The sequence below is a fragment of the Molossus molossus genome, unplaced genomic scaffold, assembly GCF_014108415.1.
Source record: "Molossus molossus isolate mMolMol1 unplaced genomic scaffold, mMolMol1.p scaffold_m16_p_20, whole genome shotgun sequence".
In the NCBI taxonomy this organism is placed as follows: Eukaryota; Metazoa; Chordata; class Mammalia; order Chiroptera; family Molossidae; genus Molossus; species Molossus molossus.
This window is the reverse complement of record NW_023425356.1, coordinates 54,395,321-54,535,166: the sequence shown is the minus strand read 5'-3', so window position 1 is coordinate 54,535,166 and position 139,846 is coordinate 54,395,321. Positions and strand designations below refer to the sequence as shown.

Genomic DNA, 139,846 nt, shown 5'->3' with positions numbered 1-139,846 from the left:
CACTTATTTGTGGACTATAATGAACAAAACAAACTGATGAACAAAAAAGACCCAGAGACATAGAGGTAGGGTACAAACTGACAAACCTCAGAATAGGGGATGGGGAGAAGGGAAGAGATACACCACAGAACTTACATGCATGTATGCATAACCAATGGACATGGACAACAATGCTGGAGACAGGCTGGGAGGAGGATCAGCAGGAGGGTGTCAATGAGGGGGAAAGGGAAAACATCTGTAACAAAAATAAATTAATGAAAATTAATTTTAAAAATAAAAGCATGATTTTTAAAATGCTAAGCATCCTGTTGCCATTATATTTAAACATTAATAACATCACTAATAAAACAACAGTTTCTTTCTAACTCTTCACATTACCTCATTTCTTTGTTTTCTTACAAGCTTTAACTGTTTTACATTTTATATAACTAAAATAACATAATTATTATTATTGTATCTTAGTTTCTTATCCTTAATAACTAACGAGAATTCATTTAAAAACATTTAGAATTTATTACGGTGGGGGATCAATAACATGCAGAAATAGTCTTTACATTTGTAAAAGGTAATTTACAATATAAAGAAAAAACCAATACCACAATACCAACAAAATGCCTGGGAATAAACTTCACAAGAATGTGCGCAATCTCTATCAAAATTTTAAAATACTACCCACATAAAAAACTTGAATAAACGGAAAGTAAAATCATGCTGTTAGATAGAAAATGATGTCAGTTTTCCAAATTTGTGTATATATTTAATATTATCTACATTAAAATATCAGAAAGATTTTAAAAAGGAAAACAAACTCAATCTAAGTTCACCTGACAAAATAAGGAGGAACTGAAAAAAAATTTCTGACAAGCACAGTAACGAATACACGCAGCACCACCAGATGCAACAATGTATCACAGCAGTCATCTCAGCAGTGTCATAAAGCCCTGTACACAAATGGATGGAGCAGGAAGTTCCAGTAACAGACTCTAATCCACGTGTCAATTTTTTATGATAAAGATGTCTCCTGAGACCACTGGGAACATATGAATTATATGATAAATGGTGAGGGACAACGGAATGGAAAAAATATTCGACACCTAGATCATACCCTTCATCAGAAGCACTTCCTTATGGATTTTAATGGGCACTCACTATTAACACAGAACACTGGGGGTTATGTAAAAACATAAGGGTCCAAAGAGATTGGAAGTGAAAGCATGTAAAAAGATATGTGATGAAAACATAAACTAAATAAACATTGTATAATAACATACGTAGACCTGAGGGCAAGAAGCATTACTAGAAATAAGGAAGAGCACCTCAGATCAATAACTTCAATTTCCCAGGAAGTTCCAAATTCACAAGCACTTTATAACAAATACAGTATAAAAATCAGAACTGCAAGAAAAATATAAGTGAATTTATCATCATAATACATTTCACACAGCTCTCATTCAAGGACAGAGCATACCACTTTTAGAACCAACCAAAATCAGTAATCATATCAGAAACTTAACTTGAGCAGCAGATCAAATTCAACTTTCATTACATTCACTGTATTCACCCATTTTTGATGCTGACCCGCACTAAGTTGTTACTCCCAGCATGCACACTATATGGCAGCAGAGGATCACACTTGAACTATTTTTAAGTGCCCCTACTGCGCTAGGAAAACCACTTTTCAACAAACCTCAAAAAATTAAAATTTGCCCTGGCAAGTTTGGCTCAGCGGTTAGAGAGTCGGCCTGCGGTCTGGAGAGACCCGGGTTTGGTTCCCGCTAAGGGCACGTACTTCGGTTGCACTTTGTCCCCGGCCCTGGTTGGTCGTGCGGGTGGCAGCCACTCGATGTGTCCCTTCACGTCGATGTTTCTCTCTCTCTCTCCCTTCCTCTCTCTCCCTCCCATTCTATCTGTACAAAAAAATGGAAAAACATCCTCAGGTGAGGATAAAAAAAAAAAATTAAAATTATAAAATTACATAAAGCATGTTTCTTTCTCCTGTTGTATTTAGTCTAGAAATCAGTAGCAAAGCTTAACTGGAAAGTCCTTACATTTATAAATTATGGACACTAATAACCCCCAAAATAAATCAATTACAGTTAGAAAATAATTAGAACCTAAGAACAATAAAAAGGCTACAGACCAAAACTTACAGAAAAATGTGCATTCTTAGTGCACATAATTAAGAAAAGACAAGAGCTGAAGTTTTGCAAGATTTATACCCATCGTGAGGACCTAGAGAACATTAAATCCACAGAAAGGAGAAGAAAGTAAATGTGAATGCGTACAGAGCAGTCTGGAAGGGTGTGTACTTAATATTAAAGCAGTTTTTTCCTCTTGGGGTAGGATGTTTTAGCATATTTTATTTTTTGTATTGTTTAAGTAAGTTGTAACAAACAGCCATCTTGATTTTGAAAAAACTACTAGAGGAAAATATGGGCTAGTTAAAAAAACATAAACACCTAGATTATTGTGGTGACAACAACTAGAAGTCTTTTTTCTTTCTTTTCTTTTTGCTCACCCACTTTGGTCTCTTAACAGTAGGGGCGGGGCGTGGGTATTATGAATTCTTTAGCCTACAATTGCTCCTTTTCTAATTTTCACTCCTTCGTGGACAACAGCAGCAGTTCTGATAGAGGAAACTCCTATGCTTTTAGTCTCCAAAACGGATCTGAGCCGGGTCTGTCATTGACAAGCCGTGTCCTTTTGAACGGGGAAGAAACCTCTTAGGGTCTTTGTTTTATTACTAAGAAATGTCTCATTTTCGTAGCTTAATACATTCATTGCTGGAAGACCTCGGTGCAAGAACCAGCTCTGTTCCTGAGAGCCTGTAATGCTCAAGTAAACTAACAACAGAGGCTGTGCACCCCTAAGTCCAGTGTCCAGTCTCGAGGACGTGCTCCCGAAAGGTGTTACCACGGGAACTGCTCACTCACATCGGCACCTGAGACTGTGCCGCAGAAACAGTCTGGGCACCTTTTCTGCTCCGCACAGACTGGCTGCACCTGCTCCCCGTCCCTGCTCAGCCCAGCCCCCACCCTGGCTCATCTCATTTTCTCTGGGCCCCTTTGCTCACCTCACATTTGGCTTCGCCCCAGTCTCACAACCACGACTTTATAAACTTAAAAAGTGATCTATAAAGCCCCTTGTTTAAAAAAAAAAAAAAAGCCACACTCTAGGAAAAATTCTTGCAAAACAAATATCTGATGAAAAATTTCTGCTCAAAATACAAAAAGGTTGTACTACAAACAGCTCCAATTAAAATGGGTAAAGATCTCAAACCCTGGCACCAGCTCAGGGTTCCACAGTGTAGACAAAAATGGGGTTCTATAAAAAATAGCCTCTAGGTCATCAGATCATAAATTCCTAATAGGTCAAAGTAGATAGTGGCACCCCAGGCACATAACTTCTTTTTTTTATTTTTCTTGATTCTCAGAGAGAGAGGGAGAGAGAAACATCGATGAGAGAGAGAAAACATCAACACCTCCCAGGGACTGGGCTCACAACCTGGGAATGTGCCCTGACTGGGAACTGAACCAGTGACCTCCCGCTGCATGGGTCAAGACTCAACCACTGAGCCACAGTGGCCAGGAATAACTTCTCTAGTAAAAGACTTATCTTTGCCTTCAGCAGGCTCTGTCCATTGTGTCTGTGCATCTACAAGAACACACCTGTGAACCCCCGACACAGGTCTGGAGTTGTGAGGCTTGTAAACACGAACCTGTTTTGCTACTAGAAGGCATTATCTTTACCTCCTTCTTCCTTGGAAGGAGAACCCCGAGTTTTAGCTGTGCAGAAGCCAACCCCAAATAGAGACATATTCTAGCTGTATGCGTGAACAGCTTATTTAAACATACCTTAGACTTCCAGTCAGGGTGGCAGGTAGGTAATCACGGTGTCCTCTCCTCCCACAACCACATCAAAATCACAACTAAACTACAACACAACCATCATTCAGAACCACCTGAAATTATGGAAGGGAAGTCCTACCACTACCAGGTTAAAGCAGCAGCCACGTGGAGACTGGTAGGAGGGACAGAGGAGGGACGGAGGTGGACGGGCTGGGCCCACGTCCACCTGTGGTGGATAAACATCAAGAGGGACATCTGGCTGGGAAGGTCCTCCCTGAGGAGTGAGGGGTCCCCATCCCACACCAGGCGCCCAGCTCAGGGTTCCAGTACCAGCAAGAGAATCCCCATCACTTCTGCTTGTAAAACCAGTGGGAACTGAGCATGAGGGAGGCTGAGGCTGCTGGAGCCCCAGGCAGCTGCTCTTAAAAGGCCAGTGTGCAAACTTACTAGGACTTGCTCCCTCTGAGCTCAAAGTGGAGGCAGCTTGAGGGCTGCCAGAGACACACAGGGAAGAACTGAGCTGTTTGGCCTCGGGGCGAAGGCTGGGGAGGCGGCTTCCTCCTGGACAGACTTGCCACGGAGGCTGATGCTCCTTTGGTGAGCCCTTTCCCGGGCAGCAGAAGCCCTCTTATCTAGGACTCCAGCACCTAGTTCACACTGTGGGCCCCACCCTGGTGATTTTCTGAGGCCCATGAAAGCTGTTTCCAAAGGCCAGTAGGATTGGCCTGTCTTGGATTAGCTTGAGTTTCCTAAATTTTCCCAAAAAAGCAGCATCTGGTCTCAGCGAGCCCCATACCTCTCGTTAAGTGGCCCCAGGCCCGGCACGAGCAGTAGCCAGCCCTGGTCAGCAACTCGGCCTCTCCCTCCAGTCAGAGCAGGTCATTGAGAGAACATGCTCTCTGGGTGCCTCCTTCATTCGTGTTCTTAGCTCTCTGTTCACTATATTCAACTATTTCAATACCTTAGACAATGTTTACTGCAATTAAACTGCTATTTTAAAACTGTTATCCTCTGTTCCAGCTACACTACACATCAAGCATGTTAATGAGCACAGATTTATCAGCTCACTGCAAAGTGAATTCATCTCTGAATCCCAGTATCTTCAATGTTTAGAGCTATCTATTCAATCAACATTTTGTAAAATTTTGTGGAAAACTCAGTATCCTCCCATGTCTGAGATTTTAACCACTATTAGGTTGTTTTCTGAAATTTCCACACGTTTTACTAAGGAGTTTCTTTGTTTTACTATTTATATCAGTAGCTTCCACACTTGAAAATTTAAAGCATTCTATTAAATTCAATATAAATCAAAACACGTAGAAATATTCTTTTTCACATTGGTGGCTATTGACAGAGGCTTTAAAATCTCCATTCAAACAAAATAGAAATGGGCTCTTGGTATAGTGTACACTTCTGTGGGTTAGTTAATACAGGTGTCTCCAGGTAAAATTAAGGTAACATTCAGCATCACGCTTCACTCCCCAGTGCCTGGAGTGATAGGTCTCCTCCAAGCCCTGAGGATCTGCAGTAGGTAAACAAGCAAATGGGGGGGAGGGGGCAGTAAGGAGAACTTTGGGCGGGGCCATTGTATCTAGTGTGCAACTTGTACCCTGTGATTCTTGAGTTGTTCTCTGGCACAAAATAACCACATCTTGATCATTAATTCAAGGTTATGTTACAATATGCTATTGAAGGGGTACAGACTAAGTTGCCCCAAGTCGGATACTGTGCCACTCTGGCTATGAAAGGCTGTGTTATGTTCACTCTGAAGATATGGGATTTTGATTTAGAGAGTATTATATTGAGAATCTTTGCTCCCTCTAAAATCTTATATTCTCGCCGACCAAAGGCCTCTTGCTCACTGTATTTGAAGAAAACCTGCACCTCACCTAATGGTCGAGCTTGCCCTGCACTCGCTCCACCTGGGCTTGGGGTGGGACTTGAGCAGGAAGCTTTGGAAGGGAACAGGTGTGGAGGGAGGAGGTGGACTGACCCTTCACAAGAGCACGGCCAACACTGGATCCTTATTACAGTGACTTCTCCACTTCTCCAACCTGTTTCTCCTCCAGCCGTTTAAAATGTGTTCTCTCCAGAGCACAGGTCTGCTCCCCTCGGAATGGAGTCCAGGGAGGCAGTTTCCCTCCAGGGCAGTGCTGGAGCCACACACAGGTGCAGAGCTGACCTACTAGTTGTGTGACTTCAGGCAAAGAAACAGAAACTCAGTCTCCTGCTCTGTCAGAGGGTGGTGACGGCTCCCTCTCAGGGTGGCTGTGAGGATTCTGTGAGGTGGTACCTGTAGCTCCTGCCCAGCATGTGATCAACACACTCTCCCCTCCTCTTCCCTTCTTAGTTCTCTCCTAACTTCCACGTCCAGATACATGGAGAGTTTAGCAAACAGCATCCTTAGCAGAATGAGTTCTTCTGTTGGTGTCCAGAGCCAAAGTCCCCGCAGGAACTCACTCTTGCACCTGTACCGGCTCCATCCTTGAGGCAGCACTAACCACAGCCTCTCTCTGTCCTCACACCCCTGCTCCTCTGCCAGCTCAAGGACCTGCCAGCTCAGGCCAGCACCACCTCCACCTGTGCTCCCTGCTCTCTGCTTCCTGCCCCCTCTCGTCCTGTCTGACTTACTCACTGTGACCACTTGATGTTTCAAAATTAACATAACAGATAAAATCTACCAACAGCTCCCCCGAGACTGGGGAGCAAAGTCTCCTGGGCACAGTGTGGACACTCTACTCATCAGGCCTGTTTCTCCTCCTGGTTGCATCTCACATCACACCACCCCGTCGGCCCAGGAGCCCAGATGTCAGCATTAACCTCCCTGGTTGGAAGATTGTTAGGAGCTTCTAATGAGACTGAGCTCTGAATGCGAGAAATGTAATAAAATACAGACTTGTGTCACTTACAATGTATCCATATTTATTAATTGTAACAATTCTGTAAAATAAATAGAGAGGAGAAACTAAGAGTCAAATAAAACAAACCTATTGCATCAAATAGGATAACTAGAGAAAATGGGTGATTCCCTAGTAAAACTTCACATGAATAAAATGGACCCTGAAATGAGGAAACTAAAAACAGATAAACTACCCTCCAGGCATCTCCTCCCCCTGCTGACTGTTCTCTCCTTGTTCTGGGTTTTCCCTCTGCTGGGAGAGGAAGGAAAAAGGGACAGAGCTGATCGCAGCTCCCCTAAGATCTGTCCCCAGTACATGCCCGCATCCCCCCCACCGCCCCACCCCTGCTGTGCCCGCCAAGTGAGGACACTGTGGGAAGGGAGTCTCAGACTATCACTGAGTCTAATGTGTCACCTAAGACCATTGGATTGCAAGAGACTGGACACACTCACTGAAACAAAGTACATTAATAATTTTTTAATCACAGAAATAAATGTGTACATGCAGTCTAAGAGGGGGCTTGGACGAGGCGGATGCAGGTCCTGACACTCACAGTGGGACCAGGTCCCTCACCAGCCCTCTCCCGACAGGCGCTGCTCCTGCTGCGAGCTGCCCTATGGAGAGCGAACGCGGGAGGCCTCCAGCCAACAGCCACAGAGAAACTGAGGTCCTCAAACGAACATCCCCTGAACACCAGCCACAGGAATGAGCCTGGGAGCAGACCCTCCTGCTGTGTGTGGAGCAGCTCTGTCCCTGCAAATTCACAGGCTGGAACCTGTGCCCATGTGGTGCATTAGGGAGCAGGGCTGTTGGGAGGACATTCATCCGCGAAGGTGGAGGCCTCGTGAAGGAACAAAATCAGTGCCCAGAGATACCTGGGAAAACTCCCTCGTGGAGGGCACCTACCTGGAGCAGACGCACGGGAGCCCAGCAGACGGGTCGAGATGATCACTTCTCCACCAACACGCCTGTCGTTCTGTCACTGTGTGGCCCTCAACAGTCCCGAGGGGCAGGAAAGAAAGTGGTGCCTGCTCCGCCCCAGGACAGAGACTGAGGCCACAGGGAGGGTGTGAGGGGCCCTCACCCCTCATCCCTTCTACCTTCACCACACACACAGCAACCATACCTGGATTTTTCCAAACTTTTACTTTTTCCAAGCTGCCCCTGAGGAGGACTGTCCATCCCCCTGTATAAAAATACAGATGTCTGTTAAGAAAATAAAACTCCATTGCCTTTCTGTCATGTGAGGTTAGAGGGAGAAGGTCAAGCTGGGAACAGACTCAGACACGGACTCTGCTGGTGCCGTGGTCTTGGCCTTCCAGCCTGAGCCTGTGATGGAAATTCCTGTGGATGAGCCCCCAGGTCTGCAGGCGGCTCAGCCACATCTCGGGGGACTGGGGGACTGGAATCCACCCCAGGCTAACTGCTTTCTGCACTTCTCGGTTCCCCACAAAATCTCACATCGGAATCTTAAAAAGGTGGGGCCTCAGGTCATGAAGGTAAAGTCAGGGCCTCAAAATTTGAAGTCCTGATCCTGACCCTCAGACCCAGATGACCATAGACACTAACACCTGACCCTGCTCTGACCATGACCCTAAACCCCAGTCCTAAACCCTGGCCCTGGCCCTGGCCCTTGGCCCTGACTCCAAACCAACCCTAAACCCTCAACCCTCACCCTCTTTGCTGCCGGTAAGATGTGTCGCCAGTACCCAATTATCTTTCAACATTTCACAGCATGGAAACATTGTGCCAAAAATCTAACCACAGACACTCTCGTATACCAAATTTAAGCAATAAAACAAAGTGTGACTGAAAACACATTCTAAGAAAGAAAAGAAAGTTTATTGTTTAATGTTTGGGCGGGGGTGGGGGGTGGGGGTGTTAAGACTTCCCGCAGATGAAACAGAAGCAATGCTAAGAAGGCTAAAACGCCTTAACTACCTTTATTGATATCTTGTAGTTATTCAGGCATATCAGCTCCTTTAAATCTGTTTCAAATTCTTACATGAATCCCCTGGAAGTTCCAGACCAGCAGAAGCATTTTCACACACGCAGTTGATTTTTACATTACACACTTAATATACATTTGATCTCTGTTCTGTACATCTCTATGGCTTTACCACTTACAGGACAAAAGTCACATATAAAAATACAGATGACTGAACACAGAAGCCATGGCTGTCCAGACTGTGGCTCCAACACAGACCGTGCTGGACGTACTTGTTTGGAAACACCACAGTCACACTGACCCTGTGACGTGGGGCCAGGACACCTCCTCACAGTGCTCCTTCCCGCTGACAGAGAGACAGCAAGCTAGTTCACATGTTCACAATTTAGTACCAAAAACAAATTCTGGTTTTAAAATGATAACTGAGAACATGTAAATTCAAACTGTTAGGCAAGGTTTAACACATATATGGGAAAATCATGTCTTATGCATTGCCTTGTTATAAGACACACATGGTTTAAAATAAATGAAATCCATTGACAATCATAGGGGAACAAACTTAGTCAGGAACATAATACCACAGATGGACAGGTGTCCTTTGTTCAGCAGCATGTGCGGAGATGTGCACAGATCACAGAGGCCACTACAGATCCATCAGAATAACACCCAACGTGCAGTGTAGCACACACCACGCTCCTCTCTCTGCAGGATGCCGCCTGCCTCGGGAGAGGAAGTACCTCTTTACAACAGCTTGAAGGTACAAATCGAGGACTAGATACAGTGAGTACAAACAGCAACAAGGTAACAAAATAACCGGCCTGTCATCAGTTAACTGCTTGAAACCACAGAGACACTGAACCTCAACAAAACCCAAGAGGCTAAGGGATAAAACTAATCCTATCATCTGAGTGAGTAATCCGACACCAGCACTCTGAGCTTGGGTTTACTGTTAACATTTAATACTAGTTTTTTCTTTGGGTAAAAGATAAATTTGAAAGAAAACCAATGTTTTAAAATAACAGATGTAACTTCGAAACATTTCCGCCACCACCAAGCCCCTTTCCTTCTGGACCAGACCCCGATGGGACAGGAAGATCCTGCCACAGGAGCCCAGACGGCTCCCTGAGGCTGAAACTGCTGTCACAGTGCAGCCAGCAAAACACATGCATTTGTTCTTGAGAAAATGTACAAAACTAATGAATCCTCTGCAGAATTACAAAGGATAAAATCTATGAATCAGTGCTCTGATGTGATTACAGAAAATACCAACTGAAGTTAAGACAAAAAGCACATGCCGCCTCCAAGAGTCCAACCCAGCCCGAGTCCCTCCCCCACCTGCTGAGGACCAACAGGTCAGTCCTCGGACACCCACAGTCCCACTGAAGGACCACAGTGATCCCCGTCATTGGATAGAACTTATGTGGTTTATTACCTGCACACAACACTCATTTCCTTCTTCAGGATATTCTTCCAAGGATTACTATACATTGGTTCTTTTATTTTTTATTGATATTGGAAAGAGGAAGGGAGAGAGAGATATAATGATTTGTTGTTCCACTTATTTATGCATTCATTGGTCAGTTCTCGCATGTGCCCTGACCAGAGATTGAATCCCAAACCTTGGAGTCTCAGGCCGACATTCCAGCCAACACTGCTATTCATACAGGGTGACGTTAGTTCTTTTAAATGTAATAAAAGGCATCAGGGGGAAAAAATCCCTTGGAATTCTTTTGGAACTCCAAAAAGATATCTAGCAGTTTGATACTTTTCTTTCTCCTTCCCCAACACGATTTAAAAAAAAAAACCTACACTGACAACCCCCATAAGAGTGATTCCATTACTTACAATAAGGGAGGCTTTTCAAGAAAAGTTCCCTCTTTAAAACTACAGGCTCTAGTGACAGTCAGGGCCAGGAATTAAGAGGTTAATAACATAATGTACAAACTTGGACATGGGTGTGTCACACCCAGAAAAACTCGCAGGTTCATGGACTTGTGCTTCCCTCTCACGTTCCATCCGCAGCCCGACCCCGGCCCGGCCGGGTCACCTGGACCAGTTTCACTGCTACGCAGACGCCTCTACCTGTGTCACAGGAACTGGCAGTAAACCCTTCTCTGTGACACTCTCTCTTTCAAGAAAACATTCTCCCATGAACTTACGTTTGTCAGATTATATTTTTAAAAATCTACCATTTAATGAAAATTCTACCAGACAATCGAGATCAAACTGGAAGAAGAAACGTGCGGACGGGCGCCCTCTGCTGGCCGCAGGCTGCGCCGCCCGCCCTCACGTGTCCCTGTAGTAGAGCAGGTGGTAGTTCAGGGGTCAGACAGGGGCAGACACAGGTCCTTCTCCCTCAGGAAGTTCACGGGGGGAGGGGGGGGCGGCTCTGGCTTCCTCTGAGCTGGGCTCTGCCCCTCCTCTTCCTGCTGCTCTTCTTCTAAACCTGTTGTCCTCTGATGGGTTGGAAATCCGACTGGCAAAGACCTCTTTATCCAAACAGATGATGGTTTCCATTCGACGGGGTGAACTCTCCTTCGCTTGAACCTGGGAGTGGTCTTCAGTCCATCCCAGTTCTGCTCACTGCTTCCTGGTGAATGACCTTCTTCATGGGGCCCTGGATGGTGATGCGAGCCAAGTCCTGGAGGCTGCGGACGGCCAGGGGGCTGTGGGGTGAAGGACAGGATCAGTGTCTGCGACAGCACAGGCCTCAGCAACCGAAAACTGCGTCTTGACAACACAGCCCAAGATTGGGAGCTCATTGCAGAAGGCTCTCTAAGCACATCACCCTGAGCTCTGACAAGGAAGGGAAGCTCCCTGGTGCTGGAGACTCAGCAGCGACAGCCTGGCTCCTCTTCTCCCGTCGTCACCTGGCTCCTCACTCTGGTCGTGGATCCACGCACAGCCCTTCTGTCCAGCGCACCCAGCACTCCCCTGGCCACTTCACTGTTTCCAACATGCTTTACGGGATGGATGTTTCCTTTCTGTGAAAGTAAAGTGGATCACAGCATCGTAAAGAACAAAACTGCACAGCACACCCAAGAAAAGTAAAACCTGGTAACTACAACTCCGATTAGTGCAGGCCCTGCACACGAGGACGTGAGGGATTCTCTCACAGGGCAAGGAACTAGGGGGTCGAGTGTTTCAATTCATTAAACTCAGCATCAGCATCTCTTTTTCCTTCCAGTACCTAAGTACTCCAAAAACCACAACCCACAGTAGGGCGTACTCACACTGTAACATTTATTTCCCAAATTTGTGCAGAATCGCAAATGCCCACTGGTCCAGGGGAGCCCTGAAAATTCCACTGATCCCTAGCTCTCTGCACCTTCTCTACATTATCAGCACCAACTCTCTGTCTGCTCACTGTCCTCCTCCTGCAGGAAGGGCTCCAGGGCTCACCCTGCCACTCCGCACGCTGCTGCTCCTGAGGCAGCAAGAAGGAGTCCTGCACAGGCCACCAGACCTCCCCCTGCACAGGGGCCACGTGGAGAGGAGCCTGCTCCCGGCAGCCTGAGTCCCTCACTGGCTGCCCCCCCGCACAGCCCCAGCAGCATTTCCTAAGGCTGTGATTCCCACCCTCTCTCCTCCCCTGTCTATTCCTGGGTCTGACACCTGCTTTGTGGCTTTGATGAAATTGGCCAGCGGCACCCAGGGTTCTAACCCAGCCCTGACCGGGGCCCGGAGCCTCCCACAAGCCCACATCTACAACAGCCTCTGACACCTTCCTCAGACAGGCCCCAGGGGCCTCCAGGAGTCCTTTCCCGGACAGGCCAGAGTCTGACTTCCCATCTTCATGTCCAGCCTGGAAAATTCAATTTGCCTCCTAACTGGTTCCTGCCTGCACTATCCCTGGGACGCCCACTGACAGCCGACCCCGTCTACGCCCGCACGACCTCACTGCACCAATGTGACATCACTCGTCTACTGCTGTTCACTTCATGAGCCTAAACAGCATCACAGGATTATTTACCATCCAACACACTGGGAAGCCATGGCCTCAAACACATCCCAGGGTGCCCTCCAGGGGCCATGACTCCCATCCAGGCACGATCAACCTCCCAGACATCTGACAGTCTCCTCACCTCCGATATTGTCCTAAGGCCCTGGAAGGTGGTACCTTCCCTGACTGCAGTCAGCATCTGCTCAGTTCTTCTGTGGGATTCTCGGGGAGCACATTCAGTGCACACCTCCACCTGGGCAGAGGGTGATCCTGAGTGCAAACGCAGCACCTCACAGCAGAAACACTGGGCAGCTCTCTGTGGCCCATGCAGCAAACTCCAGCCTACCCTGTGGACTGTGAGGGTCTCCCACACGCTGCCTCTGAGCACCTGGAAGTCCGCACACCACAGTCCCGGCTCAGATCCTCCCTCCCTCTCTCCTCTCCTCAGGGAATTGCTCTCAAACATCTCACTCTCTACAAACTTGATGCTTTGCAGTCCCTTTTTACTTTCTATAGATGCTCATGATCACAGTTCATCACATTTCAATGACCATGTCAGCCTCACGTGACCTGCACTTGGCAGAGACCGAGAATGTTGTCACTGTTCCATAAATGATCCCTCTCATACATTATAATACAATCTGGAAGGAATTCACTAACATGTATTTTCTTTCAGTGGTGAGATTAAGGTGACTTTTTTTTATTATCTGAATTATCAGAAAATATGGTGCATGCTGAATGGTTTTATTTTAAATGAAGACTTTTGCAATTTTCCTTGCTGTGTATATTTTTATTGAAATTTTGAAACTACATTTGTAACAATGCTTAGCTGTTTTCTGGGTCTACACCCTGACGGAGTAAAAGGCACAGGCCTGGCCGAGGAGGCCCCACTGCAGGCCTGCCCGCCCCACCCCCACAGGCAAGTGGCGTGACCACCAGCTGACCCAGAGCAGGGGGATCTGGGATCTGCAGGAGCATCATGGCCAGAGGTGCCGGGACATACTCTCCACAAGGCAGATTGACTACCTTCTATGTGGCTCTTCTGCCTCCCATGGCATCACCAGTGCACCTCTCTGCAGACTTTAAAACCAGGCTAAAATAATCTGCAATATGCTGGATATGGATTTTAATTTAATTTCAGTAAGTTTATTGATTTTTTAGAGAAAGAGGAAGGGAGAGAGAGAGATGAGATAAAGACTTCAATATGAGAGAGAACCATTGATCAGCTGCCTCCTGCATGTCCTTTACTGGGGATCAAGCCTGCAACCCGGGTATGTGCCCTGACTGGGATTCGAACCCAGACCTCTCAGTCTGTGGGACGTAGCTCAATCCACTGAGCCACACCAGTTGGGCGATTATAGTTTGTAAATTTCCTAAAAATCACTTGGAAAGGCTTATGGCTAAGTAGGTTGAAAATGCTTTTTAAGACATTTAAAGACCTGAGCAGCAAAGTCAGGGTCCCCGTACTCATGTTGCTGCATGAATCTCGACTTCCTCGAGTCCGAGCTATGCGGCTGGACCAGAGGCACGAAGAAGACGACCAGGATCTTTTTGGTTCTTTAAGCTGAAGGGGCAGTGCAGGTTATCTCATTCAGCTTTGCCGAAGACAACATGAGAATATTCAATAGATTTGGCTACTGGTAGGTTGAATTTAAACAATCATTCCTTCATATAATCTACAAACACACAGACACAGGAATCATGAAATAACCTGACAGCACAGGCCCCTAAGATGAGCAAAATGAACTACACGTAACTCATTAATTATGTGAGCATGTTGAAACTGAACATATTCAAGCTTCTAAACTTAACTTCTGTTTAGAGGAGCTGTGTATGACAGAGGCAGACATTGAAGGACCACAAGAGGAAACACTCAGATGAGAAGGGAGGGTCTGACAAGACACCTGCCATGTGGGGGAGAGTAGGGAACACTCTCAAGTGACGAATCACAGGACACACCCGACAGAATGCAGGGCCAGGGCCAGTCAGACACCCTGACAGAAGGTGGGACTCATAAACCACAGCGAACAAAAGCTACAATGACACAATAATAGATACTTCCAGGGAGATCAGGGATTATTTTCACTCTGGGGAGACGCACAGAGAGGTGTTCCAATGTGATTCCCAGTGGCACTGTTTCAGGACACCCAGAGTCAGCTGGCTGACACACTGCAATGTAGGTCTCACAGAAGAGCACAAAGAATACAGAGAGAATCAGGAGCAAGTGCAGAGAACACAGAAAACGCAGAGAATCAGAAAAGTGAATAAAAAACACAGAATCAGAAGAGAAAGGAAAAAACACAGAAACCAGAGAAATCAGGAGATAGTGGAGAGAATGCAAGAAAAAAAAAAAAAACAGAGGAAATCAGGACAGATAGGAGAGAACAAAGAAAACGCAGGAAATCAGCACAGAATAGATAGAATACAGAAAACAGAGAATCAGGAGAGAGAGGAGAGAATGCAGAAAACAGAGAAAATCAAGAGACAACGCAGAGAGCGTGGAAAATTAAGAAAATCTTCAGATAGAACGGGAGGGAAAGAGGAACAGAGAGAGAGAGAGAAACATCGATGCGAGAGAGAAACATCGACTGGTTGTCACCCACACGACCCCAACCAGGGCTGGGGACAAACTGCAACCGAGGAACGTGCCCTCAGCAGGAACCAAACCTGGGACTCTCTGGTACGCAGACCAATGCTCTAACCGCTGAGCCAAACCGGCCAGGCTGTGTCTATAAATTTAATATGATCTACATTACAAGATCTGAAAGCTTTTTAAAATTAAAACAATCTCAATTTAAATACACCTGTTAAAATGAGGAATAATTTTAAAAGATTCTGAACAAGCAAAGTAACGATTAGATGCTAGCCCAACCAGATGTAACAATGTACTGTATTATGAGGCTACAGTAATTATAACAGTGGGGTTATGACCTATGAACAGACAAATTGATGGGTCAGAAGTTCCAGTAATAGACTCAAAATCCCTCTGTAAATTTTGTATGATAAAATGTGTCTTTATTTCAGCCAGTGTGGCTCAGTGGTTGAGCATACACCGAGAGGTCGATGGTTCAATTCCCAGTCAGGACACATGCCCAGGTTGTAAGCCCCTATCCCCAATGGGGGGCATGCAGGAGGCAGTCAATCAATGTTTCTATCTCTCTCTCTTCCTCTCTGTAAAAATCAATAAAGGAAAAAAAATGTTTTTGAAGATTTTCTCCTGAGACCATTGGATAATATAAATTATATAATAAATGTTAAGGGACAACTGAATGAAAAAAAATATTGGACCCCTATATCATACCCTCCACCAAAATCACTTCCCTTATGAATTTTAATGGGCACTCATAATTAATACAAACACGGGAGCTACTTACAACGTAAGAGTACAAAGACAGTGAAAGTGAGCGTAAAAAGATATATGGTGCCCTGCCCGGTTTGGCTCAGCGGTTAGAGCATCGGCCTGCGGACCATTGAGTTGCGGGTTCAATTCAGATCAAGGGCAGGTACCTTGGTTGAAATTTGTCCGTGGCCCTGGTTGGGGTTGTGCGGGACACAGCCACTCCATGTGTCCCTTTCACGTCAATGTCTCTCTCTCTCTCTCTTTCTTCCTTTCTCTCCCTCCCACTCTATCTGAACAAAAATAGAAAAATGTCCTCAGGTGAGGATTAAAAAAAAAAGATGTATGGTGACAACATGAGCTAAATAAAAATTGCATACTAACATACAGTACACTTGAAGGACAAAAGCATTACTAGAAATAAAGAAGAGCACTTTAGATCAATAATTTCAATGTACCAAGAAGTTCCAAATTCACAAGCACTTTTTAACGGACTAAAAGTATACACAACAGATCTAAAAGAAAAGAGACAAATTTATAATCATAATAGACTCAACACACTTGTTATTCAAGGGCAAAGCGTACCACTTTTAGAACAAATACATGCCAACCAAAAAAATTAGTAACGATATAAAAAACAACATGAGCAACAAATCAAATGCAACACTCATGACGTTCATTACACTCACACCAACTGTTCCTGACCCGCACTGAAGTGTTATTCCCAAGATCCACACTAGGTGGCAGCAGACAATCACACTTGAAACATTTTTTTTTAAATCACCGTATTGTTCTATTAAAAACCGTTTTCAACAAATTTCAAATGATTACAATTATATCAAATATGTTCCTTGCACATATTGCATTTAGTCTAGAAATAAGTAATAAGTTAACTGGAAAGTCCTTATCTTAGAGCTATTAAATATCCTTCTAATTAACCCCCAAAATAAATTACAATTTGAGTCAGAAATAAATTAGAGCCACCATAACAATAAAAATACTCCACAGCAAAACTTAGAGAAAATTGTCCATTCTTACTGCACATGTTAGGAAAAGAGAAACGCTGCAAATTTACAAGTTTTACACCTTAAGACCCTAGAGGAGTTAATTAAATCCGCAGATGGTAAGAGAAAGGAAGTGGGCTGTGCACTGAAAATAAAATCTATTTTTACCTCTTGGGGCAGGACTTTGAAATAATGTTATTTTCTACTCTTTTCATTTCAGAAAAAAAACTACCACAGGAAAACATTGGATGTTTAGAAATTATGATAACCTATTGCCATGGTGACAATAACCAGAAGCATTTCCTTTGCTCACCTAGTTTGGTCTCTTGACAGTGGCCGGGGCGGGGGGGGGGGCGGTATCTCCAATTATTTAGCCCGGCTTCAGGCCTTTTCTCGTTTGCACTCCTTCCTGTGCGATTACAGCAGTTCTGATGGAGGAAAATCCTAAGCTTTCGGTCTCTACAATGGACCTGAGCCTGGGCCGGCCACTTACAAGCAATATTCTTCTGGACATGGAGCAAATCTCTTGGGCTCTTTGTGTTGTTACTAATAAATCTCTCATTTTTATACTTCACTACACTCATTGCTGAAGAACTCAGCTCTGCTCCCAAGACCCTGTAAAGTTGGACTTTGAGATGCTAGTTGTGCACCACAAAATCCGTTGTCCATCTCAGGATGTGCTGAGGAAAGGTGGTCCTACAGGAACTGCTCACTTAACTCAGCACCTGAGACGTGTACCCCAGAAAGAGACTGCGCACCCTTTTCTGGTCCTCACATCACAGGCTGGCTATACCTGCTCCCCAACCCCGCTCACCTCATGGCTCCCCCAAATGCTCATCTAATTTGCTGTGGGCCCCATTGCTCACCTCACCCCAGGCCCCACACTTGCAAGGACACACTTCAGCTCACTCAGCCTCATTGCTCATCTGTTGTGTGGACCAAGCAGTCAGTCCTGACCCAGCTTCTTGCCTCAGGTACGGGCTGCTTTTTGCCTCAATCCAGACCCAGCTCTCACCACTGTCCCGGCCCCGCCTCTCACCTCCACCCAGGTCCCGCTTCAGGCATAAAGACCTGACCCACTGGTTGTACTTCACTTTATGTTTTAGTTATCCATTTGAATTAAAAGAGCCAGAAAAGAGTTATATTTTGGAACATGAAGTTTAATGGGAAAAAAATTTAATCATGTAAACTTTTTTTTATCCTCCCCCAGGACATTTTTGCATTCATCTTCAGACAGAGCGGGAGGGAGAGAGGGGGGAAGAGATAGAGAGAAACATTGATGTGAGAGAGACACATCAACTAGCTGCCACCCACACGACCCCAACCCAGGCCGGGGATAAACTGCAACCGAGGTACGTGCTCTTAGCAGGAACCGAACCCAGGACTCTCTGGTCCACGGGCCAACACTCTAACCGCTGAGCCAAACTGGCCAGGGCAATCATGTAGACTTTATAAATTAAAAAATGATCTGCAAAATAACTTCTTCAAAGAATAAAAAAAGAAGCCATACCCTGGGAGAAAATTTTTACACAATACATTTGTGGAGAATTCCAAAATGGCGGCGGAGTGAACAGAAGCTACACAGACCGTCTCCCAGGACCAAACTGGAATTACAAAGAAAACACAGACAAATCGATAGGAACAGGCAACAGAAAAGCTGTTTGCGAGGACCATATAACCAGGGACACTGACTAGATCCTGGTAGGATTGCTGGGAGCCCAGGGTCGGAAGCTGGGCAGCGGCCTTAGCTGGGAGCGGAGCCCTCGGGTCACACTCCCAGGCGGCTCCACAGGGCAGAGCCAGGACAGACGCTAAAACAGCCACAGCCACTCACCTTGGGCTCTGGCAGAGGGAGGGCAGACTGGACCGGAACTGTGTGGGGACACTCGGGATTTCGGAGGGCACTCAGAGCTTTTGCTCAGTTGCAGCCGCACAGGACAGTGGCCACATTGCTCCTTCCCAGGGCTCTGAGGAGAGGCAGCAGCCCCTCCCTCAGAGATTCAACCCCACCCTGTGGGCCATTGAAATGCAAATTGAGACCCATTAACAACCAGCATCTGCCCCACACTCAGGAAATCCCCTTATGCTGAGCACCTGAGGGAGTTTTTCAATCAACTGACAACCCAAAAGTCTTCAAGTTACCTGGACTGCTAGCCTCCAGGCAAAAAGCTAGAGGATAACAGTACCATTCCTGGGCTAGCAACTCTAACCGAGAAAGTAAGACTTGACAGTGGTGTTTAACGTGGTTCCTCCCTCACTCATCTAGACCCAGAAGAGGGAGCCACAAATAGCAGAACACCAATACCCACAGGGAAAACTTGGCAGGCTCCAAAGCCCACTGTGATAGCCAAAATGGTGAAACACAGAAACAAAAGCCAAATGAAAGAACAAGAGACCTCCACCGAAGATGATATCAATGTGGAGCAGTTAGGCATGTTAACAGAGCTACAATTCAGAGCCATGATCTTGAGGAAGCTCAACAGCAAGAGTAAAGACATAGAGATGCTGAAAATAAACCAATTGTAAATTAAAAACCACCAGGAAGAGATCAAGGATGACATATCAGAAGTAAAGAACACATTGGAAGGTCTAAACAGCAGAGTAGAGGAAGCTGAGGACAGAATCAGTGAATTAGAAGACAGGGTAGAAAAAATCAACCAATCAGAAAACCAAAAGGAAAAAACTATTAAAAAACAGGAAGGCAGTTTAAGAGAACTGTGGGACAACTTGAAACGTAATAATATTTGCATCATAGGAGTCCTGGAAGAAGAAGAAAATGAGCAAGGGTTAGAGAATATATTCCAAGAAATAGTGACAGAAAACTTCCCTAATTTGGTGAAGAAAGAAGTCATTCAAGTTCAAGAAGCACAGAGAGCCCCAAGTAAGAAGAACCCAAACAGGCCCACACCAGGACACATAGTAATTAAAATGCCAAAAATTAAAGACAAAGAGAGAATCCTAACAGCAGTAAGAGATAAGCAACAGGTTACCTACAAAATAAACCCCATAAGGCTTCAGCTGACTTCTCAACAGAAACACTACAGGCCAGAAGGGAATGGCATGAGGTAATTAAGGTCATGAAAAACAAGGATCTGAATCCAAGACTAATCTACGAGGCTCCTCTGACCCCTACAACTTCTACCTGCTCCCTGTCTCACCTGTTCCCTTCGGCCACCTGTTCATTGAGAAGCCTATAAAAAGCAGATGAGAAAGTCAAACTGTCAACCAAGCATAAGAGCTGGTCGCTCCAGAGCTGACTCATTCAACATGCCCTCACTATAAAACCCAGAATATAAAGAAATATCTTCTCCCATAACAATACAGTGAAAAATTAGGAACAGTACAGGAAAGCACTGTGGTCCTAAATTGCCATCCATGGGTGAAATTCTGCAATAGTCCTCAATTCTCTGAGAGTTCACTCCCTACATTTGAGGGAGGAAAACAGTTCTACATTCCTACACCAGATCATTCAGGTTCCAAAAATTATCAAATCTTCAAGGTCAGTATTTTTCAACCAGAAGCAATTTTTTTCCCAGGGACATTCTGTAATGTGTGCAGACACTTTACATTGTCATGAGGTTGACATAAGGGTGAACAGGCAGGCAGTGAATACAAGGAACGGATGCAGATAAGCACCTACGATGTGCAGAACAAATCTGAAAAAGTAAAATAATAAACAGGCGCTAGCCCAACCAGATATAAAAATGTACTGTAGCCCTGGCCGGTTTGGCTCAGCGGTTGGAGCGTCCACCTGCGGTCCTGAGAGACCCGGGTTCGGTTCCCGCTAAGGGCATGTACCTCAGTTGCAGTTTGTCCCCAGCCCTGGTTGGTCGTGCGGGTGGCAGCCACTCGATGTGTCCCTTTCACATCGATGTTTCCCTCTCTCTCTCTCCCTCCCACTCTGTCTGTACAAAAAATGGAAAAATGTCCTCGAATGAGGATTAAAAAAAAAAAAAAAAAATGTACTGTAGCCCAGCTGGTGTGGCTCAGTGGGATGAACTGCAACTGAGGTACATGCCCTTGACCAGAATCAAACTTGAAACTCATTGCTCTGCGGGTTGATGCTCTAACCGCTGAGCCAAACCAGCCAGGGCTTTTTAAAGTATTTTTAATATGTTTTTTATTGCTTCCTTACACAGAGAGGAAGGAAGAGATAGAAACATCGATGTGAGGGAGAAGCATCGATTGCCTGCCTCCTGCAACCTGGGCATGTGCCCCAACCAGGAATCTAGCCGGGACCTCTCAGGCAGGGGACGATGCTCAATTCACTGAGCCATGCCAGGCAGGCGTGAATATACTTTTAAAATTTGGGGGTGGGTAGGGGCATGCAGGAGGTGGCCAATCAATGTTCTCTCTCATCAATGTTTCTCTCTCTCCCTCTCACTCTCTCTTTGAAATCAATAAAGGGAAAACAATTTTTTAATAAATAAAATAATTAAAATGTCATGTTTTTGACAGTCTGAGGAACTGGGTAGACCCAGAGATGTGAAAGTAGGGTACAGACTGACAATCCCCAAGACAAAAACAAAAACAATTAAAAATTGTTTTGAAGAATGATGGTTTCTGTGGAAGCTGGATCCCCAGGTTCAGGCTGATAGCTAAGCCTTTTTATGAGGCTATCAAAGGACCTGTTTTTGAGCCATTAGAATGGAATTAGGGCTTAAACTAAGCCTTCAAGGACCTCTAATCAGTCTAAGTGAGGCACTGGCCTTGGGTTTCCATGACCTAGAAAAACCATTTGATTTTTAGAGAGAATGGAAGGGACAGGGAGAGAGAGAGAAACATCGGTGTGAGAACACAACACTGATCAGTTGCCTCCTGCATGCCCCCCACTGGTCATCCAGCTGCAACCAGGCATGTGCCCTGAGCAGGAATCTAACCTGCAACCTCCTGGTGCCTGGGGCAACGCCCAACTGAGAGAGAGAGAGAGAGAGAGAGAGAGAGAGAGAGAGAGAGAGAGAGACATCGGTTTGTTGTTCCATTTGTTTATATATACATATTGACTGAGTCTTGTTCATGACCTGATCAGGGATCAAACCCTCAACCTTGGGTATTGGGACAATGGTCTCACCAACCGAGCTACCCAGCCAGGGCAACAACCTTGTTTTTTTGTTTGTTTGCTTTTTAATTTTTTATTGTACTTTATTTTGTATCTATTTCCTTTTAAAAATATGTTACTTATTTCAGGGAGAGGGAATGATAGAAACGCCAATCAGCTGCCTCCTGCACACCCCTTACTGGGCATTGAGCCCACAACCAGGGCACCTGCCCTGAACAGGAATCAAACCCACAACCCCTCTGTGAACGAAACGATGCCCAACCAACCACGCCATGCTGGCCAGGGTGCCTTGCTCTTTTATTTATTTTCCTTTATTGATTTTAGAGGGAGAGGAAGTAGAGGGAGAGAGAGATAGAAAACTTAATGAGAGAGAACATCAACTGGCCGCCTCCTGCATGCCCCCCACTGGGGATCTGACCCACAACCTGGGCTTGTGCCCTGACCGGGAATCAAACTGGTGACCTCTTGGTGCAGGGTCGACGCTCAACCACTGAGCCATACCAGCCAACATGCCTTGCTCTTTTAATGGCTGTTATATATCATTTTCAAAACAAAACATAGTCCATGAACAAATGCTCGAACTAGGAACAATTCTGTAGAGACTTGTGTGGTATCATCTGTTGCACTGGTTCCCAAATCAAATGCTGGTCTGTAACAGAGGTGCGGAGTCCCCAGCCACTGGGATTTCAACAAACGCTCTCCAGCTCCTCGCAGTACAGTCAAGCAGGGTTCTGAGCTTTGGTTTGTACCTTTCCAACCTGCGAACAAAGCAAAGTCCACACACTCTCACTCGGAGAACCTAGGACAGCCCTGTGGGAGATGGACTGTTATCCCATATTACAGGTTAAGAAAATGAAGCTCAGAGCAACCGATTGAAATACAGAAGGGGCTTAAGTCCAATTCTTCTGGCTCCAAGTCTAGTGTTTTTTTAGCCACACCATGGGGCTTCCTTGTGACCCCCTAGATTGCTTTGGACTATACAGAGCCCTCTGCAACTCTGGACTGTCCAGTTAGCTTTAATGTGGAGCGACACTCAAAATGCCAAGAAACCCAACAAGCACACCCCCCTTGGGACCAATGGCAACATGGTTATTAGGTCACACGTGGAAGTTCGGGTGCAGTAGGAGGCTATTCGGGAGTGAGCGGGGGTGCTCTCCTGTAGGTATGAATGGGCAGTATAATGATGCCTCCTCCACACATTCTGTGGAGATTAAAAGAGATAATTCATATGAAGCCACTGTCAGGCCACCATATACATGAGAAACCTTTAATAAATGTGGAGTCCCTGCTTCCCATCCCCTGAGTGGTCTGAGGAAAGTCAAGTCGGCCACCATGCTCGGGGCACCTTTGTAGAGTATCCATCCCAGAAGCAGCTTAAGATCGCCTGCTGTGGAGTGACTCTCAATTACTTGTTAACGTTAGAAAATCATTTAGACTCACTACTCCTCCCTTCTCGGTCCCCCTCACCCCCACCAACACTGTGAAAGGAAGTGTCTAGCCTGGGATGGCCCTAATTTGCAACTTGAGGTCCTCAATAACAGTCAAACCCCAAAACATCATATGATCTTGGGTTAGACACTCACTCTCCGTGGACCTCGGTTTCTTCATCTCTGAAATTTGAATTTGAATTAGAATATGCCTAAAATCCCAACCATTTTGAGCCTCTGGACAACTTGCGCAAGTGCACAACTTCCCAGTGCTATGGGCACTGAGCCCATGCAGAAGTTGTTTCAGAATCTTACCTCTCCATAGATCGTGCTAATAACGGAAGGGCTGTGCTGCTTCTTCTTGGATCCAGACTGAAATTCAGAGGGTAAAGGATGCTTAACTTCAGGCTAAGAAATGTCCTGTCCATAACTGGTGTGAGAGGTTCCACAAGATACTCAGTGCCCAGAAAGTCCCTGAAGTCCCCAACCAGAACCTCCTACCCCAGCAGTAAACAACGGTGTTTATGGTTTCCAGAGAAGGTTATCACATACTTGCCTATGATTTGACAAAACAAAATCAGAGGTCAGCTCCCACAGCCCCACACTCGTCAGACCACACATACACACATTTCCAGCCTTCAGACAAACCTAATTCAAACATGGTCACAAACCATGTATAGGTTCAATGCATAGCACATGTGAGCGCACACACACGCATGTGCTACACACAGGCACGCACACACATACATACACACATACACGCACACATACACACACGTGCGCACGTGCACACACATACATGCACACAAACCTACTGGAGTTCAGAAGCTCTTTCAGTAGCTGAAGAGTCTTCAGAATATAAAACCAAAGCCTGTGACCATAGTGCTGGTGACAACCAGCATGACCGTGTAGCATAGCATATGGATCTAAATCTCTCTCATGGTACAATCCAATTTGTCTGAATGACTTATTGAAAAGGGGTGAATGAGAATTTTGAAAAATTTGTTCTAAACTTCTCCCCCATTTGATGCAAACACAGTATCCTAGAACAGCTTGAACTCCACACTTCCCAGTGAGACAGATTCCCTGCTTCCCATATGACCATGCTAAGCTTATGGACTTGTACTGTGACTCCAGCCTTGGGAATATCATTCTTTTCACCCTCTCCCACTGAGTTGAAAATATGACATTAGGTGCCCAGCCGGTGCAGCTCAGTGGCTGAGCATCGACTCTGCACCAAGAGATCGCCAGTTGGATTCCTGGCAGGACACATGCCCAGGTTGTAGGCCAGATCCCAGTGGGGAAAATGCAGGAGGCAGCCAATCAATGTTTATAGCTCTCCCTCTCCCTTTCTCTCTCTCTAAAATCAATAAAGAAAAATTTTTAAATGAAATAAAAAGATAATATTGGGCCCAGAAGACCCAGGTCTACAGTTCCAGGCACACATAAGAGCTGTGAGCCCAGCTGGGATCAGGATTTACGGTCACTGATGAGGTTCCCTGAAGATCAGCACTGTGTCTCTCAGGCTCCACTGGAGCCCTGCAGCTCAGGCCACACGCCCATGCACTGGAGACCTCCCCAGCTTCTTTCACCACAGGGGTTCCAGAAGAAGAAGAAAATGAACAAGGGTTAGAGAATATATTCCAAGAAATAGTGACAGAAAACTTCCCTAATTTGGTGAAGGAAGAAGTCATTCAAGTTCAAGAAGCACAGAGAGCCCCAAGTAAGAAGAACCCAAACAGGCCCACACCAAGACACATAGTAATCAAAATGCCAAAAATTAAAGACAAAGAGAGAATCCTAAAGGCAGCAAGAGATAAGCAACAAGTTACCTACAAAGGAAACCCCATAAGGCTCTCAGCTGACTTCTTAACAGAAACACAACAGGCCAGAAGGGAGTGGCATGGAGTAATCAAGGTCATGAAAAACAAGGATCTGAATCCAAGACTACTCTATCTAGCAAGGCTGTCATTCAAAATAGAAGTTCAAATAAGGAGCTTCCCAGACAAAAAAAATGGCTAAGGGAATATTTTAGCATCAAACCAGCACTGCAAGAAATGTTTAAAGGACTGCTGTAATTAGTAGAAAAAATAGGAAGAAAAATACAACCACAATAAACAAAAATGGCAATAAATAAGTACATATCAATAATTACCTTAAATGTAAATAAATTGAACACTTCGATCAAAAGACACAGAGTAGCTGACTGGATAAGAAAGCATGACTCACATATATGTTGTTTACAAGAGACCCACCTCACAACAAAAGACTCACATAGGTTGAAAGTGAAGAAATGGAAAAAAATCTTCCAGGCAAATGGAAAGGGGAAAAAAAGCTAGAGTAGCAATACTCATATCTGATAAAATAGATTTCAAAATGAAGGTCATAACAAGAGACAAAGAAGGCCACTACATAATATTGAAAGGGCCCTGGCCAGTTAGGCTCAGTGGTTAGAGCATCGGCCTGCAATCCAGAGAGACCCGAGTTTGGTTCCCGCTAAGGGCATGTACCTCGGTTGCAGTTTCTCCCTGTCCCTGGTTGGTCGTGCAGGTGGCAGCCACTCAATGTGTCCCTTTCATGTTGATGTTTCTCTCTCTCTCTCTCTCTCTCTCTCTCTCTCTCTCTCTCTCTCCCCCTCCCTCCCTCCCTCTCTCTTCACCCCACTCTATCTGAACAAAAGATGGAAAAGGGTAAAAAATATATATATAAAGGATCTATCCAACAAGAAGATACAACCTTGGTAAACATATATGCACCAAATATAGGAGCATTAAAATATATTAAAAATCTTCTGGAGGACTTCAAAGGAGAAATCAACAGCAATACAATCATAGCAGGGGACCTCAAAACCCTGTTGACATCACTGGATAGATCCTCTAGACAAAAAATTAGTAAGGAAACAGAGACTCTAAATAATGCACTAGATCAAATGTATTTAAAAGATATCTACAGCGTGCTCATACAACACAACAAAAGGAAGACAAAGAACACAACCTAAAAATGGGCAGAGGACCTAAAGAGACACCTCTCCAAACAAGACATACAAATGGCCAAGAGACATATAAAAAAATGCTCAACATCACTAATCACCAGAGAGTTGCAAATTAAAACAAGTATGAGGTATGGCCTCACACCTGCCAGAATGGCCACCATCAACAAATCATCAAACAACACGTGATGGAGAAAAGGGGACTCTAGTGCACTGCTGGTGGGAATGCAGACTGGTGCAGCCACTATGGAAAACAGTATGGTGTTTTCTCAAAAAATTAAAAATTGATCTGCCATTTGACCTAGTGATCCCATTTCTAGGAATATATCCTAAGAAGCCTGAAACACCAATCAGAAAGAATATTGTGGGAGACATTTTGCACGGCATCCATTTTGTTAAAATCTGCTCTGCCATCACCTTCCCCAAGGCAGGATATCTCTGCCTTCTGCATTTCTTTTTTTTTTTTTTTTTTTTTTTTTTTTTTATCCTTACCTGAGGACATTTTTCATTTTTGTTCAGACAGAGTGGGAGGGAGAGAGAGGAAGAGAGAGAGAGAAACATCGACGTGAAAGGGACACATCGAGTGGCTGCCACCCGCACGACCAACCAGGGCCGGGGACAAACTGCAACCGAGGTACGTGCCCTTAGCGGGAACCGAACCCAGGTCTCTCTGGACCGCAGGCCGATGCTCTAACCGCTGAGCCAAACCAGCCAGGGCTAAACATTTTTTTTTTTTTTTTATCCTCACCCGAGGATATTTTTCCATTTTTTGTACAGATAGAGTGGGAGGGAGAGAGAGGAAGGGAGAGAGAGAGAGAAACATCGCCGTGAAGGGACACATCGAGTGGCTGCCACCCGCACGACCAACCAGGGCCGGGGACAAACTGCAACCGAAGTACATGCCCTTAGCGGGAACCGAACCCGGGTCTCTCTGTACCGCAGGCCGACGCTTTAACCACTGAGCCAAACTGGCCTGCATTTCTTTATCTCTACATTTCTTTAAGTAAAATCTGCTCTGCCATCTTCTGCCCCAAGGCAGGATATCTCTGCTTTATCTCTGCATTTTGAACCATTTACTCAGTCTTTTGTTCCACCCGTGCTTGGGGTGGTTACTCAATAACTATCGCTTGATAACAAATGATCTTGTTTTTCCTGCCCTATATATTGTGTAAATTTCCCCAGAATAAACGAGACTTGATCAGACTCCTGTCTTGTCTCCATTTCTCGTGTCTCTTGTCCCTCCTCATCCTCACTCCCCCTCTAGAGTCCTCGTTGCTCGACCTGCGGGACGGGTCAGAATATATGTACCCCTATGTTTATAGCAGCACTATTTACAATTGCTAAGATCTGGAAAAAGCACAAGTGTCCATCAATAGATGAGTGGATTAAAAAGCTGTGGTACATGTGCACAATGGAGTACTATGCAGCTGTAAGAAAGAAAGATCTGGGACTACCAGTCAGGATGGCGGGCAGGTAAATGGGTGTTCGTCATCCAACAACCACATCAAAGTTACAACTAAACTACAGAACAACCATCATTCAAAGCCGCCTGAAATCAAGCTGAATGAAAGTCCTACAACTACAGAATCAAAGAAGAAGCCACATCAAGACTGGTAGGAGGGGCGGAGGCGGAGGGGCTGGTCCCACACCCACCTGTGGTGGATAAAAATCAGGAGGACACCTCAGCTGGGAAGGTCCTCCCTGAGGACGGAGGGGTCCCTGTCCCACACCAGGCGCCCCGCTCAGGGTTCCAGTACCAGGAAGAGAATTCCCATAACTTCTGGCTAGAAAAAACAACTGGAACTGAGGCACAAAGAGGCTGAGGCGGCTGCAGCTCCAGGCAGCTCCTCTTAAAGAGCCCGTGCACGAACTTATCAGACTCACTCCCTCTAAGCTCGAAGGGGAAGCAGCTCCAAGGGCGCCAGAGACATACAGGGAAGAACTGAGCTGTTTGGCACTGAAGCAAGGGCTGGAGAGGGGGCTTTCTCCAGGACAGATGGGCTGTAAGAGGCCTTTGTTCCTTTGGTGAGCCCTTCCCGGAGGTGGCAAACAGCTGCCATATCTGGGACTCCAGCAACCTGGCTCACACTGGTTGCCCCGCCCTGGTGATTTCCTGAGGCCCTGCCCCACCCAACTTTCAGGCCCACCCAAGCAGTTGCCAGTTGCTTTACCATAGGATTGGCCTGTCTTGAATTCTGCTTCAGGTTTTCCTAAATTCTTTCAAACAAGCAGCATCTGGTCTCAGCTAGACCCATACCTCTTGTTAAGTAACACATAGAAACAAACACAGGGAGGCAGCCAAAATGAGAAGACAAAGAAACAGGCCCCAAATGAAAGAACCGAACAAAACTCCAGGAAGAGAACTAAGCGAAATGGGGATAAGCAACCTAACACACGCTGAGTTCAAAACACTGCTTAGAAGGATGCTCAATGAACTTAGTGAGAACCTCAGCGAACTTAGTCAGGGCCTCAAGAGCTTAAAAAAGAACCAGTCAGAAATAAAGGATGCACTAACTGAAATAAATAAGTTACAGGGAATCAATAGTAGAGTAGGTAAAGCCAAGAAGCAAACCATCGATTTGGAATATAAGGAAGCAAAAAACACCCAATCAGAACAGCAAAAAGAAAAAAGAATCCAAAAAAATGAGGATAGTGTAAGGAGCCTCTGGGACAACTTCAAGCATACCAACATTGGCATTTTGGGGGTGCCAGAAGAGGAAGAAAGAGAGAACAATAAATCGAAAACCTATTTGAAGCAATAATGGCTGAAAACTTCCCTAACTCGGTGAAGGAAAGAGATACAAGTCCAGGATGCACAGAGAGTCCCAAACAAGATGACCCCCAAGAGGCCCACACTAAGACACATCATCATTAAAATGCAAAAGGTTCAGGACAAAGAGAGAGTCTTCAAAGCAGCAAAAGAAAAGCAGATAGTTACCTACAAGGGCGTTCCCATTAGACTGTCAGCTGATTTCTCAAAAGAATCTTTGCAGGCCAGAAGGGAGTTGCAAGAAATTTTCAGAGTGATGAAAAGCAAGAACCTACAACCAAGATCACTCTGTCCTGCAAAGATATCATTTAGAATCAATGGCATAGAGTTTCCCAGAGAAGGAAAAGCTAAAGGAGTTCATCACCACCAAACCATTATTATATGAAATGTTGAAGGGTCTTCTTGAAGAAAAGGATAAAAAATATGAACAAAATGGCAATGAATACATATCTATCAATAATTGAATATACAAACAAAATGAACAGGCAAAACAGAAACATTCTCATAGATACAGAGAACATTTTGTTGGTTGCCAGAAGGGAAGGGGGTTGGGGAATGAGTGAAAAAGGTGAAGGGATTAAGAAGTACAAATTGGTTGCTAGACTGACAAACCTCAAAGGGAAAGGGGGTTAAAGGTGGGAAGAAATAAACCAAAGAACTTATATGCGTAACCAATGGACACAGACAACAGTGTGGGGAAAGGCAGGAGGGGGGCAGGAGTGGTGAGGGGTCAATGGGGGAAAAAGGAGCAACATCTGTAATGCATTCAACAATAAAGATACGTTTTAAAAAAAGAAAAGAAAGAACGATCTCTTATCCTTTGAGACGACATGGAGGGACCTCGAGAGTATTATACTAAGCTAAATAAGACAATCAGAGAAAGACAAATACCACATGATCTCACTTATTTGTGGAATATAGTGAACAAGGTGGGCTGATGAATGAAATAAACCCAGAGACATAGAAAGGAGTATGGTTCAGACCGACAAACCTCAGAGTAGGGGGGTGGGGGGATGGATGAGTTGAACCAAAGAACTTATATGCATGTATGCATCACCGATGTGCATAGACAACAATGCTGGGGGGTGGAGGGGGTTGGGATGGAGAGGAGGGGGTCTAGGGGTGGTAAAGGAGAAACATCTGTCACAAAAATAAATTTATAAAAACTGGGGAGCCCTGGCCGGTTTGGCTCAGCGGTTAGAGCGTTGGCCTGCGGTCCGGAGAGACCCGGGTTCGGTTCCTGCTGAGGGCACGTACCTTGGTAGCAGTTTGTCCCCAGCCCTGGTTGGGTCGTGTGGGTGGCAACCACTCGATGTGTCGCTCTCAAGTCGATGTTTCTCTCTCTCTCTCTCCCTCTCACTCTATCTGAACAAAATATCGAAAAATGTCCTCGGGTGAGGATAAAAAAAAAAAAAATCTGGGGGGGAAAAGCCCTGGCCAGTTGGGCTCAGCAGTTAGAGCAACAGCCTGCAGTCCAGAGAGACCCGGGTTCGGTTCCTGCTGAGGGCACGTACCTCGGTAGCAGTTTGTCCCTGGCCCTGGTTGGGTCGTGTGACTGGCAACCACAATGTGTTCCTTTCATGTCGATGTTTCTCTCTCACTCTCCCTCCCACTCTATCTGAACAAAAAATGGAAAAATGTCCTCTGGTGAGGATTTAAAAAAAAAATTTTTTTTTAATTGGGGGAAAAAACAAAATAGACACCTGCTTCAATTGCACACCTGAAGGAGGAGACTCACCTTCTGGGAAGGCAGCACCACTGAGTATAACGTCATATTTTCATTTTCTTGTGATGTGGAAGCAGAACACTAATGAGAAGAGAAATAAAATCATTTCAGAAGCATAAATCTAGCACAACCCCAGGGAGGGAACGATCTCTTCCGCCCATCCCCCACAACCCTGCCCAGAGAGTAAGTGTTAGTGCAAAGAGCCCTGGACGAGTCGGGAGGTTGGGCAGGATGCATGCTCGTCCCTCTGCTATTAAAGACAGTCACTACTTCTCGACACACACTCTGTACCTGTATATTCTCCTGATCTTTATAACACTCTTATACGACAGGAATGACCATAATTTGCCTCATTCTACAGATGAGGTTCAAAAAAGGTAAATAGCCCAGCCGGTGTGGCTCAGTGGTTGAGCATCGACCCATGCACCAAGAGGTCGCCGGTTCGATTCCCAGTCAGGGCACATGCCCAGGTTGTGGGCCAAATCCCCAGGGAGGGGCATGCAGGAGGCGGCCAATTGACGTTCTCTCTCATCAATGTTTCTATCTCTTTCTTTCTCTTCCTTCCTCTCTCTCCAAAAATCAATAAGGAAATTTTTTTTTCAACAAAGGTAAATAACCCAAGTCATGGTGTTCACAGTAGAAGCAGAATTTTAACCCAAACTCCCAAGTTCTTTCCTCAGCATCTCAGTCTCCCTTTGGCAATATGCTTCCTGTCTCTGGACCTGAAACAAGCATTCTGGAAGGTAGGTAACCACCCTCCTTCTCTGCTGCTCCAGAACAGGAATCTCACTGTACCAACATCTCTAATTCCACTCACAGGGATACAATGTGTCTCGAGCTGGACAACTGCAGACAAAAAAGGGGCTACATGTTCTCTCTCGCTGATGTTTCTATCTCTCTGTCCTCTCCCTTCCTCTCACTCTAAAAGTCAATAAAGAAAAAAAAATTTAAGGAAAAAAAGGGGGGGGCATATCCTAAACCCAACAAGATCAGGGGAGGCCCGCCAGTCTCAAGACACCTAAGGTAACCACATAGGATGGTCGGAAATTAAAACCTCCTAGGCTTGTTTCTTCCTTAATAAAGTCAATCTTTACCTGAGCCTGCCTGTTTGTTTTTTTAATCCTCACCAGAGGATATTCTTTCATTTATTTACAGAGAGAGTAGAAGGGAGGGGGAGAGGGAGAGAGAAACATCAATGTGAGAGAGACATTGAATCTGCAACGCAGGTATGTGCCCTTGACTGGGAATTGAACCCAAAAAACCCTTGGGGTGGTGGGAGTGGCCCATGCTCTAACCACTGAGAAACCAGTCAGGGCTCCATTGTCTGTTCACATCTTCATTACACACTCCAAAATGTCAGAGTGATCTCTTCCCAAGCACTCGGGGCACAATCTTCCACTGAGATTTTGCAAGAAACCACAGAACCCCTCACTGATACTGTTATCATGTTAATTGTTAACTACGAACTATCCTATATGCACAAATGTATGAGAAGTATGTGTCACCCTGGCCAGTTTGGCTCAGCGGTTAGAGCATCGGCCTGCAGTCCAGAGAGACCCAGGTTTGGTTCCCGCTAAGGGCACGTACCTCGGTTGCAGTTTGTCCCCGGCCCTGGTTGGGTCGTGTGGGTGGCAACCACTCGATGTGTCCCTTTTACATCAATGTTTCTCTCTCTCTCTCTCCCTCCCACTCTATCTGAACAAAAAATGGAAAAATGTCCTCAAGTGAGGATTAAAAAAATAAAAGATTGCCCTGGCCGGTTTGGCTCAGCGGTTAGAGCGTCGGCCTGCGGTCCTGAGAGACCCGGGTTTGGTTCCCGCTAAGGGCGCGTACCTCGGTTGCAGTTTGTCCCCGGCCCTGGTCGGTTGTGCGGGTGGCAGTCACTCGATGTGTTCCTTTCACATCGATGTTTCTCTCTCTTTCTCTGTTCCTCTCTCTCCCTCCCACTCTACCTGAACAAAAAAAAAAAAAATGGAAAAATGTCCTCGGGTGAGGATAAAAATAAATAAATAAATAAATAAATAAATAAATAAAAGATTGAAAGAATTATGTGTCAATTTCTTTCACTTTTTATCCAATGCCAGAGATCTCCCTGCTTTGCTTTTTCCCGCCTCCCTAATCTATCACCAGCGGATTTCATGGGACACCCTTATGTCCTCTCTTCTTATCTAATGTATAAAATAAGGTGCAAAACTGCCATTCTCCAGAGCATTTTTTTCAATCTGCTGAGATTTTAATTCTGGCAATTGTCAGTTTGGCTGAAATAACCTCATAAAAATGTTTGCAGGTTTGGACTCATTAAGACTCTTTGACTGGACCCAGTGAATCCCATTACCCTAAGGGGAGTGGGAGAGGCAACCCCCTCCCGGGAATCCCAGAGGGGCTCTGAGTGGCTGAGCCGCCCACCTCTTCTCTGCCCTTTCTCTCCTCTCTGCTCCTGCTCTTTCTCCTCCTCCTCTTCTTCCTGACCTTCCTCTAAAGCCTATCCCCATTCTCCCAAGGGTTTGCTTTGTGCTGCAGCTGCACCACCAAGCTAAAGAGGTTGTTGCTTCGGGTCCAAGTTCTTTTTTTGTCATTTTTATCAATACTTTTCCATCATTGGAGGACAGTGTTTCCCTAGAAAAAGATGTGCAGCCTATCAATGGTTGCATCTTGGAAGCCCGTGTTGGAGGATGTCCCCCCAGTTTATGGGTAAATCCCAGAATGTTAGCGACCAGGTGGAGTGGAGACTCGAAACCATTTGGCTCCACTTTGCCACTTCCCAGCTACGTGGCCTCACGCACGGTAGTAAACTCTAAGTCTGATTCCTCACCTGTGGAAGGAGGTTTGTATTAGACCTACTTCAGGAGACTGTTATGGAAGATTCTTTAAAAAATGGACATAGTCTGTACTTAATAAATGTTATCGTTACATCATAATATGATAAAAGACAGCAACATGTTTCTCTCCTCCCCCTCCACCCCCCAATCAGGTTCCTCCTCCTGCAACTTCACCTGGGCCACACCTGCTGGCCGGCAGGGAAAAAGACACCCTGCCTCTGACCTTCCGTGTGTTCAGCTGTGGAGACCCCAGACCATTCGGTCTGACCAGCCAATTTCATGTAGCTGATGCCAAGCCACCTCCACTCCAGGAGCACCATGGTCTCACTCTGCCATTCAATGGTGTGAGGGTTTTTTGTTTTTTATCCTCACCCAAGGACATTTTTTTATTTTTTGTTCAGATAGAGTGGGAAGGAGAGAGAGAGAAAAACATCGATGTAAAAGGGACACATCAAGTGGCTGCCACCTGCATGACCAACCAGGGCCGGGGACAAACTGCAACCGCGGTACATGCCCTTTAGCGGGAACCGAACCAGGGTCTCTCTGGACCGCAGGCCAATGCTCTAACCGCTGAGCAAAACAGTCCAGGGCACGGGGTGAGGGTTTTCTGGAGGGGTGGGGGTGGGGCATGAGGAAGCTGTGCAGACAGGTGTGGACTAGACCAGAGAAGCCAGAGTCGTACCTGGGGCAGGATCACGGAGTAGATGGTGCTCCCTTCCTCGGGGGGGCCCTGCTCCTGCCTCTGCTGCTGCAGGAGAAACGGTAAAGAACATGTGGTGAGTTAGCAGACAGCTCGGTCTTTAGGGTTTGGGTCCAGTGGGGAGAGAACACAAAGAAGAGGAGCTCCCAAGAGCCTAAGAGCGAGTGGTCATCAGTCGCCCTGGGCAGGGAAGACAGTAGAAAAAGCAATTCATGTTGCAAGTTAGTGTCGGGAGGGAAGGGACAGCACCGAGTGACCCTGCCCAAGGCTCCTGTCCCCAGCTCCACTGTGGTGACTCAGAAACTTCCCTTGGCTGACTTCCTGATTCAGTGTGCCACCAATAATGGCCCGGAGCTCTGGGCAAGGCTGCATCTGAGCCTCACCTAGGGACACTGACATCCAGAGGCTTTGGATGTGTCCAGGCCCCCTGTCTAGATCCAGCCTTGGTGGTGAGCTTGCCCTGGGCTTCCAGCCAGTCTCCTGGGCAGCTGCGGTGCGGCTGAAGGCCTGGGGCCGAGGCCAGAGGCAGTGTTTCCCTCTCTCAGTCCTCCCACAGACTGGGGCTGGGAGTATTTCATGCTTTCCCCCCGTGTATATGGCCAAGATGGGCTCTGGTGGGGCTCCTCACACAGGGGAGGAGCCGAGAGAAGTAGAGAAACACCAGCTGTCCTTGGAGGCTGCAGAGTCGCGAGCATCTGGCAAAAACCAGTACAAAAACCTAGACCGTTTTTCTCTTCTTCCCAGACCTCCAGGAAGTATCTCCAGAAAGGCCCAGCTGGGCCCGGGCGAGAGCATGTGAAGCTGGAGGCTGAGGCTTTGGGCAGAACCTTGGGGACAGCAGGGAGAAGCGTGGGAGGGGCGAGGCCACGAGGGGACGGGCCAGTGGCTCAGAAGCACAGTAATGGGCCTAAATCCCCAACAGGTTTCTTCTTTTACTCCAAGTAATTATTTTCTTCTCCTTTGTCTCCCTCATCTGATGTCACTTGCACTGGGGGAAGCTACATTGAGCACACATTCGGGCATCTGTGGCTGTAGGTGTTTGTACTTGCTGTGGTTTGTATGAGGGTACAGTTCTGATGAGAGAGACAGACACCCAATATCTCACTGCTCCCTGGGCCCTGAGGGCTGCGTCCCTGTCCTGTCTGTTCCACGAGACCTACACCTGGTTTCCTAGCCCACGACCCCAGGCCAGGCACCAGGAATGGCGGTGGGAGGCAGATCCTCCCTGTGCTCCCCCCACTGGGCAGTGCAGTAAGACCCCACCCGGTCCTGCAGCCGCTCCAAGGTGCCTCCTCTCTTCAGCGCTGGGCGGCAGAGAGTTGGCCCTGTCCACAGAGCCCTGACTGGCTCATCACCTTGGTGCTGTCTCTCCCTCTCCAGCACCTCAGTCAGACTCAGGCTCTTCTTCCCAGTTTGAACACAGACCTCTGAGCCAGTGACTGCGGCTGGTCAGGCTGACATCCTCCCCCGCTGGGCAGTGATCCAGGGACCCAGGGAGCCTCCAGGGAGGCGGGGCAGCATCCTGCCCTGTGGCCCCACCCCTTCTCAGCTGGCTCAGTTCTGCACCAAGATGCCCTTAGGCCCCATTTCATCTTCTCACTCCCTGTGGCCAGAGCCAGGACACTGAGGGAGAGAGGTGGGGTGGTGGAAGGTCACTTAGACAGGGCAACTGGTTCTCTTTGTCCCCTGCTCGGATGGCCGTCATCCCAAGAACATTCTTCACACTGGTTGAGAGAAACCCCAGCCCACAGGGGGTCATACTTGATTGCTTCTGGTTGACTGGTTGTTGACATCTTGGTAAATCGTCAGAAATTCCTCTGGTCTGGGCTCTGTGTGAGGAAAGAAGCAAAGAACAGAGTTGCAGAGCCCTCCGGAAGGCATCCTGTCCAGAGTCAGCTTCTGGCCGTCCCACCGTCAACCCAGGTGGCCTGAGACCTTGACAAAGGTTCTAGAAAGGAAGCAGGTTGGTGCTCTTCCCAGGAGACCCAAATTGCTTAGGGGCAGCCGCCCGGCTGACAGGCCCCCCAAACCAAGCACTGCCACGAAAGATGCAGTTTGGGGATCAGACTGTGCACACCTGGGGCCACCGCAGAATGCGAGACCTGGGAGCAAAGGCCCAGCAGCCCAGCGTTCCCTGCTGACCACATGCACAGGCCCCCAAGCACCGGGCGGCGCGTGGGCAGCACGTCCTAGGACCCTCCACTTACGCCTCTTCCTTCTCCACACGCAGAAGCAGGTGAGGGCGCTGAGGAGCACGGTGGTGGTGAGGCTCACGATGATCACCAAGAGGGGCAGGAGGCCAAGCTCTGCAGGCACAGAAGGCCCAGGCGTGAGGACTCAGCCTTCCCCCGCCATGCCCACATGCGCCGGCTCAGCACCCACACTCCTGGTGTGGCCGGTCTCTTCACACTCTGGCAGTTCACCAAGCGTCCCCCTGCTCAACTGGATGACCCCCGCAGAGTGCCACCAAGGGCACGGGAATCTGACAGGCTCCGCTTCTGATTCTGTAAGCTCCACACCCCGAGGCAACCTCCTCAACCTCTCTGAGCCTCTGTTTTCTCATTTATAACAAGGAGACGATGTCGTCGACATATGAAGGTTAATCACAGGATCTAATAGATGCAAAGCACAGTAACTGTAACATCAATCTGTTCCTTTCTTTTTAACTCAGCAAACATTTGTCTGCTTTGTGCCAGGCGAGTGTGCCCTCCTGCCGTCCTGCTAGCCCTGCCCTCGCTGCCCCTCCTCGTGGGTCCTAGAGGTTGACGAATCTGCCTGGAATCAGAGTTTGTGAACGATGCCTCCTGGCAGATGTGACCCAGAGGACAGCGCCCTTGTCTCCGCATCGCGTCAGCTTGCTCATTTTTTTGTTGCCTGTGAGTAGTTACTTTATTGTCCCTGCTTGACTATAAGTTCCTTTTTTTTTTTTTTTTTTTTACAGATAGAGTGGGAGGGAGAGAGAGGAAGGGAGAGAGAGAGAGAAACATCGACGTGAAGGGACACATCAAGTGGCTGCCACCCGCACGACCAACCAGGGCCGGGGACAAACTGCAACCGAAGTACGTGCCCTTAGCGGGAACCGAACCCGGGCCTCTCCGGACCGCAGGCCGATGCTCTAACCGCTGAGCCAAACTGGCCAGGGCGACTATAAGTTCCTTAAAGACAGGGACATCAGGTTGTTTTTGCCCATGCTGATGTTACAGTAAGTCTTATTTATCTAGTAGAAAGTGGTGCAAAGTTGGCTCCAGGTCACTCTCAGGATAAGCACAAGCAATAAGCCAAGAACTCTGCCAGGTGTCCCTGAAGCTGCATGACCAGGGCACAGTTGTACGGCAGGTGTCCTCTAAGGGAGCGACATGGCTTGGGGCAGGTGTCCCTAGAGAGGAGTAAGCAGGTCTCTCAGTCACAGGAGAAAACAACCTGCAGCCAGGGCTGGGCTGGCACTCACCAAACGACTCTGCTTTCTCTGTGAAGGAAAGACGCCCTCCTTCCAGAAGGAGGCTCCTGATGGGGATAAAGTTCTCCCCAGACTCAGGACCTGTACGGGACCTGTGTGCCTGAAAATCATGGCCCCTTGGGGAAGGGCTACAAGCCCAGGGGCGTCAGCGCCCAGTATCTCCTGCGCAGGAGCCTGGGTATGGGCCCAGCCCTGACCTAGCCCACAGCGCGCCACTCACTCTGGTGGGCACTCAGACAGCCCTGGGTGAGCTTGAGAGTCTGGTTTGCCCAGCTGACAGGGTTGCTGACGTTGCAAGTGTACATCTGCGAGCTGTTGTCAGGGACGATCTGCTCCTCCAGCTTGGAAGGATTTCTCGGTGTCGCGATCCGCTCCCTCCCTCTGTACCAGGTGTAGCTCACGTCACCACCTCTGGACACCAAGCACAGCAGTGTCACCTGGCACTTCCCTCTGTCCAGGGGCTCCCAGTGCTCCTCCAGCCGTGGCTGCCCAACAAGGTCTGGAAGCAGAAATTCCGATCAGCACAGACATTAGGTTGGGGAAAGCAGAAAGGGGGTGGGAGTGGGGAGGAGGGAGTCCATGGGGGAGAAGAGTGAACATCTGCAATACTTTCAACAATTGAAAAAAATTCTGATCAAGAAGGCACTGGAAACAAGCCCTGCAGGGGCCTAGGGCAGGAGAGCTGCCCTGGGCACTCACCAAATATAGAAACGTTGAACTTGTGTCTCGAAGTGACCCCGCTCTCACTGGTGACCTCCAGAATGTAGACACCACTGTCCGGCTGCTGAGATGCATTGATGAAAAGAGTGAAGTCCTCGGTCCTAAAATCGATTCTGTTTTTCCAATGAGAACTCGACTTCCAATGTACATTGTTCGAACCAGAAACATTCTTCCAAGTGACTATCACAGAATTCTGTTCCCGTGAATGCAGCACCGCTTTCCATTCCGCAGCGACCGCACCAGTCTGTGTGTGGTTGGGGCGGAGCTGGAGAGACGTTCCCGAGGGTCTCGTCACCGTCACCGGTTCATCAGTATCAAAGGATTCTAGGGAAGAGAAGCCAGCTGGGGGGGCGGGCAGGAAGGGGGTCAGGCCTCAGCCTGGGGGCAGTTGGATGTGACTTTCCTTAAGCCAAGAGGGTGGGCATGTTGAGGACCCCAAGCCCGAGAAGCTGACTGAACACATCTTTTATCAACACCCCTTCTCCCCACCCCTACAGGAACCCACAGCCCCCCACAGTGAGCACTTGCTATGAGATAGGCAGGTTGTATATTCTTTACATGTTTTAACTAATTCACTTCACAATGACCCTACAAGATTCTTGTGCCCATTTTACAGGTGAGGACGCAGATTTAAAAAAAAGTTACAAGTGACTCCAAAGTTACACAGTGAGCAAAATGAGCTTGCAACCCAGTCACTTTGGCTTTAGAGGGTAAACTCCTTTTTTCTTTTTTCTTTTTTATTCTCACCCGAGGACATTTTCCATTTTTTGTTCAGATAGAGTGAGAGGGAGAGAGAGGAAGAGAGAGAGAGAAACATTGACGTGAAAGGGACACATCGAGTGGTTGCCACCCGCACGACCAACTAGGGCCGGGGACAAACCGCAACCGAGGTACGTGCCCTTAGCGGGAACCGAACCCGGTCTCTCTGGACCGCAGGCCAACGTTCTAACCGCTGAGCCAAACCGGCCAGGGCGAGGGTGAACTCCTTTTTAAAAATTTTTTGAGAGAGAGAGAGAGAAACATCGATGTGACACATCAATTGGCCACCTCCTGCACACCACCACTGGGGATTGAGCCTGCAATCCGGGCGTGTGCCCTGACCGGGAGTCGAACCGGCCTCGGTTCCTGGGTAGTTGCTCGACCACTAAGCCACACCAGCTAGGCTAGAGGGTGAGTTCTTAACTACAATGTTCTAAATAAACATATCTGTGATGTCCTCCCTCTGGCACTGGTGGCCAGCGGTGACCGCTACAACTTCTGAATTGTCAGACCCAGTTGTAAGAACACTCCACACTGAACTGACGGCTCCCTCTCCTGTCCTCCCACAGAGCTGGGCTCCAGACCGCCCTGGAGAGTCGGCAGGCCAACCTGTGGTCATTCCTCATTAAGGTTTGCCAGTTTTCTGTCAATAAAAGGTGCCCACAAGTATTGCTTCATAGAAAGAAACTAGAAAGGGTAGAAACGAAGACCCTGCCCAGGCACCTCACAGCACCTTTCTGCCGGGGAACAGCGTGGGAACATAAGGCACATTGTGCTGTGACAGCAGCTGCCGCCAGTGTCCACCGGAGGACAGCCAGCACGGCGGTGAAGAAAAGGGGTGTTCCCGGGGCCACTTTTGGCAGGAGAGTCACATGGCATCCCCAGTGCAGGCAGGACATAAACAAGTCTGTCTGGGTGGGTTGGGGAGGATCAGGAGAATCTGGAAGAGAGAGTAGGAGGTGGGATACTGATACAACAGATCTGTCAGTGAAGAGATTGACAAGAGTGCTGGAGAGGGGGTTTTAGATGTCCCCAGGCGTCACACCTGCACCCCAGCACTCCCGCAAGACACTGACCAAGGAGTTAAAGGACTTATAATTACTATTTCGTCAAGAGACTGTGTTCCTTTTATCAGGACACCCTGAGGTTGAAACACAGGGAATTCCTGCTCAGATCCCACGTCTCAAAGAGCATCTGTCTATGACCAAGCCGAGGGCAGAGACTGCGTCTGTCTGTGTCCGTGAGAACAGACCAGCACACCACACACTGCACTAAGATCCCTGTACACAGGTGAGTAGGAAACAGTGAATAACCCACAGAAAGGACAGGCACTGCCATCGTCAGCTGTTCAGACTCCGCTGCAACCAGAGCCCTGAGGTCAGGACCTCTGCACGCACAGGACAGGTTTCTAACTCCTGAGAATCGGATCTGGGCCAGGCATACACTTATTGGCTGAGATAAGTAATCCCTTAAGGAATTTTAATTCTGATAATGAAGGACCAGGTAAAAACATGCTAACCAACACTCCCACTGAGAATAAGAGAAAATGAGCAAACTAGAAAGCATGTTGTTAAAGTCATCAGAGAGCTAAGAAAGCAGTGAAATATGAAGGCCAGGATCTGAAAGAAGGAAATTCAGAGGGGTAAGAACAGCATTTTTTTTCTTTTTTTATGTTCTTACTGATTTTTTAGAGAGGAAGGGAGAGACAGAAACATTAACGTGAGAAACACTGATCAGCTGCCTCCTGCACGCCCCTTACTGGGGATCGACCCAGCAACCCAGGCACGTGCCCTGACCAGGAATTGAACAGGGACCTCTCAGTCCACATGACCATGCTCAGTCCCCTGAGCCACCAGCCAGGTGAGACCAGCATTTTAATTGCTGTTTCCTGAGGGTAGCTTTTTTTTTTTTTTTTTTTTTTTGGTTAATCCTCACCTGAGGACATTATTTCCCATTTTAGAGAAAGTGGAAGGGAGGAAGAGGGGAGAGAGAGAAGGAAGGAGAGATAGAGAGGAGGGACAGGGAAACATCCATGTGACTCTTACATCGTTTTGTTGCTTCATGCACACACTGCAACCGGGGCAGAGATCAAACCCGCAACCCTGGCACATGCCCTTGACTGAAAATCACATCTGCGAGCCTCGGGTGCATGGGCGGTGCCACAACCACTGGACTGTGCCGGCCAGGGCCCTGGGGGCTTCTGATTCTGGGAAAAGCAGCTGGAAGGCTGAGCAGCTCAGCAGACTTGGGGAGCCGCTCTGGGGGCCAAGGGAACAGGAGTCAGGGACCTCCTGTCAGGGAGGGGATACACCCAGCATCCCCTTGGGGTTACACACTAAGAATGAGGAGAGAACAGGAGTCTGGGCTGGAGAGCTCAGCTGGATAAACCATCGCCCCATTTTACCAGGGCTGAGGGTGTGATCCTGCCGGGCACACAGCTCAGCCAGTGAGTACACCGTGAGTGGAACGACAAACCGATGCTTCTCTCTCTCCCTTCCTCTCTCTCTCTCTCTCTCTAAAACTCAAAAAATAAATATTTTAAGATAAGACTGAGGAAGAAATCGACCAGCTCTCACAAAAACTCAAACCCAATTTTGAATCATGTTACCCCTGACTTGAATTACAGTACTGTAGACCTTCTAGTACTTCCAACTGGGCTGCCTAATAGAGGCAGATATAAACTATTCCTTAAGGAAAATACACCAACCAGAGCATTAAATCATTTCCTAAATCTTTTATATATGGTGCTCAAACTGAAACAAAAACAAGCAATAGGAAACACATCCAGAAACCAAAGAAAACAAGCCACAGAAGCAGATCCAAAGGGCATATCGAAAACTTTATTTTCTTTTCTTTACTGACTTTAGAGAGAGAAGGGAGAGGGAGAAATAGAAACATCGATGAGAGAGAACATGGATTGGCCGCCTCCTGCGTGCCCCCACTGGGGATCGGGCCCACAACCTGGGCACGTGCCCTGACTGGAAATTAAACTGGTGACCTCTTGGTGCAGGGCCCATGCTCAACCACTGAGCCTCTGAGCCACACCAGGCCGGGGCTTAATCCCCGGTGGGGGCCATGCAGGAGGCGGCCAGTCCATGTTCTCTCTCATCGATGTTTCCATCTCTCTCTCCTTCTCCCTCCCTCTCTCGCTAAACAATCAATAAAGAAAACTAAAATAAAGTAATGATGTTTACTATGTTCAAGGAAATAAAGTATACATGTGAGAATGTCAGCAGAGGGTCAGTGCGACAGAACAGTTACTTCGCAGCCCCTCCGGAAGGCGGGCCTGTGCGGTCACACGCAGCAGAAACCACGCCCGCCCGGCCCAGGCCTGAGGACTGAGGCGCAGTCCCGCGGGTTCGGTCCCGCTGGTTCGCGTGGAATCTGGTCGCTGGCTGCAGAGAACCAGAGACGCCTGCTGCAGGGCCGCAGGAGACACAGGGGAAGAAAGGCGAGAGGAAAAGCAGGGGTTTTGCAACAGTTTTTTAGTTGTGGGGGACATGGAGTGAGAGTGGGCAGCCAGCAGAAAGGGACAGCTGGAGAAAGGTCAGGGATGTGCTCAGGACTGAGCAGGGCCAGGCCACCTGGTGGGGCGGGCCGTCCAAGCTTGCGGGGAGGGACCCGCCGGACAGGAGCAGAGCACCCGACAACGCAGGCAGTGTGGCCATGTGTGGGAGAGGGGAGGTAGCTGACACTGAGGATCCCCTCACCAGCATCCCCGACTTTGGGGATTTTGGTGGCCGGGTGGCTGGGGGAGGGCGTAGGCTGAGAGAGGCTGTGATGGTGGAATGGGACCTGCAGAGAGGGTGAAGGTTTGGAGTCACATCTTGGGAAAATGGGAAAAACTGTGGGTGGGACACGAGGGCTCCCAGGACACTCAGGGCCCAGCTCAGATCAGAGCTTCTGAACTTGAGGTTGCTTGTCGTTGAAGTCGGTTCACGTGGGAGAGGAGGGTGCCTGGAGCCGGCTGGGATGGGCTGGAGCCGGCTGCGGTTGCGGGGTGGATACAGACAGCACTAGGGACTGAGTCTTGGGATTGATGCCAGATCTCAGTCTTGCCCCAGAAGCCTGTACAAGACCAACGGAGAGACAAGGAACGCCTGCGTGAACAGAAAAGTTCAACACGAGGCCCGGTGCTTGGTGGCAGAGTGAGGGGTCCTGCAGGAGCGCTGGAGGGCTGGGGGCGGGGCACAGCCCTGGGCGTGGTCAGAGGCCCCAGCTGCGCCTACACTACTGCTCAGCGGTTTCCAGGCCCCTCTTCCGGTGGTTAAGAATGAGTGGGGTGTGGGGTGAGACAGTGACTCTGCAAAGGGAGGGCAAAGCCAGCGATAGCATCTCCTCCTCTGGAAGAAGTGGGCAGCCAGCATGGAGGACGGTCAAGAGACAAGCTGACCCGGGGGAGTCCCTCTCTGGTGACTTGAGCCCAGAGCCAGAGCTGCAGCCTGCAGAGCTTCCTATGGCCTGGAGGCTCGTCCAGGAGAGAGGCCTGGCCAGGGCCAGCGCACAGGGGAACTTCACCAGCCGACAAAAGGATGTTGAGGTTTTTTCAGCTTAGGGCTTGAGGGGAAGGCAACAGAAGGGGTTCCTGCTGGGGTCTGAGTGAAGGGAGCCCAGTGAAATTCCGACCCTGCCCCAGGAAACACAAAATCCTAAACCAGGTCCAGTGCGCCCCCCCCCCCCAGTCCCACTTCATCCCCTCTCCTGCTCTCCACCGGGCCCCGCTTGGGGACTTCATACAGACACAGTCGCTCCTCTTCTCAAGCAGTGCACCCCCTCCCCTCTGCCCACTACCCCGCGGCCTCTCTTTGTACCACTTCTGAGTCCTCTCACTCGAATACCGTCATCTCCAGTAAAACGAACGCGCTGTTTTCCACGGTTCCATCCAAACTCTGTGTGTTTCCTACTTCTGTTCAGGCTGCTCCCTCTGCTTAGATTATCCTCCTCTCCTCTCCCTTCTCCGAATTCTTATTTACCCTTCAAGGCGCTTTCCTCGGTGCCTGTACCTACGAGGAGTCTCCATTTTCTCAGTTCCCCTTGTTCTCGAAATACAACTTGCTTGTGAGACACCCTCATGCTCTCTCTTCCCTTACACTTACTGTACATGCCTATTTTCCTATAACTGTCTGATGACAGAATCCACATCTGTTTATCTTTGTTCCCCCATAAAAATCTGGCATAATTCTTGGAACATAATAAGGGCTTGATAAAGCTGTTTAATTAACTACTCAATTAATTAAATTCCAGAATGTACCTCATTTAAGACCCAGAAATAACTCTAATGGAGACTCTTCTTTTTAATCCTCACCCGAGGACATTTTTGCATTTATCTTCAGATAGAGCAGGAGGGAGAGAGGGGGGAAGAGAGAGAGAGAAAAACATTGATGTGAGAGAGACATACTGAGTGGTTTCCACACACACAACCCTAACCGGGGCGAGGACAAACTGCAATGCTCTTATTGGGAAACAAACCTGGGACTCTGGTCCGTGGGCCGACACTCTAACCACTGAGCCAAACAGGCTTGGGCTGTAATGGAAACTTTCATGCAGAAGACCAGGGAAGCCACAGAGAGGTAGTTCCTTGGGCCCTGCCTTTGCCTCACAGGCTTTGCAGGCCTGCGCTTTCCTCTCCCAGGGGCAGGCCCTCAGAACAGACAGCCGCCAGCCTGCGGCAATGGGGCTCTTAGGCACCACTTGGTTTAACCACTTCAGAAAATGGTTTGGCAGCGTCTGCTGTACACCCAGCATACGTGCATGCGTGCATACCCACATATGTGCATACCTGCATATGTACATGTGTGCATACTGGGACATGTGCATACCTGCGCGTGTGCATACCCACCTACATGCATGTGTGCACACTTTGCATGCCTGCATGTGTGCATGTGGGCACACGTGCATGCCCGCATACATGCATATGTGCACACGTGCATGCCCACATACGTGCATATGGGCACACGTGCATACCCACATGCATGCATGAACAAAAAGCATGCACAGAGGGCTCACAGTAGCATTATGACAACAGAAAACCCAAAAGTGACCCAAACCCTCCTCATTAGTAGAAGGAATTAATAAGCTATCGTATAGTCAGACAATGAAATCGTATACAGCCATGAAAATGATCAGCTACAAATAATAACATTGATAATCTTATCCGATGTTCAGCAAGAGACCAAACACAAGAGCACCTACCATACGATTCCATTTATAGACAGACAAACCTAACCTGTGTTGTTAGAAGTCAGAACAGTGACTGTGTCTGGAGAGGAAGGTGGGAAGGACAGGAGGACACGTGTGGTCCGCAGAGAGCTGTCCATCTAACAGTGATGGAGACACACACTGACGACTCTGGGTACTTTCCTATATGTGTCACTCTTCGATGAAAAAGCTGTGTTTATGAAACAATAGCTCAGCTACCCCTGCAGTGATTCTGCAGGACTGGCTTCTCTCAGTGTGGTCTGCAGTTCTCTTATCCCAGGCTCTCTCTTAAGCCCAGCTGCATCACCATTCACACTTTGAGGAAGAGAAGAGCAAAATGACCCAGGCTTCTCAAAAAATTTTTCCTTTATTGATTTTAGAGAGAGAGGAAGGGAGAGAGAGATAGAAACATCGACAAGAGAGAACATCAACCGGCCACCCTCCACGTGTCCCCCACTGTGGACTGGGCCCACAACCAGGCATGTGCCCTAACTGGTAAGCGAACCAGCGACCTGGTGCATGTGACCCAGGCTTCTTAGAACTTGCCTGGGCCCCAGCCAGAAGACCCCACAATCAGAGATCCTCCCTGAGAAGTGAGAGTTTCAGCACCATCTGTGTGAACAGCTGGCCGCCTTACAGCTGATCCGGCAGATGCCGCCCCTGCCCTTCGCAGACCCTGGGTGTTCACAGTCTCCAGTGTGTCCTTGGGGTGTCCTCAGGACACACAGCCAAAACTTGACCTTAGGGTAAACAGGGAACTTTATCACTAAGGCCCGTTCCTGTGGGCAGTGATTTGAAGGTCCCACTCCCCAAATCATCTGACTCAAAAATCATCCCCATCTGTTTCTGAGATGCTTGACAAGAATTCATTTATTCACTCAGCTAACATTTTTTGAGCACCTGCTGCATTGGCTACTTTGTTGCACATTAAGCACAGCTGTGAATACATATTGATTCGTGTGACAGACATCAGCTCCGCGAACAAAGGGCCGTCCACCCCTGAATCCTAAGTGCCCGGCATCTCCTACAGCTCAAAGCATGTCCAACAAAAACGGGAATGAAGAGGTAGATGTTAACTTAAAAACAATGAGAATAGCCCTGGTCGGTTTGGCTCAGCAGTTAGAGTGTCGGCCTGCAGTCCAGAGAGACCCGGGTTTGGTTCACGCTAAGGGCACATACCTCGGTTGCAGTTTGTCCTCAGCCCTGGTTGGTCGTGCAGGTGGCAGCCACTCGACGTGTCCCTTTCGCATCGATGTTTCTCTCTCTCTCTCTCCCTCCCACTCTATCTGAACAAAAAAGGGAAAAATGTCCTCGGGTGAGGATAAAAAACAATAAGAATATTTTACAATATCATATAATAGTATGACTAAATGTCTTGAATACATGTTCCTTGAAGTCAAAAGTGTTGAAATCTCCCTAAGTTACTGATTATGACCATGATAAACCTCAGAAAAGAGCCACACAGTGAAGCTTTCTCATCTTTCTCAGAATTTTCTTATTGTTTTCTATTTAAATTGTCAAGGAAGGATTACTGAATAGTTTTATAATCAGAGTCAAGAAGAGAGACTAAGTGAAATAGCCCTGTCTCCAAAGAGCTGAATACCATGAACAATCATTTGAGGGACTCGTGAGAACTTCTTTTTCCTTTTTTAAATGTTTCCATGACCCTGGCCAGATTGGCTCAGCGGTTGGAGCATCGGCCTGCAGTCCAGAGAGGCCTGGCTTCGGTTCCCGCTAGGGGCACGTACCTCGGTTGCAGTTTGTCCCTGGCCCCGGTTGGGGTTGTGTGGGTGGCTGCCACTCAGTGTGTCTCTCTCACATCGGTGTCTCTCTCTCTCTCTTCCTCCCTCTCTATCTGAAGATGAATGCAAAAGTGTCCTCGGGTGAAAATAAAAATAAATAAATAAATATGTTTCCATTGATTCTCTAGAGAGAGGAAAGGAGAGATAGATGGAAACGTCAATGGGCTGCCTCCTGCACAACCCAAACCAGAGATGAAGCCCACAACCCAGGCGTGTGCCCCGACCGGGAATCGAACCAGGACCTCTCAGCACATGGACGACGCTCAACCCACTGGGCCACACCTACTGGGCAGGGAACTCGCTCTTCTCAGCACTTTGTGTATGTTTCTGTCTCATCTAACCCTCGCATCACCCCGTGAAGCAGCGTCACTGGACTGTACCCACGGGAAACTAGACACAGAAGGTGAGTTCACATCCTCAAGGCTACAGAAGTAACACATGCTTTTCCCCGGGAAACTGCAGTGCACAGATAAATTCTCCCTTTTTCCTTCCTTCCATGCATCTTCAGTGAGAGTCTCTTTGTGCCAGATGCAATTCTACACGCAGAACATACAGCCGTGAACAAAACAGGCAGAGCCCGGCCTCAGGGCATCACCCCCGCGAGGCCCAGAGGGGCCTGGGAGACAGAAAACCAAGTAGACAAAATAGTGTGTCACACGCAGATGCATACCACAGAGAGCAGAGTGGGTAGGGCGTGCCGGGGTGCTGGGGCTGACATTTCAGTGGGGAAGACATCACTGAGGAGGTGTGTTTGAGCAGAACCCGGAGGGGTCAAGAGAGAACCCTGTGGGAAGGGAGGAGAAGCTGGAGCTCCAGGAACAGCAGTCCAGTGTGGCTGGAACACATCGGCAACAGAGGAAGGGCAGGGAGTCAGGAGGCCCGATGACTCAGATGACCACAAAAGGTACAGCTTTGCCTCTGCGCGACTTGAGCAGCCTGGGGAAGACTGTTGCAAAGCTGAAGAACGATATGCGCTTCTTACATGCACCTTATAATGACTAAATTTTCCAATAATCCAAGTTTTAAGAAAACATTTCAATGTCCTCATGTCTCCTATGGGATGTAATGGAAAAGAAAAAACAAAAAAACAGAACCACTTTTGCAATATTCTTGCCAAAAACGGTTCACCTGAGTCGCACGGGGAAACGTCAGGCAGACCCAGACTGAGTAGCCTCTAAAAAACAACCAGTTGTCTCCACAAATGTCGGTGGCAGGACAGATGGAGAAGGGTGGAAGCCATCCAGACGACAGACGGCATAAGAGCGGGGCTGCCATCCTGGCTGGGTTCTGAACCAGGGAACAGGATGCCGTGAAGCACAGTATTGGGATAGCTGGTGACATTTCAATGTGGACTATGTATTTCATGGTATCAGTATTACGCTTTCTGGATTTGATAATTATGGTGAAGTGATTATGGCAATATTCCTGTTCTTAGAAGATATATGCCAAAATATTTAGCAGTAAAGGAGCATTATTCTCAAATAGTTCAACAAAAATCATTATTAGGCCCTGGCTGGTTTGGCTCAGCAGTTAGAGCGTCGGCCTGCAGACTAGAGAGTCCCGGGTTCGGATTCTGCTAAGGGCATGTACCTTGGTTGCAGTTTGTCCCCAGCCCTGGTTGGGTCGTGCAGGTGGCAGCCAGTCACTGTATCTCTCTCACGTCAATGTTTCTCTCTCTCTCCCTCCCACCCTATCTGAATATAAATGCAAAAATGTCCTCGGGTGAGGATTAAATAAATAAATAAATAAATAAATAATAAAAACAAATGATGAGCAGTTTCCGTCAGCTTACACCTGGCCAGCCCCACAGAAGGAGGATGCAGCAGGAGGATGCAGCAGGAGGATGCAGCAGGAGGATGTAGCAGGAGGATGCAGCAGGAGGATGCAGCAGGAGGATGCAGCAGGAGGATGCAGCAGGAGGATGCAGCAGGAGGATGTAGCAGGAGGATGTAGCAGGAGGATGTAGCAGGAGGATGCAGCAGGAGGATGCAGCAGGAGGATGCAGCAGGAGGATGCAGCAGGAGGATGTAGCAGGAGGATGTAGCAGGAGGATGTAGCAGGAGGATGCAGCAGGAGGATGCAGCAGGAGGATGCAGCAGGAGGATGTAGCAGGAGGATGCAGCAAGCCATTTCCTGAGACCAAGCCCACCCCTCCCTGTTCGTGAACCACCCTCACCCCTGCGGGTCTGCAGAGCCCCGGAGAGAGCTGGCCAGACGCGGTGGAGGACAGAGCTCCTCCCCTGGCCTCACCATCGCCTGTCAGCCTCCACCTTCTGCCACCTGCACCTCGAGCCAGGCTCCCAATCCCGTCAGCCCTCCCCTGCCTTCTAGCAGGCCCTCGACAAGAACTCCTGTGCCTCTGTTTCCTTTTTTTTTTTTTAATATGTTTTTATTGATATTTTAGGGAGGGAAGGGGAGAGAGCTAGAAACATCGATGTGAGAAAGAAACATCAATCAGTTGCCTCCTGCACACTCCCCACCGGGGATCGAGCCCAAAACCCGGGCATGTGCCTTGACCAGGAATCGAACCAGGACTTCTCAGTCCATGGATGACACTCAATTCACTGAGCCACACCAGCCAGGCTGTTTCATCCTTTAAAAAAAAAAATTTTTTTTTTTTATAGAGAGAGAGGAAGTGACAGGGAGAAAGAGACAGAAACATTGATGAGCAAGAACATCAATTGGCTGCCTCCTGCATGCCCCCCACTGAGGATTTGGCCCACAACCTGGGCATGTGCCCTGACCAGGAATCGAACCCATGACCTCTTGGTGCAGGGTCAACACTCAACTACTAAGCCACACCGGCCGGGCTGTATCCTCCTATAGCCAGTGTGTCCCTCACGTTCCCTGCCCACAATGCCCCTGGAGGAGCCATCAATCTGAAATAGGGCTCCAGCCCGGGCCAGTGTGGCTCAGCTCATGGAGTGTCTCCCTGTGCACAGCAGGGCCGCAGGCTTTGATCCCTGTCAGGGCGCGTATGGGAGGCAATAACTTGAGGTTTCTCTCTCACATCAATGCTTCTATCTCTCTGTCCCTTCCTCTCTCTCTAAAAAAAAAACCAGTGAAGCCCTGGTCGGTTTGGCTCAGCGGTTAGAGCGTCGGCCTGCGGTCTGGAGAGACCCAGGTTCGGTTCCTACTAAGGGCACGTGCCTCGGTTGCAGTTTGTCCCCGGCTCTGGTTGGGTCGTGTGGATGATAGCCACTCGATGTGTCCCTTCTCACGTCGATGTTTCTCTCTCTCTCCTTCCTTCCCACTCTGTCCAAACAAAATATCGAAACAATGTCCTCAGGTGAGGATAAAAACAATAAATAAATAGCCCTGGCTAGTTTGGTTCAGTGGTTGGAACGTTGGCCTGTGAACCAGAGAGTCCTGGGTTCGGTTCCCGCTAGGGGCATATACAAAAATAAATAAAAATTCTTTTAAAAAAATAATAAATACATAAATATATCAATGAAGACATATTTTTATCAATCAATAAATTAATTAATTTAATAAAATGCAGCTCCGAGTCTCTGAAGGAGGAGTTTACCCACAGCTGAGCTCTCCCAGCAAGGGAACCTCAGCCAGCCGGGTCCCCTTCAGTTTCCTGAGAAGCTTATCTATGCTGCCTCTTTCAACATTTCCGTTCATTCTCAGGCTCCTCTGGACCCTGCTGCCGGAGGTGCTGAGGGCGGTGGGGCCAGGCCATCAGGCAAAGCCTCTGTCATCCCTCCCGGTCCTTCCTGAGTGCTCCGCCTCCGGGAGCAGCCTGCCCCTCTGAGCTCCAGAACCCCCAGCTTGTGGAGGCCCAGCCGGGCCCTGTTCTGTCTGCGGCGAATACCACCCACTAGAGGCTGTGTCCTCGGCCCTCCGTCCTCGGGCAGGAAGGACTCTCCCACCACACAAGGCACACTGACTGCTGACAGACCGGCCAGTGCTTCTCAAGGACCTCTCAGCCCTCGGCCAGCCTGTCCTGTCCACACCTGTCAGGCGTCGCTCGGTCTCCGTTCCACGTCACCCCGGCAATCTGCACTGTCCAGAGGTGGCAGGATCTGCCTCCCGTGGCCCAGCCACTATCCAGTCAGCCCCTCCCTGTGCAGATGGGCTCCTCACCTTGGCTGTGATGTCCCTGCAGCAACAAGAGTATGAAGGCGAGAGCTGGCCCCAACATCCCACAGGCAGACAGCCGGGTCAGGCAGGCGCAGGCCCAGCCACCCATCAGCAGGAGCCACCGGAAGGGACGATCGGCCCGGCCTCACTGCCGGTCTGGCCACAGTTTCCTCAACCTGAGGGTTTCTCATTGACTGAGAGCTACCAAGGCAGCTGAAAAAGCCACAGTCTTTGGACCTGCTTGACACTTCCCACCAACTGAACTTGCTACCTTTGCCTCAAGTGGGTGGGGCTCACCGTGCCGCGCAAACCAACTTCTCAGTCTTGTCCTTCCCTCTCCCAGCCCAGCTGCTGTGTGCAAAGGCAGGGGTTAAAAAATCATCCAAGTCTCCGTCATGGGCAATGTGGAGAAAGCTACGTGGGGCCAAACCACCATTAGCCCAGACTGTCCCCTTCCAACGAACCCTGTGGAAGTAGAGGGTAAGGGGTGGGAGGGTGTGTCCTGAGAAACGGAGCCCAAGATAAGTGGCAGAACCTGAAAGGAGAGTAGGGGGTACCAGGAAAATCTACCAGGCCTGGGCACTCTCTGCTGGTGCACATCCAAGTTCAAGCACTTGGCCCTGGCCAGTTTGGGTCAGTGGTAGAGCGTCGGCCCTTATACTGAAGAGTCCCGGGCTCGATTCCCAGTCAAGGGCATGTACATGGGTTGCAGGTTCGAACCCCGACCCTGGTGGGGCTCATGCAGAAGGCAACCAATTGATGCGTCTCTCTCACATTGATGTAAAAATAATAATAATAATAATAATAACAACTATAATTTAAGCACTTGAACACTGAAACACTTTTGTAAGAATCTACTTCTGTTCCGGTTTCCTGTCTGCACTTCGCATTCCCTTGTTTTCAGTTTTCACCAGTGGCTCTGTCCTTTCTGCCTCCTGTCCCGTCTACAGGGCGAGGCCTTGCTGTCCCCATGGGTGGGGCAGAAGCCTTTCCCTTTCTTCTGCTTTCACTCTGTAGCAAACACCCCAGTTCCCCTCAGGCCAGCCCTTCTCATTCTCCACTCTTTATCCACGTCCAGTCACCCCGGCTGGGCTGGGCTGGGCGGAGCAGAGCGCCAGAGCCTCGGGTGCCCTGAGGGTGGGGACCTTCTGAACAGAGCACTGGATTGGAGTGAACATACTGACTTGGTTTAGGGAAGTTCTCCAAAGTGCTTTTCCATACAGGTAGTTATGTTTCTGTGACCTTGGTGGAGGCAATGTGGGGAAGAGCTCTTCGGAATTTGGGCTCAGGAGCCTGTCTACCTGGGCTGGCATTATACTCACAGCTATGTGACCTTGAGTGAGCACTAACCTGTGCCTCCATTCCTCGTCAGAAAACGGGGATTATGGCAATACCTACCTCTTACGGGTGAGGGTTAATAAGTTTGTGTATATAAAGCATTTAAAACAACCCTTAGCAGCTACCACTATGTACCTGCTGCCCAACCGGCCTCCAACCAGACCGGTGCTTCCTTCAGATCAACATCAGCCCCTGTGTCTCCTGAACCTGTGGCTCCATCAGGGACAACGTGAGGCCATGTCACCTAGATCTACTCCTCTCAAGCCATAAAGAGCACCCCTCGCCCTGGCCGGTTTGGCTCAGCGGTTAGAGCGTAGACCTGCAGTCCAGAGAGACCCGGGTTCGGTTCCCGCTAAGGGCATGTACCTCGGTTGCAGTTTGTCCCCGGCCCTGGTTGGGTCGTGCGGGTGGCAGCCACTCGATGTGCCCCTTTCACGTTGATGTTTCTCTCTCTCTTCCTCTCTCTCCCTCCCACTCTATCTGAACAAAATATGGAAAAATGTCCTCGGGTGAGGATTAATTAAAAAAAAAAAAAAAAAGAGCACCCCTCTTCTGACACCTTTTTAAAAACCAGACTTCCACCCTGGCCGGTTCGGCTCAGCGGTTAGAGCATCCGCCTGAGGACCAGAGAGTCCCGGGTCTGGTTCCCGCCAAGGGCACGTACCTCAGTTGCAGTTTGTCCAGGTTGGGGTTATGTGGGTGGCAACCAGTCAATGTGTCTCTCTCTCTCTTCCCCCCACTCTCCCTAAAAAATAAATATATAAATAAGTAAATAAATAAATCAGACTTCCGGTCAGGACGGCATTGTCTCCTCCCACAACCACATCAAAATGACAACTAAACTACAGAACAGACATCCTTCAGAGGGCACAACAAAGTCAAAGAAAGACCACTAGAGAATTGAAGTCCAATTAAGAGCCATTTTTCAGCCTGCCGGTATCTGATTCCAAACACCCCTGTGACAGAGTCTTCGGAGATCAGCCTCCATATGCTTTATTACATGCCTTTCATACCTTACAGCAAAAGTTTAATGATATAGGAAAATAGGATCTTCTTGATATAATGCCCAGGGCTACAGCAATGCTGCATAGAATTAGTTTGCCTTGCGGATAACAGGAACACCCAGGCACACCCAGTTATTTCAGGTATTTCAAGGTACATGGGGTCACACTTAGCCCCGAGCTGCACAAACACAATGCGAGCCTAATTCCTTGAGACTGTGGGGGAGGTCAAGACCTCCAGGCTCCATGGACTCTGTCAGACACATAGTAGCTCCCGACAATTTCTTGGTTCAGAGAATATTCCAAAATTCTTTACAAAACAGGTTCTGCTAGAGGGCACACAGTGACTTTCCCAATCATCAACTGTGGAACTATAAAGAAATCAGCATCAATCATGGGGTTATGAACATGTCAGCACACCTCACATGGAGCTGGGTGGAAGTCCTACAACTACAAGATTAAAGAAGAACCACATGGAGAGCGGTAGGAGGGGTGGAGGTGGATGGGCTGGTCCCACACCCACGTGTGGTGGAAAACAGGAGGGTACCTCGGCTGGGAAGGTCCTGCCTGAGGAGTGAGGGGTCCCCGTCCCACACCAGGCACCCAGCTCAGGGTCCCAGTGCCAGGAAGAGAATCCCCATCACTTCCGGCTGGAAAACCAGTGGGAACTGGGAACTGAGGCTGAGAAAGGCTGAGGCTGCTGGGCCCCAGGCAGTTCCTCTTAAAGGGCCCACGCACAAACTTACTCGGACATGCTCCCTCCAGGCTCCAGTACTGGGGAGGCAGTTTGAATGGCACCAGAGACATACAGGGAAGAACTGAGTTAGTTGGCACTGGGGTGAGGGCTGGAGAGGCAGATTTCTTCGTGTAAGGCCGAGGAGTCACAGGACTGGGAAATGGCCTGAAGAGAAACCAAAACCACCAATCAAATACCTCCCCTCTTTGTTCCTCCACCCCACCCCCTATAAAACCTTCCTGGGCAGCCACAACAGCGGACTTCCCTGCCCCCCACCACGTGGGCCAGCGAACCTCCCGAGAGCGCTTCAATAAAACTTTTGCCAACTTCTGTGACTCTGTTTCTCTTTCTTCTCGGCGAGATACCTTACATCTGGTGCCGAAACCCAGGGTCAGAGAGCTTGAGCCCACCTGGGCCGCTCCTCTCCCTCCCTCCCGAGGAAGACCAGGACCACCGACCTTCCACCCAGTTGGCACACAGTGTGGTAAGTCCCCCAGCCTCTGGCCGCTCCTCAGTTCCCTCCACCTCTGGGGCTCCCTGTCTGTAATCGCAGCTGCATCAGGGACCTCCTATCCGTTCTGAGTGTGTGGGGTTCTGCAGAGATGTCCCTGATGCCCCCCACTCTATCCGTCCATCTGGTGACCAGAGATTGAGTTGCGGGACACCAAATCTCATCTCTGATCACTCCAGGACCATGGGCAATCAGGAATCTCACCGGATCCAAAAACACCTCTAGGGTGTCTCATTTTAAATCTCTCAAAAATAGATGCCTCCCTAAAGGAGAAACTTCTCCTCCACTGTGGCCTGGCCCACAACACCAATCCAGGTGGCCTCCTGAAGGGACTTTCGATTTTACCATACTCAAAAGTTAGAAAACTTTTGCCAAATAAATGGGAAGTGATTGGAAATCCTTTACATTCAGGCTTTTTGGTATTTGCGATCCCGTCCTAACCTCTGAGCCTCCTGTTCCACAGCACAGGTCCTCCTAGCTAAAGACACCCCTCCAGACCCTCCGCTCCTGAACTCTCCTCGTTTGCCGACCCCCAGAGGAACTGTCCTCGCCTCCCAGCAGGCCTGACCCCCTCTTAACTCTCCTCCACCTTATCCTGACCCACCCGCCTCTAACCCTCCTCCACCCTCCATCTCGACTCCCACTCTCCCCTCCCCTGTCAGCACCCATGACCCTCTCCGTGAGATAGTGGGAGCAGAGGGACTTGTGCGGGTCCATGTCCCCTTCTCTCTCCGATTTATCCACTATTGAAACGCGTTTAGAATCTTATTCTACCAATCCCACAGCCTTTATCAAAGAGTTTAGATACCTCACTCAGACTTATGACCTTAACCTGGCATGATCTCTATGTCACTATGTCCTCTACCCTCACCTCTGACAAACGCGATAGGATCCGAACAGCGGCACGAGCCCATGCTGACCAGGTGCATCTTATAGACGACCAGATGCCCTCAGGACACAGGCAGAGCCCAAGGCAGAACCCAGTTGAACTTATCAAGCAAGGCAGGAAGGTAGACAGAGGCGAGACCAGATGATCCGATGCCTCTTGGCAGGCGTGCAGAATGCAGCCCGAAAGGTAGTTAACTACGGCAGACTAAGAGAAGTCACTCAGGAACCTGATGAGAACCCAACTCTGTTCCTACACCGCCTGACTGAGACTGTGGTTCTCCACACCCGCCTGGACCCTGCCTCCGTTGCGGGGGCCACAGTCTTAGCTGCTCATTTTATCTCTCAGTCAGCTCCAGACATTAGAAAGACACTTAAAAAGGCAGAAGAGGCCCTGGCTGGTTTGGCTCGGGTTAGAGCATCGGCCTGCGGTCCGGAGAGACCCGGGTTCGGTTCCCACTAAGGGCACGTACCTCGGTTGCAGTTTGTCCCCGGCCCTGGTTGGTCGTGCGGGTGGCTGCCACTTGATGTGTCTCTTTCACATCGATGTTTCTCTCTCTCTCTCTCCCACTCTATCTGTGCAAAAAATGGAAAAAATGTCCTCGGGTGAGGATAAAAAAAAAAAAAAAAAGGCAGAAGAGGCCCTCAGACCCCTATCCGAGACCTGTTGAACACGGCATTTAAAGTCTTTAATGCCCGAGAGGACAAAGTTGAGGCCACTCGCCAGGCCCGAATGCAGCAGAAGGTGAACCTCCAAACCCAGGCTCCAGTGGCAGCCCTGAGGCCGGCAGCCCAGCACGGGCAGGGTACGGGGCGCCCGACCTCAGGGACTTTATGTCTCCGGGCCGCCGAAGGGAACCCCACCAGGGACCTGCTTCAAATGTGGCAACGAAGGCCACTGGGTCCGTCGATGCCCATGTCCTCAGCCACCTACAAACCACACCCAGACTGTAAACAGCCTGGTCACTGATGGAGCGATTGCCCTCTCCGGGCGACGGGCTCATCCTCGGCGCCTCCACGCGGGGGACAGGCCGGCCAAACAGGCCCATTGCTTGAGCTCCTTGGCCTCATGGACGACTGATGCGGCCAGGACTCGAGGACCCCAATCACCCCTGCCGAGCCCAGGGTAAAGCTGCAGGTAGCGGGTAAGTCCATCTCGTTCCTGGTGGACACGGGGCCACCTTCTCTGTTCTGCCATCTCACTCCGGGCCTCGAGTTCCTTCTCAGGTCTCAGTTATGGGAATTGATGGGACACCCTCCTTTCCCCTTCGCACGCAGCCTCTGTCATGAGTCTAGACGGACACCCCTCTTCACACTCCTTCCTAGTTATGCCCTCTTGCCCCGTGCCCCTCCTGGGCCGAGGCATATCACAAAGTCTTGGGGCTACTATTCCAAATGACATCACTCTGAACTGCTTCCTCTCATCTTCTCTTACCCCTCATCACCGAAGACTCTCCCACCACCACCGACCACCCTCCTCTCGAATCCCCTATCTCCCCAGACGTTGTCAACCCTCGAGTCTGGGACACCACCCTCCCATTCAAATTCGACTGAAGGATCCTTCACAATACCCATCGAGGCCCCAGTTCCCCATTTCGACGACTCACCGCCAGGGCCTCAAACCTATAATTACCCATCTCTAAGTCAGGGTCTGCTGATCCCCACCGACTCACCTTGCAACACCCCAATCCTTCCTGTTCGAAAACCCTCAGGGGCTTACCTCCTCGTCCAGGACCTACGTCTGATAAATGAGGCAATCGTCCCCCTCCGTCTGGGAGTCCCCAACCCTGACACCCTACTCTCACACATCCCCCCTGGTACCACCCACTTTACTGTCCTCGACCTTAAAGATACTTTCCTTACTGTTCCTCTTCACCCGGACTCCTACTTCCTATTTGCCTTTACCTGGATGGACCCAGACACCAACATAGCTCAGCAACTCACCTGGACTGTCTTGTCTCGCCACAGGGGTTTGGAGACAGCCCAACCTGGCGCAGGATCCTGGCGCGGGATCTCGCTTCTGTTCACTCGAGCCCAGCACCCTCCTTCAGTGCGTAGATGACCTCCTCCTCTGCGGCCCTTCGCTGTCCGCCTCGGGCCAGCACACTGCTTCTCTCCTTAACTCCCTCGGCTCCAGGGGACACCGCGTCTCCTCCGCTAAAGCCCAACTTCACACCAAGTCTGTCCCTTACCTGGGTGTTTCTCTAACCCCTACCACCAGAGGCCTTACTCTAGATGGGGCCCAAGCCTTCCGCAACCTCCACCACCTGAGGCTGCAGAACAGATCTCCTCCTTCCTTGGCTTGATTGGTGTCTGTGGGCGCTGGGTACCTACGTCTGCCCTCCTGGCCGAGCCCCTCCACGCAGAGCCAGAGGCCCCCGCAGGACCTCCCACTTCACCCAGCGCCGTGAAAAGGGCCTTCTCCCCCCTCCGTGACACTCTAATCTCTTCACCTCCTCTCGCTCTGCCTGATCCCAGAGCCCTTTTCACCTTTTCCAGACGAGAAACTCGGGAATGCGGTGGGAGTCCTGGCCCAACCGATAGGGCCTACCTACCGCCCGGTGGCGTGCCCCTCCCAATAGCTGGACACCACTGTCCAGGTGGCAGCCCTGCCTTCGAGTGTTAGGTGCCGCAGCTGAACTTGCAAAAGAAGCAACTAAACTGACCCTATGCCAACCTATCTCTGTTTTCTCGTCACAGACTCACTGACCTTCTCTCACGTACATCACTTCTCGGTCCCTCCCGGATACAGGAATTCCTTTCCTTGCCATCCCAGCCGACTGGGGAAAGAGCAGTCTCTCTCCAGGTCCTGGTGGGTCCTGGGGGGTCTCTCCCTCGCCTCCTACCCCGTTGCCACAGGCATGGGAGGTGGCGCCACAGGCCACAGCATAACCACCGCTTCCCAGCTGGAAGAAAAACTCCACGGAGCTTAGAGGCGTCAGCAACCTCCAGCGCCAGGTCACCTCCCCCGCTCAGGGTACACTCCAAAATCAATGGGCCCTAGACCAGCTGACAGCAGACAAGGGCGGGACCTGTCTCTTCCTCCAAGAACAATGTGCTACTGCATCAGTGAGACTGGTCTAGCAGAAGAAGACGAGGTCCGCACGAGGCAGGCAGCAGATGACCTTCCTCGGGACAGGCACCCCCCGCGTTGCGTGCATCGCACCCATCCTAGGCCCTCGCGTAATTATCTGCGTATGACTGATGTTTGCTCCTCTTTTCCTCAGATTTTTGCAGAACCACTTCCGCACGTTTTCTCAAGTGGATGTGAACCAGATGTTGCTTCACCCCTACATACGACTCCCAACTGAGCCGCCGGCCACCGACCTCCCCGACCCACGACGCCCTATCCGGCAGGAAGCAGCCAGACAGAAAGCGGCACCCCTATCTAACACAAAAGGTCCGAATGTAAGGCTGGCGAGCTCGGGGAGTCACGTGACGGAAATGGCCACCTGAAGACAAACCGAAACCACCAAACACCCCCTGGGCGGCCGTAACAGCGCAGCCTCCCTGACCCCCCCCACGTGGACCAGCGAACCTCCAGGGAGCGCTTCAATACAACTTGCCCGCTTTTGCGGCTCGTTTCTCTTTCTTCTCGGCGAGATACCTTACACTTCTGGACAGACGAGCTGGCGGAGGCCTTTGGTGAGCCCTTCCCTGGGACGGCCGACAGCTGCCATACCTGGGACTCCAGCAACCTGGCTCGTAGTGTTTGCTCCGCCCTGGTGATTCCCTGAGGCCCTGCCCCACCCAACTTTCAGGCCCACCCAAGCTGTTGCCAGTGGCTTTACCATAGGATTGGCCAGTTTTGGCTCCTGCTTCATATTTTCCTAAATTGTCTCAAACAAGCAGCATCTGACCGCAACGAGCCCCATACCTCTCACAAAGTGGCCCCAGGCCTGGCACTAGAAGCAACCAGCCTTGGTTCATAGCTTGGCTTCACCAGACGCCATTCTGCCCTGGAATTGTCTCCACTCCACAATTCCATCTAGAGAGCATCTGGAAACCCTGGGTCCAGGTTCGGTTCAGCGGACGGGACATCCCTCAGTAAGTCTGTTTCTGAAAACTCTGCAGAGTGAGGGGAAGTGCATCTGCTGGACGCAGCCCAGAGATCCAGCCCCAGGGCCATAGCGAAACGTCGCTTTTGGCCCCGGTTTGGTTTGTCTCGTTTTTTGTCTGTCTTATTTGTTTGTCCTTTTGTGTTTTGTGTTTTGTGTTTTATGTTTCTGTGCCGTGCCGGCCTGTGTCCTTCAGAATGGGTCAGGGACCTTCAGGACCTAGGACCCCTCTTCAATGACTCCTTAATAACTTCTCAGACTTTTCCAAGCGCGCCTCAGGTTACAGCATCTCAGCAGACCCTGGATTCTTGCGCAGTTTGTGCGAATGGGACTGGCCCACTTTCCAGGTCAATGGCCCTCCCAGGGCACTTTTGACTTAAGCTCTTTGTTTGCAGTTCGAGGCGTCGTCTACGGGACTCATGGACACCCAGACCAAACTCCTTACATCGATGTTTGGACTGACATAGTACTGACAAGCCTAATTATATTAAGAAGTGTTCGTGCCCTAATAGGGAGAAGATTGTAATTGCCCAGCTTCCACGGAAGCCTCAGAAGCCCTCGGCTCCTGCTCCCTCCCGAAGGCTTTACCCTGTTCTTCCAGGTCCCCCAGAAGACCCCCTCACTGACCCTGTGGGGCACCCCCTTATCAGTCTCCGCCACCTGCCGCTGCCATGGCTGGAGAGCCTAACCCTTCCCATACACGTGGCGGCACCCCTTCTAACCCCTCCACAGGCACCAGACTCCTCGGCTGCCATCCTGCCCCTCCGTCAGGTCGCTCCACCACCAGGTGGAGACCAGACTCGGCCCTTCATGGTTTATGTTCCCCTCTCAACTAGCGACCTGTGTAATTGGAAACAACAGAACCTCTCCTTCTCTGATAAACCCCAAGGTTTAACCTCTCTCCTAGAGACAGTCTTCCTCACCCATCAGCCCACTTGGGATGACTGTCAGCAATTGTTGCAGGTCCTGTTCACCCCCAAGGAGAGGGACAGGGTCCACAGAGAGGCAGCAAAATCTGTCCTCGGGCCAGACGGCCAACCCCTCACAGATCCGGCCCAGATAGGAGCCTACCTCCCAACTACCCAACCCAATTCGACCTGAACACTGATCAAGGTAAGGAGGCTTTAACCCAGCATCGCCGATCTCTACTTCAGGGCCTCCGTGGAGCAGCCAAAAAGCCAACTACTCTGTCTAAGGTAAGGAGACTGTTCACACCGCAGGGGAATCCCCAGCGGCCTTTCTCGAACGTCTCCTGGAGGCTTATCGCCTCTTTACTCCCATAGACCCGGAGGCCCCTGAGAATAGACGGGCAATTAATATTGCTTTTGTCACCCAGTCGACCCCAGACATTAGGAAGAAACTACAGAAATTAGAGGGTTTTGAAGGAAAGAATCTTAGTGAGTTAGTTGAAATAGCTCAGAGAGTATTTAACAACCGGGACGACCCAGAAACGGCCAGTACTAAAAAAGTCACAAGAGTAATCATAGCTGCTCTTCAAGAGAATCAAAAAGGGCAACGGGGAAATAGGCCTAAAAACACAGGGCCAACCCCACGGAGACCTAGGCAACAATCTCGGCCACTTCCTGACCCGAACCAATGTGCCTACTGCAAAGCATATGGTCATTGGAAAAGGGACTGCCCTAAAGGGGGGGCCCAACGGAAACCTAAGGACCTCATCTGCCAATACCCGATCTCCATGAAGGCCAAACTAGGCATATTAATAGACTCAGAGAAGCTGGCATTTTAAAGCCTTGCCAGTCGGCCTGGAACACTCCCCTCTTGCCAGTTAAGAAGCCTGGGACTGAGGCTTTTAGGCCGGTCCAAGATTTAAGGGAAGTAAACACTCGGGTGGAAACCATCCACCCTACGGTTCTGAACCCTTACATGCTTCTGAGCCTGATCCCTCCCAGCCGTGTTTACTATACTGTCTTGGACCTCAAGGACGCCTTCTTTCCAATTCCCTTATCGCCTCTCAGCCAATCCATCTTCGCCTTCAAATGGGTTGATCCAGGAGGGGGATTCTCAACTGACCTGGACCCAATGTCTCAAGGATTCAAGAACTCTCCCACCATCTTCGATGAGGCCTTAAGCAAGGACCTCCAACTGTTCCGGGAAAGGTACCAACATGTCACCCTGCTACAGTATGTAGATGATTTGCTTCTAGCAGCCGCTTCTCTTCCTGAATGTGAGGAGGCCTTGAAGGCACTCCTACTAGAGCTAGAACACTTAGGGTATCGGGTCTCAGCCAAGAAAGCTCAGTTGTGCACCACCACCGTGACCTACCTAGGTTCTGAACTCAAAGAAGGAAAACGGTTGCCCCCCAATAGCAGGATAGAGGCGGTCATGAAAATCCCTACCCCCATGACCAAGAGACAGGTTCAGGAATTTCTTGCGGTTGTAGGGTACTGCCGCCTCTGGATCCCTAGCTTTGCCGAGATCACTAAGCCTCTCTATACCAGCCCAGGGGAAAAGACAATGCCTTTGAGAAACTAAAAGCTCTGCCTGATATCACTGAGCCCTTTCAGCTCTTCCTCTCTGAGACTCGAGGCATTGCAAAGGGGTCCTAACCCAATCATCAGGGCCCTGGAAGAGACCAGTTGCCTACCTATGTAAGGGATTAGACTCTGTAGCCTCCGGTGGTCCAGCTGCCTGTGAGCCATAGCAGCTACTGCTATTTTAGTTAAAGAAGCATCCAAGCTAACCCTAGGGCAAGACTTCCAGATTATTGGGGCACACTCTGTTGAGGCTCTCCTCAGGAGCCCTCCGGACCGGTGGATGTCTAACGCCCGGATCACCCAATACCAGGTACTCATCTTAAACTCCTCCTGAATCCAGTTCCTGAAGACCACTGCCCTCAACCCAGCTACCCTGCTGCCTGACGATGACCCTCAGGCTTCCCTTCATGATTGCTCAGACATTCTTGAGACTCTAACTAACCTGAGGTCTGACCTAACTGACAACCCTCTCCCAACTCCAGAGCCTGCTCTCTGTACAGATGGGAGCAGCTTCATCCGGGAAGGAGTCCGATATGCGGGAGCGGTGGTAGTCACACAAGACAAGGTCATCTGGGCCAGGCACTAGGGCACGGGACTTCAGCTCAGAGGGCTGAACTAATTGCTCTCACTCAGGCTTGAAGATGGGCAAAAGGCAAGTCAGTAAACATCTACACTGACAGCCGGTATGCCTTCGCCACTGCCCACGTCCACGGGGCCCTCTACCAAGAAAGGGGACTTCTAACCTCAGGAGGGAAACAGGTCAAAAATAAAGAAGAAATTCTTGCCCTCCTAGAGGCCATTGGCTACCAACAAAAGTGGCCATTATCCACTGCCGGGGCCACCAGAACTCCGACACCCCTGAAGCTAAGGGGGACGCCTTCGCCGATCAGACAGCCAAGGAGGCTGCCCTAAGACCAGGGGGGCCAATGGAGATCCTTCCTGTCCTTCCAGGGGAAAGTCTCCTCAAAGAGCCCTCCTGTACCCAAGAAGAGGAAGAACTTGGACGGAGGCTCACCTGCAGCCAGGGGCCACGCGGCTGGAGGCTTCTCCCCGACGGGAGGATCCTCTTGCCTGCGGCCCTAGGCCGAGAGCTGATCTCTCAGCTGCATCAGGGCACCCACCTGGGCAAGACTAAACTCTCCAGTCTCATAGCCTGGGACTTTTATGTCCCGAAGCTCAACAGATGGACAGAATCTGAAATAAGGAGATGCCCTGCCGGTGCCCAAGTCAACTCTCATCCTCGGGAGACAACAGACCTCGGGACCCGAGAACGAGGCACAGCTCCTGGTGACCCCTGGGAAATTGACTTTACTGAGGTCACCCCTGGCCAATACGGCTGTAAATATCTGCTTGTTTTCACAGATGCTACTCCGGCTGGACTGAGGCTTTTCCTACCAAGACTGAAACTGCAACCACGGCAGCCCGGTCACTGCTCTCTGAGAGAGTCCCCCGATTTGGCCTCCCTCTAGCTCTGGGGTCCGACAATGGCCCGGCATTCATTGCTCAAACCACAAAATTGTTAGCTAAAGCTTTAGGGATTACTTGGAAATTGCATTGTGTCTACAGGCCTCAGAGTTCAGGACAGGTAGAGAGAATGAATAGGACATTAAAGGAAACTTTAACTAAGCTCCACCTTGAGACGGGCGATAACTGGGTAAGGCTCCTTCCTTTTGACCTCCTTCATGTGCGCTGTACCCCTTATCTTAAGGGTTTCACCCCATTTGAAATCATGTTTGGCCAACCTCCCCCTATTCTACCCAAAATCGGGGACGAGGTCTTAGCCAACCTAGGTAACCATAACCTCCTCAGCTCTTTGCAGGCAATCCAGAGGCTGAGAGAACAGACCCGACAGCCAATCAAGGACACCAGACCCCAACCAGGGACACCCCAGATACCACCGCACGACTTCGCCCCGGTGACTGGTTCTGGGTCAAGAAACAGCCTGCTTCCCTCGAGCCTTGCTGAACTGGCCCTTTTCCTGTTATCCTGACCACGCCCACCGTTCTGAAGGTAGCAGGACAGAAATTTTGGATTCACCACACTCAGGTAAAGAAAGCACACCCTGAGCAAATACCTGAACAATGGGCCTTACAGTGGACCGAGGATCCCCTGAAGATAAAGCTCCCCAGGGTTTCCTCCTAGTCTCTTTCCTGACTCTGATTGCCAGTAAAACACCTACCCAATTTAGATGCACTCAAGGGTGGTCACTGCTATGAAGGTACGGCCCCCACCTGACCCTCAGAGTCCTACAAGGACAGGGAGGGGACATGCTTCATCATCGGCAACTACGACCTAAGCGCTTCCCCTTATGCGGACTCATGCGGGGACGCTACCACCCTAACCCCATTAAGCCCCTCATCACAAGACTTGGGTCCTAACTGCACCCCCCGGGACTTGGTTTGCTTGCTCCTCAGGACTGACTCCCTAAATCTTTCCCGTTGGAACCAAAGACTTATGTATTCTTGCTAACATTATTCCACAGGTTTGTTTCTTCTCTGTTTGGCTTTAGGAGAAACCTGTTGCTTTTATGCTAACCAATCTGGTATTATTAGAGAAAGCATAAAATTAGTTAGTGACTAGATGAACGAGAACAGGCTCTATCCACCTCTAAGAATTGGTATGAGAACCTCTTTAATTGGTCCCCATGGTTCACTACTCTTATCACTGGCCTTGCGAGCCCCTTACTACTCCTCCTGTTAATATTAACTTGTGGCAAAATCCTAATTAATCGCTTAATGCAATTTTTTACAGAAAAAGTACAGGCTGTTAAGCTCATGGTTCTTAGTACTCCCTATCAGAGGGTAGCCACAATGGAAGAAATTGAAGACATTTTAGAATCAAAGATTTGATTTAACCCTAAAACCAGTGGGGAATGTAAAGGACAAACACATGACCTTGCCCCCTGGATTTTCAGGGAATGGCAAGAACTAGCTGCTAATAGATAACCACTGCATTGTATAGATAACCATTGTTTGTGTACACAGAAACTGCTGGTTCCCTCAGGCATAACAGCTAACTGCAAATATCTGCTTCTGTACTGCTTTGCTCGCAGACCCTTAATCCAAATTCCTTAACAGGGGCTAAGACAACTATATAAGCAACCCTCCCCCTGAGCTCGGGGCTGCTCTCTCCTCTGAGTAGGATGGGACAGTCGCCACGCGGCTAATAAAGCTCTCTTAATTTGAACCCAGTTCGGAGTCTGAGTCTGGTCTGTCTCGTTGGTCTACAACACTCTGGTCAAGCGAAAGCTATCACCTTGACTTCAGACCCATGACAGCAGAAGGACTCTACAGACCACACCCTCACAAAACTAGACAGGACGATGCCAGGGCTGACGTCAGAACCTGACGCAAGGATCCACTGTCCCTACCCTGGGCCCAACCAAGCAGCAGAGCCCATGACTACAACTCCTTTAGCTACTGTGAGGAATGATTTCCCGATTACCCCTGAAAACCATGGCCAGGGCTTTGAGCACAGGCGCACCTGTGCCTTCGGACATGGCATCATTTCCTCAGCTAATAAAACTTTACTTTCTTGGCTGCCAACCCCTGTCCACACTCGAGTGGGCTTTGGTGTGGCCAATGGACTCCTTTAGTCTGGTAACAAAAACAGGAGAAAAGTTTTAACTTTGTACAACTGGGAATTCAGAGAAATATGAGACTCCCCAGAGTCACCAAAGCAAGCAGTTTTTATACCTTTTCTTTTTTTAAATCTTCAACCGAGGGCCCTGGCTGGTTTGGCTCAGCGGTTAGAGCATCGGCCCACAGACCGGAGAGGCCCGGATTCAGTTCCTGCTAAGGGCACGTACCTTGGTTGCAGTCTATCCCCATTCCCAGTTGGGGTCGTGTGGGTGGCAGCCACTCAGTGTGTCTCTCTCACATCAATGTTTCTCTCTCTCTCTTCCTCCCTCTCTCCCTCCTTCTCTGTCTAAGTATAAATGCAAAAAATGTCCTCAGGTGAGGATAAAAATAAATACATACATGCATACATCTTCACCTGAGGATATTTTTCTATTTGATTTTCAGGTAGACGGAGAGGGAAGGAGGGAGAAAGAGAGAGAGAGAGAGATCGACTGGTGCCCTTGACCGGAATCAAACCTGAGACTCTGGTCTGCGGCCGATGCTCTAACCGCTAAGCCAAACTGGCCAGAGCAGTTTTTATACCTTTTAGACAAAGAAACAATAAACTCGTGAAGAATTGAAATGACAAAGAGGTTCGGGCTTGGAGTAGCAGATTAGCAGAGAAGTAACAGGTTTACTTATGCAGCCTTCTCAGCCCTCGCTTCCCCGGCTCGGGGGGAAATGTCTCTGTACCTCCTGGTGCAGGGCCAGGTACTGTTCCTTCCTTCTTTTTTTATCCTCACCCGAGGACATTTTTCCATTTTTTGTTCAGGTAGAGTGGGAGGGAGAGAGAGGAACATCGACGTGAAAGGGACACATCGAGTGCCTGCCACCTGCATAACCAACCAGGGCCGGGGACAAACCAACCGAGGTACATTCCCTTAGCGGGAACCAAACCTGGGTCTCTCGGGACCGCAGGCCGATGCTCTAACCGCTGAGACTAACCGGCCAGGGCTCTTTCTTTTTTTTCAATCCTGACCTGACGATATTTTCCCATTTATCTTCAATTTATCTTTAGATAGAGTGGGAAGGAGGGAGGAGAGAGAGAGAGAGAGAGAGAGAGAGAGAGAGATCAATTGGTTGCCTCCCGTGTGACCCCAAGGCAGGTGCCCTTGACCGGAATCAAACCTGCGACTCTTTGGTCTGAAGGCTGACACTCTAAGTGCTGAGCCAAACCAGCCAGGGAGGACCAGGTACCTTTCACAGTAAGATGTATTTTCTGCTTTAAGGGAGACAATGGAGTGTCAAAATGTTTCTTAAGTAACTTTAATCAGTGCCACCGCCTGGCTGGTGTGGCTCAGTGGATTGAGCATCGTTCATGGGCTGAGAAGGGCTGGTTTGATTCCGGGTCAGGGCACATGCCTGAGTCGTGCACTCGATCCCCAGGTAGGGGTGTGCAGGAGGCAGCTGATCGATGTTTCTCTCTGACATCGATGTTTCTGTTTCTCTCTCTCCCTTCCTTTTTCTCTAAAAAATAAATAAATAAAACAAAATAACCAATATGCCAGAGTGACACATTTTGGGGCTGCTTTACTTGAACCCCATCAAAACAGAATCAGGGGTCATAAGTCTGTTAGGAATGTTGTCAAAACATCGGTGCACGCCCAGCCGATGTGGCTCAGGGGTTGAGTGTCGACCCTAAACCAAGAGGTCACCAGTTCGGTTCCTGGTCAGGGCCCAGGCCCAGGTTGTGGGCCAAATCCCCAGTGGGGGGCATGCAGAAGGCGGCCAGTCGATGTTCTTTCTCATCAATGTTTTTATCTTTCTCTTCTTCTCCCTTCCTCTCTCTCTAAAAATTAATTTAAAAAATTATTTTTTAAACATTGGTGTAAAGAGATGAGGAAGGCCTGGGCCCTGGGGCTTGTGCTTTGTGCTCACTCACTGTGGCCACAGTGCCCTCACCAGGACACTTGGGCAGGTGAGGAACCTCCTTCATCCTTTAGCCTGTTTTTCATAGGTTGATGTGTCCCTGGGGGAAGTTTCAATATGGTCCTTCGTGGCCACCTCGACACCTGCAGCCAGGGGTGGGGAGCACTCAGCCCACAGGCCCTGTGAGGCCGTGAAGCCATCTGGTCTGGCCCTGCCAAGGCAACTGCAGACAGGACTCGAAATTCAATAAATCTAGGAGCCTTTTTCATAGCAACATAAATTTATATTAAGTGAATCATAACAATAACGTGAATTTTGAGGGACAAGCAAGGAACATCCATAACGGGATAGACAGGGCCCACCTGGTGGGACAGACACGCACGCTGCTCATTGTCCGCCTGAGCCCGTCCACCTGCGCTGCGGCGACTCAGAGACTGTCGGTGCTGGGAGTGTACACGCCGCGGAAGGTGCCGCACTGGGAAACCACGACGATCCGGCGATGCTGATTCAGACGCTAGGTGACTCCTCACAGTGCGCATGACCTTGTCCCCAGTGACTGACAGCGACACCGTCGACGTCTGTGTCAACACAGAGGTAACTCCAATCCAACCTTCATCCACACATCCACAAGCAGCAGTCCTCGAAAAAACCGAATCTCAGATGAAAATTACGGAAATTACAGTACACATAAAAGACCTCAAGAGTCACCCTGGCCCTGGCTGGTTCGGCTCAGCGGTTAGAGCGTCAGCCTGGGGACCAAAGAGTCGAGGGTTCGATTCCAGGCAAGGCACATATCTGGGTTGCAGTTTGGTCCTGGCCCTGGTTGGGTCGTGCGGGAGGCAACCAGTCGATGTGTCCCTCTCACATCGATGTTTCTCTCTCTTTCTGTCCCTCCCTTTCCCTCCTACTCTATCTGAAGATAACAAGAGAAAATATCCTGGGTGAGGATTTAAAAAAAGAAAAAGAAAAGGCACTGAAGGGTTCTGCAGGAGATTTCCAGTTTTTCTCTCCGGCTTGGATGAAACGGACATAACAAACACGGCCCAACTGGCCGTTTTCATTGGCGGGATAACTACAGAGTTCGTTGCTGCAGATGAGCTGTGGTCGCTGGGACCACGCATGGCACCACAAGGGGGAGGACTTGTCTGAGAGACTTGTTTTATCAAGGAAAAAACCTGAGCTGACATTTGAAAAGTTAAGTGGCCTTCCTACAGGTGGAGCTCCAGCCACGGTTGGCTCACAAAAAGAGTTCATTGCATTTGTCAAGAAAGAACTGAATCATCTCAGTCCTGATCCAAGTGGTTTAATTCTAGCCAGTGCATCAGACAGCAAGAGTCTCTGCACAGTCGTTGCGGCTCAACAACGTGATGTCACAGTAGTGTCGTGCATACACTTTGTCAAAAGCAGAGGGTCTAACAGCTGCCAGTTTGAGGACTTACTGAATGATGTTGACTCTGAGTGCGGTGACCTCGTTTATCACTGTGAAGTGTGGTGACTGACTCTCGGGAACATGCTCATGAAGTTTTACAAACTGCGGGATGAAGTCAAGCAGTTCATGGAGACGAAAGCCTGTCAGGAAACAATGGTGGCAAGTGGCTGTGTGACTTAGCGCTCACGGTGGACATTACCAAGTACTCTCAGAGCTGACCATCATTTTGCAGGGCCCCAACCAGCTTCTCAGCTCCCTGCTTTCAAACATGAAATCATCTGAAGCTAAACGAAGGCTGTGGAAAGTGCACCTTGAAAGGAATAACACGGTGCATTTCCCACTCTGGAAGGACAAGAGCCTTCTAGACACTTTAAAATGCTGGAGAATGAGTGAAAGTAATTGAGACATTTAATGAAAGATTCAAGGATGTGAAAAGTAAACAAATAGAATCGAACATCTTGGCTACACCGTTCAATGTGGAACCAGCTGATGTGCCTGATAACCTACAACGCGACATCATTCAGCTGCAAAGCGGTGGTGAGCTGAGAGCTGGTTCAAGCACCTCCCACTGCTTGGGTTCTATCAATGTTACCTAAGCAGTGATGGATTTCCCACTTGGAGGAGACAGGCACTAAAATATGCATCTGTGTTCGGAACAACTTACTGCTGCGAATAGTTCTTTTCAAAACTCACCATCGTGCCCTGGCCGGTTTGGCTCAGCGGTTAGAGCGTCGGCCTGCGGTCCTGAGAGACCTGGGTTCGGTTCCCGCTAGGGGCACGTACCTCGGTTGCAGTTTGTCCCCGGCCCTGGTCAGTTGTGCGGGTGGCAGCCACTCGATGTGTCCCTTTCACATCGATGTTTCTCTCTCTTTCTGTTCCTCTCTCTCTCCCCCACTCTACCTGAACAAAAAATGGAAAAATGTCCTCGGGTGAGGATTAAAAAAAAAAAAAAAAATTTCTAAAAAAAAAAAAAACTCACCATCGCAAGGAGTTGACTGAGCTCTAGACTGACTGACGTGAACCTAGAAAAGCATTTTCGAGTAGCAGCATCATCAATACCAGCACAAGTCTCACCAAAGAGAAGCAGTCCCAGCCATCACACTAGGGGTGAGTTCATTAAATGTTTGACCAAATACAGCAGGCCAATCTTTCTTAACTAAAAATGGAACGCGCCCTGGCCGGTTTGGCTCAGCGGTTAGAGCGTCGACCTGCGTTCTTGAGAGACCCGGGTTCGGTTCCCGCTAAGGGCACGTACCTCGGTTGCAGTTTGTCCCCGGCCCTGGTCGGTCGTGCGGTGGCAGCCACTCGATGTGTCCCTTTCACATCGATGTTTCTCTCTCTCTCTGTGTTCCTCTCTCTCCCTCCCACTCTACCTGAACAAAAAAATGGGAAAATGTCCTCGGGTGAGGATAAAAATAAAATAAAAATAAAAAAAATAAAAATGGAACGCTTCACGAGTGTGCCTGTCACCCTTGCTCGGGCCGTGCTACTCTTCTCTGCATCGTTCCTGTCTTAGTCTGTGGGCTGCAGAAGCCAGCACAGCTGGCTGTTTTTGTGTTTGTTTTTTGTTGTTGTTTTTTTATCCTCACCTGAGGACATCTTTGCATTTATCTTCAGATAGAACGGGAGGGAGAGAGGGGGGAAGAGAGAGAGAAACATCGATGTGAGAGAGAATCACCGAGTGGCTGCCACCCACACGACTCCAACCAGGGCCGGGGACAAACTGCAACCCAGGTACGTGCCCTCAGTGGGAACTGAACCCAGGACGCTCTGTTCCGTGGGCTGACGCTCTAACCGCTGAGCCAAACCGGCCAGGGCAGCAGGCTGCTCTTTAACTTGATAATGTTGTAGGGCCCGGGAATGATGTAACAAACATCCAAATGGCCCTTGGCACAGACAGGTGCCCTGGGCTGAGGCAGACGAGCGCCCACACCACTCAGCTCAGCGGCTCCACTTCATCCCTTGTCGGCCCTGCAGCTGACCCCTGCCCACACACCTGACAGAAGGTCCAGGCTCCTCGTCCTGACAGACTGCTCACCTCCCCTCTGAGGAGAGCGTGCGGGACTCGGCTGCAGTGAGCCACGCTTCCCGCCCACGCGGAAGCTTGTACTTCAGCTAAGTAGCTTGAATAGATTACAGAAAATTACTGTATTACTTATTTCCCATACTTTGAGAATCAGCTGAGAATGAACTAGAAACGGAAACTAGATTTCAGTGTTGCTCTAAAATGACTCCTTGGGGGTGGGTCTCCCCACCAGTTACACCCTTCTTCTCCCCATCACTTCCCTGACACACTGGTCTTCATTCCTTCCTTTCTCTCCTTAAGGCTGCTCCACCACTGTCTTCCGAGTTCCTCTCTCCCCAACGATATTCCAGACCTGGACCAAAGGAATATTAAAATCTGACTAAAAAACAAATTAGATTACCTGTTTTTTTTATTTTTTAATTGAATGTATTAGGGTGATTTTGATCAATACAATTACATAGCTTTCAGGTGTCCAATCCCATCAAACATCATCTATATATTGTACTGTGTGTTCACCACCCTAAATGCTTTCTTTTAACTTCAATTATGAATTAAATACTATTTAACAGACCATTACCTATTTTAGTGCAACCTGGGATCTAAGAGTGGTTTTTATGGTTTTAAATGATTGGGGAAATAATCAAGTTAATTATTTCATGGCACAAAAATTATAAAATTCACATTACAAAAGTTCCATAACTGAAATTTATTAAAACATAGCCACGCTCATTGTTCTTGCTACAACTGTAGTTTTGTGGAGACTGTAGGGCCTGCAAAATGTTTTTTAAAAATTATTTTCTGGCCCTGACTGGTTTGGCTCAGCAGTTAGAGCGTCCGCTGGTGGACCAATGAGACCGGGGTTTGATTCCGACCAAGGGCACATACTTTGGTTCTGGTTTGTCCCTGGCCCTGGTCAGGGTCACACGGGAGGCAAGCAGTCAATGTGTCTCTCTTGCATCGATGTTTCTCTCTCTCCCTCCCTCCCTTCATCCCTCCCTCCTAATCTGTCTAAAGATCAATGGAAAAACCTCCTTGGGTGAGGATTAAAAAATATATATATTTTCTGGAGGCATCTCTGGCTTGCTGAGTAGACACGATGAGCAAAGTTCACTCCCTCTTTGTGAAACGTTTGTGGACGAGAAGTTGTCATTGACAATACATGGCGGTACACGCGCCCCAGGAATGCTGTGCAGACCTGACCCCGCTGTGGCAAGGGTAACAGACCAGCACGAGGAGGTGGTGACAGGAGGGCACAGCATCCTGTGAGGGCGCTGACCCGTGTGAAGGAGGGTTGGGCTCACTGGGGACATCGGCTGCTTCCACGTGTGTCCTCTCTCCGGCTGCTTTACCAAGGTATGAAAATCAGCTGTGCACATTTTCTTTATGAACTTTGTCGATAAATAAACTTTTGTATGAGTCCAAAGAATTCTCTACCCATTTAAAGTTTACAAACCCCTGGCGAAACACATCCCAGTTGGAAAGCAACCAGGGCGAGGTCCTGCTCGGTGGGCTTCACAGATCTTGCTCAGTTGCTTCTGAAAGCTTCATGGAGGGGGGTGTTGTCTCCAGTGTTTACGTAACAAAACTGAGACTGAGGGAGAAAACTTCACCCACTTCACAGAAAAGGTTGAAATAAGATCTGCCTGCCCCCTCAAACTGGTATTCTTCCCACCATACAACACCCCTCCTTAAAGTTCTGAAGTACGAAGTCTTGACATCCACCCACTGGTCTCAATTTTCTCCCCCGAGGCCAACCAGAGTGATCTTCCAATACCCAGACTGCATGTCTGTCTGGCCCGAGCCTTTGATTCTGTGGGGTTGACGCCGATTCGTTTAAGGTTCTGTGACACAGATTTAAGTCCCTTTACCATCCAGACCACTTCCTATGAGCACAGTCCAGTTGGTCCATAATCGCCATACGGTGTGGCCCCGAACACAGAACTTGGTTCCAGGGGTGCGGTGCTGTTAGCAGGGATGAGATGAAACATTCCTGCCTACTGAGATTCTCGCGTCTCGTTCTGCAAACTGCTGATGCTGCTCCGTCCAAGTCCTTGCCATCCACAGTGAAGCAGATACCTTGCTTTTCCTGAGTCACTGGCAAAAACGCACTGAAGTTCATGCTTCGTCCCAGAAGGTGGCGCTCACACGCCTTCCGTTTTATCAAGTGTATTTGTCTCAGTCCTGGGGACCCAAGTGGTCGAGATCTCCGAAAACCCAGCCACATCATTCCCACCGGAGCAAAGAAAGGTAACTTGCTTCCTCCTCTATTTTTCTTTAAAGGTCACTGTGAGTATGGGGGCTGCCTGCCCTTCTCTCCCCAGCCGTCTTGAATCCCAGGTCCACCACTAGCCTAGGACTTTGTATGAACTTGGGCACGTTCATTTCCGTAGTTTCCCCACGTGTGAAATAGGGACACTGATATTCCCGTAAATCAATTAATGGATGGCAGCAATTATGTGTGTTACCCAAAAAGTACCATTTCCTATTAGATCTTTACATGCAGCACCAAAAAGGGGACAATAAATTGGAGGAGCTACAGAATTAGAGATTTTTTTAAATTGAAGTTGTGCTTTAAATTTCCTTTAAGCTGTTGGCAAGCCCCATAGAACATGCCTCTCAGAAATGGACCGACCACTTTTCCCTCCCCTTTCCTCCTCTGGCCTTGATCTGCAGACCAACACACCCTTAACACTCAACCATTGCACCCTGGTCTCAGTGGGCTCATGTGTCTAAACACCCATGTCCAGGAACTTGCCCTGCTCCCCATCCCTCAGCTCTTCCCTTTAACATGGGAAATGCCCACGTCAGTCATTGCTGTTGGAGCACAGACTGAGGGCAGGTTACAGTGTAACTGTCGCCCTGGCCAGTTTAGCTGAGAGGTTTGAGTATCAGCCCAAAGACGGAAGAGTCATGGGCTCAATTCCCAATGAAGGTCACCTACGTCAGTTGCAGGCTCAACCCCAGCCCGGGTCAGGGTCATGGGGGAATCAATGTCTCTCACACTGATGTTTCTCTCTCCACCCCTCCCTCCCACTCTATCTGAAAAGAAAAAAAAAAAAAAAAAATCAAAGGAAAAATATCCTCCGGTGAGGATTAAATAGGAATTGTAATTATCAAGCCTTGGGGAATGTATCTCTAATTTCTTTCTTTCTTTTATTTATTTATTTTTTTTTGGTACGTGCCCCTAGCGGGAAACGAACCCAGGACTCTGGTCCCCAGGCCAGGAAAACTGGCCAGGGCTCTAATTTCTTAATAAGACTATCAGGAGGATTTTGAATGGACAAGTAACCCTGGGAGTCCCAATTCTTTAAATGTAGGGCTTCAGGATTTAAACAAACTCAGTGTGAAAAATAAACATTTATTACAAAAATGGGTTTTGACATTCCAAAACGAACGGTGACGGTTCCAGGTCGAAGGGGCTGCTGTGGGCTGCGGAAGCTCATTCCACGGCTGGTGACAGCAGCTTCACACCCACGAGCGAGGGAGACACGCAGCACAGCAAACACCCCCTTCTCCCGCTCCGGCCCTCCTCCCGACCACGGGACAGATCTGAAACATACTTGACCGGTCCTTCTTACTGAGCCGTTTCATAATCTCTACATTTATTGCCTAATTAGACTTTATTTTCATCTGGAAGATTTTGTTATTGGTGCATGAGGCTTACCTGATGGGGAAAACTCAGGCCCGCCAGGGGTTTCCAGGTGAGGCAGCAGAACATGGCAACGGGGTGCTTGGTGCTTTCCCCAGAAATAAAGCAAAATCGATACTGGAAAAGCCTATGTTGGAAGTAGTCACTAGACTGGGGGCGATGGATGGGGAAACAGTAAACTACGAGCAAAGCAAAGCAGGTCCGAGCGAGAAGAGGCAGCGAGCCAGGCAGGCAGGTGGATGGCTCCACCACCCACCTCAAAGACCCCCCCACCCCAATCAGGTAGTTACTACCGCAAACTCCTGATAAAGACGTAGTTCTCCAAACGACTTGAGCATTCCTCCTGCCCGGGCTCTGGAGCACTTTTTCCTGGAGCCTCCAAGGCCATTAATGCACCTGGTTGGCAGCAGTCAGACCACAGAACCCTGAGCTCAGCACCGCCTTGCCTGGGAGCCCTCGCCAGCAGGGGGCGCCGGCCACGGGAGGGCTCTGGGGCCAGGGCCAAGGCCGGGAAACTCCACCTTGAGGCAGGGACCGGGAAGGGGTGCGGCAGGGAGCTGGGACCAGCCCGGGTTGCTGGGAAACAGGGCTTCAGGCATTTCCTTGTTTGTTGGAGAAGCCGGAGGGCCTCACTCTCCCACTCACAAGACGCTTCGACAAACCAAGTTTTTATTTCCAGCAACATCCCAACATACACAAACACAGTCTCACCAAAGAGCTAGGAAGTTCTCCAACACACACTCCTGTCAACACGGAGCTAAGACCACACACACAGTTCGCAGTCACATCTGAAGAGGTCCGTCCAGCTGTCCAGCCATCAGCTCCAGGTTCCCTTTCCATTTTGAAATTCTTCTGCTTCGGGTCCCCACAGGCTCACTGTGCTCCCCACAGCCAGGGCTCGTTTGTCCTACTACACAGTTGGCGTCAGTAGGCTTGTGTCCAGGGCAGTGCCGGAGGACCCCAGGGGCACTTCCCGTGGGAAGACAGGTGGAAGAGACTGATGTCAACGACCATTTCTCCTGCTCGGCTCTGGCTCCACCGCAGAACGCCTGGTACTGGTGCTCGGGATGGGAGGAAAGAACCATGGATTCAGACTGAAGATCCCTATCCAAGGGCTGCTGCATGCGGGGGGAGGTGAGCGCCCTCCACTTTGCAGTCTCCGCGGACAGGAGGTCAACTGGAACTGGCATTGCCAAGACTCCTGCTGGATCCCTCGTAGGGACAGGAATGGAAGCTTTACACAAGTCCCAGGCCACACAGCAGTGCCCGGAAAGGACAGGACGGGAGGAGGAAGGAGGAAGGGGCTCATAGCTCACGTTATAAAATCGCATCCCTGTGGAGCTAGAAGATAAACAAGGCATCCTGTGAAATCACAGCCTTCAGGGGCCAGAGTCTGGTAGCACCTGAGTGAGGCCAGCTCGAGGACCAGGGTCACACCAGGAAAGACGAGGTCTGTCTGAATTCCCCCTGGGGAAATAAAACACCCAGTCAGCTCTCTCTAGTCTTCAGCTCACAGTCCCCTGAACACATAAACAGGCTGGAAAGCCCTGCACGCCAGCCGGAGGCCCTCCCGGTCCAGCCCAGGACACTCACTTCGCTTCGAGCGGTGGACTGGCTATAAATGACCTTCTTATTCTCGGTCCTGCACACAAGCCAGAAGACGGAGACATTCAGACCTCAAGCTCCTCTCCTGACCTCTGCATGCCAACTTTTGAGGTCAGAACTGAGAACTTGACAGAATCACAAGGTCTCCGTGGGGGGTGGAAGGAGAAGGGAGAGCACAGAGCCAGTGAACAGGGGGAAACTCAGATGTCTCTCCGACCAGCCCATGGCCTCCACCTCCAACCCCTCCCCAGGCCAACCTCAGAGTCAAACCATACGCGTCCGTTCTCCACTTCGGAGACCCCAGCACAGTGCCTCACTCACCCTTTCTTTATTCCTGAAAGAGAAGACATGGGCCCTGAGTGTCAGCAGAGCGGAGACAGCAGGGCAAGGACAGGAGCCTGCGTGCAGCGCTAAGGTGTGGGCGGCTGGGGATCCCTGGGGAAGAGGCCTGCACTTGCGGTCTCAGTGCGAAGGAAACCCTTTGAGGGCCAGTACTTACTGTGGAAGTAACCTCGGCTGTAGGCAAACCAGATGCCGAAAATCAAGAGTCCCAGGAGAATGAGTGTCACTATGACAGCTGCCACGATACCCCCCACATTCGGCTCCACTATGAGACACAGACAAGAGGGCAGGCGTGTGAACGCCCACTCATGGTACCAGCTACACCATCCAAGCACGAAAAGCAGACGCAAGCCCCACCTCAGGTCTGAGTTCCAGCCCCTGCCACCCCTGCCCACGCTCACCAGCCTCCATGCGCACGCTGTCGGACATCATGGGTGCCCCATGCCCGTTCTGTGCCTGGCAAGCGTATTCTCCAGTATCAGAGGCTGAGACGGGATCAAAGACCTGGAGGGCAGAAAGCACACCACTGTCCTGCTCAAACAAGCCAAGTGCCTACCTTTTAGGTCTCTGGATCCTAATGCCCAACTTGTTGCTGCTTGTGCTTCCTGCCCACCGTCAAGGGTTCTGTACCGGTGCCCCCCACCCCTTTCACCTCCACCCATCCATACCAACTCTCCTGTCTTGGTGTCCAGGCTGTAGGAAGAGTTACTGAAAGCACGGCTGCTCTTGGGCTTCTGAGGCACCTGGATCCCGTCCCTGTACCAGAGGTACTCAGAGGGTGGGGAGCCATCTGTCTCTGAGCAGGTCAGCACCACCCGGCTCCCGATGGTGGCAGAGGAGGGGACGTTGACTGTGGGTTTGGATGGAGGCACTGGAAGGGAGAGAAGGTGCTGATCACAGGGCAGGGAGGGCTGCTGGGAGGCTAAGCAGCTGATGAGGATGATTCCCCAGCCAGCAGCTCTCGCCTCACCCACTCCCAGGGGCCTGTCCCCTCTCTGGCAGCACTGAGACTCTGAGTCCCCCACCCGAGAGCATCTGCACCGTCAACAAGCTCCAAGGCTCAGCGGAGGGAGCTAAGTGCTGGGGGAGCCAGTGAGTCCAAGTCCACAGAAGACACGTGCACGTACCAAGCACAATGAGCTGGATGCTGACCTCCCCATAGGCGGTGCCATCTTCAGAGACCATGCACGTATACATCCCCGTGTCCTTCCGGGTCACAGAGTGGAAGGTGATGCCAGTGTTCGAGAAGGTGACTCGGTCCTCATAGGGAGCTGTGGGGAGAGGAAACAGGGCAGAGGGCGCTGGAGAGCGGGGAGCAGCTGCTGATGGTGGCACCCCAGGCACCCAGGAAGGGAGGCAGGAAAGCCATGGGGACTTGAGCCCTGGGTATGCTTCTCCCCTGTAACCCTCTACCACCCAGACAATCAGGAAGGAGGTGGAGGGCTCACCCGTGATCTTGTTGTTATAGCAGACGAGGCTGGTGATGTCCCCTTGGGCAAACTTCCACTCAATCCGAGGAGAGGAGAAGCCGGAGTATATGCAGGACAGCTTGGCAGCTGCAGACGGATCGAATGAGCAGGGGGAGAAGCAGCAGCACATGGAGAAGACAAGACGGGTTCCGGGTTCCCGGGGACGTCCGCAGGCTCACCCCCCTTCCCTCTCCACAGCCCCTCCCAACTCACGTTTATTCTCAGGAACCTGGACTACAGGGTTAGAGGTTCCCACTGACTCCTTGCCCAGCGCCAGGGAGCCTGAGGAGGAGAGGTGGTCCCATTAGGAGTGAAAAGAGAACACAGGGCCAAGACCTAGGCCGAGCCCTCAAGGCGCAGGGATTCAAGAGCCCAGCTCCTGCAGGTCTCACACCCTCTCAACACCGTAAATAACTTTCTTAAACTGCTTTTGCTACAACTGCAGGCCAATACTTCTTTTATCAGTGGAAACAAAATATTTCTTTCAGATGCAATTGATTACATTTTTGTCCCACCCCACCCACCGCCATGACTCCCAGTGATGTAATGAAGCCGCCGCTCGCCTGGGAGCAGCTTCCCGAAGGGCACTTCGAGGCTGGCAGACAACTTCTCAACCACCGCGGCCACTTGTCCACAACCCTGGCGGGGAGCCAGCTGTCAGGAGGGAGGGCTCCTCACATTGCAGGGTGTCCGGTGCCTCTCAGCACCTTTTCGCATAAAGTCGCTCAGTACTTGAGGTCAGCTTTACAGACCAGCAGGACAAGTATTACTACCCCAGCTTTACACAGGAACTGAGGGGACACGCCTAGGGTCACAGAGCTGGTTCTGAGATGGAGTCAGGACCAGAACTGGGCTCAGATCATGTCATCAGCATCTCCTCCTACCCAAGGACAAGGAAAAGAAAAGATGCATGTGGTGCGGGGTGTAGAGGGGCGGGGAGGGGACAAGGCTAATTGGCAGGCGTCACAGGAGGGGCAGGCCTCACGGGAGGGGCCTAACCTTGGTGATGAGCACCAGAGGGGGAGGGGGGAGGGCAGGGGGAGGGCACGAGGGCAATCACTGTCACTCCTGTTTTCAACGTTCAAACTCACAAAGTTCCACTTATACCTAAGTCAGAGTCCTGCCCTCTTAGATAAATACAAATTCATCTGATACATTCAAGTGCATTTTCCCTCTATTACATAACTGGACACGATCCCTGGACCTCTGAGGCTCCCTTTGCTCATCTGAACTATGGAAGATTTGAACTGGAGGCTCTCTACACTCAGGTCCCCCATGGTGAATTCATCCAGATAAGTCTTCTCTCCCCAACCTTACAGATGAGGAAATGAACTGCCTTCCGGGTTAAGTTTCTGGACCTAGATTTCCTGACTAGGAAACGCCAGAGCTGAGACTAGAATCCAGTTCACGCCTACAGCCCCTACACCCCAATTCCCTTAATTTTATAAAAATGTTTTTATTTATTTGTTTGCTTGTTTATTTAGAGGAAGGGAGAGAAACATCTGTCAGATGAAAACACCAATCGGCTGCCTCCTGCACGCCCCCTACTGGGAATCGAGCCCACAACCAGGGCCTGTGCCCTGACTGGGAATCCAACCAGGACCTGCCAGGCCACCAGACCATGCTCAGGTCACTGAGCCACACCAGCCAGGCTGAAATGCTTGGATTTTTGTCCAAGTCAGCCTTCTCTGCTTTAATGATCAGAACTGTTTTGTGTGTGTGTGTTTAAGATTCTCAGATTTTACAGTTTGCTACCTGGGCACATGCAGTTTGTGGTGGACACCAATGCTTGCGCCATACCTCTCCGCAGAAGGAAGGGCTTGTCCCGTTGCTGGGACTGCTGTCACAAGGCCACCACTACCAGTCAGAACACAGCCTCACCCAGGGACAGTCCCCCCACCGGGGACAGGGCAGGGCAGCTGGCATCCGTGCCTGCTCAAGGAGGGGGCAGATGTATAAAGCCCCAAGTCCACCTCCCAAGTCCACCACGCTGCAGTCTGTTCCTGCTCTGAACTCCCCTGTGAGGTTGGCTGAGGCCTCCTGGGGACGTCAACCTCACATCCTGCTTCCTTCCTCTCCTTCCCCAGGTGTGGATCCCAGGAGCTCTCCCTAACAAATGTCTTGGTACCTTAACTGACATCTTAGAGTCAGCTTCCCAAGAACCCAACCTATGGCACCATTCAAATAAAGAACTTAATTAAATTAAAAACTAGCCTTTGAAATAAAGAGCAACACACACACACACACACACACACACACACGCACACGCACCCCTTTAATTTTTTTTCTTTATTGATTTTAGAGAGGAAGGGAAATGGGGAGATAGAAACATCGATGAGAGAGAACGTCGACTGGCTGCCTCCTGCATTCCCCCCACTGGGGATCAGGCCCACAACCTGGGCATGTGTTCTGACCCAGAATTGAACCGGCGACCTCAGGTTGAGCTGCAGGGTCGATGCTCAACCACTGAGCCACACCAGCCAGGCCATGCACACAACTTTAGCTACAGTTTCTTTTTAGACATAGAAACACTGATGAGAGAAAGATTGGCCACCTCCTGCCGGGGCACCACTCAGCCACTGAGCTACACCTGCTGGGCTACAGCTCCGTTTGGAGTCCTCTTAGATACTCGATCCAAAACACACTCAGGAATCACACCTATGCTACAGACACCTTCCTCCTCCCCACTAATCCTGACTGCACGGCCTACTCCAGGCTTCTCTTCCCTTCTTCAAAATACAGGACCCTTCTGCTCTGGCCAGTTTGGCTCAGTGGTTGAGCATCGGCCTGCGGACCAGAGTCCCAGGTTCGGTTCCCACTAGGGGCACGTACCACAAACAAACAAAAAAATACCAGACCCTACTCCTCAAAACCTGCCCACCTCCTTCTGAGCAGGGCTGCGATCTGTGGACAGACTGCTCACACTCCCAGTCCAAGCTCACTGCCACGCCCTCCCATGGTCACAGGACATCCTGGCCTTCCTGGCCCAGCCCCCTTCTCATTCCTGAGCCAGCCCCTGGGACCCAAAGGCCTGCATTCAAACCCATCTGTTATTACTACATTGTGCAACCAGGCAAGCTACTTGATCACTTTCAAACTTAGTTTGCCCATTTGTAAAATGGGGATAACATAGTTTCTATATCAAAGGCTGTTGCTGAGAATTAAACAAGCTAATAGAGAACAGAGTCTGACCCACAGGAAGTACCAAATAACCATTATAGCTTCTTGTTATCATATCTGTCCACAGCTCCTTCTGCACAGGCTACTTTTCCTGAATTCAACGTGTTCTTCCTTTTTTTTTTAATCCTTACCCAAGGACATTTTTCCATTTTTGTTCAGATAGAGTGGGAGGGAGAGAGAAGAGAGCTAGAAAGAGGGAGAGAGAGAGATCAACATGAATGGGACACATCGAGTGGCTGCTGCCCACACGACCCCAACCAGGGCCATGGACGAATCACAACTGAGGTACGTGCCCTTCACCAGAATTGAACCCATGACTCATTGGTCCGTGGGCCACCACTCTAACTGCTGAGCCAAACCGGCCAGGGCTCAATGTTTTCTCTAATTAGACATAAATATAAGTACTGCCTGAGAAAGGCTTACACTCCAGCCCCCCGAACCTTCTCTCCTTTATCCCTGTAACTGCCCTGGAGAGACTCTTCTGAACCCTGCAAGACAGGTCAGGAGAGGCCAGGGCTTTTCCTCCCCATACCCGTCCGCATGGGCACACCCTGGGCTCCCTGCCCACCTCATCAGCTGTCCTGTTTCCCTCACCTCCTCAGGGCGCCCTTTTGCCCTTGGCCTTGAACCTACACTTGTCATACTGTGCACGTGTACCAATGTCTACTAATGCCCACAATAAGTCAAAATCAAAGGGAATTTCATCTTTCCATTGTGATATTTAACTCTAGTTTCATAAGAACAGCCACAAAGTCAATGGCATCAACTAACACACTTCTGGCCCTTTCGTGTACAGAAAACCTTCATTTAATCTTGCACCTCTCTAGCTAAAACCTTCTCCTCCCCTTCTCCCAAACTCCTTAAGGAAGTTGTCTACACACACTGGGGCCAACACACCCATTCAGCCTACTGCAGTACCTCTTTGGCTCTGACCGTGGAATTAAACTTGCTTTTACTAAGGTCACCAGTCTTCGTATCTCTCAACTCTAAGATGCCCTGATTATAAGATACAACATCGATTTAGTAAGAGCTTCTTGGGGATAAATTATATGGATCATATACGTAGGCTGTACATCACATTCCAGTTGCCAAAACCTAAAATAGTCTTAGAATCAAGAATACACAATATTTGCTTTTCCAGTTACCTTCTGTGACCTTTGTAAGATGTTAGCCCTGCCAACCACCCCTCCTCAGAGGTCACTCCAGCCCCTTGGTTTCTATGTGTGGCCCTCAGACTTCTGTCTTATTCTTCTTGAGCTTTGCCTCCTCTGTCTATCCCTTAACGATGGATCCCCAGCATTCCAGCCTGGGCTTTTTCTCCTCTCCATATTCTCCATGAAATCGCACATTCAGCCCAAACTTCCTCCATACCAAGCCCAGCCAGGTCAGCCACTGCCTCTCACCTGAGCTGCACACTCCTGACAGGTGCCCAGACTTCACACCACCCCTCCTGCCAGCTCAGACTGCTCAACACTGCCCACCACCTCTATCTCTCTCTCTTTTTTTAATCCTCACCTGAGGATTTATCTTCAGATAGAGTGGGAGGAAGAGGCACAGAGAAACATCAATGTGATAGAGACACATCAATTGGTTGCCCCCGCACAACCCTGACCCGGGCTGGGGACCAAACCACAACCGAGGATTCAAATCCGAGACTTTGGTCCACAGGCCAACGCTCTAACTGCTGAGCCAAACTGGCCAGGGCTACCTTTCTTTCCACTCCTCTCTCCAGGTTGGTGGTATCACCATTTACTTGGTCACCTTCAGGCAATCCATCTGTCCTTTACTCGAACACCAAGCTTCATAATGTCCCAAATCTCCCTCAGGCTGGCCTCCTCTCCATTCCCACTTTTCAGTGCCCCCCATCGTCTGGGGAACTGCAGTTGTTCTCTGACTGGCTCCTCTGCCTTGTTTAATTTTGTCCCGCTCAAATCCACCCTCTATCCTATGCCAGAGAAGAGCACTTACTATGTGGGCACACCTCGCGGACCATCGTTTCACCCCTACAACAGCCCTAGCCTTTGGGCAACACTATTATCCCCTTAATTTTATATGGAGAAACTGAGGCCCAGAGCTGTTGAGTGAAAGTGCAGATTAAAATTGAGGCAACTCCCCTGGCCGGTGTGGCTCAGTGGTTGAGCGTCGACCCCTGCACCAAGAGGTCGCCGGTTCGATCAGGGCACGTGCCCAGGTTGTGGGCCTGATCCCCAATGGGGGGCATGCAGGAGGCGGCCAATCGATGTTCTCTCTCATCAATGTTTCTGTCTCTCTCTAAAATCAAAAAAGAAAAAAATAAGCATGAAATTGAGGCAACTCCACTGGCTGGGCAGAACTGGGCCTTCTCAAATACCATTCTAACACTGGCTTCGAGCTTTCGTGCTCCACAGTGCTCAGGAAAGATATCCAGTCTTCACCAGGGCCAGGGTTCCGGACCACCTGACTTTGTGATGAGTTTATCATCCTCTTTATCCTCTCTGCTCTTACAATGTACCCTCCAGCAATACAACTAGAACACGACTTATTCACATTGGCAGAAGGGCATGCCCAAATGAAGAAAAAACAAACTTGATTTAAAACCCAATCTTTAAAACATTTTAATGCTAGCAAAGGTTTGTTTTTATTTCCTCCAACTGTTCAGCTCTCTATTAATCTTTTTAAAACTTAGCTTCATAACTTAAAAATTAAATGTTTTTAAATTTGCTTCATGTTTTTGAAACAGATTTCTGACGACAGCAGAGGTCAGTCTCCTGGGAGGGGGGTGGGGCTGGAGCCCAGAACGTGGGAGAAGTTCCTGGAGGTGCTGTAAGGTCAGATCCCAATCAGTAGCAGCAGGTGGGAAGAGGTGCATCCATCTCAAATATCCCCACTGTCTTCATGGCCAGAAGAGCAAACGAGAATGTAAGAGAATGTGAGCCCTCAGGAGGCCCCTGGCTAGAGAAGAGGTGATCTCCAAGATGGTTTATGGTTTATTGTTGTTATGGGCTGGATTGTGTTCCCTCAAAATTACAATGTGATGGCAATGTTGACATCACATGGTCCTTCTCACTTTTTTTTTTTTTTTTCACCTCCCCTCCACCCCTTTCCTGCCTCCTCACGTTTTTCATTAGGACTATTTTGTAACAAGCATGCCTCATTTTCATAAAAACAATGAAATCATTTAGTTAAAGGAAAAAAATTCCAATGTGAAAGCTCTACCCCAGTGCCTCAGAATGTTTTTTTGCATTTGAAGACAGGGCCTTTAATGTGGTAATAAGGTTAAACCGAAGCCCTTAGGACACACCCTCATCCAGCCTGACCGGCGCCCCTGCAGACAGGACCGTGTGAAGGGAAGCAAGAGGGTGGCTATCGGCACCAGCAATGGACATTCCACTTGAATCCCAGTAAGTCTTAGGTCAGCATGATGACATTTCTGCACAGCAAAGGAAACCATCAACAAAATGAAAGGCAACCTGCTGAATGGGAGAAAATATTTGCAAATCATATATCTGATAAGGAGTTATTATCCAAAATATGTAAAGAAATCATACAACTCGATAGCAAAAAAATGCCATATAGATTAAAAAACGGGCTGAGGCAATCGATGTTCTCTCTCATCGATGTTTGTCTCTCTCTCCTTCTCCTTTCCTCTCTCTCTAAAAAATCAATATAGACAAAAAGTTAAAAAAAAAAAAAAAAAAGGCCGAGGTTCTGAACAGACGTTTTTCCAAAGATATACAACTGGTCAACAGATACATGAGAAGATGCTCAACCTCATTAATCACTGGGGAAATACAAATCAAAGTCACAATGAGATATCACCTCAGACCTACTAGAACAGCTATTATCAAAAAGACAAGAAATGCTCTGGTTGGTTTAGCTCAGCGGGTAGTGTTGGCCTGTGGACCAACAGGTCACAGGTTCAATTCCTGGTGAGGGGCACCTAACTGGGTTGCAGGTTCAATCCCTGGCCCTGGTTGGGGTTGTGTGGGAGGGAACCAATTGATGTGTCTCTCTCACACCGATGTTTCTCTCCCTCCCTCCGTCCCTTCCAATCTAAAAATAAATGGAAAAATATTCTTGGGCAAGGATTAACAAAATATAAATAAAAATAAAATAAATAAATATCAACAGAACTCTTGAAGACCTTTACAAGGCTTCTCCTATACTTTTAATTTATTGTATGTGAATTCTACATATGACCAAATGAATAAAATACTACCATGAATAAAATTATAGTAGCAGTTAACATTTCTTAATGTGCCAGGCTCTCTTCTGACCCCTCTACATTAAGGTTTAAATCATTCCATATTCACAATAACATTGTAACAGGAATGTTACTGTTGTTCCCATCTTATAGGGTTAACTGGGGCACAGAAGAGTTATTTTCTCAAGGTAACAAAGCAGAACTAGGATTCCAACGCAGATAATCTGGTTCCAGTACATGACACATTACACAACTAGGTAAAAAATACACACTGCCATCCCAAAGACTCATTTGTACTGAAACAGAAATATGTCCAAAATGTAAAAAAAAGTGTGTCTGTGTGTATATATACACACACAATATATATATTATGATGCTATTATATTTGTTAAGGTTTATGAGGGAAATGCAAGTTAACATATTAGCATAAATAACACAGGTATAACAGCTTTATTTTCATTTCACAGATTGCCTTAAATGAATAATTTTATAGTGAAAAGTCACAATTTTGCTATTGAGGTCACACATTGGGCTTTGGCCCATATTTCTTTCAAGCTGGTCACGGTGCAAGGATGCCCTCTGGGCACGACATGAAGCATGGAACAAATCTGCATACCACCCTTGCACAGGGCCATGCTAATCTCTGTACGGATCCAGTGCAGTGAATGTGCAGCTGACACCAGCACTGATCCTATTTTATAGATAATAAAAATAACCTGAGTATACACATTAAACAATCTCTAAGAAAAGATTCCAAATACTTGACAGTACATTTACCTAAGAGTAGACTACAGGCAGCTTTTATTTTCTATGTTCTATATTTGTGTAATAAGTAAATATGTATTAAGTATTTTACTTCAGAGAAATTAAGTGGGAAAAAGGAATAAAAAGAGGAGAAAAATCAGATCACAAGAAGAAAATAAATAAATAAAACAATGCCAGTCCAGCCGGTGTGGCTCAGTGGTGGATTGTCGACCCATGCACTAAGAGGTCCCTGGTTTGATTCCCAGTCAGGGCACATGCCCAGGTTGTGGGCCCAATCCCCAGTGAGGGGCATGAAGGAGGCGGCCAATCAATGTTCTCTCTCATCGATATTTCTATCTCTCTCTCTCTCCCTCTTCCTTCCTCTCTCTCTAAAATCAATAAAGAATTTTTTAAAATGCCAGCAAAAAATATGATACAGAATAACAGGAAATATGAAAATGGTGTCACACCAGAGAGCACTGGATGATTACATATAACTTTAAAGGTGAAATGAGCTAACAGGTGAGTAAGAAATGTGAGATCACTACACCATCAAGATCCTGAAGTACGCATGTGACTCAGAAATTTCCAGGAGAGAAGAGAGAGCACAGGTCACCTAGACACACTGTGATTGAGAACAGGAAGTGGGCAGGTGGAATGGCACAGGGATGGGAAGTAGGAGAGAAGGGGAGTGAGGTACAAGAAGGGGAGGTGGTGGTTTGACCTTTAATACCCAAATCAATCACAGCATGTCCTTATGTATTCAGGTGGGTCGGGTGAACTCGGTGGTGTGGCCACGTGTAAGACTGTGGATATGATGCCTGAAAATCACTTTGTATCTCAGTAACATAACAACTGCGGCAAATTGTATTTTCCAGAAGAGACACACCTATGTGTACATTTATTTCTTCTGTGTGCTTTTCTTACACTGTGACTGAAGCAGAGTCTAAGTTCCCTCCTCCTGAATCAGGGCAAGGCGCTGTGACTGCCTGGAGCAGGGCAGTGGCAGCAGAGAGACTGGGCCCCCACACTGAGACTTGTGCCTGCTACCCGCTGTCTCCTTAAATTCTTGCAGAAATCTTGAGACAAGTACTATTGTCATTGTCCATTTTGCAGATGAGAACACTGAGGTTCAGCACAGTTGCCCAAAATCACACAGCTACAAACAGCCAGGTGGAAAACTTAAGCCAAATTAGGCTTAAAAGTATATGTACAGCCCTGGCTGGTTTTGCTCAGCGGTTAGAGCCCCGGCCAGCAGACCAATGAGGTGCAGGATCCATTCCGGTCAAGGGCATGCAACCAGTGGATGTGGCTCTCACACATCAATGCTTCCCTGTCTCCTTCTCTCCCTTTCTCCCACTCTATCTGATAATAAGTACAAAAGGAATTTTTTTCAAAGGTGTATGTACAAGGACAGTCGCCTGTTATTTAGCACAGCAAAGAAAAAAAAACTGCCCAGCCAGCGTGGCTCAATGGATCGAGCATCCTCCCATGGACTGAGAGGTCCCGGTTCTGGGTCAGGGCACATGTTTCAGGTTCACTTCCCAGGAGGGCGTATGCAGGAGGCAGCCCACTGATGTTTCTCTCTCTCCCTCCCTTCTTCTCTCTCTAAAAAATAAAATAAGAAAAAGAAAACTAAATTCCCAACAAGGTACAACAAAAGGTTTCGGGTTCAATTCCCAGTCTGAGTGTGTGCGGGAGGCAAATGATTGATGATTTGATGTTTGATGTTTTTCTCCCTCTTCCTCTCTCTCTAAAATCAATAATTTTATTTTATTTTTTAAATGCCCAACAGGAAAGGCCGTGAGCCTGGAGAGAAAGAGGCCTCTGCTGAGGAAGCCCGGGCCCGCCCCTCCAGGCACTGCCCCTCCGGCCCGTCTCAGCAGCTCGCTCCTGTAGGTGTAGGCTGAAGTTAACTGACCTAGGCCAGCCACATCGGCGAAAGGGTACAAAGCATTCAAAGGCAAATGTTTCGTGACCTTCATCAATCGACGTAAAGCGCTACAGCAGTACTGTAAAGTGCTGAGCTGAAATCGCTTCAGAACAACAACCAAGACAGAAGAAGCCCAGTACCACGAAGAGCGAAAGCCAGCCGAACTCCCAACAGCAAAGAAGACATGTCTGGGACCCCAGGAGAGAGGAAAGCCTAGTCCGGCCCAGGAAGGAACGCCAGCACCTGGCAGCACCCCACGCCTGGGGCGCACCCGGAAAACACCCGGGAGCAGGGAGCCTGCAGGCCCGACAGGCTTTACTCCCAGTGGCTTCGGCACCCACTGTCTTCACTGAAGTGATTTTGAAGCTGGGTTTGTGTCCAGACTGATGGAGAGACTGAATCAATGCTCGGTCTCAAGGACAGTTCATCCTTATGTACACCTGTAGCAGTGTTACCGACCTCGAGTTCGGTATCGATGTGTGTACTTGCCCGTGGTTGTACCAGGACTTGGAGCTGAGCTAGGTCTGTCCAGCGCCCAAGTCCTCCCAATCCCATGCCTAACCTCCAGATGTCTAGACACTTCCAGCTGCTACATAAACAGAAAATGTAAACTGCTTTATCAGGCCAAGTGGCCGCTCTCATGTGGACAGGCTATTGTGGCCAGAGGTGGCATTTTGAAATATTTCCCATCATTATTCACACATCCAGTTATAATGCTCTGTTTCAGTTAATTCATATTTACACACACACACACACAGATGCCCAACAAAGGTGAACAATTAAGTAAACTCTGTTACAGCCACACAGTGGAATCCTACAAAATTGATTTTGTTTAAAGCATATTTTGTAGAGCCTGGCCGGTGTGGCTCAGTGGTTGAGTGTCAACCCATGAACCAAGAAATTGCCAGTTCCATTCTGGGTCGGGGCACATGCCCAGGTTGTGGGCCAAATCCCCAGTGTGGGGCATGCAGGAGGCGGCCAATCAATGTTCTTTCTCATCTATGTTTCTATCTCTTCCTCACCCTTCCTCTCTCTCTAAAATCAATAAAGCGGGAAAAAATTTAAAAAAAAAAAAAAAATCTTTGTTTTCCCTATACACCCTGTTAATTATTAGAATTTTCCTTAGGTTGCTTTCTTGCTATGATTTTGTTTTAATTCTTTGAAAAAAATAAAAATAGAACAAAAGAAAGAAAGGGAGGAAGGAAGGAAAAGGTCAGCCAGCCTCTGGTTTTCTCTACAAACTCTTCTGAATTTCCGCTCTAGACACATGAGCCCACAGGACCCTTTGACTGAGAGGGAGCTACAATCTCAGAACAGGGAGGAGGATCCAGCTACAGTGGACTCAGTTTACCTTAACGTAGGTTAATTGCTACCAGTACCTCTGGCTCCCTCAGAGCTTCCTGATAGCAGGTATTACTCACTGTTTGGTCTTTAATCTCTGGCACTGTGCCCAGAACACTGTATTCATCTTCAGATAGAGGGAGAGGGAAAGAGGGAGGGAGGGAGGGAGGGAGAGAGACGGAGAGAGACAGAGAGAGACTGAGAGAGCCGGGCCGGCGACAAACTGCAACCTTACCAGGAACCAAACCCAGGTCTCTCTGGACTGCAGGCCGACGCTCTAACTGCTGAGCCAAACCAGCCAGGGCTTTTGTAAACACAAATGTTTATCACATTAACAAATGAATTTGACTTTGCTGTACAATTATAACTCAGAAACAGGGCTTCCACCCTGGCCTGCCCCCCCACACCCTGGCCTGCCCGCCCCCTCTAGGGGTTGGGGTTGGACGGAGAAGGAATGCGTGGGTAACAGGAAAGCTTTGTGAGCCCAACAATAGGCATGAAAGTCTGAACAGCCACCCCAGGTGGCACTTTCAAGTGACATCAGCTGCCCTCAGAGGGTGTCAGAAAGTGGTAACAGCAGTGTAGACCAGGAGGGCTTTCACTCCAGGCTCCCGCCCCCGCTCTCAGAAGACTTTCCAGTTCTACCTGCTCAGCTCCTCCCCTCCCCCACCCACCTCCCCATTCCAAGGGAAGGTTGCACCAGCCTGCCCCAGCCAGCCAGCCAGCTGCTTCCTCCTGTCCTCCCCCCACCTAGTGAAACAATCCACACAAGCCAGACTTTGAATAGAAACCCTGCTTATCAGGGAGTCCCAGGCAGATGAACTTGGAAAACCCCAGTACATATCCACTCACACTGCTTCCCACAATCACTCAAAATGCTGAAAACTCTTCCACAACTACATGTGACGAGTGGTGGCCCAGATCTTTCCTGAACCTTTGAAAAGGAAGCACGTTTGAGTTTATAGATCCCCAAGGTCTCTCCTCAATGCTAACACATGTGAAAAACAAGCTCCACTACTTCCTAATGTACACCATAAAGTGTGTGGCTTTTAAATCGGTCTTGGAGCAGGGGTGTTAACCATTTCTTTGTCCACAGAACACGCGCCCCTTTCCCCAGCTGACTTGGGAGGGAGTCCTAAAGGCCACAACACCTGTACCGTGGATACAAAAAGCTCTCCAGGGTACAGTCAATGAAATAAGCAAGATGGAGGAAGCGACAGAACGTGCCCAGTGTGCCTCTTTGTGTGAGGAAAGGGAGAAGAAGCAAAGAGAGATCAATATGCACGTGCATCTGTGTGACAAACACTGGAGGGAAACAAACACGGTTGGGAGGCGTCAATGATCGGGAACCACCACTCCTTAATGTCACAGAACCAACCTATCCTAAATACACTTTTTTAAAAAGGACAAAAAAAAATATCCCACACCAAAACGAGACAGGTGGCTCCAGACAAGGAGAGAGCACAAAGACGGAAGATAAACATCATTAATGAGCGTGTTCTGGAGCCAGAGGGAAACGCGAAGGTACAGGAATTCTGTGACCACTCACTCCCCAGCTATGGCTTTTGTCAGTCACTTGTTTCTAGTTTCAAGGGAACAATTCTTTCCTGGGAGTAAATTCACCTGGGGAGAGAGGGAGCAGACAGGAGTAGTGACTCACTGTCTACAGTTCTGAGGTGAAGCATAACCCTGAACAGCAAAGCTAAAAGCAACATCAGCAGGAAAGCCCAGGTCTCACAAACTGACACAGTTCCTCAAACCTGGAGCATCTAGAGGGTGGGCGTGTGGTGGGGTGGACAGCACACTCTGGTAAAAGGTAGAGGGCAAACCACAGTTCCTAAGTAGGTTCCCCTTTTCCCCCTGCGGTTACCCCAAAAGCTGTCCTATTCACATGCCACACTTGCCTGGGAGACAGCTGGAGACTCTTTTAAGCACAGGCTCTCTCGGGAGAGGGGCCTGGTCCTCTGAGTACCAGTGTTTAGCCTCCGATCTGTCCCAGCAGGTCAGGCTGCCCTCCCCGGGGTCCTCTGCTAGACTGTCAATCGATCTTGCCCTGTCTCCCTTCTCTTTGAGGAGCAGCCCCGGGGAAAGAACACATGGGCATCTGTATACTTCTGACATCCAGGGGTTACAGGACAGACTAGACACTCAAGAAAAAGACCCTACTTATTTTCACTCTTGCGGCTGGGACCCACCAGGGTGCCTCCCTGCTTCCTTTGACCTACTTGACCCGGAGCAGCCTGCCTTCATCCTTACAAAATCCAAAGGGGACGACAGCTTCACAGTACTGCCTTCAGTGGCTGTAATGCTCTATTACCCTGGACGGAAGGGATTAGGGCACATTTACTCCCTTTTACAGATGAAAACACTGAGCTACTAGCCTAAAATCAGATGCTAAGCCAAGCTAGACCCCAGACTTGTGTGGCCTGGCTCCTACTGCAGCTCCAGCACTAAGCTACTCGGCCTCCAGGTCTGGCCGGATTTAAGCACAGGGCCAGTTCCTCGGTCGCTGGAACCCGGCACCTCCCGCGAGGGGCTGCCGAGCTCAAGCAACATCTCCTGGGCCGTCTTGAAGCACCGTTTCCCGATTCCCTGAACGGGCTGGACGGCTTCCCCAAGCTCAGAACGGTGCCCGCACCCTATCTGTGGCGGTACGTGATCTGGAAACGAGGAGAGAAGAAACAGGGGGCAGGGAGCAGGGCACGTCCAGGAAGCTGCAGAATCGGGTGGACCGGGCGGCGCACCCTCGTCCCCCGCGGGCAGGGCAGCGGCCCCCTCCGCCCCGACCCCCCTCGGTCAACAGCGTCTATGAAGGGCTCCTGGGGTGGCTATTCCAGAAGGGAACTTTGAATGCTGTTTTCTGATAAAATGGAGGTTTCCGTTTTCCCTCCTCTTCAGACTTTGCACCTCACACTGTCCGCAGAGCGGCCGGCGCCGCCCGGAGGCTCCCGCTCACCTCGCCTCCCCACCCCATCGGGTTTCTGGGGTCCCTTCAGAACGGGGCGCCCCGGAAGTCGGGATGAGAGGCCCTCGCCCGCTGGTGAGCACGGGGAAGGGCGGACCCGCCCCCTCCCATTATTCCCGTCGTGCTCCCTCCGCGGGGTGTCGGGGACCCGGCACAGCAGCCTGGGGTTGGGGAGCGGAGCCAACCGCGCTCCGGCGAGGAGGAGGGGGAGGGACGAGCGGGCGTGGAGCAGGGACGCAGAGGGTGAGGCCGGCGAGTTTCGGAACTCGTCCCCACCCGTGGGCAGGGCCGTGGGAGCGCCTCGCTCCCGCCCCTGCCCCGACCCACCGGCCCTCCCGACCCTCCAGGCTTACACAGGATCGCCGACGTGAAGAGAAGCAACGGCCTCGCCCCGACTTTCACCTCGGTCCCCATCCCGACGTGACAGCAGCGGCTGAGCCCGGGACAGACCCAGCCTTGCCCGCAGCCGCGAGGACGGAGCTCGGGCCACAGGTTGAGCCCCCGGCCCGCCCTCCGCGCCCGATTGGCTGGGTCCCGCCCTTCGCATTCCGAGCGGAGGAGGCGGCCGCCACTCCGCCGGGTGACTCACCGCCGCCAGGTGCAGTTCCGCCCCCCACCGCCGGAGAGGGGGCGCTTCTCCCAGCCCGGGGCGACTCTGGTTGGCCCGGAGGCTGTCGCGGAGCGAGGCCGATAGCGCACCTGCCGCAGGTGAGCGCGCGCTGATTGGGCGGCGCTCCCGAGGGCGGGTTCGCTGACTGGCTGCGCCGCGGGGCGTCAGGTTAGGGGAGCCCTGCGTCCCTGGCTGCGCGCCCGCTGGTGGCTCCTGTAGGTTTGGCTGTGAGTTACCGGGTGCGGCAGAGACCTTGGCCGTGTCCTTCGCAGATGAAAACCTCATACTTACAGGTGGGGGAGAGGACCAGGAGAAAAGTGAAGGGTCCCATTATCCCACCCCGCCCCCCGCCCCTGTGCAGACCCCACTGGCTGCCATCCCTTGCGAGGGGCTGCGCGGGCAGGAGAAAAGGAAAAGGGAGGCGAAGGGGGGAGGGGAAAAGCAGAATTCCGTTTCCTCGAGAACGTCAGGCATGTGTGCTCCGAATATTCCAAATAGTACCGACTGACCTGCAGATAATTATATAAGTGTCACCGACTGCGGACACGCCCTTGAATATGTGTGCTCTGTCAGAAGAGCCCTACATTTCAGAATTGTTTTTCTCACTGTGCCTAATAGTGGAAATGATTATAATAATAATAAAGTAACTTGCAGTAGTGCTAAGTCAGAACTGAAACAGCTCTGATTCATAGTCTTCACTTTATACTTAATAACATACCATTTGTGAGTTTTATTCCCAACTTACTTCCTTTGCGTTTTTCCCCTGGGAATTACTAAACACCTCAGTACAAATTCAGTGTTTATTGAGTTCCCCCTATATGCTGAGTTCTTTCTTTTTTTTAGTCCTCACCTGAGGATATTTTGTCCATTGATTTCTACAGAGAGTGGAAGGGAAGGAGGGAGGGGGAGAGATGGAGGAGTAGAGAGAGAGAAACATGGATGTGAGAGAGACACATCGATTAGTTGCCAGGGCCGCCGCTCCAACCCCTGAGCCACACAGGCCAGGGCCCAAGTTCTGGTTTGATTGTTGGTCCAATAAAAAGGAAAGGAAGTTCAGCATGAGGGGAAGAGCCACGAAGGCGTAGTGCCGCCCAAGGGCTGCCACGGAGGCCTGTCTTAGCCTCCAAGCTCCTGTTTCTCCTGTCCTTCCTGGGAGTCAGGGGCACGGTTTTTTCTGGCTATTTTGCTCCCTTCTTCTTCAGTTTAAAATCCCTCTGGATGATGCCAGCAGATACATTCTTCTAATTCTTGTGACATTCAGAGTGTTTCCTAAGAGACTGGAACCTTCTCAAACGAAGGGAATGGTGACTAAAGGCCAGGATCGGGAGGGAGTGGGGTCTGCTTCCGCCACTGGAGAAACCAGCCTGTTGGGAGCAAGCCCTGAAAAATAAATGTTAAAAGACGGGTTGTGGATGAAAAGGAGCCCCATGCTGAGCTGACAAACTCAGGGGAGGCCTGTGTGACAGCCTTGTAATCTCAGAGACCTGAAGGAACCACAAATGGTCTGAAATGTGACCTTTTTAACGAAAAGCCGTTTGTGGCAGGCAGCCCTGTCCCAGGCCGGCATCTTCCCTGACAAAGGTCCATTTTCACCTCAATGGAGCCTGTTGTCTTTGGATCTAAGATAACAGACCTTTGGAATGTGGGGTAACTTTCTTTTTTCCAGACCCCTCAGGGCACAGCCTATGCACCAGGGCGGAAACCACAAATCCTCTCATTGTTATTATCATGTTAATTGCGACTGTTAACTATCCTGTACCCAGGTGTGTAAAAGAAGGATGTGTCTATCATTGTAATTTCCATCCAATCCCAGAGGTTTCCCTGCTCTGCTTTCTCCCGCCTCCATCACCCATGGATTTCACGGAACCCACTCGCGCATCTTGATTGGAAAGTATAAAGTACGGTACGGAACTGCCCTTCTCCGGAGCGTGGTCTCATCCTTTGGGGGTTTTATTTATTTATTTTTAATCCTCACCTGAGGACATTTTTGCATTTATCTTCAGATAGAGAGGAAGGGAGAGAGAAAAATCCACGTGAGAGAGACACTGGCCACCACCCACACAACCCCAACTGGGGACGGGGACAAACTGCAACCAAAGTACGAGCCCTTAGCGGGAACCAAACCCAGGTCTCTCAGGTCCACCGGCCGACGCTCTAACCGCTGAGCCAGACCAGACAGGGCAATCCTTTGAGGTTTTGCTTCCCAACATTTGTCGACAGTTCAGCTCAAACACACTCACAAAATCCTTCACAGGTTTGAACGTGTCTTACGTTGACAGGGTGATGCAGACCCAGACTGCAGACTGCTCCGTGGGCCAGGCTCAGTCAGGTGCTTGAGTCACTAGGCAACAGGGAGCTATTGTGAACGATCAACTCTGATAAGATGGAAATGTGGTTGGCTCAGGCAGTGACCTTTCAGAAAGGAGAAGATTCTGAACGTAGGGAAGCTGCTGAAAACTCGTGTCTGAGGCACTGCCGGTCAGGGGATGAAGCCACCCCTGCTTTCAAGGACCTCACAACATACTGGAGGGAGAGAGAAATGCAAGGTGGTAGCGTTGATGACACAGACACACCGTCAGCGCAAGCCTGGGGTGGACAGAGTTTGCTGACAGGGAGGCATCCCATGAGGCTTGGAAAGAAAGGCCCCCGTCAGGGGAGGGCGCAGGCACTGGCCAGCTCTGGCTCTGCAGCCTCCCCTGATGCACTAGCTGTGAAGAAGGGGGGAGAACTTTGAAGGACAAGATAAGGAGTTGGAAAAGCCTGTTGAGATTATGACCCAAACACTTAATGAGTGAGAGAGGAATGTTCCTTTAACAGTGATCAAGCCAGCGAGCACCACCATGTGCTGGGCCAGCTAAGCAACTTCCAGGGTCCTCTGGAACCCGGTCAGCTACACTGGAAAAGGCTGGCAGGCCAGGGAGGAAGCGAAGAACACTAGTTTATGGGGGTAGAAGATGGAAAAGGATAGCCTAGAGAGGGATTGGAGGTGTTATTGACTGGAAAGGGGCCCGAGAGAAATCGTGGGGATTTCTGTATGTTGTTTAGGACATTTGTTACAAGGGAGCATACAATGGTCAAAACTCAGTACACTGAACATTAGAACTGTGCCTAGCCCCGGCCAGTTTGGCTCAGCGGTTAGAGCATCGGCCCGAGAACCAATGAATCAAGTCACGGGTTCGATTCCGGTCAAAGGCATGTACCTTGGTTGCTATTCGTCCCTGGCCCTGGTTGGGGTCCTGGGGGAGGCAGCCACTTGATGTGTCCCTTTCATGTTGATGTTTCTCTCTCTCTCTCCCTCCCACTCTATCTGAACAAGAATGGAAAAATGTCCTCGGATGAGGATAAAAAAGAACTGTGCCTTTATTAAAGGTAAATTATGCCTCAGTTAAAAATAAATAAATGCTAGGCCCTGGCCGGATACCTCGGTTGGTTACAGTGTCATTCCAATACACCAAGGTTGTGGGTTCAGGGCCCACACAAGAAACAACCAATGAATGCATAAATAAGTGGAACAAACATCGACATTTCTCTCTCTCTCTCTCTCTCTCTCTCAAATCAATTTAAAAATTAAATGCTATAATCAAATTATATTACTTGAGGAGGAAGACAAGAAGACTAGAATAGTTCAGACTCAAAGAGGGAGATTAGACCACAGGAAAAATTCCCCAACCAGTCTGATCACCAAAGGTACGTGGGTATTTGGGAAAGGGTAATGGATGCCCACTATTTGCCAGACCCTGGGCTAGACTCTCCCGGTTCAACTTTCTCTCCAGACACAGTAGTACTCAGGCAAGCGCACGCAGCGCTGTGCTATGATTACCCAGAGGAGAGAGCTCTGTGCGGAGGAGGTGGAGAGCGCAGCTGGATAGACGGTTGTACAGCATGTGCCGTGTAAGTGGTGAAATAAAAGGTATAAGAGGGTTGGCTACGGTCCAGAAGGCAGAAGGAAGGAAGGAAGGAAGGAAGGAAGGAAGGAAGGAAGGAAGGAAGGAAGGAAGGAAGGAAGGAAGGAAGGAGAGAGAAAAGCAAGGAATACAGAAAATGTCTGAAGAAATTTCTTCAGAGACTTGATAACTCAGAAAAGTGGGTACATCTCTCACCCAACTTTCTCTTCCACAAATAAAAGAATAACACTTTAGCCCTGGTGGTCAGAGCATTGGCTCACACACCAAAGGGTTGCAGGTTCAATCCCTGCCCCTAGTTGGGGGAGTGTGGGAGGCAACCAATTGATGTGTATCTCTCACATCCATGTTTCTCTCTTTCTCTTTCTCCCTCCTTCCCTCCCTTCCACACTCTCCAAAAAGTCAATGGAAACATATCCTTGGGTGAGGATTAACAAAAAAATAAATAAATAAATAACACCTTTTAAAAATCAAGCTTAGCCCGGCCACTGTGGCTCAGTGGTTGAGCTTCAACTCATGCACCAAGAGGTCACCGGTTCCATTCCCAATCAGGGCACATTCCCAGCTTCTGGGCCAAATCCCCAGTGTGGGGCGTGCAGGAAGTGGCCAATCAATGTTCTCTCTCATCAATGTTTCTCTCTCTCCATCTCCCTTCCCATCTACAATCAATTAAAAATAATAATGCCTTGGCTGGTTTGGCTCAGTGGTTAGAGTATCGGCCTGCGGTCCAGAGAGACCCAGGTTCAGTTCCCACTAAGGACATATATACCTTGGAGTTTGTCCCCAGCCCTGGTTGGGTTGTGCAGATGGCAGCCACTCGATGTGTCCCTTTCATGTCGATGTTTCTCTCTCTCTTTCTCTCTCTCCCCCCCTCTCTCCCTCCCACTCTGTCTGAACAAAAAATGGAAAAATATCCTCGGGTGAGGATAATAATAATAATAATAATAATAATAATAAAAATCAAACTTAAGCCCTGGCCAGTGTGGCTCAGTGGTTGAGCATTGACCCATGCACCAAGAGGTCACCTGTTCGATTCCTGGTCAGGGCACATGCCCGAGTTGTGAGCCAAATCCCTAGTGAGGGGCATGCAGGAGGCAGCCAATAGATGTATCTCTCTCACACTGATGTTTCTCTCTCTTTCCCCTTCACACTCTATCTGAAAATAAATGGAAAAATATCCTTGCCCTGGCCAGTTTGGCTCAGCGGTTAGAGCGTCGGCCTGCGGTCCGGAGAGGCCCGGGTTCGGTTCCCACTAAGGGCATGTACCTCGGTTGCAGTTTGTCCCCGGCCCTGGTTGGTCGTGCGGGTGGCAGCCACTCGATGTGTCCCTTTCACATCGATGTTTCTCTCTCTCTCTCTCTCTTCCTCTCTCTCCCTCCCACTCTATCTGTACAAAAAATGGAGAAATGTCCTCGGGTGAGGATTAAAAAAAAAGAAAAGAAAAGAAAAATATCCTTGGGTGAGGATTTAAAAATTAATTAATTAAATTAAATTAAAAATAAAAATAAAATCAACGAAGACATAAAGAAAAAGAAAACAAGCTTAAGAAGTCAAAATTCGCCTGGCCGATGTGCTCAGTGGTTGAGCGTCGACCCGCTCACCAAAGGTCGCTGGTTCGATTTCTGGTCAGGGCATATGCCCAGCTTGTGGGCCAAATCCCCAGTAGAGGGTATGCAGGAGGCAGCGAATCAGTGTTCTTTCTTTGATATTTCTCTCTCTCCCTCTCCCTTCCTCTCTCTTTCAAATCAATAAAGAAAAAAATATTTTTTTAAAAAAGTCAAAATTCTGCCATTAAAATATTTAAAAGGATATGCAGCAAACAATCACCATGCAAGAGGAAATTTACACACCTATTGTACAGTGCTTTTTTATTTTTATTTATTTTTTATTAGTTTCAAAATTTATTTACTTTTGTTACAGATGTTTCTCCTTGTTCCCTCATTGACACCCTCCTCCCCGCTCCTGCCCTCCCTTCACAGTATTGCTGTCTGTGTCCATTGATTGTGCACATATGCATGTAAGTTCTTTGGTTTAGTTTTTCCCACCCTCCCCCCCCCCCTTTCCTCTGAGATTTGTCAGTCTATTCCCTATTTCCATGTCTCTGGGTCTATTTTGTTCATCAGCTTATTTTGTTCATTATGTTCCACAAATAAGTGAGATCATGTGATAGTTGTCTTTCTCTGATTGGCTTATTTTTCCAAAAATACTCTCCAGGTTCCTCCATGTCATCTCAAAGGATAAGAGATCTTTCTTACGGCTGCATAGTACTCCATTGTGTGTATGTACCACAGCTTTCTTATCCACTCATCTACTAATGGACACTTGAGCTGTTTCCAGATCTTAGCTATTGTAAATAGTGCTGCTATGAACATGGGAGTGCATATATTCTTTCTGATTGGTGTTTCAGGCTTCTTAGGGTATATTCCTAGAAGTGGGATCACTGAGTCAAATGGCAGTTCCATTTTTAATTTTTTGAGGAAACTCCATATTGTTTTTTGGGTTTTTTTATCCTCACCCAAGGACATTTTTTCATTTTTTGTTCCGATAGACCGGGAGGAAGAGAGAGAGAGAGAAACGTTGACGTGAAAGGGACACATCAAGTGGCTGCCACCCGCACGACCCAATCAGGGCCAGGGACAAACTGCAACCGAGGTACATGCCCTTAGCAGGAACCGAACCTGGGTCTTTCTGGACTGCAGGACGATGTTCTAACCACTGAGCCAAACCGGCCAGGGCCCATATTGTTTTTCATAGTGGCTGCACCATCTGCATTTCTACCTGCAGTGTACCAGAGTCCCTTTTTCTCCACACCCTCGCCAGCACTTGTTTGATGTGCTTTTTTATTTTTATGACAAATTAAATTTTGGCCCTGGCCAGTTTGGCTCAGCGGTTAGAGCATCAGCCTGTGGCCTGTGGACCAATGAGCTGCAGGTTCAATTCTAGTCAAGGGCATGTACCTTGGTTGCGGTTCATCCCCGGCCCTGGTTGAGTCATATGGGAGGCAACCAGTCGATGTGGCTCTATCACATTGATGTCTCTCTGTTTCTGTCTCTCTCTTCTTCCGACTCTATCTGATAATAAGTAGAAAAATATCCTCAGGTGAGGAATAAAAAAATTTTTTAATTTTGTTAAATCTAGTGTGGGAGCCTGGCTGGTATGTTCTCTCTCATCAATGTTACTATCTCTCCCTCTCCCTTTCTCTCTCTCTCAAATCAATAAAGAAAAAAAAATCTTTTTTTAAAATCCAGTTTGGGATCAGAGTACAGTGTTGATAAAAACTGGGACCTGGCCCTGGCTGAGTGGCTGAGTTGGTTGGAGTGTTATCCCCTAAACCTGAAAGGTTGTGGGTGTGATTCCTGGTCAGGGCACATACCTGGTTTGCGAGTTCAATTTCCAGTCAGGGTTCATATGGGAGGCAACTGATCGATGTTTCTCTCTCACGTCATTTTTCTCTCTCCCTTCCTCTCTCTAAACTTAATAAATATATCCTAGGGTGAGGATTTTCACAAAACAACTGGGACCTGCTTCTGGTGGCACAGGAGCCTTCACACCGTCTGTTGTGCTGTGCCTGTGGGGATGGTACGCAGGACCTGCAGGTCTAGAGCAGTGGTTTTCAATCTTTTTCATCTCGTGGCACACACAAACTAATTACTAAAATTATGCAGCATACTAAAAAATATACTTTTTGCCAATCTGACCCCCCAAAAAAAGAGGTATAATTTTGATTCTTTCACATGGGACGGCTATTGTTGGCTGTGGTCCTTTTTTTCACTTGACAATCTAAGGGAGAAGAGGTCAGTGCCCCTGACTAAATAGGAACTGCCTGTTTTAAAAACTCTTGCGGCACACCTAAAGCAAGGGTAGGCAAACTTTCTAGAAAGGACTAGGGAGCAAACAGTTTGTTTTGAAGGACATAGTTTGTTGAAATGATTATGCTGTTCTGGCACAAAAGCAGCCCGACAATATGTAAACGAGTGGTCATGACAGGGAGGCCCAGTGGGCCAGGCTGCTGACCTTTGGCTCCTGAGTGCATAGTGGAATCACTTGAGGGGCTCATTTGGGGGTTCAGGCCCCACCCCTGAGATTCCAAATCTGGGGTTGCAGCCCAAGCTTTCCCCCGCAGTTACCAGGTGACACAGATGTGCATTCTGGACTGAAAACAATTGTTCTAGAAGGAGAACTGTAGTCTTAGGAAACTGCGGGGGTTTGGGGTTGGGGGTCAAGGGGGATGAGGGGGATAAATGCTGGAAGGAGAGGGACCCAGGGCTGAATTGGAGTCTGAAGATTAGAACTGTTTTCAATAGAAATGACACGTGACATTCGTCCAATGCCTTCATTAAATGTCCTTTATTTGATGTGTTTACATGCACAGCACTATAAGGCCCGCCCAACCCAACAAGCCAGCACCTTCCTATGCCACCTTCTACCTAACCTCCTTCCTGGAACCCTTCTCTATCGGCCCCTGTGGAGTTGCGAGCCCTGTGGAGACAAGAAGGGGTGAGCAAGGCAGGGCAGGCCAGGAGACACCCCCGTTATGTCCCAGCCAGCACCCTACCTCCCCCATACCCTCGGTGTCCCAGACCAGCCGTGTGGCCTGCAAGCCCCACTTGCCCATCTGACAGAAGACAATGAGATTCTCATCTTCCAGCTTTGGCCTCAGTGAGTACGAAGGCTGGAAGGCAGCAGGGCCCACCTGCAGGGCACTCTCCAACTAAGACACTGGGAGCAAGAGTCAGGACAGACTGGGGTCAGCAGCTTGGCCATCTCAGGTTCTGAGGCTGGGCCTGGAAGGACTGGGTTCCCATGGTCGAAAATCTCCAGGGGGGCCCAAAACAACACCTGGCGGCACCACCCCCAACCTCAAGGACAAGACTCACCCCAGCCACACTGGAATTCAGGAGCCACCTCCTGAGGACTAGCAGGAGGCAGGGACACAACCTCTGGGGTCAGGCCTGGGGTGGGGGTGGCAGCCCTGTCCCATCCAATGTCACCCAGATCAGAAGGGCAGACTCTACTGCCGGGACCTGCCTCCACCAGCCCCCCCAGGAAGCCTAGGGGTGAGGGAATTCAGGACCCCATACCAGCCCCTCCCCCGCACCACCTACTTGAGGCCCCTCAGCTGTGACACCCCCGCCCCCGCCACCACTGGAAAGTGCCCCCTCCAAATCCTCTACCCAGCATGTTGAGCGCCCCAGGGATGGTTCCACGGCCACCTCTTCCCGAGATCTCACGTCCACACGGGGCCCAGGGCCCGAGGCCAGGAGAGAGGGGTTCCCGGAGCGAGATGGTGGGTACTGCAGAGGGGATATGGACGGACCGGCCTGCATGGCCCACCCCAGGCACCCCCCACCCAGCACAGAGACCTCCGTCCCTAACTTTGGAGGGTGGCATGTGGACCGCAGTCAGGCCTCCCTCCCTGCCCTTCTCCCCCTTCCTGAGCCAGACTTCTTTCTGGGGGCCCCACACACTCCAGGGGCCACGAGGAAGGCAGGACACGGCCCCAGGACTCCCGCAGGTAGCTGCAGCCATGGTGGGCGGAGACCGCAAGCGGCAGGGATGTAGCCCAGTGGACCTACAGGCCATAGCATCTCTTCAGCCCTCTGGGAGCAGAGACAGGCAGCGGAAGCGAGGCACCGCCCCCAGCACCTGTCCGTGGATGCTGCTTACTGGAGCCTGCCCTAGAAATCCTCGCATTACCACGACCACTGGTCTGTCCCAGGTACTAAGGCAGAGGAACAGGACCCTGCCCCAATCCTCACTGGTCAAAACGCAGTGTGCCCCCACCCTTCTGCCCTTGGGCCCACAAAAAGAGGACAAACAGGAGGCAACTGCGGCTTTAAACATTTTATCTTTAAAAAAAAAAAGAAAGAAAAGGGGGGAGAACCATCTCCACAAGGAGAAAGGCCCCATGTGGGCCCCACCTGTGGTTCACCCTACTTCTGTATGAGCTCAGCTGCTGCCCAGCCTTCTCTTCCTGGGCCAGTGGCCGACGCTCCTTCCTTCCACTTCTCGGGAAAGCCTGCTCCCTGGCGTCCCGGAGTGCACACCTAAGCTCCAGGGGAAGGGAGAACAATGGAAGCGCAGAGTCTGGAGGCAGCCAGGGCGTCCCCTGCCAACAGACACTCTGCTGGTGCTGTGAGCAGGCACAGGGCAAGTCCCACATGCGTGTCCAGTATCCAGCAAGGACACAGCGCGGGCACCGAGCGAGAGGCCCGGGCTGCACACGGGCTGGCAGGCTGTCCGTGCGCCTGTGCTCCACATCGCTGCTGTCCAGACACGCCCTCTGAACTCATCCCAGGCTCCTGCCAGGCGGGCAGTGAAGGAATGGGCACAGGGTGAGCCTGCTGCTCCTGGGCTTTCTGCCGTTCCAGGACGGGACACCCAGAGTCAGTTGCTGTCGTTCTTGATGACCACCTCCACGCCGTGGTGCCGCAGCTGCGCACGGAGAAGCAGATTCTTGTTTTTGAGGTCTTCCACCTGACGGGAGAAGGAGGCAGTAAGGGGAACAGGAAGTCCCTGAACTTATTCCGACATCCACTGGCGAGGGGAGAAAGATGAAGCCTGTCAACAGAAACCGACGTGAAGAGCCAGGAAGGGGCGCACGACTGCGGCTGCAGAGGGCTCCCTGGACCAGAAGCTGACCTGCTGGCGGAGCACGTCGTTGTCCAGCTGCAGCTGGTCGAGCCCTTGCAGCTCTTCAGACAACCGGTGATTACTCTGCCGAAGCTCCTGGATATAATCGCAGGCTTTGGACAGAATTCCACCTTTACTCTGCAGCAAAAACCAACAGCATGAGGACTACAATGTAAGAGGCCTACCTTGCTTTCCAAAAGCAGCTCACACTGAGCCCCCTTTTCCCTAAGGAACCTCAGAGAGGAGAAAGGACGACTGAGGGGCACACGCACAGGACTCAGAACTCCAGCACCTGCCCAACACCGGGGTCCTGCCCTGACCTGGCCAGACTTGGTGCTCTCCATGGAGCAGTCTGGGATGATCTTGGACAGCTGCACAATCCAGTTGTTAATCTTGTCCCGGCGGCGTCGCTCCACTGCGGGAACAGTGAGGACCAGGCGACTCAGCGAGAGCTCCCCAGGCCCCGTGACAGTTACCCGACTCCTCCCTCCAACACCACCGCTGTCGGCACCCACCCAGCAGTTCCTAGCATCACACCCAATGGCACCCACCTTCGTTATGCTGAGCCCTGCGCTTCTCATCCCGAGTCGTCCGGGGGGCTTCTGACTTCCTGACAACAGAGCCCAGGGCAGCCAAGTGACAAAGGTCAAAAAATAAGATTTGCGCTTGGGGTAAGGAGTTACCTAAGATCTGGCATTCGTGGTAACTGAGAAGAAACAGGGTTACTCACGGGGAGTAAGGGTGAGTCCTGGGGGCGATGGAGCGCTGGCTTCCTCCTTGCAGCACTTCTTGTGGTGACATCATCACGAAGAACTGACCTGTGAGGGTGCAGGGCAGGTTCTGTCAGGACATGGGACTAGGCCGAGGCCCTGGGCACCTCCTCTAAAAGGGGCAAACTTCCTCTTGCTGGAGGGCAGCCCCACATGCACTGCCTGCCCAGGTCTCAGTGACCAGTGACCACTGCACGTCCTAGGTAAAGGCCTACTGCCCCCAGCATGTCCCCTGCCCATCCTATCCTTCAGCCAGCACCCTCACACAGCATCTCACCGGTGCCAGGAGGGGTGGCCTGTCCCAGCAGTGCCTCCGAGCCCTGGGTGGCAACAACAGCTGCTGGGCTCCCCGACGTGGTTCCTGCCGCTCCGTCTCCCACAGCAGTGCCGGGGAAGTAAGTATAGTGCGTCTCAGCAGCTGATCCCTCTGTGTCAACTCCATCATCACTAGTGAACGCACCTTGGATCACTGCCTGAAAGGGGACCAAGAGGACAGAGTCCAGTGACCATCAGATACTCCCCAGTGAACTACTCTGCAGCTTCAAACCCTTGAGGGAAGGAGGAGGGAGGAACATCCAGGAAAGGAGTATAGAGTGCTTGGGGGCGAGGCAGCAGCTGCCTCACCACCCCTAGCCTCACCCCGTCCCACCAGCGCTCTGCCTCACTTCACTCTTTAGAGATCCAGCCCCCTCCCCACCCATCCCACTGTACCTGGGTCATGGACTGAGTGGCAGGGTAGCCACTGATGGCACCAGTTCCCTCAGTCTGGCCATCCAGCTGCCCCTCAGACACCTGGATCACCCTGTACATCACCTAGAAGCAGGGAGGAAAGGGGAAGGAAAGGAAGAGAGAACAAGAGAGTAAGTGCTAGGGTTTCAGGGCTCCTCACAGAGCTTCTATTAGATAGGGCCCCAAAACGAGAGACCTTCAGATGCACAGACCCAACCACTCCTGTCTGCCCCCATATGGAGGTTTCAGCGTAGCCCTACCCCACATCAATCTCTACTTCAAGCCTCACACTCCAACTCCCACCCCCCAATAGCCCACATCTTCACTTCAACCTTCAAGCCAAGTCTCCACATGATGGGTTCAATGACCTCCCTCCATCCCAACCCCAGGTAACACCTGCAACCACCTGGCCCCCTCCCTTACCTGGCCCCCATTCTCAGTTCGGAAGACGTACTTGACGTTGGGGTCAGGGAAGGTGGCAGATGACTGGATGCTGGCGATAGCCACACTGGTTGGGTCCTCCCCAGTGGCCACTGCACCTGAATTCAAGGAGCAAGGAGAAGTCTGTGTTGCTGCCCTTCTCCCGTCACCTGCCTGTCACTCAGAGGAGACGGTGCACAAATGGCTTGCAGGGGAGGGAAAGACCATGATGGGCTCTCGCTCCTAGCTCACTTCTCTTTCTACCACTCACCTTCCTGGATCTGCACTGTCCCCTCTTCCGTTTCAGCTGTTTTCTGCTGCCTGTTTGCGAAGGGACAAAGGGTAGAATAAGGGAAGTGCATGAAAAGCTCGCTGGCCCAGTAACATATGGGCCCAAACTCACTGGCATTCCCAACAGGTGCTAGGTTAGATTGGAAAACACTGGGTGCTTCCTACATACACACACTGAACTAGCACTGAGCAGGTACCACCTCATTTAATGCTGAGAACAGCACTATGAGGCATGTAGCACTGCTTGCATCTTACAGACCTGAAACCAAATCACACAACCAGTAAGTGATTCAGAAACTGGGACCTGAATCGAGGTCTGCCTGGCTCCAGAGCCAGCACATTCTCCTGGGCCTCCCATCTCCCATCCCAGACCCTACCTCTTCTTCACTCACCCCTTCATCTCTCTTTGAGGGGGCACATCCGAGGAACTGGTCCTTCTTTGGAAGTCTTCGTATCTCCTGCCTCACTGGCCTGAGAGCTAAGTCCTGGTGGAAATCAGGTAGTTTGCAGTTGACTCTAGGAAACTGAATGCCCACCCCCACCCCCCTTTTTAGAACTTAGGCTCCATGAAGACACAGCCAGAAACATAGCCCAATTATCTGCAGGGGACAACAAGTTTTCACCATTCTGATGCTGAAAAATGGGCTACAGTGGCTGAAAAAGCAACTCCACAAAGCGTCCATTGCTATACATGATCACTTCATTATTGCTGGAGAGGGGATAATCATACTGGAAGACGGATGCATTACGATCACAGCTATTATGATCTGCCATGACATGGGGATCAGGAAGTGCCACGTTTAGAACATCACTTTCAAAAACCACAGGGCCATGGACACAGATGTCTCTTCCAGCTACTCACCCACACACTGAACACCAACAAATTTCTGTTCTCAAATCTAGGAAGGGGAAACCTGACGCCCATTGCCACTGGAAACCTCTCCCAAACCATCAATATCAAACTTGGCCTTTGGGCCCTATTACAGAGTGACAGGGCTCTTGTTTTACAGTGTCCAGATTTATGTCATTTGTTAAAGACCCAAAAGCACAAGTGTATCCTCTTCAAGCCCAAATGTATCCTCTTCAAGCCCAAATGTATCCTCTTCGGCCCCGTGTATCTTATTCACCAAACACAGTTGCTAAAATGTTGCCATGACAACTCCAAATCAACTGAGCCTCAGCAAGAAGGGAGAAAACCCCAGGCCCAGGGTTCTGAAGGAGAAGAGACAATGGGGTTGGAATCCACCCACAAGGTGCCTGCCTGAGAACCCTGTCACCCAGCCGGGGGGGCAGGAAAAAACAAAGCACTGAGCAGACAGATGCCCCCAGAAAGAAACAGCTGCATAGTGCAAAGCAATAAAATAATCCCGATGCGGAAGAGAGAACTTTTTGGTAAATTCTCTAACCTGAAGATCCCCCAAACCTTTCCTACCCCTTGGAAAGCCCGGATCCAAGGGAAGTGTTCACCAAAAAAAAAAAAAAAAAGTACTGAAAGCGAAACCGTCGGGAGGAAGCAGCGCTGCACGAAGGTCGCGGTCCCTAAGGGGAAGCGGCGCTGGTGGCCCGGACCACCCACCTGTCCGCCCCGAGCCGCGCGGGCAGTGCCCCCGGTGCCAGGCGGACGCGGGAGGAGCCGGTGTGGCGGGCAGAGCTCCGAGTCTCTGTCGCTCACAGCTGTCAGCTGGGGACGGCCTCCGAGGACCGCAGCCGCGGGTATCCGAGTCTCAGCTGGGCGTCCGGAAGCATTTCCCGAGCGCGCGGGGTGCGCGACGCGGGGACCGGGCAGGACGCGGCCGCGCGCACGCTCGGCGGAGGGCCCAGCAGGGCCGTGCTCGGCGCGGACACAAAGGGAGGACGACGGGACGCAAGGGGACCCGGCGCCCAGCCTCGCGGGAGCGGCGGCGCTCGCAGCCCCAGCAGGCGCCCGGCCCGGCCAGGACGCAGCGGACAGTCAGGGCGCCGCGCTCGGCCGGGCGCAGGAGGCGGGACGCGCGGGCGGGAGATAAAGAGCCAGGCTTGGCCCCTCCCTCAAAACAAAGGCTTCCTCCCGGACTTCCCCGGCCTGAGAGGCGGAAACACAGGCGACGCTGCCCTCCCTTGCCGGCCCACCCCGTCGCCGGCTCCCGTCCCGTCCCGCACTCACCGACCCCAGCCGCCGACTCTCCGGGACGGCGTTCCTCTTCGCACTCGGGCAGCTCCATGGACAGCTGCGCATGCGCGCTCCCAGCCGGCGGCCATGCTGGTGAAGGGCGGAAGTGGCCTCTCGGCCCGGCGCGCCCCTGAGCCGCCCCGCTTCCGGCCGCTCCATCTTGAGGAGGGCGGGGGGTGCGACTTCCCGGGACCCCGGGAGAAGGACGCCGAAGGCCTAGGCGCTGTGGGCAACGCGGGAGCACTACGACCAGCCTGTGCACCGTCTTCCCGCCGCACAGGCCTTTCAAGGCGCCCCGGCGCAGGGCGGGCGGGCGGCCCCGCAGTGTTTCCGGGGGAGGCGGCGCCTCGGCCTCACTGCGCCCGGGCACGCCTCTGTCGGCGTCGGCGGCCGCTCGGCCGGAGCCCCGAGGCCCGTGTGCGAGCGGGGCCCCGGCGCCTCCGCCGGCCTTGGCGTCACCCGTCTGGGCCTCGGCCGCCGTGGGCGACAGCGCCGCCTCTCAGGTCGCAGGGGGACGAGGCCGCACGGAGGCCCGTGGCGAGCAGCCCCTGCTGGTCCGCGAGGACGTTACGACGCGGACGTTTCTCGTCCCCATTTCCCGACCCAGCTCCGGTTTCTGGCCGCAGGTCTCCATGACCACCACGGGGGACGAGCGCCGGACCGCAGAAAGCCCGACGTGGCGCTCTGATGCCGGCCACCCAAGCCTTGAATGAGAACAATGCAACTGCACACTGTTTCCGTGTGAAAACACAGCTTTACTGTCCGCAGAGCCGCCCACGGCCTGAGCGACGCCATTCTCCTTCCTGAAAGACGAGGAAGGCGCTCCGAAGGGAACAAGAAGCAAGAGAGATGTGTCGGGGACCCGTCTTCCTTGAGGTGGTGGGAGGCCGCGGGTGGAGGAGCTGGAAAGGGAGCCAGTTCCTCCAACCAACACCGAGGTCACAAAGTGCTTCAGGGCCTGTGACTCGACCTGGGCCAGGAGGTAGATGAGGGCCCGAGAACAGCACGAGGACGGGCGCCTCCAGGAGTGCTTGAGTGTGATAGGCCCCCACCTGGCCCTGGCCCCCCTCCACCCTGGGGGCTTCCAGAAGAGAAGTCCACAGCCTCCGAGGAGGACAGACACTTGGCCGGAGTTCCCCTTCATTCTTCACGTTGAGGAATCTCTAAGTTTCCTGCCTACTCTTTGTTCCCTTGGCCAATGACCTCACTCCCTAGGAACAGGCTCTTGGTGGCTTTCTTGGGAATCTCCTAGGGGATAAGTGTTTTGTGTCTGAAACAAGTTCAGGTAAACCAACCAAGACAGGGCTTCCCACAGTCAGAAAGAAGCTGGAGGGCCAGAGCCTGTGGAGTTGGACACTACAGCTGCTCTGGCTGCAGAAGACACAGCTAGTCAGGGACCCCAGAGATGGGAGACAACTTACTGTCCCCTTTGCCCAGTGCTCTGGTCCTAATCATAGTCCCTCACCTTTTCCAGGGGTAGCCTGTGTTTCAAATGCATAGGTTCGGCGCTGTGGAGGCATAAGGGGGTCAGGGGGCTGGGGTTCTCTGGGGGGCAGACTGAACCGACTCCGTGGTTCAGACCCTTCTGTGCCTTCAGGTGGGAGCTCTAGACAGCTGAGTGGCCGGGGGGAAAGGGCAGGGATCATGCTACAGGGAGAGGTTCTGCGGATGAGGCTATAGTCCTCGCCCCCAGTACAGGTCTGGGTCCGCCGAACTCCCTGAGCCTCAGTTCTCTGACGGTCCCTGGCCAGGGCCACAGCAGCATCAAAGGAAAGACTGCCCCCATTCCTCCAAGAGGAGCGGGCGGCTCGGGCCCCCCAAGCCCTTTCCCCAGGAGTCCCATCAAGCCGGCCAGGCCGTGGACATGGGTTTGCAGGTGCAACATGGATCTTGCTACACATTGCACTGGGCATCTTGGCAAACTGTGGCTTAGGGGGCACCACTGGCACAGAGCGGACCTGTTGGACCTGAACCAAGGTGGAGGCCAGGCGCATGCCCACACCACCAGCTGAGCTAAGGGGACAGGGGCACAAATTGCAGCCCTCTAGACTGGGCTGCCCCTCAGACTCCATCTCCTCTGGCGGGGGTGGCTGTGGGGCTGCCTGTTCTGTCTCAGAGGACTGGTTATTGCTCCCTTTGGCACTGTCCACCTCCAGGGACACTACATATGACCCTTCTAGGAGGAATCCCCCTGCTAAATGGTCACCTCCACCCCTCTGCTCTCCCTCCGCTTCTCCATCCCCACTTCCCCTTGCCTTGCTGACTTCCCCCGCTTCTCCTCCAGCGGCTGCTTCTGCTCTTCCGTCTTCACCGTCTCCTTGGTATTCTCTTGCCTCTTGGTCTCTGTTCTCCCTCTGTCGTTTGACTTTATCCTCATCCTCTCTGCCTCCCTCAGCCTCTGGTATGTGTACTTCCCAGCTCTCCTCAGCAGCGTGCTTTTCCTGGACACCACGCTCTAGGTCCCTTCCAGCTTCTACCCGGGCTTCTCCTTCCTCAGCCTCTTCCTGTCTTTCAGTCTTTATTTTCTTCTTGTCTTCACACTGCTCTGCTCCTGTTTTCTCCACACCCTTATCTTCCTCCATATTGTCATCCTTCTGCTGACCTTTAGACTCCTCTTCTTTGGCCACTGTCTCTTCCCCATTCCCTTCTCTCAAACCTACCATCATCTCTTGGCTTACCCCAGCCTCTCTACCTTCCTCACCTGCCTCTCCAGCCTCCGCCTTGCTCTCTAAACTCCCCTCAGCCTCCTCCCTGATGTCCCATCTGCTACCAGGCTCAGCCACCTTGTCCTCCTCAACTTCCCAGCATGCCTGCACCCCCTCAGCCTGTCCTGGATCCTGTCCTCCACATCCTGCTGCCTCTTCCTCCAGACTGCCTGGACCCTCCCCGGCCAAGAGCCTGGGGCTAAGAGGACTTAGGTCATCGTAGGCGCTCAGGAAGACTTCTTCCCCATATTCCTCCTCTGCTTCAGGCATGGGGACAGCAGACTCTGGGGAACAGCAGCTGGGAGCCAGGACAAACTGTGCCTCATCCAGAGACAGGTCATCCAGGGGTGGCTCCACTGAGAACTCCTCCACCTGCAGGCACAACACTGACTCAGGACCAGGTGGTCCTGTCTCCCCTCTAGATTCCTCACCTCCCCCAAACCCAGCACAACTCCTTACCTGAGGCCCAACTCCCAGGAGCTCCTCCAGGTAGCCTATCCCAGGGTCGTCCTCCCCAGGGGAGAAGGCTGCTCCTGCTGCTCCTGCCTTGGCCACCTCCCCATCCTCTGCCCCCACCCACTCGGGCTCTGAGCTGCTTGAGTCCTCTAGGAAAGAGAAGGAATCCTGCACCTCCTGGGACAGGCAGTCCTCCAGGGCAGAGGCCACATCCGCTGGGCCTGAGTCAGCCAGTGAGCCTGGAGCTGGACTTTCCTCCGACTTCTCATCTGTTGGAAGAGATGTAGTCTCAGGAATGCAAGGGCAAGGCAGCCCCGACTCTTCCCAGTGCGGGTCTTCCCAGCATTGCTGCAGCGGGGGCCCCAGTGCTTCCCACCCAGACCCCCACGTGACTGATCCTTTCCGACCAACATTCCAACTTTATTGGGTTCCTACCAGGTGCCAAACACCATGCTGTACATTTTATGCTTCCCCACAAAAGACCCTGTAACAAAGGGCATGTGTCTCCATTTTACATGTGAGGAAACGGAGACTGTGAGAGGGCCAACAGTTTGTCCGGAACGAGCAGCTCAGACAAATCTCGCCCCACATGGACCGCGTGGCCACATCCTGAACCCACACCTATGCTGCCAGCACGTCTCATCAGTGGCACTGCGGGGACCAGAGTGCAGAGCAGAACTCAGCTCCCAGCTCTGCCACCTCCTGCTTGTGCTCCGGCTGGACAGGAGGACAATGGTGCGAAGACCATGAGAGATGAAACCAACACCTGCAGTGTCCTCAGCAGCACTTGGCACGTGACAACCCATCAACAGGGGTTAGCTATTTTTTTTTATCCTCACCCGAGGATATTTTTCCATTTTTTGTTCAGGTAGAGTGGGAGGGAGAGAGAGGAACAGAGAGAGAGAGAAACATCGATGTGAAAGGGACACATCGAGTGGCTGCCTCCCACCCGGCCAACCAGGGCCAGGGACAAACTGCAATCGAGGTACGTGCCCTTAGGGGGCACCAAACCCGGGTCTCTCTGGACCGCAGGCCGATGCTCCAACCGCTGAGCCAAACCGGCCAAGGCCAGGTGTTAGCTATTACTTGGTGTTAACGGCATGGCTCACTGCTGTCATCTAGTATATACTCCCACCTTGCACTTAGTAACCGTGCCTTATATGTCCTTGGGTATATGAGAGATCCTCTCCACGGATTTCATTCAAGTTGATATTACTGGCTTCCCCCAACCTTGAACCAGGGGGACAACTGAAGGTAACCACCCAAAGCCCACGGGCTGAGTCCTCTGCCCTCCCCAGCATCTGATCTTCAGCCTCAAGTTCTGTTCCCCACTCCCAGTCCTGGGCACTCACCTGGGGGACCGGGACCGGGACCAGGGCCAGGGCCGGAGGCAGGGCTTGGTCGGGGCTGTAGGGCAGGGCACTCCAGGCCACGGGTGAGCCTGGCCAAGGAGACGTTGGAGATGATGTTTGGCGGCACGTTGAGAATAGAGGTGATATGTAGTGGGAGGTTGACGTTGTATGGGTCTGAGATGTGGACACCAGCGCAGCGCTCTGCTCGGTTGCCACCCCCAGCACGGATTGCTGACCGCCCTGCTCGTGGTGTTCCTGGCTCAGAGTTCGTGCTGCCTGGGGCCCCTGCCTCTGGCTCTGGTTCACCCTCTGCTGCCTCCACAGAATCATTCTCCAAGCTCTCAGGCATCAGTGGACTTGGCCGGGGGCTGCTGGGTGCCAGCAATCCCTCTGGCTCTGTGGAGGAGAGGTAGGAGTAGTAGTCAGCTGCCAGGGCTCTTCAGGGATGCTCTGGGACAGGGAATGGAACAGGACAGAAAGCTCCCTGCCTCCTCGAGCCTGAGAGGACAGCCTGGCAGGTACCAAGGCCAGCATCCTCTGGCCACCACAGCAACCCTTCCACAGCCAGCAGGTCACAGGTCACCCACCCACACATGCCCAGGGGCCCCTCCCTCCCTGCAGAAGCTGTCACCAGCCATCACTACCCCCACCACACAAGCACTGTCCCTGTGTGCCCTCGTGGAGACCCACAGAGGAGATGCACACTCACCGTGAAGCTGGTGCCCAGCCTTAGGGCTGCTATGTGATAGGTGCTCACGAGCTCATCACGTAGCTTTTAAATCCATGCGTACAGCTGGCTACAGGCACACACACAAATGCACGTGCACAGTCTTGTTCAAATACTGTTACTCCCTTACGGACACACTCACAGGTGTGGTTCCACATATAGAGGGTCACAGGCCGCTGTTAGCACTGCAGCGCACACACGCACTCACGCCGGTGCACACCTGCACTCACCGTCACTGGCCCCCGCTGCAGCACTCAGTGAGTCCATGCTCTTGGCTGGCCGCAGTGTCCCCTTATCGGACTTGTCCTCTGCAAGACGGGTGTGTGTAGGGTCAGGGCCTGGCACACCCACACTGGAGTTCCCCCTATGTCGCCCCAAACTTACCTCTGTCCTCAGCCCCCCGTGGGAATTTACGCTTGGTCTCATGGCCAGAGCGACCCAGATTGAAGATAGATCTCCATTTCCTGACCTTCAGAGACCCTTTCCTCCTGGGGGGAATGGAGAAGTCAGAGGTAGGGCTGCAGGTCAGCGCAGGGGAGGGGAACCCAGGAGGGCCGCCTTGCCTGTGCTCTGTGATCTCAATGATGGTGTGATAGGGCCGAATCTGGGGGGGTCCATCGCCAGCCTGTAGGACACTAGGCAGGTGGTAGGGCAGGGATCTTGGCATAAGGTCCTCCGTGTTGCCCGATATCCGGACCCCTGGGAGCGATCGCCATCCACTCTCCAGCTCACCACCTAGGAAGAGGAGAGCAGTTGCCAGCCATGAACAGAAAAGAGAGGGCTCCAGGCACCCAGCTCCTCATTGTACTGCCCACTCACCAACTAGGGGTGTACCCAGGGGGCCCTTGTCTAGCTCCTCAAGATGGGGTGAGTCCTCAGGGACAGAGAGGACCAGGAGATCCCAGCTTATGGGCCTGGTGGGCTGGGTGACAAGGAGCAGCCACTAGTCCCAAGAGCCAGAGTGGCAATCAGAGATGGAGCTCTGCCCTGCACTGAGAAGGAGCGGCCTGCTCAGTCCTGACTGTGCCATGGCCTCTCCGGGTCTTCTCCGTGAGGCTGTCGGCAACGCTTCCCTATGAGACTCCGCTTTCTCGTCTGCAAAATGGGAGACTGAACTAGATGACACGTGAGGCCTTCTATAACTGGCGGGCCTCCCCAGACACAGTGCTGTACGCTGGGCAGGAAGGTCACTCACCATAGAGGGCAGCACCCCCGAAGAGCCGGTCCACATGCGTGAGGATGAACTCCACCACGATGGACTGCACCCGCACCTCCATGAAGGCTGCTGTCCCGTTGAAGCCTGAGGCCTCTATGTCCTTAGACCTGTGTGGGTGTGGCGTTATTCTCACCCAGTCCCACTACACTTCCTTATCCGAATTCTCCCCAAAAGTACCTTCTACATCTTCCCCTGCATGACCGTGACCCCATCTCCACCTCTTAAACCATATGTATAATTCAAGTCTCAAATGCCGTTTCCTCCAGGAAGCCTTCCTGGACGCCCTCCACTTCCTTTGCACACCAGGAGACTCGTTTATAACGCATGTCTGGATTTCTCATAGACCACCTTCCACCACAAGGAGTGATTAACAGGCCAGTTCTCCAATAGACTGCAAGACATTTGCTCAACAAACACTTGACAAGGACCCATCCAGTTCCAGTCCCTGAGCTCAGTGATATACAGTAAGGAGACACAAAGGCCCTGTCCTCAGGGACTTGACTTGAGCTCAGAGAAGTCGTTGAAGGGGCTCACCCCTCCCACTCAGTGTGATCATGAAGCTTCCTGTGTCTCACTGGGTACGTGAGACCCCTAGTCCCCTCTACAGTGCACCCACACAGCCACCCCCTCCTGCAGCCCCCTGCTGGGGGCAGGCTCTGCCAGTCCCCACATGCTGCTCACACACACACACACACCTCAGCAGGTTGGGGGCCCACACGATGGCCAGGTTGCGGGCATGCATGTTGGTCTGGGCACTGAACGAGGCCATATGTACCAAGTGGCGCATGAGGAATTCCAGGGTCCTGCAGAGAGGGGTACCAGGGGTCAGGGTCACACAGGGGTCACAGGGCAGGAGTAGGGCTTGGGACTGGGAACTGAGAAAGGTCAAGGCCCAGGCGGAGGGAGTCTGGGCGGTGCAGGGAGCCAGGACCGAGGGTGGGGAGGAAGCCCACACACCTGTAGTTGGGGACAGGGAGTTCTCGAAGCACCTCTAGGATCTTGACCAAGCGCTCGGGCTCCAGTTGCACCGCCACGGCCTCCTGATTGTGGGGAGGATTCCAGAAGCAGGAGTCAGTGACCCAGCCTGACCTGCTTCCTCCCCGGATCTCTGAGGCAAACTCCAAGAAACAACTGTGCTACCCCACACCGCCCCTGAGCCAGATCTAAGGAGCACAGTGATGGCAGGGACAGATCAGAATCCGGGACCTACAGACCTACAGCTGAATCTCAGCTGTGTCACTTAAGAGCTTTGTGACCCTGAGCAATGCACTGTCACTCTGCCTCAGCGTCCTCTGTCGGTACCACTCTGGTACTGGAACGCATCCATGCCCCCCCTCCCGCGTTGCCCAGCAGCCCTGGTGGTGTTCAAAAGTGCCCAGGAGGACCTCACCCGCCCAGCATAGCCGGTGTGGGTTGGATGGCACGGCCCTGCTGCTCAGGGTCTCCAAGTGCTCTCATGCTCAATAAACAAAACCAGAGCAGCTACCCCTCCGCCTCCCTGCCGCCCCAGCCTCTCAACTCACAGCAAACTTGTCATAGAGCCGGTAGGTGAGCAGGGGGTCCGGCAGTTCTCTGAAGTAGGCCTTGCACAGGGAGGACACGCAGTGGATGTCCTGCAGGTACACCTCACGCCGCAGGTCTGGCTTCCGCTCTGCCTCGAACTCCTGCCTGGGGAGGTGCAGAGTGGTCAGGAGAGCTGGGGTGGGAGACACGTGGGAGCTGCAGCAAGGCTCCAGCAGGGCTGCGGCCGACATGCATGTCGACTCAGGGCGGGTGTGCGGAGGGGGATGGACCACGCGTGGGCCAGGATCCATGCCGGGGACCTAGCCGCAGGTGCGGCAGCGGGGGGGTGGGGTCAGTACAGCCTGAACGTGTTCCTGGGCACACACAAAGATGGGAGTGTCAGTCTTCCAAACCTTGGCTGTGACACCAAAAGCATCCAAAGAGAAAATAAATTGAACATCCAAATTATAAACGTCCGTGTGTCAAAAGACACTATCGAGAAAGTGAAGAGAACCCACAGAATGGAAGAAAGTATTTGAAAATCACAGTTGATAACTGTCTAATATCCAGACTATAAAGAATTCTTACAATTCAAGAGAAACAAATAACCCAATTTAAAACTGAATGAAAGGCCCTGGCCAGTTTGACTCAGTGGTTAGCGTGTTGGGCTGCAGATCAAAGGGTCGCAGGTTTGATTCCCGATCAAGGGTGCATACCTGGGCTGCAGCCGGCCCTGGTGAGGGTCACACAGGAGGCAGCCAATCGATGTGTGTGTGTGTGTCTCTCTCTCTCTCCATCCCTCCCTCCTTCCACTCTCTCTAATATAATCAATGGAAAAAATATCCTTGTCCTTGGGTAAGGGTTAACAACAACAACAAAAAGATGGTCAAACATTAACTATTAGAGAAATGCAAATACAGATGAAATCTCACTCCACACCCACTAGGGTGGCTATAACGAGAAAGGCAGAGTGACCAGGGCGGGCAGGGAGGTGTAGAAATAGGAGCCCTTGTACATCCCTGGTGGGAATGACGCAAATGCTGTGGAAAACGTTTGCCGGTTTCTTTAAAAGTTCTGCACAGCGTCGCAGTTGACCCAGCAAGTCCTCCTGTGTGCTCCGGAGAACTGCAGGCCGTGTCAGCACAGACCATGTGCTTGGGTGTGGACGGCACGGTCACTCAAACAGCCTACAGGTGGAAACAAGCCAAGTGGCCACTGACTGATTCGGGAATAAACTGAATGTGGTCGAGCCACAGCATGGAATATCGTTCAGCCGTGAAAACGGAACATGGAGAACTGTGCACGGACAACCCGCATGCACCCTGGAAACGTGCCGAGTGAGAGAAACACGCAGGTGCTACAATCATGTTACAGTTACAATATGTTACAATCATATTACAGTTGTGTGAAATGGTCAGGATAGGAAAACCCGTGCAGACAAAAGTAGACTAGTGTTGCCAGGGGCTGGGGGAGAGGGATGTGGAGTGACTGCTGTTGGGTGTGATAGAATGTTCTGGAATTAGTGGTGATTGCTGCACAACCTGTAAATATACTAAAAACCACCCAAATGTACATTTTTAAATGGTGAATTTTATGGTGTAAAAATTCTATCTATATTTTTGAAAAGCTGTGTGGGTGTGTATGGGTGTGTGTGGGAGTGGAGGGGTGTGTGTGCGTGTGTGAGTATATGTGTCCTGTGTGCACACGCATGTGTGCACGTGCGTGCGTATGTGTGTGCACCCTAGCCTCGGGGAAGGAGTACATGGTCTCAATCTCTCCTAAGCTGACTCTGGAGTTCTTCCCTTAGACAGTGCCTGCACTCTGTGTTTCCTTCTGCCCACCTCCCCTCACCCCTATTCCCCTGGCCTCTGGGCTCCCAAGCCCCTCCCAAACTGCCTGACTCACCGGAGCTTCTGGATGTTGGAGGAGACCCCCGAGAGGCGGTAGATCCCATCCACCACTCCGTACTCCTCCACAAACTCTGCACAGCTCCTGAGCACCTGGGGCACTGGGACGAGAAGGGGAAGACACAGAGAAGTCAGGACACCTGGGCGGTCAGATGGGAGCATCACGGAAGGGGGTTTGGGGAGATTGAGGGCAACATCCATGGAACACAACTTGTCAGAAATATTCTCACAGGACATCAGCTCCAACCTACCAGCTTCCCTGCAGTCTCTCTGCCCACGGGACCTAGAGTCTCAGCATAAACACCCAGGGAGGGGAACCGATTGTCTCTCCAGGCTTCCCACTCCGTCAGAAAGCTCTGCCTTTATGGAACTGAAATCTCTCTCTGTAATTACTACGTGCTACTCTGGAAGTTTTAAAGGGGCTGCAATCTGGTTGGAAGTATTATATAAACGCACTTCCAAGACCACTCTTTACCCTGAGTTCCAACCCAAATGGAGCAGGACTGATGGCGACAGTTATGAAATACGCCCTCCGGTAAGCAAATGCATGGGGATTAGTTCTGTCAGAGGCAGGTACACAAAACACTGACAGACCTTCAAATATGTCAGTTCGGGACAGAAGCACCTATGTGCCGAGCACTGTGCATTACATTTTCTAGTCCCCATTTTACGGATAGGAAAACTGAGACGCAAAGCCCAGTGTCACTCAGTTAGAGCCACGATGAATCCCAAAAGCTCAAAAGGCTGCATTAAGTCTCCCCACCCCGGCCCCTCCTCTGTTACTGGACTGGAGGTGCCTGAAGGACAAGATGCAAGTGTAACCCATCTTGATAGTCCTCGTGCTATCTGACCTGGTGTCTCATACCTGGGAAACCCCAAAACCCAGTGATGAACCCAACTCCACCATTCACTGCTTTAAAGCCCTTGTTATATACACACCCTGCTCCACCTCAGTCTCCATCGCTTACCTTACAGATACGCAATAAAATATAGACTCCTCAGCATGGTACATAAGACCCTTCTCAAGTCAGGTCCGAGCTGCCATTTCAGCCGTAGTGCCGGCAGATTACCCAACAAACCCTGTGACCCAGCCCTTTGCCACTCCATGAACAAGACATGGTACCATGTCCTTCCCTTGCCTGCAAATTTCCTCCCCTCTGATTCTGCCTGGTGAACTCCTATGCATTCTTCAAAACACACCGCAAGCATCACCTCCGATTCTGAACCCTTTGGTCATCTCTGTGTTATAGCTTCCACAGTCCTTTCTTCATGCCTGCATTATAGCACTGACTGCCACTTGTAATGATCAGTTTCTTTTGTATCTATACCTTTGAGTAGTAACATCCTCCCCCACAGCACAGTGTTGAAACATAGCATATGCTCAGTAAATGTTTTTTGAATGACTCAATTAACTACCAATCAGTTATGAGAATCAGTGGCATCTCTTGGAGACTTAAAACAGAAGAAAGCTGGTGACTGAGCCAGCAGCGCCCACAGGCCAGCGTAAGAAAATCTGTGTGTCTTAAGCCACCTGCTTTTCTCTGCTGCGGGCAGGCGTTGGGAGGCTGGCACCTGGGTGCTGCTCTCCACTTCAGTCACCAGGAAGCAGCCCCTCCAGAGCCAGGCAGAGGCTGATGCGCATTTCTGAGCACTGAGCGCACTTTTCCTCCTGTTTTCCCTCCACACGGTCCCTTCAGGCATGTGCTCTTTTCCTACAGTTTTGGGTTTTGAAAGTCATCCATTCCAAGTTCTTTGTGGAGTTAAGTAAGATAGAAACCGAGAATGAAGGATATGATAAATCCATCAACTACAATTTTAAACCCTTCGTATATGACCTGGCGTCCACACCCTTTGCCTCCTGCACCCTAGAGCCAGGACTTGGGTGAAGCCAGATGGGTACTGAGGGTGCAGGAGCGGAGGCAGCTCACCCTGAGGGCTGTCAAAGGGCCAGCTGTGCACGCACATGGCCTTGGGAGTGCGAGGGTCCTCAACTGTCGCACCCTGCTCACCTCTCTTGCCTCGACGTAGTCCAGGCCCTGGTTCACCATCCACCCATGCGGGACCTGTGCCCGTTGGCAAGGGTCTCCTGACCTTGGGTTCCCAGCACTAAATGCAGAGATGATGGGGTGGGTTCTCCTTGTTAAAACTGCTCTGCTCTCGGGGGCCGAATGATACACCCACATTTTTGGCTACCACATGTCTCATAACTAGCCAAAACCCCAGGTCCTTTTCACAGGAACTGCAACCAAGCAGACGGACCTTCCCAAGAGAGTCTGAACCTCCAGAGAAAGCCCTTAAAGAAGGAGCCTAGAGCCCTGGCTGGTTTGGCTCAGCAGTTAGAGCGTCGGCCTGCGTTCCGGAGAGACCCGGGTTCAGTTCCTGCTAAGGGCATGTACCTCGATTGCAGTTTGTCCCCGGCCCTGTTTGGTCATGCAGGTGGCAGCCACTCGATGTGTCCCTTTCACGTCGATGTTTCTCTCTCTCTCTCTCTCTCTCTCTCTCTCTCTCTCTCTCTCTCTCTCTCTTCTCTCTCCCTCCCACTCTATCTGTACAAAAAATGGAAAGATGTCCTCGGGTGAGGATAAAAAATAAATTAAAAAAAAGAAGGAGCCTAGAGAGTCAGAGCCACGGAGGAAATGGGTCAAGGAGGTCGGGGAAGAGAGGACGAGGCCAGACGAATGGAGCAGCTGAAGAGCTAGAGATCAGAGAGATGGGGTCAGAGGTCAAAGGACAGACTAGGTAGGGGTGGCAGAGTCAAAGGGATGGGGCGGTCATGGAGGAGGGCCTTGAGAATCAGAAATCTGAACAAGGCATCAAAAGAGATCAAGATCAGGAAAAGAAAGAACTCAAGACGTGTAGGGCTTGGGAAGAAAGAGACCTGCCTGGGGCAAAGAGCCGGGAGGAGATGCTAGGATGAGGGTGCAGACTTCCAAAACAGTTAACCAGAAACAGGCCTCCACCGGCCAGGACTTTCCCTGCTGCTGGGTCTTGGTTAGCGAGCAGCCATCGCCAGCCCCTGCCCTTCCGCTTCCACTGTCTGTGCCAGGAGAGAGGGCGTCGCTGCCACTCTGGTGCCCAGGATCACTTCTCCTGTGGGCTCAGCTGAGGCTCTGCTGAGGGGGTCGGGGTGCTTCTCTCACCCTCTGGGATGCACTGAGATCAGGACCTAGCAACCAGATGTCTGTTCTTCCGGAGAACATGCCCTCACCTCCTGGAAATGCAGACAGAGGCTCACAGGAGCGGGCCTGGGCTGGATGGGGTCAGGGTCTCCCCAGGGGCGGCGGGGCCACAAGGAAGGGTGGCACCAGGATGAAGAGGAGGCACTGGGTTTGCAGAGAGCGGGGGAGGGACGTCAGCTGCACTCAGTCCTGTGCCCTGTCCCAGAGCCTCCTTCTCCGGAGAACTCCCTGGGCCGTGCTTCGCTCTGAGAGGAGCAGAGAAGCTCCACACTCTGCCTTGGGGCCTGGACTTTCCCTCAGCCGAGCCCAGTGGGGATGGAGGCTCTGGGGGAGGAGAAAAGGGGAAGAAGGTGTCTGGGGATGCTGGGCGGACCCTGAGCAGGAAATGAGCAGGAACCACCATGGCCCTCCCTGTGCTGCAGGGGCCACAACCCAGAGCAGAGGACAAAGAGGAAATGACAGATTGGGGTGGGGTGGGGGTGGGGGAAGAACAGGCCCTTCTCTGGGAGGAGCTGGATGTGCCCAAAACAAGTCGGGCTGGGCAGCCGGGACACCTGTGCTAAATTTCAATCAGCCGCAGAAGCGCATTTGAGTCGCTGCTCTGTGTGAGCTCAGAGGGAGTGAAGGGGGTGATGTCCCCAAACAGGTGATCTCTCTGATTCCGTTCCCTGCCAAGCCCTCTCCATGGTCACTCAGGGAGGAAGCTGCTGAGCTCCCTGGAGGTCCCCGCACCACCCTCCTTTTGCCCTTTACCCCATCTTCAAACCAGGCCATAAGCCACTTTCATTCTCCAGTGTTCCCCATGCCAACAGCTCCTCCCTTGCCCTCCACTTCGGACTGGTTTCTCCTTTGCACAGAGAGCAGAATCAGAGAATGGGGAGGGGCTGACCCCGCCCGGAACCATCACCTGTGGGCCAGCCAGGCTGCCAAGGGCCACCGCTGGACCTCATCCCGGCCCCCTCCTGCCCCAGGGGCCCTCTGCCCCTAATGCCTTCGGGCTCTCCGAGGCCCTTGTTCTGTCCTCTTTCATTCAGACCCAAGGGCCCGCCATGGCCCCTCAGCCCCCTGTCCTGCCCCATCCTCACACAGCTGCTCTGCCTTCCTCCCACGCACCTTCCCTGCCTTGCTCAGCCTCCTGGGCGGCACCACCGTCCCCGCGAGCACCTCAGCGTGGCTGGAGAAACCCTGCCTCCCGGCCCCGCAGCCCGGGGCCTCCTTACCCTCCTGGCCTGAGTGCTGCAGGTGCTCCTGAAGGTCACACCCAAACACCCGCTCCTTCCAGCTGCCCTTCTTCTTTCCTTTCTGCCGCGCCTTCATGGCGGACCCGGGCCTCTGGTCCAGCCCTCTGTCCCAGAACCTTTGGCCTACCGGTCCCCCATGAAATCCCAAGCCAGCCTCTGGGCTTGGCCCAGCCCCCGGGGGCAGGGCTCCGAACTAGGGGTGGAGGGTGGTCTGGGCAATAGGCAGCAGCTCCTGCCTCCGGGGCTCCGGCCGCCCTCCGGAAGTGGCTGGCAGGAGGAAGCTCGGGACCGTGGCACGAAGCTGCGTCTCGTGGCCGACCTGGCGCTTGCCCCTCTCGCCTGCTCAGGCCTGGGAGGGCAGGAAGCAGTGCAGCGCCCCAAACCCGCTTCCTGTTAGAGCATCTTTGCAACCACAGGGGCTGGGTGGGGGAGGTAGCTGACATTCACATCCTCGCCGTGGCTGGGCTTTGCTCATTGGTCAAGGGGAGGTGATGTCAGAGCTCTGGGGTGAGCAGGTGATGACACTCCTGGAGGCCTGGGTTCTGGGGTCCGAGGTGCAGACCCAAGGCTGGCCCCGGAACAAGGCAGCTCAGAGCTGTGCCAAGCGCACCCAGGAGGAAGGACACCGGGCCTGGCCCAAGAGGACTTCCTGAGCCTCCATTTTCACACACAGGATCGTGAAATCCTCCCAACTCTAACATTCTGGGGACTCCTTGGAGGTGCGTTTTCTTGGTAGGCCTCCGGCCTGTGCCGCAGAGAGCACGGGGGTCACAGCCTGCAGACGAGGCGCCGCCTGCCCACGGGGCCTCCCAGACGGACAGACGGCTGGTGGTCCGGTGCAGGCCCTTTCTCTCCTGTCCCTCCCAGCCACAGCATCTAACTCCTCCCCTCCTGGGGCCACAGGAGGGTGGTGCTGAGACAGACAACGGGGTTCAGGGCTCACACATCTCAGGGGCAAGACAGGAACCAGACAAAACAGGTATTATCTGTTTATTTAAAAACAGACTATCGTTTTATGTACAAATATGCACATATTTACATAATGTACATACTAGGGTCCCAGATCCATAGTCCTGGGCTGGCTGGGGAGCAGAGGCGGGGGCCTCTCCTTTGGTCCAGGGATCCAGGCCAAGCAGGGTCTGGGCACTCAGTCTAGGTATTCGGGCTGAGTGGACAGGCAGAAAGAGGCCTGATCTACCTGCAGCCCCGGGGTGGCAGCCCCCAAACCCCCGAGAAAGGTGACAGTCTGGCCCCAGCAGCTCCTTCGAGTCCCTGAACCCCACCCTCTCCCCAACAACAGAACCAGGAACCCTAGTCACCAAGTTCCAACAGCCCCCAAAGGACCACAGACAACTGTGGGCACAGCAAAGGAAACAGAGTGGCCCAGGGGCCCCAGGACAGACCCTGTCCTCCAAAGCCGTGCTCTGGGCTCACCCCCTTGACCCACGGCTCCAGGCTCCCTCCCAAGAGGCCACCTGGGTTAAGCCGCCTCCGAGGAGCTCAGTTCAGAGCCACGGGAAGTGAGTCCCTGGGGTGGGGCTGAGCTGGGCCGAACTGTACAAACTGGCCTCACTTTAAGGAGTAACAACAAACATGGATGTGAATGAAAATGTTTCAAAGTCTTTTCTCTTACTAAAGGATTCATAGAACTTGTCCTTAAGGAAAACGTACATGCAGCAGGCCCCGAGGCCACCAGAGGGCAGAGGCTTCTTCTGGAACAGCCGGAGCCCCGGGTGGACCCCAGGCCCGCTTCACACTCGCCCCACAGCTCCCAGGGGTGGGAGCCCAGCTCCCCATCAGGAGGCCAGATTCCAGCTCCAGCCTGCACCCCTGGAAACGGCCGCAGTCCACTCGCACCTCCAGCCTCTGCGTCACTAATACTGCTCTGGGGTCTGAGGAGAACACCTGCATGTGCAGGCGGAGGTCACAGGCCACGTAGCTGCCGAAGCCCGGAGCGCAGCGGCACCAGGCACTGGACGCTGACAGACAGCATGACGCACGGGCACAGACACCCCTCCATGCACAAGGTCAGCCGACACACACGCGCACATACACACACACTGACCTGCGCACACGGGCAGGGACAACCAATGGAGCCATCTGGGCATCAAACACAAGGGCTGGAGGAAAAGGTCAAGCAGTCAGTGGGGCGTTGGGGGGCCCCCCGAGATGAGCTGAAAGCCCCCATGTCAGCAGAGGGAGCCAGGCTCCGGGGAGGTGGGCCTGGGTCAGACCAGGTGCCCCCGCCCGTTGATGTAGATGCCGTTGCCTGTGGGCCTGGCCCGCAGGGTCCCATTCTCCTGGACAAAGTGGTTCATGGCCTGTTTGATGCCTTCGTCGCCTTCCTCCTCCGTCTGCTCGGAGCCCGGAGACAGCAGCTCAGTCTGGGTCTCTATCTCCCTCACTGTGGTCAGCGTGGAGTAGCTGCGACCCTCTGGCTCTTCACTCTGGAGGCCAAGGGTGGAGGGCATGTCAGAGACCAACAGGGCAGCCACACCCTAGGGGCCAGGGGGGCAAGGTGGGGTCAGAGGTCAGGCGTAGACAGGAGCCAGGGGTCGTGACTGTCTCAGAGGCACAGGGGTTGGAGGAGGAGCTGGGAGCTGGTGCCGGGTGTGGGGCCGGGTGTGGGGCTGAAGAGGAAGGCGGAGCAGCCTGAGCCAGGCTGAGGTGAGAGGGAAGCGGGGTCACTGACCCACCACGTGGGAAACAGGACAGGAGCCTGTGGAGAGTGTTGGGGACACCGGTGGGGCCGGGGGCCTCACCATCACAGAGCAGCTACTGTTGTCCTTGAGACTATCAGGGTGGCCCTCGGCTCTCAGCCCTACACTCTCCTCCGGCTGCAGGGCCCGGACAGGGGGGAGGAATCAGGACAGGGCTTGGCTTCTTCACCTCTGTCCTCCACCAGCCTCCTCCCTGATCACCACACCCCCAACCCCACACCGTCCTCTCCTGGGTACGTGTCCCACCCCCGCTGCAACCCCACCCTGGGCTCAGCGCTGACATGGCTTCCCGAGGACCCCAGGACACCCAAGCAGCCATGCCCCCCAGCAGTACCCCAGCCAAGCCCCAGCGTGAGTCAGTGGCCAGACCCGGTGGAGGGCTGTGCTCCTGGTCAGCAGAGGGGCACACACCTGATTCCTGGGGTCTGAGTGATGGGAATGCAGCCTCCGGATAGAGTTCTCCCTGGTCAAGGTCAGCTCCTCCTCGCTGGGAAAAACACCCTTTGTCAGGAGTGGGGGCAGCAGTGGCCTCCAGGGGCCAGCCTGTGAGACGGGCTGTGCTGCCGTGCTGCGCCTGCAGGTGTGACTGAGTGGCCGCTGGTGGCTGCGTGGCCACCGAGCGCATGCGTGTGCCTGGCGACACCTGGGCGAGTGCATCCGGCCCTCACGCAGGCAGCGGGTTCTCGTCAGCTGTGGTCCAGGCTCCACGCTCCTTCTCACTTCCCATGGCTCCCCAGAGGTCACCACCCAGTCCCCTCTCTCCTGGTCCTGGCCCCCGGCTGCTCGCCTCCTCTTTGTCCCCAGCTTAGCTCTCCCTGCCCAGGATCGGCCAGTACTCACTATTTCTGCGTCATCTGCTGGGCCTTGCGACGATGGTATCGGGACATCAGCACCACCACCAGCACCAGGAGGCAGAACAGGAGGGCAGCGATCACACCCACTGCCACCACGGAGGCGGACACCAGGTCCACCTGCTTCCCTGAGCTCTCCTCTGGGTCTGCTGGACACAGGCGGCTGTGTGAGGCCGACGCTCGGGCCCCAGGTGCCCTCCACGGCTCTCACAAAGCACATCCCAGGCCAGCCCTCAGCAGGCCCTCTGCAGTGCACGCAGCTCTGTCCTGCTCCTGTGGCCCTGCCCACACCTTTGGCCCCGGACCCTGTGTCTGCCCCAGAGCTCACCAAGAACCTCCACAGTGACCCGGGAATCCCTCGAGGACAGCGCGTTGCTGATGTGGCAAACATAGACGCCGCTGTGCTCGGCGGTCAGCGGGGGGAAGCCCAGGGTGCCCCCTTCCACACGCACCCCACTCGGGAGAGGCCCGTCCAGCCTGGAAGACAGGGAAGCCGATGGGTGCTGGCTGGGCGGGCTGAGGCCGCCACTGCCCGACATGCCCAGACCTTGCTCCTCCGCCCTCCCCCATGCCGTCACCCAGAGCCGCAGGCTATTCCCACGGTGCCCCTCCCACCCCCAGGCAGGTCTCAGCAGAGGCCCCCTTCTCCCTGCCGCCCAGCCTGACCCGGGCACCCCCTACACACGTGCATGCCATCCCACACGCTCCCACGGGCATCACACCACCCAGCACTGGGCACCAGGCACACATGTCAGGAAGTCCGCACTGCAGGACACTTCATTCCCTCTGGGCTCAGATGCACTCGGAAAAAGTGACGGGGCCCCATCCACAACGCTGCGCAGGCTGCACACCCGACCCTCCTGGCGGCCCTGGACACAGGCCCCGGAGAAGCCCAGCCCTCCCTGTGGGGACTGGCAGAGGCAGGTGCTTCCAGGGGCTGGCACCGCCAGGGAGGGCTAGGGGGGTGTTGGTTTAACAGCAGCTACAATCAGCTGCATCCTTGTGTCCATTGCAGGAACTTGCATACATGTAAACATCAATATTTAAGTGCTGTATTAAACGTCATCATGTGAAATCTAGAACAAAGGCCGAGTCTTTATTAGCTCGTTCACTACAAAGGTTGTGTGTCCAAGGTCCCTGTGTCTGAAGTGCCAGCCAGTAACACCTGGTGACCATGCGTGTTCCTGTGTCAGTCTGACCCTGTACCCCAGTGGATCTGGGGCTCAGAACAGGTTGTCCCAGCCCATAATGAATAACTGCTGGCCTTCGAGAGAAGAACCCTGGTCCCAAGCCCTTACCGTGTCCAGTTGTAGGAGGGTGGGGGCTGCCCCTCACTGAGGCACGTGAGCATAGCGCCCTCTCTGCCAACCTGCCACATCTTTTGGTCTTCAAGGCCCCTCACAGAGGCCTCAGCAAGGACTGGGATGGAGGTGGGAGAAGAAATGGGAATGGTGGCTTTGATCTCGCCCCCCACGGCCCCCACCCCAGGGGCACACTGCCTGAAAGCCCCTCATCTCCTTCCTACCCACTGTGCCAAGCCAGCCCAGCCACCTGGCTGCAGTGCCTGGCCACCGGCTCCCTCCCCTCTCAGCTCGCAGGTCCCTAGTGTCTCTGCATACCCGCATGTCACTCTTTCCGAGTCCCCCACCCAGACCCGTGATGCCCAGCAGAGCTGGTACTTGGTAAATGCTCCCTGATTCTTGTGAAGCTAAACAATCCTGCAAGTTCATTCATTTCCTTAACAAACACTTGCTGAAGACCCACTTCGTGCCATGTGCTGGGTTAGTAGGTAGAAAACAGTCCTCTCTCCCCAGAGACTCAACATCTAATGCTGGGAAACACCTGCTATTCTCTGAGCACTTCCCCTCCCCTCCCTTCCCATGTGTACCCCCTCCCCTCCCTTGTGCACCCCCTCCCCTGTGCACCCCCCACATACCTCCCCTGTACTGCATACTCTCCTCTGCACTGTAAACCTCCCCCCAACACCTCCCCTGCACTGCACCCCTCCCCTCCCCTGCACTGCACCCCTCCCCTCCCCTGCACTGTGCACCTCCCCACCCCTGCACTGTGCACCTCCCCACCCCTGCACTGTGTACCTCCCCTTCACTGTGCACCTCCTCTCCCCTGCACTGTGCACCTCCCCACCCCTGCACTGTGTACCTCCCCACCCCTGCACTGTGTACCTCCCCTCCCCTGCACTGTGCACCTCCCCACCCCTGCACTGTGTACCTCCCCTTCCCTGAGCACCTCCCCTCCCCTGCACTGTGCACCTCCCCTCCCCTGCACTGTGCACCTCCCCATCCCTGCACTGAGCACCTCTCCTCCCCTGAGCACCTCCCCTTCCCTCCCCTGCACTGTGCACCTCCCCTCCCCTGAGCACCTCCCCTGCACTGAGCACCTCCCCTCCCCTGCACTGTGAACCTCCCCACCCCTGCACTGAGCACCTCTCCTCCACTGAGTATCTCTCTGCCCTGAGCACCTCCCCTCCCCTCCCCTGTGCACCTCCCCTGCACTGCACACCTCCCCTCCCCTGCACTGAGCACCTCCCCTCCCCTCCCCTGTGCACTTCCCCTGCACTGCACACCTCCCCTCCCCTGCACTGAGCACCTCCCTTCCCCTGAGCACCTCCCCTCCCCTCCCCTGTGCACTTCCCCTGCACTGCACACCTCCCCTCCCCTGCACTGAGCACCTCCCTTCCCCTGAGCACCTCCCCTCCCCTGCACTGAGCACCTCCCCTGCACTGAGCACCTCCCCTGCAAGATGCTTTGCACTCTGGTTCCTAATTCCTATCAGAATCCTGAAGTTGGTGTAATCATGCTCCTTCTGCTAAGGAAGAAAACAAAGCCCAATGAGACTGAATGACAGCTGGCAAACAGCCGAGCTCAGGCTTGTCCCAAGTCTATCTTCAGAACCTATACATTTTACCCAGTTCTTTCCATTCAAAGTTTATGTGCAATTCTCCCAACAACCCTGTGAAGCGGGGCAACTGCCTTTGTAAAGAGCAGGGCACTGAAGGTCAGAGGCCCAAGGTCATCTGGGTGGGCTCCATTCAGGTCTTCCACCTCTCAGACTGGTGCTCTCAGCCACAGACAGTGGCCACGGCCCCAGGCTGGCCTGACTGGTGTGGCTCAGGGTTTCTCAGCATCTCACCAACCCTCTCAAAGCCCATGGGGCTCCCACCCAAGTCCCAGGACTCACAGGCCACATGCAGGGTGTGGGTGATCCTCTGGTCCTGGAGCAGGCCCGGGTGGGACACCACACAGGTAAGTGGCTGCCCATTCATGCTGCGGCTGGGCACCAGGTGGAACTCCGAAGTGACAGCTGCAGAGCGGGAGTGCTTGAAGGAGCGGCTGGACACTGTGCCCTTGACCTCTGTGTCCCAGGTCACGTTGGGGGCCGGGCTGCCCTCTGCTGTGCAGGAGGCGGCCAGTGTCAGGCCCTGGCCCTCTTCCAGTGCTGGGCCAGGGTTCAGGGAGGGCAGGGGAGGCACTGCGGATGGGGGAGGGGAGGGAGGTCAGGGTCTGCACCACCTGTTAGGAGGCCCTGCCCCATCCCAGCTCAGTCCCGCACTTTTTCTCTTATTTTACCAAGAAAGATATCAATGAGTGGCAGAATTCATCTGACTTTATATCTTTGTCCATTGTTTGCATTTCTTACAATGAACATGGGTGATTTTTTTTTTTTCACTTAAGGTTTTCTTTTGTTGGGTTTTTTTTTTTGGTACGTGCCCCTAGCAGGAACCCGGGACTCTCTGGTCCGCAGGCCGACACTCCAACTGCTGAGCCAAACTGGCCAGGGCATGGGTCATTGTTTTTTAATGAAAACAATGAAGTAATTAAAAAACTAACCAGATAGCATATATATGTATACATATATATATATATACACATATATATATATATGATAATAACAGGCACCATTTATTAAGCACTTACTATGTGCCAAGTACTATGAGAAACACTTTACAAACGTATCTCATTCAGTTCTGTGAACAAACCAGAGACACTGGACATTATTAACCCTGTGTCACAGGTGACGAGACTGGGGCTCAGGAAGTTAAAGGTTTTGTCCCAGATCATCAGCTGTGAGGTGCTGACATTTTTCTACAGGCTGGTGGGTAAAGGGAAATGATAAAGACCTTTTTTATCTTCATCACACTAACAGACCAGCACAGAATGGATAAGACTCAACCTGACCACATGTGCCCACAGTGCAAAGCAGTGATTTAAAGGGCAATTGTGGTTCCTGACCACACTCACTGAAGGTCCAGATCGAGAGAGGCCAGCCCCGCCTGGGCCTGCTGGCACCTGGGCCCGCACGGCCCCATCTCGGCCCACGAGGAGCCCATGTGTGGAGCGAGGCTTTGAATGAGTGTCTCTGGGAGAGCTGTTGTGAAAACCAGTGAGTTCAACTTGGAGAAGAGAGTCAGGTGGGGCAGGAGGAAGGTCCTCAGCCCTTGGAAATGTGGCTGCTGGACAGTCACTTGCACCCAAGTCATGTGGGAGGCCCCATGCGTGAGCGCGTAGGATGGGGGGTCCATTCCAGGTGAGGGACCAGGAGGGCAACGGGGGGAGGGGTGCTGGCTGGTTCAGGAAGCAGAGAGCAGAGGACACGGGTGAGAGAGAACTAGCTGCGCCCCGTCACCCCAAAGGGCGAGAGAAACCAAGAGGAAGAGTTCAAGTCGACGGGAGGAAGAACTGTAATAAACGGGTTCTTCCCCAGGGCTGAGCCAGCTGTGGTCACGCGGAGAGAATTTCTGGGTTGCTGGGGGTGGCTGCGCCAGGCTCTCTTACCTCCACAGCAGCCCCTCTGCCCCGGCCGGCCCCTGCCCCCACCCCTGCGTGGCCCCGCGGCCCCTGCCCCCACCCCGGGCCTGGACCCAGGCTCTGCGCTCAGCCGCTTACCCAGCACGCGGAGCCGCAGCTGCGCCTGGAAGCTGCCGGCGGGGAAGGTGCTGACGCGACACTCGTACCGGCCCTCGTCCGCCTGCACCGCGTTCCGCAGCAGCACGGCGCCGTCCAGGGGGCTGCGCGGGGGTGGCGGCTGCTCCACGCGGCCCTCGTAGGCCGGGTTCACGTGCAGCCCGTACTGGGAGTGCAGCAGCGCCAGCTCCCGGGCGCCCTCGGCCGCGGCCGCGTCCACGCGAGCCCAGGCCACTTGCGCCACCTGCTCGCCGGGATCCCCTCGGTAGAAGCAGGGCAGCCGAGCGTCCTGGCCCAGCACCACAGTCACCAGGTCGGCCGTCTCCAGCTCCCCCGCCGGGCAGCGGCCTGCAGGGGAAGACAGAGCAGGCAGGATTGGGGCGCTGCCAGGGCGGGGACACTCCCAAGAGCATCAGGGGAGCTCTTCGGGCCAGTACCCCATCGCATCCACGACCGTTCCCAAGAGGCAGGCGCTGAGGAAACTGAGACCCAGGGAGGAAGTCGTCGGCTGAAGGCCCGCAGAGGTGTGGAAGGGGCACACCTCTCCCAGCCCAGGACTACCCTGGCAAGCCCGTGGGCGGCTGTGAGGGAGGAGAGCCAGCTGCTGCTGCAGGGGCTAAGGTCCTCCAGGGGTTCTAAATGCAAAGACCAGGGGAGGCCACAGACAGGCCTGTCCCGCCTGGGAGAAGGCTTCCCCGAGCCAAGGCAGGGGCCAGAGCCCGCCTGTGTGGCAGGGTCCGTCCCAGGTGACACTTCAGGACATTCTTTTCATGGCTTGAAGATGAGAGACCTGGATTCCCAGACAGAATTCTGTTGTATGTGGGAGGGAGGGCGAGAACCCAGGCTCCCAGCCAGGAAGAACAAGTCACTGAACACAGGAAGGCTGAAGGTCAAAGGCTGGGGCAGAGGTCAGGGCAGGCACCAGTGACGGAGTCAGCACAGTGAGTGTCCGTGCGCCCCAGGAGCAGTGGGAGGCACACAGAGGCTCTCCTACAGCCCCACTTGCAAAGAAGGGCCCTTTGCTGCCCTCATGAGCCGTGAGGTCAGTACACGTGGAGACACACATGGCCCCCGGGGGATGCACTGCAGGCCAGTTGCTGAGGGACCAGATGCAGGGGGAGGCCGGTGGTTCCGGAAGCAGAGAGGAGAGGGCAGCTAAGGCAGGTGCGTCTGGAGCAGACATGGAGCCTGTGGTTGAAGCCAAGTCACCCGGGACCTTCCACCTTAGGCAGAGGGCGCAGATTTGGTCACGAGGACATGGGAGTCCTCGATGCAGGAGGCAGGGTGCTGTGCCCTCTGACTGGAAAGTAGGGAGCCTGAACCTAGGAGCCTGTAGCTGCAGCCCCACATGGGGCTGCCGGATGCAGAGGAAGGGATGATCCCTTGGGGAAGTTCTGGAGGATTTGGTCACCGAGCAGAGAGACGAAAGACGAACACTGCACGTTGCTGAGGCCCAGCACGGGTTCACAGGGCCCTGCCGGGCACCCTCCTTTCCTCCCTGTCTGGCGGACCTGCTCACCCGCCTCGCCTCAGGCAGCCTGCTCTGACCCCCCTGCACAGCACTGCATCCCAGGGGTCGCATCGGCCTCTCCCACCAGACTGAGCTCCTCGGAGTAGAAACGGAGGCTCCTGGCGTCTGATTCAGGGCTTCTCAGGAGCTTGGGGTCTGCGTTCCTGCACGCGGATGAGTGAGGGATGAGAGCGTGGACGTGCGACAGGCAGAAGGTGGACAGGGTGGACCAAGGAGGAATAACCAGTCTGCGGCAGGGAGGGGTGGGCATGGCGACCTTGCCAACCTTGGGGTGTAGGCAGGGCAGACTGGGTAGCTGGGTTTGCTGCAAAGGGAGAATGAGGAGCAGAGAAGCCCCACTACAGTGGATCAGAGGGTTCCAGTGAGGCAGAGCCTGGGGCAGAGGGAGGGGTCCTGCAGCTTGTAGTGGGGAGGGAGGGAGGATGCTGTTGGGAGCTGGGAGGGCCTGAAAGGGACGAGACAGACCTGCAGGGCCGGATGCCAGGGCCCTGAGCTGCCTGGGCTGATATTGGTCCCACCCAGCCCAGCCCCGGAGTCCAGCTAACCACCTGTGCCCCTCCCAGACACGTCCTCTTGGCACCGGAGGGGCAGGACGGCCATCTGTGCAGGCCAGCCGGACACTGACACCCTTCCAGAGACTATTTCTGGGACAGGGTCAACGGCATATTTTTCTCCTTTTAAAAAAATCCTTACTCAAGGGTATTTTTCCATTTTCCACTGATAGTTTTAGATAGAGTGGGAGGGAGGGAGTGGGGGGGAGAGAGAAAAACATTGATGTGAGAGAGACACATCAATTGGTGCCTCCTGCATGACCCCCACTGGGGCCTGGGATTGAACCCGAAACCGAGGTATGTGCCCTTGCCTGGGAATTGAACCCGAGACTCTTCAGTCTGTGGGCCAGTGCTCTAACCGCTGGGAAAACCAGCTAGAGGCATATTTTTCATTCACATCCTTACACTTGCCAACCACCTGTACCCCTCCTGTAATCACCCACGTTTCCCCCAAAAACCTTCTCAGGGCCCAACAGGCACTGTGTGCCCAGCACGTGCCCGGGTCCAGTGCCCACACCCCTGCCTGTGACCAGCCTGGGCCTTGCACAGAGACACCCAGGAACACAGGAAAACCCCTTCTTTCTTTTCTTTTAATGTTTTTATTGATTTCTTTAGAGAGAGAAGAAGAGAGAGATAGGAACGTCGATGAGAGGAAACATCGATCAGCTGCCTCCTGCACGCCCCACACTGGGGATCAAACCCGCAACCCCAAGCATGTGCCTTGAGCAGGAATCAAACCAGGACCTCTCAGTCCATGTGACCACGCTCAGTCCACTGAGCCGCACCTGCTCAGCGAAAGTCCCTTCTTGACTTCTTCTACAGCCCCCGTTGTCTTAAACCCAGTGTTTAGTGGAGAGAACACGGGCTCGAATGGAAGCAGAGCACAGACTCCCCGTCCACAGTAGCCAGCACTGCCCCCCGCCCCCCGCAGTGTCTACTTGGCATCAGCATGATGTCACCAGAGCAGAGCAGACACACCACCTGCCCGGTGAGGTCACTGCAGGCAGTAGCCAGGCCAAGCCCACGACCCTTCTGCAGACTGTTTGCCGAGGCTGGCGGACTCTGCTGACTGGCTCTGCTCTCTCGGACCCTCCCAGCCCTCCGCCCGAGCCCCAGGACGCTGGTCAGGAGCCTGGTGATTCAGACTTGCTGCGGAGCTGCAGCCACCACCAGCCGCCACCTTGCACAAGGGAAAGAACAGGCCCAACTGGCCAGACAGGATCCCTGCCCTTGGCCTCCCCCACCCCTGGCCAGGCCGCCAGGCCACCAGCTCCCAGACAGGCCCTCCATTCCTGGCTGGGGCTGGCTGGCTGCTCCCACCCTGAGCCTGGGTCCCAACTTTCCTGTGTGTGTGAGGCCTGGCCTGTGGTCTTGGAGGGGAAACTGAGGCTGGCAACCACAGATAGCGTCTCTGGGGAAGGAGGCTCCTCCTTATGGGGGTCTTTCCTCGTCAGCACCCCCTGCAAGCACACGGAGGGTCCGCGAGAAAGAGGAAGGAGGACACTTTGGTGCAGCTTTGGGTGGGGGCCTGGCTGCGGTTGCGAAGCTGTCTCCTCGCGTGAAGGGGTGTGTCAGACTTCGAGTGTTCACGCCTCACCTTCAGTGGGTGCGTGTGCCTGTCTGCGTCCGGGAACAGCGCCACAGAGTGTGTGACCGCGTGTGCACCTCGCCACGCCTCGGACACTGCCCATGGGGCGTTTGGCTGTGGGCCCCTTGGTGTCTCTGTCTCAGCTGCCTGTGGTCACGGGGTGGCTCTGTCCAGCTGCAGTGCCTGCCACTGGGGCTGCCCTCGCACCTCACCACAGACGGGACAGCAGAGTTCTCTCAGGTGGAGGGACCCACAGATGAGGTCACCCCTCGGGTGATGGGAAGTTGCCATCAAGGGCTCCCCAACACACTGAACAAAAGCTTCCTCCACTCCTGCTCCTCAGGTCCTGCCAGGCTCCCCCTTCTCGCTCTCCAGCTACTCCCCAGGGCCCCAGCACCTCAGGCCCCAGGAGGCCTCTCCCTGGGAACGTCTGTCAGCCTCCCCTGCCACCAGCAGAAAAGTCAGCTCTGGCCCCTGCCGCCCAGTGAGGGCTGTCTGTGTGGGTTGGAGGAAGGGGATCTGTCTGGGGTCCAAGACATCCAGGGTCTCTGCCTCTCTGTCACCCCTGCCCCTCCGCAGCCTCCACCGGAGGGAGTGGCGGGCACAGGTGAGGGGGTGAGAAAGGGCAGAGGAGTAACAGGAACAAGCCCTCCTTCCTTGAGCAGCGGGCGCTGGGTGCTGGGCACTCCGAGAGCCAGGAGATGCTTCCGGCTTCACCACCTCCCTCGCTTACCCCCACAGTCCTAAGCCCCCAGCTTAGCAAGCGCTTCCCAACCTGGGCGAAGCGCCCACCCACCGATTCTGTCTGGGGGGGCACACCAGCCGCATGGAGATGAGAACAATGGGCAGGGCGGGGAGGCAGCGGCTCTGGCCCAGACACAGCTCCCAGCGCCCATAAGTCCCCTAAGCCCCCCGGAGCCAGTCTGAGCCCCGCTGAGTCACCGCAGCAGCCACACTGTGGGTGGGAGACCCAGAATTCAGCTTCTCCCAAACTCCTGAGATCTGGCCCCCCCAAATCCTGCCATCCACCCCCTTGAGTGTGGCCAGCTCTGCCCCACCCCAAATCACAGACTCAACTCAGCCCTCAGCACACACCAGCTTTAAAGGCCGGTGGGGGAGGGGCAGAGAACTATGGGAAAGGCCGGGCGCAGGCTCCGACCCAGTGAGAGGGATCCCCCTCACAACCCTCCTCCAGGGGCCGGTGCCCCGTCTGAGCATCGCCTTCTCATTTTCTTTTCTTTCTTTCTTTTTTAAGATATGGAACACTTCACAGGTGTGCGTGGCATCCCGGGCCACCTCCTCATCCACGGGCCCCGTGTTCGTGTGTGTGCCACCGATGCGAGCACTCATTTCGCTTCTGTTCCCAAATCCAGCCACTGGGCTCCTCTCCTTCCCTCCTGACTCAGCTTCCACTGGGCCTTCCCTCCTCTCTGCCCAGACCTTCCGCAGAAAGGGCGTGTTTCCCAGGCCGGGATGCACGGGCAATCTCTCCTGAAGAAGCTTGTCCCCCCGGGTCTCAAGGCTGTGCCTGGGGGTTCCCGGGGTCTCAAGGCTGCAGTCTGGAGGCCGGGGCCATGTGAGCCCCTCACTGCCATCTCTGTGGCTAGGGTCCCCTAGCACAGCCCCTGAAACTCAGGGTAGGACTGAGGTCACTGGGACCACAGGGCTTCCCCGGGTCACCTGGGCCTCCTACCATAGGCAGGGAAGCAGCCCCCCTTTCTGGCTTCCCTGGGTGTGGGTACATCCTACAGGAAAGGACCTGCCCCCTGTAAACAGGGGTAGAAAAGCAGGGACGGGCCCCTCCCTTTCTAGGAAACCAACCTCAGACAAAAAGCCGATCCTGACCTTCAGAGGAGGGACCTCAGAATTCAGAGGACCCCTCGCCCTCTGCTCCCGCCAGAGGGGCACAGAGGGAGAGGCTCCTCCTAGAGGGGAGTCGGTAGTCTTGGGCCCCTCAGGCCCAGGGCAGGAGGTGGGGGCGGGGAAGGGAGGGGACCTCACGCGGAAACTCATCCCATTAAAGAGAAACAAAGAGCTGTGGCTCAGGCGCCTCCCCAGCCTGCTCCGCTCCCTGTCGGGGTGGGGCAGGGCCTGGGGCTGGAGCTGCTGGGGGCCCTGATATGCAGGGGCAGAAGGCAGTGTCCAGGGTAAAGCTAACCTTGCTCCCTCCCCACCCAGAGATTCAGCCGGGACCATCCCCTTTTTATCACCTCAGCCAGACTGCCCGCCTGGCCCAGGGCTCAGCACCCCGGGTTGGGCCTGGACACTCACAAAGACAGCACCTCAGAGCTGGAAAGCCACGGACTACCTGGTCCCACCTCTTGGTCCACTGAAGTCTAGTTTCTTAGTTGCCAAGGTCACCTAACAAATTGAAAGTGGAAATGGACCAGAACCCAAGGCTCTGGTTTCCTCAGTCCAAGGCTTTTTCAGACATAAGAAACTTCCTGGGAGCTGTTGAGGAGGTACCTAAACATAGAGAAGCTGGGGTGGGGGGTGGGGGGCAGGGGCCATGGGGGTAGACCCAGCTGATCCTCGGTGGGGAACCTGAGGTCTGCACCCCGCTCGCAGAGCACCCTCCAGCCCCGAGCAGGTGGCAGCAGCAGCAACTGAATTGTGACGGCTCCCTGAGCACCAGCTCCTGGGCGTCCTGCAGGCAGGCTGCCTCCCTATGCACATCCCTGTCCGCTGGGCACCCTGTCTGTCGGGCATCCTGTCCGCTGGGCACCCTGTCTGTCAGGCACCCGTCTGTCAGGCACCCGTCTGTCAGGCACCCTGTCTGTCGGGCACCCGTCTGTCAGGCACCCTGTCTGTTGGACACTGAATAAGGGCAAGGTGATGCCCTGGCTGGAAGGGCCTCCTCTCCCCTTCCCTGGGTTTCTCTTAGAAAGAACTGCTCTGTGTTGTGGGAAAAGGTAGCAGGGACCCTGTCTGTTTCACAACTGCCCCACTCAGACATCTGTCCTTAATGACCGTGGAGGCAGGAGACCAACACTAACCCCAGGGGTGCTTCTAGCACTTGGAGACTTGCAGGTCCCACTGGCCCATCTGCTTCTCCAGTACAGAGGGAGCTGGAGCTGTGATCTCTTTGATCCTGCCCAAGTCCTGAGACACGGTGACTCCGTTCCTGAGGTGTGGGTCAATCCTGCCAGGAAGTGGCTGCCAAGCTGCCTGGCTCAGCAACCAGGCCCCACCTTCTTAGCCTGAGCAAGTCAGAAGGGCTGTCTGGAAAGTGGGAATGAAGATGTGGGGGGCAGGGGGTGGGAGGGGTGGGAGCTCAGTGCCCCTTGACTGGAGGTTGGGCCAATGACCCTTCCATTTTAACATCAAAGGAGAGCAGTCCCACCATCCACACATCCAGGCCTCACAGTCCTGACAGCTTCGGCTGGGGACGAGGCGGGACACACTGCTGGGTCCTGTGGGACAACCAGGCTGCACTGCTGCTCCTGGGACTGAGCCGTGCTGTCCTACGCAGACAGGTCCCCACGCTCCAGAGGAAAGGGTGTCGCAGTTATTTACCACCCAGGGCACAGCCACAGATGCCATGACGGCCACACATGCCACAGCGGCCACACATGCCACGGCGGCCTCTCGGCGCATACGCACACGCACTCCACCCCCTGCAGACTTGACATTCCCAGGACTCACATCTGCTTATAGAGATTAGACAGCAGAAATCAAGGCATCTGAGAAAATGGGGGACAAGGGATGAACACAAGGGACCACACCTAGCTAGAAGGCACCCTGCCCTACACCCCAACTCATCTGAGTAATCACCTCATTACCACCCTGGCATCTAGCAATGTGTCCAAGGAAAGAGACAGGCCATAGCCCCCAACAGGAGCCTGGTCCTGGGACTCTCGGACATCGTGGAGAAGGAGAAAGAGGCACCCTGTCCATTCTCTGGGCATCAGGCTTCCCACGTCCCGGTGATTGAGAAAACCGGCTCAGCCCTGACTCAGCTCAGAGCCAGTCAGCAGTCCCGAGCTCAGCGGGGAGGTGAGGGCCCCTCCCGAGACCCTGGGGGGAGGGTCCTCTCCAGGCTCGCCCCCCTGCCCCCCTGCCCCCCTGCCCTGGCCACCTCATCTCTTCTCTCAGAGGTAGCTCTGGCCTTGCCAAGGCTTTGGCAGCAGTAGTCAGGGTCCCCAGACATAGTGACCTGGCCCGGGCAGGAGGGACATGAAGGGAAGAACTCCTCTGACTGGCAGCTGGGGTGGGAGGGAGATGGGTCCTCAGTCCAGCCTCATAGGAGAGACAGAGGGAGAGGGGGGCAGAGAGAGAGAGCGCGCTCGACTTGGGCTCGGAAGCGAGGGTCCCCGGGGTTCAGGAAGGCCTACCTGTAAGTGATACCAGGAGCAGCAGCAGCAGCCAGGCCTCAGGCCCCCACATGTCGGCTCCCAGGGACAGGGGCATTGGTCCAAATGAAGAGCTGCCCAGTGTTCAGAAGTTCCACCGAGTTCTCCCTGGGAGCCGGCTCTAGAGCTGGAGAGAGCACCAACCCAAAGGCAGGAGGAGGTCACAGGGTCCTCAGGCACTGATGGACCGCCTGTCCCTCTGGGGCTCCCGCTAGGGGACCTGGCCCACCCAGCCGCAGCCGCCCCAGAAGCGAGAAGCGGTGATCGGAGTTCCGAGCTCCCCAGAGCTGCTTCCCACGCCGTGGCCAACAGCTACGGCAGAAACCGGGAACCTGCTCAGCAGGTCAGAACAGGTGCGTCTCTGGGGGCTGGGCCTGGCACAGAGACTTGCAGCCGCCGCCCCCATGGCCTGGGCTCGCTGTGGGCGCTGGGGAGGGAGGGCAGGACCGGGGGTGGGATCCCATCATCAGCTCCAGGCCTCACCTGACAGTGTGGAAGGGGCTGAAGAGAAGCAAGGTGGAGGGTGGGCGGGGCAGGCAGGAGAAGGCCCAGGTGGCTCAAGGAGGGAGGCACCAGGCCAGGAGGAATAGGGCAAGGCCTGTGGGTGGAAAGGAACCTAAGCATCCCGCACCCTGCCAGCCTTGCAGCCTTCCTGGGCCTTGGCAAG

General features: G+C 52.0%; 6 protein-coding genes and 1 pseudogene across 14 annotated transcripts; all 7 read right to left on the bottom strand.

Moving 5' to 3' along the window:
* Positions 1-22,555: 22,555 nt before the first annotated feature.
* Positions 22,556-51,737, bottom strand: CD244 (CD244 molecule). 2 transcript variants are annotated; one of them, XM_036273110.1, is made up of 9 exons: positions 51,499-51,737; positions 38,627-38,989; positions 38,148-38,426; positions 36,678-36,776; positions 36,232-36,299; positions 34,453-34,518; positions 30,964-31,032; positions 23,782-23,838; positions 22,556-22,797 (listed from the first exon to the last, which is right to left on the bottom strand). In XM_036273110.1, exons 1-9 carry the CDS (start codon positions 51,602-51,604, stop codon positions 22,759-22,761), a joined length of 1,146 nt encoding a protein of 381 aa, XP_036129003.1. In that variant the 5' UTR covers positions 51,605-51,737; the 3' UTR covers positions 22,556-22,758. The 2 variants fall into 2 exon arrangements, with proteins under 2 accessions (XP_036129003.1, XP_036129005.1); XM_036273112.1 differs by having other exon boundaries at positions 38,627-38,971.
* Positions 51,738-70,872: 19,135 nt separating this feature from the next.
* Positions 70,873-70,973, bottom strand: LOC118638034 (annotated as a pseudogene).
* Positions 70,974-75,629: 4,656 nt separating this feature from the next.
* F11R (F11 receptor) lies at positions 75,630-93,353 on the bottom strand. The gene is made up of 10 exons (XM_036272712.1): positions 93,228-93,353; positions 78,742-78,810; positions 78,508-78,615; positions 78,187-78,330; positions 77,728-77,930; positions 77,461-77,563; positions 77,217-77,324; positions 77,039-77,051; positions 76,706-76,754; positions 75,630-76,579 (listed from the first exon to the last, which is right to left on the bottom strand). The coding sequence occupies exons 1-10, from the start codon at positions 93,286-93,288 to the stop codon at positions 76,544-76,546; spliced, it is 894 nt and encodes a 297-aa protein (XP_036128605.1). The 5' UTR covers positions 93,289-93,353; the 3' UTR covers positions 75,630-76,543.
* An 8,456-nt stretch (positions 93,354-101,809) lies between these two features.
* On the bottom strand, positions 101,810-102,713 carry TSTD1 (thiosulfate sulfurtransferase like domain containing 1). The gene is given in 4 exon segments (XM_036272020.1): positions 101,810-101,865; positions 101,953-102,105; positions 102,561-102,593; positions 102,596-102,713. Coding segments are annotated over 4 exon segments (360 nt in total).
* A 510-nt stretch (positions 102,714-103,223) lies between these two features.
* Positions 103,224-108,456, bottom strand: USF1 (upstream transcription factor 1). 3 transcript variants are annotated; one of them, XM_036272191.1, is made up of 11 exons: positions 108,373-108,456; positions 106,622-106,714; positions 106,210-106,259; positions 105,942-106,057; positions 105,501-105,602; positions 105,067-105,262; positions 104,750-104,837; positions 104,571-104,629; positions 104,340-104,434; positions 104,029-104,157; positions 103,224-103,863 (listed from the first exon to the last, which is right to left on the bottom strand). In XM_036272191.1, exons 2-11 carry the CDS (start codon positions 106,627-106,629, stop codon positions 103,774-103,776), a joined length of 933 nt encoding a protein of 310 aa, XP_036128084.1. In that variant the 5' UTR covers positions 106,630-106,714; positions 108,373-108,456; the 3' UTR covers positions 103,224-103,773. The 3 variants fall into 3 exon arrangements, with proteins under 3 accessions (XP_036128084.1, XP_036128086.1, XP_036128085.1); XM_036272193.1 differs by having other exon boundaries at positions 105,973-106,057; XM_036272192.1 differs by lacking the exon at positions 108,373-108,456 and adding an exon at positions 107,806-108,000.
* Positions 108,457-108,954: 498 nt separating this feature from the next.
* ARHGAP30 (Rho GTPase activating protein 30) lies at positions 108,955-123,070 on the bottom strand. Of its 3 annotated transcripts, none has more exons than XM_036272190.1 (12): positions 122,644-123,070; positions 118,243-118,345; positions 116,358-116,498; positions 115,792-115,874; positions 115,530-115,637; positions 114,814-114,941; positions 114,182-114,353; positions 114,003-114,106; positions 113,849-113,926; positions 112,892-113,287; positions 111,543-111,808; positions 108,955-111,455 (listed from the first exon to the last, which is right to left on the bottom strand). In XM_036272190.1, exons 5-12 carry the CDS (start codon positions 115,619-115,621, stop codon positions 109,830-109,832), a joined length of 2,862 nt encoding a protein of 953 aa, XP_036128083.1. In that variant the 5' UTR covers positions 115,622-115,637; positions 115,792-115,874; positions 116,358-116,498; positions 118,243-118,345; positions 122,644-123,070; the 3' UTR covers positions 108,955-109,829. The 3 variants fall into 3 exon arrangements, with proteins under 3 accessions (XP_036128083.1, XP_036128082.1, XP_036128081.1); XM_036272189.1 differs by having other exon boundaries at positions 108,957-111,455; positions 111,714-111,808; positions 116,358-116,502; positions 122,644-123,031; XM_036272188.1 differs by having other exon boundaries at positions 108,957-111,455; positions 116,358-116,502; positions 122,644-122,758.
* A 1,631-nt stretch (positions 123,071-124,701) lies between these two features.
* On the bottom strand, positions 124,702-139,473 carry NECTIN4 (nectin cell adhesion molecule 4). Of its 4 annotated transcripts, none has more exons than XM_036272704.1 (9): positions 139,162-139,473; positions 131,140-131,505; positions 129,434-129,724; positions 127,534-127,654; positions 126,564-126,712; positions 126,225-126,384; positions 125,796-125,871; positions 125,427-125,501; positions 124,702-125,111 (listed from the first exon to the last, which is right to left on the bottom strand). In XM_036272704.1, exons 1-9 carry the CDS (start codon positions 139,235-139,237, stop codon positions 124,893-124,895), a joined length of 1,533 nt encoding a protein of 510 aa, XP_036128597.1. In that variant the 5' UTR covers positions 139,238-139,473; the 3' UTR covers positions 124,702-124,892. The 4 variants fall into 4 exon arrangements, with proteins under 4 accessions (XP_036128597.1, XP_036128598.1, XP_036128599.1 ...); XM_036272705.1 differs by having other exon boundaries at positions 126,225-126,381; XM_036272706.1 differs by lacking the exon at positions 125,427-125,501.
* Between the last annotated feature and the right edge of the window lie 373 nt (positions 139,474-139,846).

Excerpts from the sequence above, each read along its gene's own strand:
- CD244 (XM_036273110.1), bottom strand. The coding sequence starts at position 51,604 with ATGGGTGGCTGGGCCTGCGCCTGCCTGACCCGGCTGTCTGCCTGTGGG. Across the intron at positions 38,990-51,498 it reads GCAGGGACATCACAGCCAAG|CTGGCTTCTCTTCCCTAGAA; the intron begins GTGAGGAGCCCA and ends CCGCCCCCCCAG. Across the intron at positions 36,777-38,147 it reads CTGTCTGAGTGCCCACCAGA|AGCTTGGCCTCCTGCCCCTC; the intron begins GTGAGTGGCGCG and ends CTGTGCCTGCAG.
- F11R (XM_036272712.1), bottom strand. The coding sequence starts at position 93,288 with ATGGGGACCGAGGTGAAAGTCGGGGCGAGGCCGTTGCTTCTCTTCACG. Across the intron at positions 78,811-93,227 it reads CTTCACGTCGGCGATCCTGT|GCTCCCTGGCGCTGGGCAAG; the intron begins GTAAGCCTGGAG and ends TCTCCTCCTCAG. Across the intron at positions 78,331-78,507 it reads CTATAACAACAAGATCACGG|CTCCCTATGAGGACCGAGTC; the intron begins GTGAGCCCTCCA and ends CTCTCCCCACAG.
- USF1 (XM_036272191.1), bottom strand. Across the intron at positions 105,603-105,941 it reads GAACTGAGAATGGGGGCCAG|GTGATGTACAGGGTGATCCA; the intron begins GTAAGGGAGGGG and ends CCCTGCTTCTAG. Across the intron at positions 105,263-105,500 it reads CCACTCAGTCCATGACCCAG|GCAGTGATCCAAGGTGCGTT; the intron begins GTACAGTGGGAT and ends GTCCCCTTTCAG.
- ARHGAP30 (XM_036272188.1), bottom strand. The coding sequence starts at position 122,740 with ATGAAGGCGCGGCAGAAAGGAAAGAAGAAGGGCAGCTGGAAGGAGCGG. Across the intron at positions 115,875-116,357 it reads GGCTCTATGACAAGTTTGCT|GAGGCCGTGGCGGTGCAACT; the intron begins GTGAGTTGAGAG and ends CCCCACAATCAG. Across the intron at positions 111,809-112,891 it reads TCCCGGTCCCGGTCCCCCAG|ATGAGAAGTCGGAGGAAAGT; the intron begins GTGAGTGCCCAG and ends CTCTTCCAACAG.
- NECTIN4 (XM_036272704.1), bottom strand. The coding sequence starts at position 139,237 with ATGCCCCTGTCCCTGGGAGCCGACATGTGGGGGCCTGAGGCCTGGCTG. Across the intron at positions 131,506-139,161 it reads GCTCCTGGTATCACTTACAG|GCCGCTGCCCGGCGGGGGAG; the intron begins GTAGGCCTTCCT and ends CTTCCCCTGCAG. Across the intron at positions 125,112-125,426 it reads ACAGTAGCTGCTCTGTGATG|AGTGAAGAGCCAGAGGGTCG; the intron begins GTGAGGCCCCCG and ends CTTGGCCTCCAG.